Raw genomic sequence first — 144,179 nt, 5'->3', positions numbered from 1 at the left:
TTTTAACCTACATAAATAAATTCAAAGGTTTACAGAAAGCTTCTACGGAATGAACATTTAGAAGGAGTACAGAAGTTAATAACGTCATCCAGTAAGCTGTGCTATTGAGCAATCGAAATTCAGTGAAAGAAAATCATCACACAGCATTAAAGTGCAGCGTCGGGTTGAAGAAGCCATGAAAAGTTCAGTGATTGCTCAAGATGTGGAACACGATTCTGCTCTCTTTAAGCAGAATTGTCAAACTTGGCATAAGCGCTTCCTTTGCTGAGACCTGAGAGAGACAGAGAGAGAGAGAGAGAGAGAGAGAGAGAGGCACATATTTACATATAAGCACAACTCAAGGTCAGCTTTTTCACTTTTACTGTTATGGTGGAAGCCTGCATGGTTCATTCAAGGTGAACTCCAAGAGCGTTTTTAAAAAACGGCTGGAAGTATAACAAGGAAACAAAATGCCTAACTTGCTTCACAGATGTTCCACAACAATAAATAAATAGACAAAAAAAAAAAAAGTATGATGTCATTCTTTAGCGAAATACAAAGTATTCTAATTGTTGATAAATTCCTGTGGTGGAAACGGAATAAAACACTTGGGCTGTTTTAAGAAAATAATCCTTTGGTGTGGAAACAATCTCTCTGCTTCATCAAACAACCTGGTTGCTGATTACTTTCCTACAACTAGCTTATCGAATAGTTGATGTGCCACATTAGGACTCCATGCTTCCTTTTCCACAAACGTGAGATGGGGCGGCACGGTGGTGTAGTCAGCGCTCGAAACTAACGGTGTCCCGATGTCCCGGGGACCATAAAAAATGTCATCGGGACACAAAATTATCATATCTGGGACAATCCCGGGACAATGGAAAAAAATAGATCTAGAAAAAAAGTTGTACATTAATATTATTTACAAAGCCGTAACACATACGTAGACATTCACCTAATTTGTCAATTTTAATTTTAAAACGTTAACAGCGAAAAATACATAGTAGCTACACTTTCGATGCACCTGCATCCGTAGGCTACAGAGCAGCGCATTCTGTTCTAGAATCTTCGGCCGGTGTCCGCATTATATGGACTTGGAATGGAATTGCTACCGCACACACTGCGCCGACTCTTGCCAGAACAAAAATGCTTAAGTGGTTGAAGCGGACCGACCGCGGGGAAGAAACTGAAAGCCCAGACATAACGTCTCCGGGACCTTCAGGATCCAAAGTGTCATCGCCTGGTCTGCAGGCAACGCTAGCAACTGAATGAACTTAATGAACACTGTTAGACACGTTATAAAATACAACAGGAATGATGTGGAGGATATTGACGGAAGATACCGTTCAACAGAATAAGTGAGTTTTCTTGGTGTCTTTCTAGTTCAGAAAGTTTAGTCAGTCAGCAGCACAACTAGGCTCGGACCTGCCACTATGCTGATGTTGCTAACGTTTGCACCCGGCAGCGAAAGTTCATAAAATGGATAACGGAAAGTTCATAAAAATGGATAACGGTAATGGATAACGGAGAGTTCATAAAAATGGATAACGGTAATGGTGAAAATGATAAGTTGGCCTTATAAGTGCCAACAGATATTCAAGGTATATGTAGATGAAATGAACATAAAAGGGGTCTTATTTTCAACTAAAGTGTACTGCAGATGTAGGGAGTTGAAACATTTTCTGAATGAGCTAGTTGGCCCCTTTAAATAAACGGGTATCTATTCATACAGTGAGATCGCCAAAGTTTAATAAACTGAAAATGCAATAACTGTAATTTTGAAGTAGATGATGTATAGGACATGTGTCGCTTGTGTCTTGTGACTTATTGTAAAAATGATATAAAGGGTTCAAAATCGCATAGTTACAAATATAATAGCAACTTCATATGATAATATTAACCACTGGTTATTTCAGAGAGGAAAAAAATGGGGACACTATTGCTTCCATTCGGGACAATACAACACAGAATTCGGGACCACTGGGGGACACAAAGAAAAAAAGTTAATTTCGAGCCCTGGGTGTAGTGGTTAGCGCTGTCGCCTCACAGCAAGAAGGTCCGGGTTCGAGCCCCGTGGCCGGCGAGGGCCTTTCTGTGCGGAGTTTGCATGTTCTCCCCGTGGGTTTCCTCCGGGTGCTCCGGTTTCCCCCACAGTCCAAAGACATGCAGGTTAGGTTAACTGGTGACTCTAAATTGAGCGTAGGTGTGAGTGTGAGTGTGAATAGTTGTCTGTGTCTATGTGTCAGCCCTGTGATGACCTGGCGACTTGTCCAGGGTGTACCCCGCCTTTCACCCGTAGTCAGCTGGGATAGGCTCCAGCTTGCCTGCGACCCTGTAGAAGGATAAAGCGGCTACAGATAATGAGATGAGATGAGAGACAACTCTGTGAAGTGCTTACCATATTTCTGCCTAATCTCATCATGTCTCGCCATCATCTCAGCTCTCCTGTAAATTGAGAAAATGCATTCTTTTAGTCAATACACACACACATACACGTATACGGTGCTGTGCAAAAGTCTTGGCACATGGAAAGAAATGCTGTCGAACAAAAATGGCTTAAATGAAATGTTTCAACATTAAAAAATACTATAAACAGTAATCAGCGAGCCATAATAAATGAAACACAGTCAATATTTGGTGTGAGACGACCTTTCGCTTTAAAAAAATATAAAATAGTCTCAGATCCAGTGAGTGCAGTTTTATGCGGAAATGAGCTGTAGGTTTTACTGAGCATCTTACAGAACCAGCCACGGTTCTTCTGGACTAGAGCTGCGTACCTAAACGTAACATCAGGTACCGGTACAGAGGTTTAGGTACAGGTCCGGACCTGTACCTGTACCTGAACAATTTGACAAATTCTTCTGAACTTCTTTAATAATGACAGAAACATTAATAAACTGTTGACAACTTGTCAGTATCTTTATTCAGAGAAAACCGAACATAGCTAGGTTTCCTACCTCACTTCTCAGCCACCCTCTCAGTCTCACACTATAGTTAACTTGGGACAAAAAGTCATAAGTTGTCTCACAGCGAGAAGTGACTACAGACTTAACTGCGGCCTTTAACTTACACGGCAAAATTACACAAAGCAACAAAGGCCGCCAATGCCAGCAAAGGAAAAATGGCTGACCTGCTTTTGAGTCTTTTTGACCAATCAGAACGCTGGATCAGCCAAGCTCTCGCAATGCCTCGTGAGATCTCAAATCAAAGATGGCTCTGATTTCAAGTTTCAGCGCGGCATTTTCCGTCTTTTCCAGTGCTAAATTTTCGTCTTTGTGGTAGGATTTACGCATCTTCAGTCACAAAATAAGCAGATACTTGGTGTAAATTTATATATCGGTACAGTACCGGTATTTCATGATCCGGTATTTTGGACCTGTACCGAATCGATTTTCACAGTACCAGTACACAGTACCAGTACGCAGCCCTATTCTGGACACGTCTTCATTTTACACCAAAATTTTGCCAGTCGCCTTCATTATGTTTTCTTTTTTAATCTGAAAAGTGCTCGGTTATGTAATATGCTGCTCAGATACAAACATTTTTCCACCTGTAATAAAATTTACTTTTGTGCTGGGGGAAAAAAAATCCGAGTGTTAAAATGGAACTCTAAAATGTTTTTGTAATGTTTTGACTCGATAATGTAGAAATCATCAAATAGAAATTTAGAACAAAGTTTGTATGAAAAAACAATAGAGGGACGAAGACTTTTGCACAGTGTTGTGTGTTTACACACACACACACACACACACACACACGAGAAATGCACAATTTCTCAGGCAGGCATGGCAGTCAAACCGGTTTGTTCTGGAAAATTTTTAATGACGTCTAGCTTGACACTGGCATTCAACCTTTTGTTCTGAGACATGTATCCGATAGGCTGTGTGTGTGTGTGTGTGTGTGTGTGTGTGTGTGTGTGTGTGTGTGTGTGTGTGTGTGTGTGTTTGCCTAACTATGAACTCACAGAAAACCACAGACAAAACAGTCAGTTGATTTCGATGTGTGTTAAATAACTAACTAAAGGAAAAGTTTAATCAGATTAAAAAACTCGAAGCAGAATGAGATTCTGAAATTTGAGACCCTGGAATTATATGGCTTCGTACCACCATAAAGGTGAACACTTGCGTGTAAGAGAGAGAAGGGTGGTGGTGGTGAGGGAGCGCCTGTTTATTGCAGCTAGAACATAAGTGAGACCAGGAACTAACTTGTCTCTCAGATGTTCCACAGCATTAAATCTAACTATAAGCCGTTAAAACGCACGACGGTTTGTTCATTAATAAATCACACACTGTAATCGTTTTTCAAATTGCTGTGCTATAAGCAGGTATAATAACACACTCCAGTGCAATGCAATGCTATGATTACTGAATAATGTTTATTTATTCTATCCACGTTCACTGGATATCAGCAATCGCACGCTCTGATTGGCTACTCTACTACTAGGATATCAGCTCATATACCGTGAGTAGAGAAAAACAAAATGGCGGAGCGTGTTGCTGAACCAACCGAGGACGAAATAAAAATTCGACTCGAAAACAAAACCCCAAAAAAAGACAAAAAAAAGGCAACAAAATATGGAATGAAAGTATTTGATGGTAAGAACATATCTTTTTTTTTTTTTTCAAGAACTGTTATCATTATTATAGGATTTTTCACAAATTGCTCCTGTCATTTCACCGCTTTGTTTACATTCGAAGCGGAAATTATTTTGTCAGACATTTTGTATAACGTTTTTATTTATCGAATTTGCAAAAAACAAAATTACTCCGTTTCTCAAAATCCAGTGAATGTGGATAGAATAAAACAGTCATTCTACTCAATCTCGTCGTACATGGCTTCAGTGGCGGCTGGCCCATAGGGGGCGCTCGGGCGCCGCCCTCCCAGATGTGGAGGGGAAAAAAAATATGTATATATAATATATACATTTTATTATCAATGTCAGTTTTACTTAATAGTTTGTGCCTACATGCAATCTAAATTATTTAAACAACATTTCCACCGACTCTCATTCAACAGTGAATTTCCACCGACAGACTCGGATCATTTCTCTTCCTGGGCGCTCAACAAAGCGCCCCAGAAGTGCAGCGAAATAGCCAATCGTGTATGGTTGCTAGGGAAAAATAATAAATATTTGGCCAATCAGCATCGCCGGATGTAATGGTTTTGGGGCGCTGGAAATGTCGCCCCTGCTACAGAAAATGTGGGAAATGTTTGGTTGCTATGGTGATAAACTTGAGGTCTCAGGTCAGAATCAGAACTTTTCTTTATTATTATTGTTAGTTTTGGTTAGTGTTGTCTCTCAGTTCTGAACTGGACAGTAACTTTAAATCCTTCACTCTCTCACACAGAAATCTTACCCTCATCTCAGAAACGCACACACACACACACACACACACACACACACACACACACACACACACACACACACTACCTCTCTCTCTCTGGTTAGAGGTGATGTTCAAAACTAGACTTTTGGTTCATACTGGACAATAATCACTCCCCCCCCCCGTTTCACAGAAATACACCTAGCTCAAAACACACCCACACCCACCTCATTTCATAGTCACTCTCTCACACAGAAATCTTACGCTCACCTTAGAATCACACACACACACACACACACACACACACACACACACACACACACACACACACACACACACACACACACACCACCTCTCTCTCTCTCTCCATGCAATCACTCAGTCCCACACTCACCTTAGAAGCCTCCCCCCTCCCTCTCTCTCACTCACTCATTCACACTCTCTCTCTTTCTCTCACACACACACACACACACACACACACACACACACACCACCTCTCTCTCTCTCTCCATGCAATCACTCAGTCCCACACTCACCTTAGAAGCCTCCCCCCTCCCTCTCTCTCACTCACTCATTCACACTCTCTCTCTTTCTCTCACACACACACACACACACACACACACACACACACACACACACACACACACACACACACACTTGATTTGTACAGATTCAGCTGAACTCATACCCTTGCTGTAAACTTCTCTCAAGAACTTGAGTACTGTATTTGATACCGTTCCTTTCCAAAGCATAAATGGAGCCTAATAAAGCTGTAAATTGTTAATTTACTTTATCTGTGAAACTGCTGATTTTGAGAAGGAAATTAAATTATTATTGTGGAATTGTTGTCATTTTCTGACTGTTCATTTGAATGCTCATACTGGATTAGGCAGGGAAATCTATTGGCACACCAGCCCCACCAAGAATTTTTTTTCACCAGTCGCCACTGCATGGCTTACAGACAACTCAGTGCGACGCGCCTCGTCGGCTATCAGCTCACGTATGACTCGATTTCGTGGAATAATTGCTAAATATAAATCTCCGTCTGTTGTGTGTTATTCCTCATTTGACAGCAGCACGATACATCAAATCACGCAGATAGAAATCAAGAGCTTCAGTTAATGTTCACAATGTTCAAAGATCAGAACGGGAAAAATTGTGATCTCACAGTGAAGTGTGACTTTCTTTCACTGTAGCATGGGTGTTGGTTTGAGCCAGATGGACTGCTGGTTTGAGTATTTCACAAACTGCTGATCTCCTGGGGTTTTCACACAACAACAAAATGGTGTGAAAAACAAAAAACACTGATACCCCTTTTCCACCAAATCAGTTCCAGGGCTGGTTCGGGGCTGGTGCTGGTTCACAACTCGTTCAACTTGCGAGCCAGCTGAGAACCAGTTTGCTTTTCCATAGTTCGCATTGCTAAGGGAAGCCACGTCATTACGTCGCTGTATACGTCAGTTACGTCGCTGTATACGTCAGTTACGTCGCTGCGTTTGCATAAACCTTGGCGCGAATATCGAAGCAAAAACAACGCGGAAGAAGCAGCAGCAGCAACAACAATAATAATAATGGATGACTTCACGTTTGTACAGCTGCTGCTTCTCGTTACTAAAAAATGGTGATCTTTTGCGGTCTTGTTATTGTTGTTGGTCTTAACAACTCCGCCCCCCACTGACGTAAGCGGTTCTTTCCTCTGGCCCAGCAGAGAGTTGGTGCTAGCCTGGAACCGGTTTTTCTGGCCCCAGAGCCAGTTCTTTGTCAGTGGAAACAGAAAACCCGGTTCCAAACTAAGCACTGGCCCCGAACCAGCCCTGGGACTGCTTTGGTGGAAAAGAGGCATGAGTGAGTGAGTGAGTGAGTGAGCGACAGTTCTGTGGGTGGAAACAAACGCCTTGTTGATAAGAGTGAGTCAGAGATCAGAAAATGGCCAGATTGGTTTGAGCTTTTTTTTTTTGCCAGGAAGGATATAATAACTCATATAATCACTCTTTACAACCGTGGTGAGCAGAAAAGCATCTTAGCATGCAACAGAAAACAGAAGAGCACATTGTGTTCCACTCCTGCAGCCAAGAACAGGGATCTTAGACACAACAAGTTCCTATTAAAGTGGCCGGTATTCTTACATTTCTAAGCTATTTTTGTAGCTCGCATGGATTCAATACCATGTAAAAGAAGAGCTCATTATTCAGATTATTCCAAGGTTTCCATCAACAAAGGTTATCTGAGGAATGTACAGGGCTGAAAATATTCTTGTAAAAATATTATGGAAAAACTTCCAGATAATTTCCAGAACATTATGGAGAACACAAAGACAGGGCTAAAGAAATGGTTCGATACTCATATACTAGGGCTGTAACGATACACCCAACTCACGATTCCATTCGTATCGCGATTTTTGACCCACGATTCGATACGCCCACGATTTTTTTTAAAATGTTTTTTTAAAGTAGTAAATTTGACTTATTAACATTTACTTACTTACATTAACTATTTAATAACAAATAATTCAGACCACTGCAGAGAATGAGTAATATGTATGCAAAAATGAACAAATGTATATCCAAAGACTGTTTTATTTCTCAAAATAATACTGTTGAGCCGGAAGCTCTGTTTTTTTCGGTTCTGAAAAAGTCATTTTTCCAAATCGTGTAAATCCGTTAAGATTTTTTTTGGGGGGGTGGCTCTCTCACTGTCTCACTCTCATAGGGCCAATGATTTTCTGTGATCGCGGAAAACAGATGGAAATTACGGAATTTTTATGGTGAAACATTGCTCGCGTGTCAAAATGTAACTGCCGCAGAAGGCTTCCGCCCAAGCAGACCTGCCTTCAGTGTTGCCAGATATTGCTAATGTTTTCCACCCCAAAATATGTTCAAAACCAGCCAAAAAGCACCTAAACCTGCCCAATCTGGCAACACTGCATGCCTTTCCGGTCAAGTGATTGTGATTGGCTTGTGGCACACCTAGCCAGCCAATGAGCTGCTTGTTTACAGATTCGCTCCCCGCGTCGCAACCAGAATGGCGACCGCTTAAAAGAAACGAATGCTCTGCCAGTGGCGAGTGTGGACGTTGCGTGACTAGCAGAAGATTGTCGCAGGTCGGCGAAAAAATGACTTACTAATAGATATAAAAAAAATAAAAGTAATTTAAGTAAGTTTAAAATGTAATTTAAATAAAAAGTAAAGTATTCATAAATTGAAGTTTGGAAGCGCCTCTGTTTTTGGGCTGAGGAGAAGTTTGAAAGGGTGTACCGCGATTCTGCCTTCTTGTATCGCGATACGGATCGTGGCTCTGCGTATCGCGATTTCGATACGCATATCGTTACAGCCCTATCACATATGGTAAATAACCAGTCTGTCATGTCCAGGAATTATTTCCCTATTTGTTCAAATACATTATATTGTATTTCTGCAGTGCTACAGTAGAGCTCTGTGCTTCGGCTCAGTATGCAGCTTGAGTGCTGCACACCGCACACGTTTGATTCACTTCCTGCACTCAAGTAAGTCGATTCAGATTCGAATCACCTTCTCGCCGCAATCGAACCGCATTGATGCTCTCGGACCGGGTGTTTTGGTCCGCACCGGAGTCTGATTACTCTTACAGAACCAGACGCAGGAGGGTTCAGTTCAAACGGACGAAATGTTCGATATGTGAAAGCATCCTAAGACTTCAGAGCTTCATGATGAATAAACTTACCGCTGCTCTTGCGCGGCTGTCCTCTTGTTTGCGTTCCGCTGCATCTTGCGCTCTTTGAAGGAGTTTCTGAAAGGGGCGGGACAGTTTGGGTTACAGAAATCAACGACGAAAATCATGACCATGTCTGTTTTGTTGATATGATCTTGCTGAGACTGTGCCAATGCTCAGACGGTTTGTGAACTTACCCACAGTTCTCACACTTGCAGCAACAGAAAAGGCAGACAAAAAAGGCGATGATGATGACGGCGCCAAACACCGACAGCGTAATGATCAGGGTCTGGAAGTTTACTGAATCGTTAAGAAAGTAAAGAGTTTAGTGAGAAGCAGGAAGTGCTTAACTATGAATACAAATGTCATTCTGGGCAATAATATCTACTCATCTTATGATTATTGAATGGAATACGGTAACATGAATCTCTCTTTTTTTTATTTCAATTTATCGATAATTAATTATAGAATGGTTAGAGAAGCAGCTTTGGGACCAAAAGGTTGCTGGTTGGAGTCCCTGGACCAGTAACTCATATAATCACTCTTTACAACTGTGGTGAGCAGAAAAGCATCTCAGCATGCAACAGCAGAACAGAAGACCATATTGGGGTCCACTCCTGCAGCCAAGAACAGGGATCTTAGAATCACCACCAACAACAACAAGTTCCTATTAAAGTGGCTGGTATTCTTACATTTCTAAGCTACAACCCCGATTCCAAAAAAAGTTGGGACAAAGTACAAATTGTAAATGAAGACGGAATGCAATGATGTGGAAGTTTCAAAATTCCATATTTTATTCAGAATAGAACATAGATGACATATCAAATGTTTAAACTGAGAAAATGTATCATTTAAAGAGAAAAATGAGGTGATTTTAAATTTCATGACAACAACACATCTCAAAAAAGTTGGGACAAGGCCATGTTTACCACTGTGAGACATCCCCTTTTCTCTTTACAACAGTCTGTAAACGTCTGGGGACTGAGGAGACAAGTTGCTCAAGTTTAGGGATAGGAATGTTAACCCATTCTTGTCTAATGTAGGATTCTAGTTGCTCAACTGTCTTAGGTCTTTTTTGTCGTATCTTCCGTTTTATGATGCGCCAAATGTTTTCTATGGGTGAAAGATCTGAACTGCAGGCTGGCCAGTTCAGTACCCGGACCCTTCTTCTACGCAGCCATGATGCTGTAATTGATGCAGTATGTGGTTTGGCATTGTCATGTTGGAAAATGCAAGGTCTTCCCTGAAAGAGACGTCGTCTGGATGGGAGCATATGTTGCTCTAGAACCTGGATATACCTTTCAGCATTGATGGTGTCTTTCCAGATGTGTAAGCTGCCCATGCCACACGCACTAATGCAACCCCATACCATCAGAGATGCAGGCTTCTGAACTGAGCGCTGATAACAACTTGGGTCGTCCTTCTCCTCTTTAGTCCGAATGACATGGCGTCCATGATTTCCATAAAGAACTTCAAATTTTGATTCGTCTGACCACAGAACAGTTTTCCACTTTGCCACAGTCCATTTTAAATGAGCCTTGGCCCAGAGAAGACGTCTGCGCTTCTGGATCATGTTTAGATACGGCTTCTTCTTTGAACTATAGAGTTTTAGCTGGCAACGGCGGATGGCACGGTGAATTGTCTTCACAGATAATGTTCTCTGGAAATATTCCTGAGCCCATTTTGTGATTTCCAATACAGAAGCATGCCTGTATGTGATGCAGTGCTGTCTAAGGGCCCGAAGATCACGGGCACCCAGTATGGTTTTCCGGCCTTGACCCTTACGCACAGAGATTCTTCCAGATTCTCTGAATCTTTTGATGATATTATGCACTGTAGATGATGATATGTTCAAACTCTTTGCAATTTTACACTGTCGAACTCCTTTCTGATATTGCTCCACTATTTGTCGGCGCAGAATTAGGGGGATTGGTGATCCTCTTCCCATCTTTATTTCTGAGAGCCGCTGCCACTCCAAGATGCTCTTTTTATACCCAGTCATGTTAATGACCTATTGCCAATTGACCTAATGAGTTGCAATTTGGTCCTCCAGCTGTTCCTTTTTTGTACCTTTAACTTTTCCAGCCTCTTATTGCCCCTGTCCCAACTTTTTTGAGATGTGTTGCTGTCATGAAATTTCAAAATGTCTCACTTTCGACATGTGATATGTTGTCTATGTTCTATTGTGAATACAATATCAGTTTTTGAGATTTGTAAATTATTGCATTCTGTTTTTATTTACAATTTGTACTTTGTCCCAACTTTTTTGGAATCCGGGTTGTATTTTGGTAGCTTATATAGATTCAATACCATGTAAAAAAAAGAGCTCTTAATTCAGATTATTCCAAGGTTTACACCACCCCCAAAAAAAGGTTATCTGAGGAATGTACAGGGCTGAAAACATCCTTGTAAAAATGTTATGGAAAAACTTTTTTTTCCATGTAGAAATCATGGCTGAAGTGACCTTGAGCAAAGCACCTAACCCCCATCTGCTCCCCAGGCTGCTCCGGGTATATTCTACGTCGCTCTGGATAAGAGCTATATGCCTGTACTGTAATGTAATTAAGAAGAGGTAAAAAATGAATCGTGGCTACGTCCTGGGACAATCCAAAATGTAAATTGTCTGAACGTCTGTCTCCATACCAAGGTTGAAGACAATGCACGAGATTTAGAAGGGTTACATATTCAGAAACAGGAGATTCTATTCATTATTAACATCTGAACACGTTCTATTTGACCACAGCTATGAAGTACGGTTGGAATTAAGTCCTTTTTTTGTCTCCGTCTTATCATAAATACATAAACAGTCTGAGTTTTCCATTTGGTTTGCACTCGAAAAGCACTCAGATTTTGTTATCAGTGTGTGAAATAGTGTATGAAGTGTACAGTGTTGCATAGGCTCGTACTTAGGCACCGTCCCCAGCGGGCATCATTCAGCGGGCACAGAGAGTTAGGAGGCAGGATAGTCTGGTAAGGGTACGTCAGACATTTCTTCGTCTTTATACACCACAGACACTGCAAAAGAGAACGACAGAAAAAAAGAAAAGAAGACACCCAGAGGGGCCTGGTGACTCGTCTGAGCAAACAGTGTCCAAGAAACGCTGTATAAGCTCAGGTTATGTCCGGATTCTTGAGACGTGAGAAGTAAATGTCTGATTTATTACAGAAAAAGTAAAGAAATGCTGTTGAACAAAAATGGCTTAAATGAAATGAAATGTTTCAACATTAATATTATAAAAATACTATAAACAGTAATCAGTAAGCCATAATAAATGATTATAACAAAGTCAATATTTGGTGTGAGACGACCCTTTGCTTTAAAAAAAAAAAGTCTCAGATCCAGTGAGTGCAGTTTTATGCGGAAATGAGCTGTAGGTTTTACTGAGCATCTTACAGAACCAGCCACGGTTCTTCTGGACACTTTGACTGTCACACTCGCTTCGTAATTTTGCACCAAAATTTTGCCAGTAGCCTTCATTATGTTTACTTTTGCACAGAACTGTGTATATATTAAAATATATATTAAAAGCAGGCGGCACGGTGGTGTAGTGGTTAGCGCTGTCGCCTCACAGCAAGAATGTCCGGTTCGAGCCCCGTGGCCGGCGAGGGCCTTTCTGTGCGGAGTTTGCATGTTCTCCCCGTGTCCGCGTGGGTTTCCTCCGGGTGCTCCGGTTTCCCCCACAGTCCAAAGACATGCAGGTTAGGTTAACTGGTGGCTCTAAATTGACCGTAGGTGTGAATGTGAGTGTGAATGGTTGTCTCTGTCTATGTGTCAGCCCTGTGATGACCTGGCGACTTGTCCAGGGTGTACCCCGCCTTTCGCCCGTAGTCAGCTGGGATAGGCTCCAGCTTGCCTGCGACCCTGTAGAACAGGATAAAGCAGCTACAGGTAATGAGATGAGATATTAAAAGCAAAGTGTTTCAAAGTAAGAAAGGAAAATCTTTTCCACTCGGATGCCATCAGTGCATTCATTCAGTCAGACACGGGTTTTTTTTAAATACTGTATTAAATTACTTCACGTGACATTAATAGATTTTATATTCTGTCATTTTATGTGTTTCTTTGCATCATGCAGTCTAAAGGTAAAAAGGTGAAAGGAAAGTTAACTTTGGTTAATTATTGACGTTCAGTGTTGATAGTTTTTTTTTTTAAAAACACGTCTTTATTGTGGGCGGCACGGTGGTGTAGTGGTTAGCGCTGTCGCCTCACAGCAAGAAGGTCCGGGTTCGAGCCCCGTGGCCGGCGAGGGCCTTTCTGTGCGGAGTTTGCATGTTCTCCCCGTGTCCGCGTGGGTTTCCTCCGGGTGCTCCGGTTTCCCCCACAGTCTAAAGACATGCAGGTTAGGTTAACTGGTGACTCTAAATTGAGCGTAGGTGTGAATGTGAGTGTGAATGGTTGTCTGTGTCTGTGTGTCAGCCCTGTGATGACCTGGCGACTTGTCCAGGGTGTACCCCGCCTTTCGCCCGTAGTCAGCTGGGATAGGCTCCAGCTTGCCTGCGACCCTGTAGAACAGGATAAAGCGGCTACAGATAATGAGATGAATGAGACGTCTTTATTGTGCATTTTTAAACAATAAAGTTCGATGGAAAATGACAACCTCCGAAAGGGAATATTATGGAAATCTGTCCGTGGCACACTTTTATCCTTCTCAGGATTGTTTCAATTAATTTAAAAAAATGAAGCACATTATGAGGAAGTACAATTTTACAATTAAAAGCATTTTCTTAAGGTGCAGTATGAATAATAATAATAATAATAATATTATTATTATTATTATTATCCAGTATGCTGACAACAACGCTGCCCCTTCCATGACCCTGGAGAGTCTTCAAGTCATCACTGACTCCTTCGTACGAGCCTACGAGATGTTCAGCCTCTCTGTCAACACCAAGAAGACCAAAACACTGGCATTCTTTCCATCGGAGTCTCAAAGAACACCCTTGCAGATCTCCATCAACGGCCAGCCCGTACAGCAAGTCGTATCTTGTACCTCAGGAGGGTTCTTGAGGAAACCTGTAGTCCAGAGCTTGACTTTGCGAATCGGCTGAAGGCTGCCCTTGCGGGTTTTGGCCGCCTCACCAATCGCGTGTTTTTCAACCGTGATATTCTACCAAAATCATGGTTTACCAAGCAGTGGTTCTTTCCACACTGGCTGTGAAGTCTTGAAAGAAAACTCAAAAGATTCCAACAACAAAAGCTGAGAAGCATTCTGGGCATTTCTTGGGTAAATCATGTCCCAAATACAGAAGTCCTCAAAAGAGCTGGACTTCCCTCCATCGAGACGGTGATCGAACTCCATCAACTGCACTGGCTTGGCCATGTCCAAAGGATGCCAAACGAACAACTCCCCAAGCAAGTCCTCTACTCTGAACTGACTGAAGGCCACAGAAAGACAAGGACACCCAAAAAGCGCTTCAAGGACCGCATCAAAAGATCTCTGATAGTGTTTAACATCGACCCGAAGAACTGGGAAGGGGTCGGAGAAAACTGAAGGCTTTGGAGAACGTCCTGTCTTTCTGGCTCCATCAAGGCTGGAAATGATAAGAGACATCATGCTGATGAAAAACGCCGGCAAAACAACAGAGAGCAGCCAGCATTGGACCGCCTCCTACTACCCCTTACCCTCATTGTCCTCAACTGCTTAACTCGCATCTTGGACTCTCAAGTGATCTCTGCTTCAAGCACCCTGTGCCTTTATCTTGGAAAGGATACTCAACCTCGAGCTACGCCAAGTATTATTATTATTAATTTGCGCTAGCAGTATTGGTGCAAATTGTTACTCTCACTCAGGATCTTTCTACTTTATTATTCTTCATCTTCTTCTTATTATTATTCTCTTAATGTTTTTCGGATGCTTTTTCTCCCTCACAGGATAAAGCGGCTAGAGATAATGAGATGAGATGAGATGAGATGAGATTTCTCCCTCAGTTTTCAACCAATCATCACCAAATTTCCCATGAAGAATACCTCTGGGCTGAATTACGTTGCTAAGACTTTTGGTGCTGATCTGGATCACTAATCCGGAATGATCCATGAAAAACGGGCTTTTTTTTCAATTACTTATAACTCTGTCAAGTTTCATGATTTTTTTCAATCAGTTTTTAAAAAAATTTTGTTCAGGGCGGCAGGGCGCAACTTTTCCTTGACCTTCAACTGACAAAGGTCAGATAGCGCAAATTACTGTGACTTTAGTTACAGTCTTTATCTAGCTGTTGTTGTTGTTATTATTATTATTATTATCATCATCATCAGAGTGGTATAAAATCAATAGATACAGCATATTATTATTATTATTATTATTATTATTTTTATTATTATTATTTATTAAACCTTTATTTTACCAGGAAAGAAGACCCATTGAGATTAATAATCTCTTTTACAAGGGCGTCCTGGCCTTTACTAATTGTCTTAGGTCTACTGCCTACTAGACCAGTTTATTGAAGATCTCCCTGAGGCAATGAATAACTGAGATGGCTGGAGAGGGGGAGAGGGAGAGAGAGAGACAGAGAGAGAGAGTCTTAAAGGTGTCATTCCACGACAAACCGTTTAATACTTGCTCTTTTTGAAATGCCATAGGTCACTCCGAGTTGCATATGCATGCTGCACGTGAAAATGTTCTTCTACCCCCATTCCCTGTATTTAGCCTATGAAAGAAAATAGACGGAAAAACGAGCGAATCAGAAAAAGCCCTACGAACTTACATCACTTCGAAAATTAGTAGTCATGGCCTCACCCATAACCCACTGGAAGGAGCGTCGCAGTGCTGTTAGCCAATCAGAAGCGATATGTTTACATGTCATGAATATTCTTGAGTAAGAGCTGAAATCCTGTCGTTCTCTCCCCACCCACTCCTCCACCAAACTAGTACAGCCTGAAACAGGAGCACCACAGCATTTTTTTCACCAAAACCGGCTCACAGGGCATTCATTCATACTAGAGACCACCGCACAATTAATGAAAAAACGATGCCATGACTAGGGGTTGACCGATAATCGGCCTGGCCGATATATCGGGCCGATATTCTGCATTTTTAGGGTTATCGGTATCGGCCATAATTTCCACTGATATGCCGATAACATGCCTTTTTGCAGCCATTTTATTCCTAACGCGACTGTCACTGCACGTCCTTTCCTGCACTCACCTCTCTGAGTTCAAGAACACGGTCCCGCCCACCACAACATCTGATTTGTTTGGCACAAGAGATATAGCCAATTGACACGTGTAGCTAAACACTGTGAACTGTTTCAAGGCGGCCGTACGGGCACTCGGGCAGAAGCGGCACAAGGGATACAGCCAATCAACATGCGTAGCTAAACGCTGTGAACTGTTTCAAGGCAGCCGTATGGGCACTTGGGCAGAAGCAGATCCCACTTCAAGGTAAGGACACGCTGCTTTTGCCGCAATAAGTCACAAACACACAAGTTGCAAAAGCACAACATCATTATATATTTACATTCTTCATCTACTACTCGTTAAAATTGTCCATTTGCATCTGTGTAGCCAGGCAAACTTAGCTTACGGAAGGAAGCACTTGAATTAGCCTACAACCAACTAGTCTTGCTGAAACTACATGTAATGCTTCCTTCACTACAATATAATCCTAAATCGGGAATATGAGGCTTGGGCATTAAAAGCATTAGAATGTAGATGGTTACTTGTTAAGTTGTTAGTTGTAGTGTAAAAGAATCCAGAGTGTATTTTCATTTATTTTCCACTGAAAATGGTGAGCTGTAATATAGTAGGGAGTGATTTATTTTTTTATTGGTGAATATTTATTTTATTATTATTTTATTTCTCATTTTATTCTAACTAATGTTTGACTTTATTGTACAAATGCTGCTGGCATCTCCCTGCACAAAATTTCATGTTCAATTTTACAATTAAACATACATTTCATGGATATGAAGGTCTGTGTCAGTGTGTGCTATGTTTAATTTCATGTGAATTATAATGTTTACATTTATCGGTTGCACATATCGGTTATCGGCATCCCAATTCCATAATAATCGGTATCGGCCCTGAAAAAAACATATCGGTCGATCCCTAGCCATGACACCTTTAAACATCTGTGCAAATAGCATGACTGGATGATGATGAGACCAGTCTATGCTCTTGGTTGACTTTAAAACCCCAATAACTGTGCTGTATTTGCATAGTTTTAAGAACAATTCTCCATAAACTCCATAACTGTGTTTATGACAATTATGTTTTCATGCTAAGCGTAATATCATTTCAGGCAAATGACGTACAGGACTCTAAAATGCCCTAAATTGCGATGCCTAAGAGGTCTAATCACAGCTGAGTGTCAGACTGCCACGCCTCATCTTGTATCACTTTTGCTGACGTTCTTAGCACACCTAAATTCACACGTCAGCTGATAAACAGACCTTTCATCAGTTTCGAGCACTCAATAATCAAATAATCAAAAACTGCAGGCCGGTTCTGTGTCTATGATACATTATATGGCCAAAAGTATACAGACACCTAACCATTACACCCATATGTCCTTGCTGAACGTCCCATTCCAGATTTATTCCCCTTTACTCTTATAATAAGCTCCACTCCTCTTCTGGGAAGGCTTTCCACTAGATTTTTGGGCGTGGCTGTGAGGATTTGTGTTCTTTCAGCTACAAGAGCATTAGTGAGATCAGACACTGATGTAAGGTGATGTTTGGTGAGGAGGTCTGGGGTGTAGTCAACATTCCAGTTTATCCCAAAGGTGTTCAGTGGGGTTGAGGCTCTGTACAGGACGCTCAAGTTCTTCCTCTCCAAACTTAACATACCATAACTTCATGGAGCTCAGGGGCATCGTCATGCTGGAACAGGTTTGGGCCTCTTAGTTCCAGTCAAAGGAATTTGTAAAGAAGCTACAGCATGTAAAGACATTCCATACAATTTTTCTTCCAACTCTGTGCCAATAGTTTGGTGAAGAACCACATATGGCTGTGATGATCAGGTTTTCACATCATTTTTAGTTAGTTTTTTTTTTAATGCAAAATTTAAAGGTGCAGTATGTAAAAGTTCACAACCTTTTTACAACCAACCTTGAATGATCAGATAATTTCAAAGACACTAAAAAAAACATCATTCATAAAAAATAAAAATAATAATAAAAAAAATCTAATGGCTCTTACTAGCTCTTCATTTCAGGTTCCCGCTGATATTTTACTGACCCAGAAATTAGACTCAGCTCAGTGTTTTTTCCTTACAAAGCAATTAATCAAGCATAATTTTTACAGTTTTGTTTGTTTGTTTGTTTCAGTTGTCTCACAGGTAGCAGAGGGCTTTTAAAAATTACACACTGCTCCTTTAAAGGAGAACTGAAGGCAAATTTTTTTTTATTAAATATAAGAATGCATTTTTGATGGCTATTTTGTCGCTGCTATAGCAAGTTCTGAGTGTTTGAAATATGCTCTGTTATATATATCAGTCCATATGTCAAAGCAATGGCCATAAACGAGATTCGTTGAGACCTGTGCGAGAGACTGTAGGACGGAAGTAAAACGTACAGCGCAAATCAAAGCGACCGACATCTGCCAACGTTGTCAAAAGACGCGCGCGCCCTCTTTCGAATGCTGACGTAATCAAGCCGGAAGTTTTGTTTGTTTTGATAGCAATCAGGAAAGTTTGAAAAAGTAGGCAGTAATCGTCATTTAAACTCGTTTTTGTGCAATACTTCGTTTGGAAAACAGTTTTCAAAATGGCAGCACTGACACCTGGCTGACACTTCACGTTTCGAAGTCTCGCACAAGTCTCGTGAAGATCGCGCGGATAAGCGACGCCTGCCGTGGACCAAATGAACTAAATTCAACACGGCTAAAAACCGAATAGGCCGATAAGTATAATATTTAATTGCAGTTAGTTGCCAATACGAGTCACGATATAAGGTTACTAAAACTGAAAACGTAATTGAATAACACGTTAATTAAGAAATAAAGCAAGTTTAAAAATGACTTCAGTTCCACTTTAAATGTGTCGTCTATTGTGTGTGTGAGCTGTGTTTATAATTAAGAAGGAGTGAATTAACAGGAAAAATGGTGAAACTATGGTAAATTCATCCAAAAATGAGCCTCGTAGACTACTTGCACTGGATGGATGTAACTGCTGTCACTGTTACACATTCTCATCTCTGTACTTAATTTATTTGCATTACATACATACAACCAATCTGCATCATAATGCATAATTAAGGACTGACATTATACAAACTGCATTTTATGCAAATGCTCCTGATACCTAAGAGAGCCCAGATTTGTATCACCCTCATCATCAGTCGGTCATCTGCTCTATCAGTTTTGCAAAAGAAAAAAAAAAGAAAATGTGAAGAAAAGAAAAAGCTTTGTGCTTTGCATTCATATAAACATGGAATGAGGATGTAAACTAAGCATTAACACATGTAAAGGCTCAGAGGTTAAAGTTCTCTGCTTGGGCCCGTGAATCACTCAGCTGCTACAGTATATATTTGGACGGAAATAACGCAAACAGCAACAACGATGACGCGGGCGTGGCGCTGACATGAGTGTATCAGGCGCAGCAGGCATTTTGAGTGGAATTTTTTTGAGCACTGAAAGCTTGTAAATAATCAACGAACCAAAAATATCCACCCGACAGCATTCCTGAGGTCAGGAACTAACGCTGATGAAGGTTACAGAATGAATAACAGGTTACACTCTGTGCAAAGCTGAAGAGGTTTTTAAAATTCAAACGCTAACTGGAATTGAAAAAAGGAGCTAGTATTAATACTCAGGAGTACTCTGATGCCCCTTTTCCACCAAAGCAGTTCCAAGGCTGGTTCGGGGCCAGTGCTTAGTTTGGAACCAGGTTTTCTGTTTCCACTGACAAAGAACTGGCTCTGGGGCCAGAAAAAACGGTTCCAGGCTAGCACCAACTCTCTGCTGGGCCAGAGGAAAGAACCGCTTACCAAGATCGCGAAAGGTCGCCATTTTTAAGCGGCGAGAAGCAGCAGCTGTACAAACGCGACGTCATCGTTGCTGCTGCTGCTTCTTCTCCGTGTTGTTGCTGCTACGATGTTCACGCCAAGGTTTATACAAACGCAGCGACGTAACTGACGTATACAGCGACGTAATGACATGGCTCCGCTTAGCACCCCAAGCTATGGCAAAGCAAACTGGTTCTCAGCTGGCTCGCAAGTTGAATGAGTTGTGAACCAGTACCAGCACTGGCCCCGAACCAGCCCTGGAACTGATTTGGTGGAAAAGGGGTATAAGTAGTACATAAGTAGTATGCGATTTGATAGTTTGTTTATTCAGTGATAGCCGCCATCTTGTGTGTGTGTGTGTGTGGGGGGGGTCCTTGTAACAGAAACTTAAAAATCCACAATCCACAAACATTTTTGACGCAGATTTTTTTTTTTTTACATCCAACTCCTAAACCTTTTCATTTTAGCCCCGCCCTATCACCTCCCTGTTTAACCCCGCCCCTCCATATGTTCCAGTAGTGAGCTGTTTAAAACATAGTGTATAAGGATTATTTTTTCCAAGTGATTCATTTGAGTCATTTGATTCAGTACACAGAAATGAATCAATTTTTTTGCTTTTTAGTCACTGGATTCAATAATTTTTTATAATATTTAAATGGACGTAGTAGTTCTTTTTCTACTTAAGGAGTGTTTGCGAAACTTCACTCACTATCTCAAGAAATTTTAGACCCTTTCCTGCGGTTCAAACAAGACCTATTTGGATTTTTTTTTTAATTATTATTATTATTATTATTCATTTGATGTTGTAGAATGAGGTCACTGATCATCATTCTCTTGTGAGGATATCAAAGATGTGGAGCAATGAGGTGGCGGAGAACCTTCAGGCGTGCTTGGACTATACAAACTGGGATGTGTTCAGGACTGCTACCAATCTGTAACATTAATGCACTTTGTCTCTGAGGCCAAGTTTACATTAGACCGTATCTGTCTCATTTTCTTCGCGGATGCACTGTCCGTTTACATTAAAACGCCTGGAAACGCCGGGAAACGGGAATCCGCCAGGGTCCACGTATTCAATCCAGATCGTGTCAGCTCCGGTGCTGTGTAAACATTGAGAATACGCGGATACGCTGTGCTGAGCTCTAGCTGGCGTCGTCATTGGACAACGTCACTGTGACATCCACCTTCCTGATTCGCTGGCGTTGGTCATGTGACGCGACTGCTGAAAAACGGCGCGGACTTCCGCCTTGTATCACCTTTCATTAAAGAGTATAAAAGTATGAAAATACTGCAAATACTGATGCAAATACTGCCCATTGTGTAGTTATGATTGTCTTTAGGCTTGCCATCCTTCCACTTGCAAGTGGTAAGTGACGCGCATGCCCGATATGCACTAGGATCACACACACAGCGGCTCAGTCCCGAATCACTGCTCGTGCGCTTCACTCGCGCGCTCTGTGAGCTGCGCAGGGCCAGAGTGCGCACCCTCCAGAGGGCACTCGCTGTTCAGGGCGGAGTGATTTGGAGCGCAGGATGCCTGCGGAGCCGAGCGTATCCGTGTATTGGCGTTGCTGTGTGCACGCGAATCGTGTATTGGTGTTGCTGTGTGCACACTAATCGTTTTAAAAACGTTAATCTGATGATCCGCTGATACGGTCTAATGTAAACCCCACCTGAATTGCGATTTTGCACATTCCAAGGTCATGTCGTACATCTTCACTCTGTGAACTTTTATTGCACATTCCGGCTCACACTGTACAGCTTCGTTACACAGTTCATTACACATATTCTCTTCCTCTCACTTACCCCTTTTCCACCAAATCAGTTCCAGGGCTGGTTCGGGGCCAGTGCCGGTGCTGGTTCACAACTCGTTCAACTTGCGAGCCAGCTGAGAACCAGTTTGCTTTTCCATAGCTTGCGGTGCTAAAGGAAGCCACGGCATTATGTCGCTGTATACGTCAGTTACGTCGCTACGTTTGCATAAACCTTGGTGCGAATATCAAAGCAAAAACAACGCAGAAGAAGCAACAGCAGCAACAACAACATTAATAATAATGGATGACTTCGCGTTTGTACAGCTGCTGCTTCTTGTTGCTTAAAAATAGCGATCTTTCGGGGTCTTGTTATTGTTGTTGGTCTTAACAACTCTGCCCCTCCGCTGACGTAAGCGGTTCTTTCCTCTGGCCCAGCAGAGAGTTGGTGCTAGCCTGGAACCGGTTTTTCTGGCCCCAGAGCCAGTTCTTTGTCAGTGGAAACAGAAAACCCGGTTCCAAACTAAGCACTGGCCCCGAACCAGCCCTGAGACTGCTTTGGTGGAAAAGAGGCAACATGTTCATATCATGTCTCTTCTCAATCCTTATCATGTGACCTATTTTTGCACATTCTGGACATACTGGACTTCAACAACTCATGCACATACCCGTTGTCCACTTTTCTAATTTGTATATTTCAGATTCTTCTATTTTTTATTCTATGTATGTAGCTACTTTCGTCTTCGCTCTATTTTAACTGTTCAAGCACCAATCACCAAAGCAAATTCCTTGTATGTGAGAACGCACTTGGCAACAAACTTGATTCTGATGTTTATGTATAATAACTGCACATCGAGTAACAGGCTTGTAGTACTCAAGTCCAGGACTTGGACTCGCGTCCGACTCGTGCCCTAATTTTAAAGACTTGTGACTCGACTTGGACTTAAACACCGATGACTCGGACTTGAACTCGTGCATTAACTGCATTTGGACTCGTAAATTGCAGACGAGGACTCGGATTTTTTCTTTATTTTTTGTAACATGCCATAATAATTTGCCATATTTATATCTACATTCATTTTTATACTAATTTCGTGCAAGAGAATGCACATTCACCTGTTCATACGTCATACTGAACAAACTAACGTTAATGGCACTAAAATGCCTGGAGAGACGCCGCTAGGATTGTCCACTTTGCTTCTACAGACTTCTCGTGCAGTGGGAAAAAAAATGCCCTGCTATGTGTTCCAATTGTAGAAGAACTATCGAGGAGACGACGGGGACAACCTCGAATTTCAATTGTCATTTGGCGAGACTCTACCCAGAGAAGGAAGTGACACGCTATGTTCATTGCTCTGTTGATAGTGGGCGGGGCTTGCATGCTGAGCGATGAACTAGCTAGTGTTAACCCTCTCTCATGTTATTTGCCCTGTTGATAGTGGGCGGGGCTTGCTTGCTGAGCGATGAACAAGCTTTTTATCTGTAGCCTGTTAACTAAAACGGTGCAGTTGAGCAGGAACGTTAATCCAACGCAGTAGCAGAGACGCTTTCACATAAGGCCACCCATTTTTTATCTTTAGGTTCACGGATTTTTTCAACATATTTTTGATGATGTCGGTCGAAATAAAAATAAAAGTGTCCTTGTCTAATTTTTTTTTTTTTGCATGGCAAAATTTCAATGTCGGATTAAGATGATAAAATAATTTAAATTCAAGAGACAGACTTTACACACATATATAGTGTGTGTGTGTTCTTGTGTATGGACCCTTTTCACGTGACGTCACGACAAACGCGGCCGCCATTTTGGACATGTACTACCAGTAGTTTACCACAGCCAACATTGAGGAACGGCAGCAAAGAAAGTGTTTATTTTCAGCAAGACTTCCATCATGCCACTATATTGTTGTGCACCTGGATGTAGTAACCATCAACAAACAAGGCAAGGGTTATCATTTTATCGGATCCCGGTAGATGCTGACCGACGGAGAAGATGGATAGCGGCATACCAACGCTTGTGTAGTGACCACTTTGTTGGAGGTAAGACGAATAAAATTAGCCAGAAAAGGCATTACATTGCTGTTAACATTCCATTCTAGTTTACTGTAATTATGATCTGGCAGCTATTTACACCGGATCCAGTGTAAATAGCTGCCGGAGCCAACGTCCGAGGTTCCGGAGCGCGCTCGCTCGCAGCCCGGCCGGAGCCAGCGGCCGCGGAGCCAGCGCGCTCGCTCGCGGCCCGGCCGGAGCCAGCGGCCGCGGAGCCAGCGCGCTCGCTCGCGGCCCGGCCGGAGCCAGCGGCCGCGGAGCCAGTGCGCTCGCTCGCGGCCCGGCCGGAGCCAGCGCGCTCGCTCGCGGCCCGGCCGGAGCCAGCGCGCTCGCTCGCGGCCCGGCCGGACGTTGGCTCCGGCAGCTATTTACACTGGATCCGGTGTAAATAGCTGCCAGATCATAATTACAGTAAACTAGTAAATACAGTTTTCTGCATCTCGCTCCTTTTTCTTTTATGTTTGTCGCCTTCCTCGCATTCAAACCGATTTGAGCCGAAGTCCACTACATGTCCAAAATGGCGGTCGCGTTTACAAAGGTCACGTGACTGAAAAGGGTCCATATTACTTCTCTGAAGGTATGTGGTCATATGACCGTTGAGCTCTCATGAGCACATCGAAGGCTGATACACTACTTGATTCGATAGGACTCTCTGCGGCACCATCCTTTTCTAATTCCACAGTCAGATACTTGCAGCCAAAATCACGAACTAACGTTATGGCAGGCATATTCGGCATCGCGCTCGTTACATCACCACCTTCTTTCTGAGAACCAAAGATCGTTTTGATCTTTTCATTGTTTACTTTCAACGCTTGAGAGACGAAATCGCCCACGTTTTGGTTAGTGAGACAGTGAAAAGACTTTTCTTTACCACACTTTATGCTTACGTACAGTTGAGGCGATAGCTCGGAATCCATGCTGTCAGCGTCAGCCATGGTCAGCACGAGGTTGACACTGTCGTAAAGTGGTCGTAAATACCATAAAAACATTCAAGTGAATACTCAATGTCGTAAATAGTTTCGTTTTCGGACTCGGCTGTGGATATATACAGCACACGTTGTCGTTTGTATTTGCGATTCTAATACTTTTTACTTAAAGAAATATGACCTAGTACCAGGGATACAGTAGTCTGGTTAACACCAGACCATATGACAAGTGAAATATGGTCTGGAATCCGCCTACTGAATTTCTCGTAGGGGAGGTGTGGTTTACGATTGTCAACGGCCGTTTATTGGACGTTGCGAATGTCTATCATTTGGCGTATACGTAGCCCATGGCCAATCATGGCAGTTGTACCCGGTGACGTAGTTAGAGCGACGAAGAAGACGAAGAGGCGAAGAAGAGAAGGAAAGAGAAAGAGAAGGCAAAACAAAAATAGGAAAACAATGGCACCGAACGATTACTGCCGTTTGTGCAAGACAAAGCTTGATCGAAAGTTTGGTTCGTATCGCTCGCCGCCATGTTAAATGTGATCCGTAAACAGTCCCAAATAAACTACAAGCTTCCATTTGTCGAGTAGTACGCGTCACCGTCTTTCCACCCCTCCCCACTCTCTGATTGGCTCCCTAACTCAGGCGAGCCTTTAGACCATAGTTTCCATGCTGTCTTTTCAGATCGGAACGATTGTGCAAAGCAGCATGGGATTTCCCAGGCTAGGGATACAGTGCTGTTACAAGAAAAATATGTGACTATTTTTTTTTTTACATTTCTTTTTGTACGTTTCGGCGGTGAAAATAAAAATAAAAATACGCACAGACTTTTTATTTTTCTAGCGGTAGTATTTAACTGCCGTCGGCGGATCCGTGATCCGAAAAATCTAAAATGAGTCGCCTAAAGGCAGCAACAGCCACCACCATCAAATGGTGCAGGTGGAGTCTTGTTCTCGGACTTGACTCGAAATTTTCTTTAATGACACGGACTTGAACACTGATGACTCGAGACTGGACTCAGACTCGAGGTTTAGTGACTCGACTACAATACTGGCATGAATATTTTATAATACACTAAAATACTCTTCACATTACGAATCATTTTGGTCATACAGCTGAAGTCAGTGTTGCATCAGGAATGTTTTGTTTGTTGGTTTAATTGAGCGCAGACAGTATTCAGTGCTGTAATAATAAGTGCTGTATGTAGGGCAAACAATGCATCTGTGAAGAAAAGCCCGAGCTCATGCAGAAGCTTGAGCAGAAAAAGAAGAACTGATTCTTTCTCAATGAAACTTGAAAAAGAGAGAAGAGAAAATCAGGTCATATTTGTAAAAGCTTGGGGTTTGACAGGGACTGGTTCAAAGATTCCGTGTACTGAACTTCACTAATGGCCCTTTTCCACTACCCTTTTTCAGCTCACTTCAGCTCGCTTCAGCTCACTTCAGCCCGACACGGCTCGCGTTTCGACTACCAAAAAACAGCACGACTCAGCTCGCTTCAGCCCTGCTTAGCCCCTAAAACTCGCACCGTTTTGGAGTAGGGCTGAAGCGAGCCAAAGCGAGCCGAGTGAGGCTGGGGGCATGAGCAGACACTCCCCTGTGCACTGATTGGTGGGGAGGAGTGTCCTCACATGCCCACACACGCCCCGCGAGCACGCTGGGATCTGTAAACACCGTAAACCCGGAAGAAGAATAATTACGAATTACGAGAATTATGAAGCCTTATGCGCCTCGCCTCATCTATACGCTCTTGCCAGTATCTGTTCGCGTTGTCGGTGACAACAAGCCACAGCACCAAGACCAGCAACACTAACGACTCCATGTCCTCCATGTTTATTGTTTACTATCCGGGTTGTGAGACTACCGCTTAAAAGCTCACTGATGTCACTGTTTGCGCTGCTTAACGACATCACGTGACGTCCACCCACTTTCGCTAACTCCACCCAATGTGTCCACCCATTTCCAGCCAGCACGGTTCAGCGCGGTTGTAGTCGAAATGCAACTCCAAAAGCCCCGCTCAGCTCGACTCAGCACGGCATGGCTCAGCCCGACTCAGCCGCGTTGGTAGTGGAAAAGTGGCATAAGAATACCAGAGTATCGGGAGTGCAGTTTAATGTGCTTCGTGGAGACATGGCTGCACCGGGATGTTCCTGACGACAACACTAAAATCAGGGGCTTCCACACGGTGCGTGCGGACAGAGACTGCGCCAGGAGCGGTAAGCGCAAAGGGGGAGGGCTTGCCGTTCTTGTGAACAACCAGTGGTGTAACCCAGCTCACATCACCGTGAAGGAGCGCATCTGCAGCCCGGGTGTTGAACTGTGTGCTGTCGGACTTCGTCCATATTATCTGCCCAGGGAGTTTTCTAATGTTATCATGGTGGCTGTTTATGTTTCCCCCCTCTGCAAACTGCTTGTGACACTATTCACTCTGCAATAGCTTAGCTACAGACTCAACACCCGAGTGCATTCATTGCTGTCTCGGGTGATTTTAATCATGTTAATTTGGACAAAACACTTTCCACTTTCACCCAATTTGTGAACTGTCCTACCAGAGAGGGAAGAACAATAGACCTGCTGTATGCTAATGTTAAAGAGGCTTACAGCTCTTCCCTCCTGGGCACTGGTCAGACCACAATCCGATTCACCTCTCCCCCTGCTATGTGCCTCTGGTGAAGAGCCTGCCCACCACATCAAAGACAGTGAGGAGATGGACAGATACCTCTTTTCCACCAAATCAGTTCCAGGGCTGGTTCGGAGCCGGTGCTGGTTCACAACTCGTTCAACTTGTGAGCCAGCTGAGAACCAGTTTGCTTTTCCATAGCTCGCGGTGCTAAGAGAAGACACGTCATTACGTCGCTGTATACGTCAGTTACATCGCTACGTCTGCATAAACCTTGGCGCGAATATTGAAGCAAAAACAACACGGAAGAAGCAGCAGCAACAACAATAATAATTAAAGCCGCAAGCGGCCTCGACGGGCCCTCGCGCCAGCGGCCAAGGGGGGCGGGGGCATGCGTCCCCGCGAAATACCTTCCACAGCTTCTTCGGCAAGAGATTAATTACTCCCACAATGGCGACAAAGCACAGAATCGGACACAGAGTACACGGTGCGCTGAGATGTTGTCACGGACAGAAAATTTTATGCCATGGCTTCCCAACCAAATTAATGTATTTACCTCATCAGTCACCAAGCTATAGCTACATAGGATTGTCTTCTGTTAGACATCTATTAGTCTGTATGTAACGCTACAACACTTGCTCCCGACTGCCTACCCATTCCCCACAAGTCATGTGTGTTTAAGGCAACCAAAACAACATACTCCTGGTGCCTCATGATTGTAAACACCTCTCCTGCAACTGATACAGCGCAATGAGCGCCCCCAGTGGTGAAAGTTCACCAAATTTGGTATACATGTCAAGGGACCTATGAAGAGTTGTTGTGTCAAGTTTGATCAAGTTTGACCAATCAGAAGCCGAGATATAAAATGTTGCCTGAAAACAGCGCCCCCAGTGGCAAAAGTTTACAAAATTTGGGAGATATGTCAGGTGACCTGTTAAGAGTGTGCGTATCAAGTTTGATCAAGATTGAGTAAATAGAAGATGAGATATTGATTTTTGAAGAAAAAATGTTTTGGTTTTTCCCATGTCAGTAGGTGGCGCTATGCTGTACATGAGCGATTATGAGTTGGAAAAATAAGTGTCTACAACAGCAACGTACTATCACAAGGTAGTGGTGTGAAGGAAAAGCATTAAGGAATTATTTACCAAAAACCCGTTTTGGAGCAATTGCGTCGGCCAAAAACAGCGCCCCCCATGGACGAAAATTCCCAAAATGGGGTATACATGACATGGGAGGTAGTAAGAGGGTGGCCGTGAAGTTTGACCAAATTTGAGGAAAGATTGGATTTTTTGCCCAAAAATAGCGCCCCCAGTGGCGAAATATCACAGAATTTGGGTAGCATGTCAGAAGCCCAATGAGTGATTTGCGTGTGAAGTATGAGCAGTTTTGAGCAATTAGAAGATTTATTATGAATTTTTAAGCATGTAAAATTTTGCATTGAAAATTGATTGACGTATAACTTCTGAACGGCTTATCCTACGTGAAACGTATTTAGGAACTTTTGTCAGCCATGTCTGTAGATGATGTCTATCAATTTTGGTGACATTCCTATGAACGGCCTAGGAGGAGTTGCGCCGTCCTCGTGGCCATGCATTTCGCACAAAAGTGAAATTACCTCACTTCCTTTTGGGCGTGGCTAATACATTGGCATTACATTTTTGTCCGGCATAGTGAGATACATATGCGTACCAAATGGCATGCCACTACTTCAAACTACATGGCAACCAGGCACCTTTATGCGGGAGGCCAAAATCACAACGACTTAGGGGGCGCTAAAGAGGCCCTGAGGCCCGCCTGGATCTGGGCTTCTGGTTCTCAGTAGCGGTGGCAGTCTAAGAAAAAGGAGCCAAATTTCGTGCGTTGTCGACCATGGCAAGCGCCCCAAAAAGGGTCTTGTAAAGAGTTTGCTTGCCAAGTTTGACAAATCAGAAGCTGCAATATCATTTTTGCCATAACCAGCACCCCCAGGGGCGAAAGTGCACAAAATTTGGCGTATATGTCAGGCGAGCTATGAAGAGTTTGCGTATGAAGTTTGATGACAATTGAGTAAATAGAAGATGAGATATAGATTTTTGAAGAATAAATTTTTTGGTTTTTCCCATGTCAGTAGGTGGCGCTATGCTGTACATGAGCGATTATGAGTTGGAAAAATAAGTGTCTACAACAGCAACGTACTATCACAAGGTAGTGGTGTGAAGGGAAAGCATTATGGAATAATTTACCAAAAACCCGTTTTGGAGCAATTGCGTCGGCCAAAAACAGCGCCCCCCATGGACGAAAATTCCCAAAATGTGGTATACATGACATGGGAGGTAGTAAGAGGGTGGCCGTGAAGTTTGACCAAATTTGAGGAAAGATTGGATTTTTTGCCCAAAAATAGCGCCCCCAGTGGCGAAATATCACAGAAATTGGGTAACATGTCAGAAGCCCAATGAGTGATTAGCGTGTGAAGAATGAGCAGTGTTGAGCAATTAGAAGATTTGTTATGAATTTTTTAGCATGTAAAATTTTGAAGTGAAAATTGATTGACGTATAACTTCTGAACGGTTTATCCTACGTGAAACGTATTTAGTAACTTTTGTCAGCCATGTCTGTAGATGATGTGTATCAATTTTGGTGACATTCCTATGAACGGTGTAGGAGGAGTTGCGCCGTTTTCGTGGCCATGCATTTCGCACAAAAGTGAAATTACCTCACTTCCTGTTGGGCGTGGCTAATGCATTGGCATTACATTTTTGTCCGGCTTAGTGAGATACATATGCATACCAAATGGCATGCCACTACTACAAACTATATGGCAACCAGGCACCTTAAAGCGGGAGGCCAAAATCACAACGACTTAGGGGGCGCTATAGAGGCCCTGAGCCCCGGCCAAGTTTGGGCTTTTGGTTCTGAGTAGCGGTGGCAATTCTCGGAAGTGGTGCCAAATTTGGTGCGTTTTCGCCCATGGCAAGCGCCCCGAAAATGGCCCAACAGCGGAGAAAAATAAAGAAGAAGAAGAAGAAGAAGAATAAGACGGAAGAATAATTAAAGCCGCAAGCGGCCTCGACGGGCCCTCGCGCCAGCGGCCAAGGGGGGCGGGGGCATGCGTCTCCGCGAAATACCTTCCACAGCTTCTTCGGCAAGAGACATTACTCCCGCAATGGCGACAAAGAACAGAATTGGACACATGGCAACGATAGGGTCTCGCACTGTACGGTGCTCGGGCCCTAATAATAATAGCGCCCTAATAAGGGTCTTGTAAAGAGTTTGCTTGCCAAGTTTGACAAATCAGAAGCTGCAATATCATTTTTGCCATAACCAGCACCCCCAGGGGCGAAAGTGCACAAAATTTGGCGTACATATCAGGTGAGCTATGAAGAGTTTGCGTATGAAGTTTGATGACAATTGAGTAAATAGAAGATGAGATATAGATTTTTGAAGAATAAAATTTTTGGTTTTTCCCATGTCAGTAGTTGGCGCTATGCTGTACATGAGCGATTATGAGTTGGAAAAATAAGTGTCTACAACACCAACGCACTATCACAAGGTAGTGGTGTGAAGGAAAAGCATTATGGAATAATTTACCAAAAACCCGTTTTGGAGCAATTGCGTCGGCCAAAAACAGCGCCCCCCATGGACGAAAATTCCCAAAATGTGGTATACATGACATGGGAGGTAGGAAGAGGGTGGCCGTGAAGTTTGACCAAATTTGAGGAAAGACTGGAATTTTTGCCCAAAAATAGCGCCCCCAGTGGCGAAATATCACAGAAAGTGGGTAACATGTCAGATGCCCAATGAGTGATCTGCGTGTGAAGTATGAGCAGTTTTGAGCAAGTAGAAGATTTGTTATGAATTTTTAAGCATGTAAAATGTTGCACTGAAAATTGATTGACGTATAACTTCTGAACGGTTTATGCTACGTGAAACCTATTTAGTAACTTTTGTCAGCCATGTCTGTAGATGATGTGGATCAATTTTGGTGACATTCCTATGAACGGTCTAGGAGGAGTTGCGCCGTCTTCGTGGCCATGCATTTCGCACAAAAGTGAAATTACCTCACTTCCTGTTGGGCGTGGCTAATGCATTGGCATTACATTTTTGTCCGGCTTAGTGAGATACATATGCGTACCAAAGGGAATGCCACTACTACAAACTACATGGCAACCAGGCACCTTAATGCGGGTGGCCAAAATCACAAAGAGTTAGGGGGCGCTATAGAGGCCCTGAGGCCCGCCTGGATCTGGGCTTCTGGTTCTCAGTAGCGGTAGCAGTCTAAGAAAAAGGAGCCAAATTTCGTGCGTTGTCGACCATGGCAAGCGCCCCAATAAGGGTCTTGTAAAGAGTTTGCTTGGCAAGTTTGACAAATCAGAAGCTGCAATATCATTTTTGCCATAACCAGCACCCCCAAGGGCAAAAGTGCACAAAATTTGGCGTAAACGTCAGGTGAGCTATGAAGAGTTTGCGTATGAAGTTTGATGACAATTGAGTAAATAGAAGATGAGATATAGATTTTTGAAGAATAAATTTTTTGGTTTTTTCCATGTCAGTAGGTGGCGCTATGCTGTACATGAGCGATTATGAGTTGGAAAAAAAAGTGTCTACAACAGCAACGAACTATCACGAGGAAGTGATGTGAAGGAAAAGCATTATGGAATTATTTACCAAAAACCCGTTTTGGAGCAATTGCGTCGGACAAAAACAGCGCCCCCCATGGACGAAAATTTCCAGAACGTGGTATACATGACATGGGAGGTAGTAAGAGGGTGGCCGTGAAGTTTGACCAAAATTGAGGAAAGATTGGAATTTTTGCCCAAAAATAGCGCCCCCAGTGGCGAAACATCACAGAAATTGGGTAACATGTCAGAAGCCCAATGAGTGATTTGCGTGTGAAGTATGAGCAGTTTTGAGCAATCAGAAGATTTGTTATGAATTTTTAAGCATGTAAAATTTTGCATCGAAAATTGATTGACGCATAACTTCTGAACGGTTAATCCTACGTGAAACGTATTTAGTAACTTTTGTCAGCCATGTCTGTAGATGATGTGTATCAATTTTGGTGACATTCCTATGAACGGTCTAGGAGGAGTTGCGCCGTCTTCGTGGCCATGCATTTCGCACAAAAGTGAAATTACCTCACTTCCTGTTGGGCGTGGCTAATGCATTGGCATTACATTTTTGTCCGGCTTAGTGAGATACATATGCGTACCAAATTGCATGCCACTACTACAAACTATATGGCAACCAGGCACCTTAATGCGGGAGGCCAAAATCACAACGACTTAGGGGGCGCTATGGAGGCCCTGAGCCCCGGCCAAGTTTGGGCCTCTGGTTCTGAGTAACGGTGGCAATTCTCGGAACTGGTGCCAAATTTCGTGCGTTTTCGCCCATGGCAAGCGCCCCGAAAATGGCCCAACAGCGGAGAAAAATAAAGAAGAAGAAGAAGACGGAAGAAGAAGAAGAAGAAGAAGACGGAAGAATAATAATAGTGAACTCTTACAAGAACAATAGGGCCTTCGCCCATAGGGCTCGGGCCCTAATAATAGTGAACTCTTACAAGAACAATAGGGCCTTCGCCCTATAGGGCTCGGGCCCTAATAATAATAATGGATGACTTCGCGTTTGTACAGCTCCTGCTTCTTGTCGCTTAAAAATGGTGATCTTTCGCAGTCTTGTTATTGTTGTTGGTCTTAACAACTCCGCCCCTCCGCTGACGTAAGCAGTTCTTTCTTCTGGCCCAACAGAGAGTTGGTGCTAGCCTGGAACCGTTTTTTCTGGCCCCAGAGCCAGTTCTTTGTCAGTGGAAACAGAAAACCCGGTTCCAAACTAAGCACTGGCCCCGAACCAGCCCTGGAACTGCTTTGGTGGAAAAGGGGCAAGACAAGGCCAACAAAACACTGCAGGGATGCTTCGAGGTGACAGACTGCCAGACACTGTGTGAGCCCCACGGAGACGACACTGATGGGCTCACAGAGTGCATCACGGGATACATCAACTTCTGTGTGGACACCATTGTCCCAGCTAGGACTGTCAGCTGTTACCCCAACAACAAGCCGTGGGTAACGAAGGACATCAAAGCCCTCTTAAATGAGAAGAGGGCTTTCAGAGCCGGCAACAAGGAGAAGGTGCGAGGAGTACAGCGTGAACTGAGAGCAACGATCAGGGAGGCCAAGGATAAGCACAGGAGGAAATTGGAGTGGAAACCCCAACAGAACAACATGAGAGAGGTGTGGAGTGGAATGAAGACCATCAATGGTTACAAGCCAACCAACAGTGAAAGAGTGGATGGTAATGTGGAAAGGGCGAATGAGCTGAATATCTACTTTAACAGATTTGATGGCGTGACCCCAACCCACCACCACCACTCTTCTGCGGGATGGCTACAACCACACACTTTACATTCTCTCCCCTACCCCGCCTCTTCTTGCCCAACCTCATCCCCATTTCATGACTTTGCTCGCACCTCCTCAACAGACCCCCTGGCTGAGCACCCCCCCCCAAAGAAACACCTTCATCCCTCCCCCACCCATCACCCTCACACTGATCATCAGCAAGGAGCAAGTGAGAAGACAGCTGAAGAGACTCCATGCAGGAAAATCAGCAGGCCCAGATGGTGTTAGCCCCAGGGCCCTAAAGACCTGTGCCCTCCAGCTAAGTGGAGTACTTCAGCATGTCTTCAACTTGAGCCTGGATCTTCAGAGGGTCCCCGTGCTGTGGAAGACGTCATGCCTTGTCCCTGTACCGAAGAAGCCACGTCCCAGCGACTTCAAAGACTACAGGCCCGTGGCATTGACGTCACACATTATGAAGACCCTGGAGAGACTCATCCTGGAGCAGATCCGGCCTATGGTCCAACCACTTCTTGACCCCCTTCAGTTTGCCTACCAGCCCCATCTTGGAGTAGAGGACGCAATCATCTACCTGCTCAACAAAGTCTACGGACACCTGGACAAGCCAGCCAGCACTGTGAGGATCATGATTTTGATTTCTCCAGTGCTTTTGACACCATCCGGCCGGCTCTGCTGGGTGAGAAGTTGACAGCGATGCAGGTGGATGCCCCACTGGTGTCCTGGATTGTAGATTATTTGACTGGCAGACCAGAGTACGTGTGCTTGCAGGGCTGTGTGTCGGACAGAGTGATCAGCAATACCGGGGCTCTACAAGGGACTGTCCTTTCTCCTTTCCTTTTCACTCTCTACACCACTGATTTCAACTACTGCATGGAGACCTGCCATCTCCAGAAATTTTCTGATGACTCTACAGTTTTGGACGTATTACTGGTGGTGATGAGAGCGAGTACAGGATGGTGGTGGACAACTTTGTCACGTGGAGCAGGAAGAACCACCTACAGCTCAACGTGACGAAGACGAAAGACCTGGTGGTCGATCTGAAGAGAATCAGCGCTCCGGTGAACCCTGTTAACATCCAAGGGGTCAGTGTGGACGTGGTGGAGGAATATAAGTACCTGGGGGTGTGCTTGGACAATAAACTGGACTGGTCCAAAAACGTGGACACTGTATACAAAAAGGGCCAGAGCTGGCTCTATTTTCTGAGACGGCTGAGGTCTTTCAACATCTGCTGAACGATGCTGCGGATGTTCTGTGAGTCTGTGGTGGCCAGCGCCATCCTGTACGCTGTCGTCTGCTGGGGCAGCGGCTTGACGGTGAAGGACACTAACAGACTCAATAAGATCATCAGGAAGGCTGGCCATGTTATAGGCGTGGAACTGGACTTTCTGACAGTGGTGTCGGAGAAGAGGACACTGTCCAAAATAAAAACAATCTTATGCCGCTTTTCCACTACAAACGCGGCTGAGCCGTGCCGTGCCGTGCCGAGCTGAGTCGAGCTGAGCGGGGCTATTGAAGTTGCATTTCGACTACAACCGCGCTGAACCGTGCTGGCTGGAAGTGGGTGGACACATTGGGTGGAGTTAGCGAAAGTGGGTGGACGTCACGTGATGTCGTTAAGCAGCGCAAACAGTGACGTCAGTGACAGTGGCGGAACAAGTCAGAGCCGGGCCGGGGGCGGGGCAAATGACCGGGCATTTTATTAAAGCTTATCATAACATCATTTTAGGCTACAAAATGTCCGCAACTGCGGTGTTTACCAATTTCAACACTACCGGGTGCAACTATGTTATTTTGTACATTAAGTCCTTCAAACGAACATGTAACTCAGAAACAAAAAACATTAGGATACTGTACATGGCTCATAATAAAACATCAATAGCCTACTGCGCGCATTATTTGAAGGGCATACGACGAGCCTTGCGCTCCGCGAACTCGTCCACGATGCTCTGTATGTCACTGATTCAGTGATCTTTTAAGCGGTAGTCTCACGACCCGAATAGTAAACAATAAACATGGAGGACATGGAGTCGTTAGTGTTGCTGGTCTTGGTGCTGTGGCTTGTTGTCACCGACAATGCCAACAGATACTGGCAAGAGCGTATAGATGAGGCGAGGCGCATAAGGCTTCAGAAATTCTCGTAATTCGTAATTATTCTTCTTCCGGGTTTGCGGTGTTTACAGATCCCAGCGCGCTCGCGGGGCGTGTGTGGGCATGTGAGGACACGCCTCCTCACCAATCAGTGCACAGGGGAGTGTCTGCTCACGCCCCCAGCCTCAGTCGGCACGGCTTGGCTCGCTTCAGCCCCACTCCAAAACGGTGCGAGTTTTAGGGGCTAAGCAGGGCTGAAACGAGCTGAGTCGTGCTGGTTTTTGGTAGTCGAAACGCGAGCCGTGTCGGGCTGAAGTGAGCTGAAGCGAGCTGAAGTGAGCTGAAAAAGGGTAGTGGAAAAGGGCCATTAGACTGTCCTTCCCACCCTGTACATGAGGAGCTGATCAGCCACAGGAGCACATTCAGTAAACAGCTGATTCTTCCACGCTGCACAACTGAGAGACACAGGAAATCATTCCTACCTGTTGCTGTCAAGCTGTACAATACTACTGTATAACTGTGGTACACTTCTTACCATGTATCCTTAACTCAGGTGCAATATATGTATATAGGAATCATCTCATCTCATTATCTCTAGCCGCTTTATCCTGTTCTACAGGGTCGCAGGCAAGCTGGAGCCTATCCCAGCTGACTACGGGCGAAAGGCGGGGTACACCCTGGACAAGTCGCCAGGTCATCACAGGGCTGACACATAGACACAGACAACCATTCACACTCACATTCACGCCTACGCTCAATTTAGAGTCACCAGTTAACCTAACCTGCATGTCTTTGGACTGTGGGGGAAACCGGAGCACCCGGAGGAAACCCACGCGGACACAGGGAGAACATGCAAACTCCGCACAGAAAGGCCCTCGCTGGCCACGGGGCTCGAACCCGGACCTTCTTGCTGTGAGGCGACAGCGCTAACCACTACACCACCGTGCCGCCCTATACAGGAATCATTGTATATAAAATCACTTCATTTTGCTTTTACTTAAGTTATTGAACTTATTTAAATTTATTTTATTTGTATTTATTCTTTTTTAAAGACTATTTTATCTTCTATTTTTAGACATGTTTACTTCTTCCTTGATTCAGGAGCTTGGTTGCACATTAGGGTGCATCAGTTGCCCCCTAAAAATGAAAAGTTCCTCCGATCATGATGCATTCTTGTTTTTATGTTCCTTTTGGTAAGAAAACACACTGGGTGAAATATTTTGACAAAATTCAAAAGTTTAATGGTGGCACCAGGAGCTCAAAGTTATGGAAAAAGCTGCTATTTTATGATAAAATTTCGATCACTTTTCATGAAACATGATGGCACCTTATAGAGTATACCAAATATCTTAGATACACATTTTTAGTCCATATTCTAAATATATTATCAAGCACAGTTTGAGTTTTAGCTGTTCATTGAATCATTGTTCAACTACTTTTAAACAATCCAAATGTATTATGAATCACATTAATGCTTCTCAATCCCTTGCAAAGGTTCTTAACATGATCTCTGGGTCACAGGAAATCAATAAATGGAGTCCAACATTGTGATTCAAACCTTACGCGAAAACATAAAATAAAATAAGCGTTTTTTGGCAAAAAATGAACCTCATGGTGCCACCATTAGACTTTTGAATATGGTCAAAAAATTTTACAGGATGTCTTTATTGGTGAAAAGGAACACCCAAACAAAAATGCATCAGATTTTATGAAAGTGAGGGCAACTGATAAACCCTATTACACATTTTGAATTTCCCTCTGGGGATCAGTGTTGCCAGACACTGCTGACGTTTTCCAGCCTAAAATATGTTCAAATCCGCCAAAATGCACTTAAAACCGCCCAATCTGGCAACACTGCTGGGGATTAATAAAGTAATTCTGATTCTGAACACATTTGAAATTCATAAAACGGCTACTGCAATCTCTCTCTCTCACACACACACACACACACACTACCCAGACCTGTTTCTCAGGTGTGATGGTGACGGTGTGATTAACAGATACCACATTCCCATACAAAGCACCTGAGACACCAGATCTCTGTTCCTCAACTCCTCCACCCTCCTGCTTCTCTTTCTATCAGCACGTCATTGAAAGCAACCCTGACCTCTTCTCTTCTTGATTGTAATCCGGACAATTCCCTTGTTCTCACTTCCTAAATGTGGTACAGAACAGCAGCGATGCAGTGCGCCAACGCTGTGTCCACTCAAATAGAAAGGGTAGAAGGTCGAATGGAACGAGAGATCCGAAACATGAAAGCTATTTCACGATTAAGTGTGATAAATGTAATCGGTTGCGCAGGAGAGGACACAAACAATCTTTCTAATCAACTGCAAAAAGATCAGCCAAAATTTGGATGTGCTGCGAAAGGAAAATAATCAGTGACGGAGCCGGTCATCGTCCACAATTTGTTCCACAATTATGGTACATGCAAAGATTTTTAACTGAGTTGTGCTTTTTATGTTTGTAGTTACTGTATGTCTAATGTTGTGGAAAGTCCATGAAATTACTGTAGTTACTTCCTGTTATCACTTTCATTACAGCAGCAATAAACAGTTGTTCTCTTAACGCTTTTTGCCGTCTGCTTCTCTTTTTTTGTGTGTGAAAGAAAGAAATAACACAAAAACCTAGCTTGTTGTTACAAAAAAAAATCCTGTATTAGAGAATTTAAAGTCACAAATTATGCTAGAGAAAATAGAAAATTCATCAACATCTAACCAATTGGAATGAAGACTTCAATAATAATAATAATAATAATAACTGAACAATGAAATAGACTTTGGGGTACCAAATACTACACTGCACCTGTATTTTCTGAATAAAGTATAGTATCTTAACAAAGAAAGGAAAAAAAAAAAGGCCTCACTTACCGACACATTAGTCAAACATTCCTCGCAACTTGTTTTGGTTTTGCTCTCACAAGCTAGAGAAAGAAAAAACAGTAAGAAAGATTGAGATGAATGTTTAGTTGAAACCTGTGTAATCATGAACCAGATGTTTGGAGATCCGGTTGTAGGTCTGTTTAACACACAGACCTCTGCGGAATCAGATGTTTCCATGGCCTAGTTTTACCAACACATTCAAGCAACTACATGAAGTCCCTTAGGAATAAAGGATGAAAGACTGAAGGGATTTGAGCTCCGAGTTGGTACGTTCAGATTTACAGCACAACAATGACAAACTGGGAGAAGAATGCTTCTGGAAACTGACACTCGAGCTCAGATATACTGTATAGGTCGGTTTTTCAGACCGACATTTTATCAGGTTGGAAAAGTCGGGCAAGTTCGGTTTTGATCATGAGGTCAGGGTTTCATGAGGAACACACAGATCACACAAAAGGAACAAATATCGATATCGTATCGGTTAGTAGTCTATGGACTGATGTGTTTTTAATTAGATAAGATTATTGTAAAAAGAAGTAAAATGATCATTTTTAAGTCAAGTGAAAGCTTATGTACAGGAAGGAACACTGAACTGAACAGATTTTAAGTTCGAGCTGAATTATTTATGGGGTTTTTTTCTTTACAGTTTTGTAATGCCTCACCTAAAATGATGAAATAGGTGACGTGTATAAAAATAAACGATACTTCTAACTGAATTACATTAGAAGTATACATTAGTAGAATTACTAATACTATCTAGTCATTTTAGAAGAGTAGTAGTAATAGTAGAATTACTAATTAGTAGAAGTAGAATACATTGGAATCATCTGCCTAGAAACATAGTTGAAAGTAGTTGTTTAAAAGTTAAGGCTCTTCAGTACTTAATTGATTAATTTGTCATGGTATCTATTTCTGTTTTGTTTTGTTTTTTTTGTCTAGTGATGTTTGTTTATAGCATGTATTTCTACAATTTGTCTATATAGTGGTTTTTATTTAATAGTTGGTGTGATGTCAAATGACTTTTACCGACTTATTAAAGATGTAGATTCAACTAAAATTTTAGATTTAAAATATAACTTTTTTATTTAAAAAAAGTGATCGTTCATGATGGGATGGAATGTATATAAGAACAAAGTGTTTAAAACAAAACTTATTACTTTTGGAACTGTATTGTAATGCATTTTTCCATTCTTAGATAATATTATTAGATCATTTTTTTAAGAAAAAAGTTGATCCGTTGAGATGGACAGTAATGTATTCAAGCAATTTGCATTAATTGAACTGTTCTCCACTTTAAATAATAACATGCACACAAAACCACAACATTATTATCTATATTAAAATGATCTGTATCATATAATAAAAACAAGAAAGAAAGAAACACTGATATGTATCATCTTACTTGCGTTAGTCTGTGCCCAGGTCAAGCTCAAACCACAAAGCAGCAGAACCAGAGATACACAGATCCCCAAATTCATGTTTATCTTCTTTAAAATAATCAACTGCCCACAAACAATAATTAATCCACGAATGTTCAGGTGTACAAGCAGCACTTTGTGGTTAAAAAAATAAAATCAAATAAAAACAACAACACTATCAGATCAGCCAGAGGAGGTTCACACACCTGGAACACCTGCAACCAACCACACACTGCTGCCTGATTCCCTTTGTGCAGTGAGGGGAGGGGCCAGGCGCACTATGTCACGTGATCTGCCACGCTCCCCTCCCTCCCTTCAGAGTAAAAACGACACGTATTCAGCTCCGCCATCTTGGAGGGGGCAACTTTCCAAATTGCGTCCAATACAAAAGGAAAAAATATATCTCCAGCACAAGGAATCACTTTTCCTAAGATACATGATCTGACAGTAATTTAAAAAAAAATCATCACAGACTTTATGCTGGAGTTAAGAATTAGCTACATTTAGCAACACTCCATTAAAAATAATAATAAAAAATATTGAAAATACTCATATATATATATATATATATATATATATATATATATATATATATATATATATGCGTTTCAACAGAGGAGAATATGTTACAGCCAGTTTAATCAGTGTAAAACGGCAAAGTAACTGAAAACAACGACGAATGCGTCTGCTGAGTTTACTTCCGCCCCTTCCAATATGGCGGCTCACAGTAACTAGCAACAAAGGTGGTTAGCCAAGTGTTTAAATTGCAAGTGAACACACAGTTTCATTTGGAAAATTTTACTGGAATGGTTATATAAGCTGAGCAATTATTATATTTCTGTCATTATTTTTTAGAAATATAATAATTCACTGAACAGGTTAAACTTACATAACTGTAATAAACAGGCTGTTTCTCAGTCACGGTTGTCTTTATGAATAACTAACTCCTGTAACTAGGTCCAGTATACACTACCGTTCAAAAGTTTGGGGTCACTTTGAAATGTCCTTATTTCTGAAAGAAAAGCACTGTTCTTTTCAATGAAGATCACTTTAAACTAATCAGAAATCCACTCTATACATTGCTAATGTGGTAAATGACTATTCTAGCTGCAAATGTCTGGTTTTTGGTGCAATATCTCCATAGGTGTATAGAGGCCCATTTCCAGCAACTCTCACTCCAGTGTTCTAATGGTACAATGTGTTTGCTCATTGCCTCAGAAGGCTAATGGATGATTAGAAAACCCTTGTACAATCATGTTAGCACAGCTGAAAACAGTTGAGCTCTTTAGAGAAGCTATAAAACTGACCTTCCTTTGAGCAGATTGAGTTTCTGGAGCATCACATTTGTGGGGTCGATTAAATGCTCAAAATGGCCAGAAAAATGTCTTGACTATATTTTCTATTCATTTTACAACTTATGGTGGTAAATAAAAGTGTGACTTTTCATGAAAAACACAAAATTGTCTGGGTGACCCCAAACTTTTGAACGGTAGTGTATATATATATATATATATATATATATATATATATATATATATATATATATATATATATTTTTATTTTTTTTTTTAATAAAGCGTTATAACATCAACGAATCTGACTTCATGTTAAAACTGTTAATGTTATAGTCATGTTGTGTGTTGTTGTCCAGGTGAGGATGGGTTCCCTTTTGGGTCTGGTTCCTCTCGAGGTTTCTTCCTCGTGTCGTCTGGGAGGGGTTTTCCTTGTCACCGTTGCCACAGGCTTGCTCATTGGGGATAGATTAAGGATAAAATTGGCTCATGTCTTGGGTCATTCAGATTCTGTAAAGCTGCTTTGGGACAATGTCTACTGTTAAAAGCACTATACAAACAAACAAGCTTGACTTGACTACACACACACACACACACACAGGAGTTTCTTCTACCTTATTGTACAGGGACACATCTACAGCCCACCCTACAGCACTAATGTCTCTTATAAGTTCAGGCTCATTTTTGACCTTCATTTAATTCTACTTTAATTATTACACTAAGACTCTTTTACTGGTTAAATTCAGAATTGCAATTTTTTTTTAGCACTAGCTAGGTTTTACTTTGGGATGTATACTGTACTTTTATTCACAATAGAAAGATATTTAAGTGGAAGATACATTTTTTTGTAAACTAAGTTCCTCCGACAGAATCCTTCATCCATTGGAAATGTTCTCTTCGGAAAACACTGACCATGATGAGGTCGTAAATGAATTTTGAAGAAAATATTTCTCTCTCTTGAAGGAGGATACTGTATTCGGTTGCTGCGTGTTAAAAAACAGGACTTGAACCAGATGCGAGACACATTTGCAGCACAGCTTCACATGTGGTTGAAATGTGAGTCCATCGAAAAGTGTCCTCTCCGGAAAACCACAAGGATCGTCCTCACTTCAGTTGTTATTACAGTCACCACTATGTACACACATCGCTGCACAGGACTTGAAAATTTGTACTTAACACACGTCATTTGTCACATCATGGTTTCATCTGAATCTCAAACTAGATTCAGATGAAACCATGGTTTCCTACGATGTCACTTCTCTGTTCACCTGCATTCCCACCACAGAAGCAGTCGAATCTGTTAGAAAACGACTCCTTCAGGATAGCTCCTTACTGGATAGAACAAACCTCACCATGGATCAGATTTGCACCCTGCTTGACCTCTGCCTGACTGCCACTTATTTCCAGTTTAATAAAAGTTTCCACAGACAGAAGCATGGATGCGCCATGGGCTCACCGGTGTTCCCTATTGTGGCCAATTTATACATGGAGGAAGTGGAACATATAGCTTTGACCACTTTTGCAGGAGTTGCTCCCAGCCATTGGTTTAGATACGTGGATGATGCCTGGGTTAAAATCAAAATCCATGAGGTGGAAGCTTTCTTGAAACACATCAATGCAGTGGATAGTAACATCAACTTCACTCGGGAGGATGTCAGTGGGAATAATCTAGCCTTCTTGGATTGTGATGTACACATTAGACAAGACAGAAGCCTTAGTGTCGAGGTCTACCGGAAACCCACACACATAGACCAGTACCTACTTTTCGACTCTCACCACCCACTGGAACATAAATTGGGGGTCATTAGGACCTTGCAACATAGGGCTCAGAACATTCCTACAATGACAGAGGGAAAAGAGAAGGAGCAGAATCATATCAAGAAAGCACTTCGGAATTGCGGTTATCCCAACTGGTCTTTCCTAAAGAGCAGAAAAAGGAACATAACGGACAAGGAGGATAACAGGAACAAACGCAAGAACATTGTCATTCCTTACATTTCTGGTCTATCTGAGAAACTCAGGAGGATCTTCTACAAACACAACATTCCAGTACATTTCAGACCCAGTAACACCCTGAAGCAGAAACTGGTCCACCCTAAGGACAGAATACCCAGACACAAACAGGACAACGTAGTGTATGCAATTCAGTGCAGTGAGGAATGCACTTACTCATATATTGGGGAAACAAAACAACCGCTATACAGGCGCTTGGCTCAACACAGGAGAGCCAGCTCCTCAGGCCAGGACTCTGCTGTCTACATTCATCTTAACAACAAAGGACACTCATTTCAGGATTGTAATGTATGCATTTTAGCCAGAGAGGATCGTTGGTATGAGCGAGGAGTTAAAGAAGCCATTTTTGTCAACCTGGAACGGCCATCACTGAACAGAGGTGGGGGTCTAAGATATCATTTATCAACCATCTACAATGCGGTCTTGGGCACTCTTCCCAGACGGCTGGGTGCACGCCAAGACCCAGCTGTTTTCGGTGACTCACAGGAGGACAGAGAGAGTCAGCTTTCTATTGATCACCCTAACGGGCAATCCTTTGATCACCCTAATGACTCACCGTTCACTCCCAGCCTCCAGTGACCCACACCAACATGATGCCTCAATGACACATTAGGTGAGCTTGTCATCAGAATTCTGATTCTGATTCTGATCCATGAGAGGTGAAATGTTTTCAAGAATCTTCAAGCAAGTCCAGTTGCCCTTTTCTACCACCCACAGTTTACATCATGTGTATTTCAACAGTTTTTCACTTTGTATATCTTACTCTTGTGGACTATAAGAAAGGTGGTCCATCTCAAAAGGTCATTTTTGGCAGCAAAGAAACACGAAAATCTGAGGTTTGATTTTTGGACTATTGTGGACCCCAAAAGTAGAGCCTGATTGTGAAACAGCCCATATACGTCCACGATTAGGCGCTGGATCATATAACTACAAATGCTTGATTGAACATTTTTTTTCCTGTTTCACTTTATTCCTGATGTTTTAGGAATGTTCATAGTAAACTAATATCTATTATTCATCAATTAAAATGATACAGCACCCTCACAGCGCTCTCCTCCGTTCATATCTCGGAGTTACTGTTCACTTCTGTCCTGTTTCCTACCTTATTAAGTGATCAGTAACACATTGCACTAGTGTGCAAATGTTTTTATACCCTTCGAACAAAATGAAGAAGACAGTCAAAATTCATTTTACCCAACAAAACATTTATTGTATTCAATTTGATCAGTCTGTGGTTGGTTGAAGAGAGCAACTGGACTTGCTTGAAGATTCTTGAAAACGTTTCGCCTCTCATGGATCATCATAGAATCCGAATCAGAATGCTGATGGCTGCATTGTAGGTGGCTGATAAAAGATGTCATAGACACCCACCTCTGTTCAATAATGGTCGTTCCAGGTTGACAAAAATGAACGATCCTCTCTGGCTAAGATGTCTGCCAGTTTTCTGGTTGCTCTCTTCAACCAACCACAGATTAATATGTACCTGGATGATGGAGATTCTTCACAGATATGTTTCTACGCACTTTGGGATGAGATCCCTTCGACTGGTGCGGGAGTATGAGAGGACTTCCAGAAAACTGGCAGACATCTTAGCCAGAGAGGATCGTTCATTTTTGTCAACCTGGAACGACCATCACTGAACAGAGGTGGGTGTCTAAGACATCTTTTATCAGCATTCTGATTCTGATCCATGAGAGGATAAATACTGGATACTCCCTATTAGTCAGACAGAACTGAGGAAGCCTTTAGGATGAGAGGCGAAACGTTTTCAAGAATCTTTTCAAGCAAGTCCAGTTGCTCTCTTCAACCAACCACAGATTAATATGTACAGTGGCGCTTGAAAGTTTGTGAACCCTTTAGAATTTTCTATATTTCTGCATAAATATGACCTAAAACATCATCAGATTTTCACACAAGTCTTAAAAGTAGATAAAGAGAACCCAGTTAAACAAATGAGACAAAAATATTATACTTGGTCATTTATTTATTGAGGAAAATGATCCAATATTACATATCTGTGAGTGGCAAAACTATGTGAACCTCTAGGATTAGCAGTTAATTTGAAGGTGAAATTAGAGTCAGGTGTTTTCAATCAATGGGATGACAATCAGGTGTGAGTGGGCACCCTGTTTTATTTAAAGAACAGGGATCTATCAAAGTCTGATCTTCACAACACATGTTTGTGGAAGTGTATCATGGCACGAACAAAGGAGATTTCTGAGGACCTCAGAAAAAGCGTTGTTGATGCTCATCAGGCTGGAAAAGGTTACAAAACCATCTCTAAAGAGTTTGGACTCCACCAATCCACAGTCAGACAGATTGTGTACAAATGGAGGAAATTCAAGAGCATTGTTACCCTCCCCAGGAGTGGTCGACCAACAAAGATCACTCCAAGAGCAAGGCGTATAATAGTCGGCGAGGTCACAAAGGACCCCAGGGTAACTTCTAAGCAACCGAATGCCTCTCTCACATTGGCTAATGTTAATGTTCATGAGTCCACCATCAGGAGAACACTGAACAACAATGGTGTGCATGGCAGGGTTGCAAGGAGAAAGCTACTGCTCTTCAAAAACAACATTGCTGCTTGTCTGTAGTTTGCTAAAGATCATGTGGACAAGCCAGAAGGCTATTGGAAAAATGTTTTGTGGATGGATGAGACCAAAATAGAACTTTTTGGTTTCAATGAGAAGTGTTATGTTTGGAGAAAGGAAAACACTGCATTCCAGCATAAGAACCTTATCCCATCTGTGAAACATGGTGGTGGTAGTATCATGGTTTGGGCCTGTTTTGCTGCATCTGGGCCAGGATGGCTTGCCATCATTGATGGAACAATGAATTCTGAATTATACCAGAGAATTCTAAAGGAAACTGTCAGGACATCTGTCCATGAACTGAATCTCAATAGAAGGTGGGTCATGCAGCAAGACAATGATCCTAAGCACACAAGTTGTTCTGCCAAAGAATGGTTAAAGAAGAATAAAGTTAATGTTTTGGAATGGCCAAGTCAAAGTCCTGACCTTAATCCAATCGAAATGTTGTGGAAGGACCTGAAGCGAGCAGTTCATGTGAGGAAACCCACCAACATCCCAGAGTTGAAGCTGTTCTGTACGGAGGAACGGGCTAAAATTCCTCCAAGCCGGTGTGCAGGACTGATCAACAGTTACCGCAAACGTTTAGTTGCAGTTATTGCTGCACAAGGGGGTCACACCAGATACTGAAAGCAAAGGTTCACATACTTTTGCCACTCACAGATATGTAATATTGGATCATTTTCCTCAATAAATAAATGACCAAGTATAATATTTTTGTCTCATTTGTTTAACTGGGTTCTCTTTATCTACTTTTAGGACTTGTGTGAAAATCTGATGATGATTTAGGTCATATTTATGCAGAAATATAGAAAATTCTAAACAGTTCACAAACTTTCAAGCACCACTGTACCTGGATGACTGAGATTCTTCACAGATACAATTTGATCAGTGTTCCTTCATTATCATGACTAGATTTTCTTTAAAAAATAGAGTTACAGTTTGCTATTATCACCCAAAACGCAAAGGGATAGGGGTGTGCAAACCTTTGCACACGTGCCCACGTGCACTCACAATAACAGATGTGCTAGCACTTACTCCAACCAACGTGTTCAGTCATTTCTGCTTGTGTGTCATGTTGTGCGACCTGTTTTTTTTTTTTTTTTAAATAAAATTAATCACACAAATTGCTGTGGTGATAAATTCCAATAATTTATTAAAGCATTTTGTAAAGCCAGTTACAAAAAAAGAAAATTACTCTTTCTTAAACAAGCACAGTCATATTTTTTTAATCTTATATAGAATCATATAACGATAATGAGGAAGATTCACATTCAGGCCCTTTATTGGCTGCCTGCAGCTGAGCAAGGGTCCCAGTGTAAAGCGTGAGAGAGATAGAACCAGCCAGCCATGTGTGTGTGTGTGTGTGTGTGTGTGTGTGTGTTATGTTATAATGGGGCATTGTAAGACCTAGTTTGACTGCTCAGTCAGCAAAGAACACTGTGATAGGATACACACACACACACACACACCACTTCAATACATCATATCTCTCGTCACACAATCCCAGCACCCGCACCAGGCTACTGATGATCAAGGTTTAGATGTAAACCTGATCCTGGATCAGCACAGACATTCAGCAGAGAGCATCAATTCGCCATTAGTTTCATCTCCGGCCTTCTGACTCCCTCGCTCTCTCCGTTAACATCATAAGAAATAAATACACCAACCCTTGACCCTCCCGTCTTCCCAAAACACACCTTAATCTGTGCCTTAAATAACAATCACAACACTCATACCTATACATGTATGCTTATTTCTCCACAACCATAATCATAACCATAATCTTTTTTTTTCTCGTGTAGTTTTAGTTCAAAATTCTCAGACATACACTCAAAAAACCTTGCATGACACTGACAAACAGTTGCATATCAAACAGCAAAATTACACAGTTACTGTTGTGAGATACGGTAGTTTTATATTTATATATTTTATTTAAAAAAAAAAAAACTATACAGGCATACCAGACTCTCATACTAGAGTGGTGAATAAAAGACAACAAGAATCAGTGATATGAATGTAATATAGGATGTTATGTAAATATTTGTCCAGTAAAGTATATTCGTATATTAGGGGTCTTGTGGGGGGAGATGTGGTCATAATTCAGGGCGTTAACAAACCACCTCATTGCTGATTATTCTCCTATAGCACCACACCTTTTATACAGCCAATGCTGAGCGTTTTATTTATTAAAGTACGACATGTCATACATTTAATCCATGTATAATTACATGTAATGTTGTGGAACGTCTGTGACACAAGTCATTTCCTGTTATCACGTACGTTATAGCAGCTATAAACAGTCATTATGTCACTTTCCCTTGCAAACCCCTCCGTCCTGAAGGCATTCTCATGTCGGAAAACTTAAAATTCCAGCTTCAGCTTTAAACGTTATAAAGCGCTGCTGACGCTGGAGACTCCTTCCGTCAATGTTAAATAAACATCTCCTCAAAGAAAATGTGACGATATATATAATTACGATATGTTTTCCTTTAGTCAGTTTATATTTTTATTTCGTTGATGTAAAGGATCTGGTAAACAAGTCCTGTGTACTGTTTACGCTGTTACTATAGAAACGGTAACGTATTCCAACAGAATGTTATATAAACCTGTGATTTGCAGCTGCGCTACTGTCAGAGTTGTTGTTATGGAAAATTAAGGAACACCTTCAGACCAATCGGAAAGCAGAATTCAGCAGCAGGATAAAACACGCAAAACACTATATCACATAAAACATTACAGCTAAGGGCTTTAACACTAGAGTGTCAACTAGACACAGAAGAGTATTTGATTTAAAATACTGTCCCACTAAGTTATTAAGGTTTAATTAAAGCTAGCCGGCCTTTCGATTTCATAAAATCGGTGAAATTTAGTTCTCTCTGAAATTTGGTGATTGTGATATATGTTTATTTCTGTAATATCTCACAAAATATCAGGCCGTTCTGTGGCTGGGAAGTTATTTAATTTCAGGAGATTCCCGAGCAAATAATGTGCATGAAATCGCTCATTTCACGTGGTCAAGCAGACAGAGGAAGTCCATGTGTGTGTGTGTGTGTATGCGCAGGTTTACCTTTGAGCGTGCACTGAGAGTTCCATCATCCTGTCGCTAAACGAACAGCTGATCACACCGAGGTGCTCGCTGAGCGCCGATATTTATTAGTTTGGTCCTGCGTTTCCTTTCCTTTGTATATAACATAACGTCTTTTCTTCTCGCTTTCTTTCCGTTACTGTAGTCGGTCTTTCACGTTTCATTCACATACTCACGTCCTCCATTTTTCTCTCCTGTTTCAAATTTGTATCCCACAATGCCTTGCGTGAGCGGGGAAAGCCCACCGCGTGATGTCATGCATGACGTAGTATCTAGAATTGGGTCATGGTGAAGCAGGAAAAAATAGCAGAGAATTTTGGTCCACGTGGCACTAAATTCATTAATTGTTTTATTTTAAAAAAACGAATAAAATTGGAAGGCTGTGATTTGAATTCAGTAGCTTTCGGTCCACTAGACAAAAATAACTAGGTGTCGGGAAAATTCTTTTTATGACCTACACTTGAAAAATCTGAAGGGCAGTCTACCTTTAAGGATAAAATATACAAAGGTTTTTTTCTTCTAAGAACTGAATTAAACATTTTTTTTTGTATGGGCTCTTTAGTGCGAAAGATATCATGAAAATTTGATTAAAAAAAAAAACAAGTAAAATGTCTAACTGCCAGTGAATAGAAAAATGAACACAGCTGAGGAAAAGCAGGTGCCAATATTTTTGGTACAATTTGATCTTGCTCCAAATATTTCGCCCACATTGAGCTGTAAGCTAACGAGATTGCTGGATAGCCTTTCTATAAAGTTATTCACACGTGTCACATTTTGGCTCCAAGTCCTTGTCTACTTGGCGGCCATCTTGTGACGCATCCAGGAATAGAAACCTGAGACTAATGCGTCAGGAACAGACTTTAGGCAGGTAGAAATGACGAGTTTGGTCACATCATTATATTTATTATATGATAATAAAATGCTAACGTCTCTGCTGTAAGTCGCCATCATTTGCTTTGCTTTAGCCTAGCTAACGTTAACAATACAGTCTTAGTAGTATAGTCTTTGCTAAGCTTTTTGACGTCTGCAACCTTCCATATTTCTTGTCGTGTGTTTAGGAACAAGAAAGGTGTAAATAAATAGAAACGACTGTAGTAGGGCGAGTTAAAAAAAAAAATCCCAGAAAGTTTAGCTGACCATTTTTACCAATTAGCTACATATCTCTTGCAGGATTGCACAGCGCAGCTTTAAGATTTCGCAAGCTTTCCCAAACAACGTTAAAAAATCCTCATGGTAGTTTTCAAAGTACATTATAAATACTGGTTCGTTTAACAGAGGAAAGATTTTGAGTTCAGTAGCTAAGACTGAATTCAAAACCATACTGTTTATGTATAAATGAACGTCACGTGGTAGAAATGATACTGGTTCAATTTTTGATCAAAAGTTACTTTAAAAAAAAAAAGAAAGATCTGTGTGCTGGTTATGTGAACGTCCCCAGTTTAACACTGGCCTTGCTTGGCGTAATACTGATATATTTTCTCAGTAGTAAGTTGTTTTGGCTTGCCGTACTGGAGACATGGAGGTATGTAGAGACTTTTAAATCTTGTGCGGTCACACTATTATTCATTAGCCTATTTGTGCAAAGGTGTGTACAATACAGGATTTCAGTGTTTGTCGTACTTGCAGGTGTCCGTTCGATGATGTTTCCTGACTTCCACTGCAGTATAAAATATATTTTAATTGTGATTATATGAAAAGCACGTAGTACACACGGACATCAGAACAGTCACACAGTCGCTGTTATAACGGCTCTAATGGGTGAATAGTCGACATTTCTGATCGCCGATCAGCCTCGGTGTTGAGTGCAGATGAGTTGATTTGAGTTGTGTTGAGGAACAGAGTTGAGTTGGGTTGAGCTGATCGAAGCTGATTCGAGTTGTGTCGAGTTACTTGGTTCGGTTTGAGTTGAGGTGAGCCGAGATGAGCCGAGTTGATGAGAGTTCAGCTGAATTGCATCGAGTTCACTTGAGTTCAGCTGATTTGAGTTAAACGAGTTGCATTGGTTTAGATTGAATTGACTTGACTTGAGGTGCACTGATACTGATCAGTGGTCAATAAATACATAAATAATAAATAAATACATGGCTGCCAGTGGCCTTGGCTTTTTTTTTTTTTAAAAATGGCTCTCGGTGTGACTCTTATGGAGGAGTTCACTTTTATGTCCCTGGAATTATGAAATCAGGAAAGTTTAAACAGTAGCAAGGAGCACAAACTTGCACAATGTTCATCGAGAACATCACAAGATGAACATTTTGAAAGAGAAGAATTTGAGATGAGATGAGCAATGATGGTGCCAGCATTAAGGGAGGGAGGGAGGGAGGGTTCACGTCACAGGACTGCAGGATTTGTTGTGCTTTGTCGCAGTGTGAATAGGTACGTTTCACCAAATAAACTGTGGTCCAAGTGTTTTGAGACCTTTGTATTTCTTGCGCTTCCCTTTTCACTCTGCGTGCTCATGTTTCCTGGTTCAACACAAGGACTTTTCCTGTCGCTGGCAATTTCGTTGCTCACACGCCTGTAATCCTTGGCTGGACTGGTCGATCACCTGATCCATGCGCTGCCGGTGCTGGTGACGGACATGACGCTGCAGCGCTTCTTGACGATCATGTTGATGTAGGCCTTCATGATCTTTGTGATCTCACCCACCTTCAGGCGCACACAAGGACAAACGCGTCAGATACTCAGTTATTCATGTATTATTTATGGCATGTGATTCAGTAGCTACAGTGAAACTGTACAGGACAGAAACGCCGGAGCCAAGACTCACCTGAGGAGTTTCGAAAAACATCTCCCTCTCGTCGACGGTGATCTTGTAGGTGCTGGGCTGCGGTGCGCCGAAGAAGACAATATGCTCGTACTGGAAGGTCTCGAGTGGTTTGGGTTCTCCTCTCTTATACACAGACACGTTCTCTGCACTCACTCCCAGCCACAGGTCATGAGGGAAGCCTCCTTCTTTACACTACACACAAACGCATAGAACATATCAGTGTCGAAACACCTTAATCCGACCTTTTAGACATTTCCTGTCTTGGATTTCTGCTGAGGATAACACTGTTTAAAGGTGCCATTTTTAATTAAAAAAAAAAAAACACTCCGTGTTTGTATAGCACCGTTCATACATAAATGTAGCCCATATCGTACGAGGGACAATAATAATAATAATAATAATAATAACAATAATAATATGCATTTATAGACCTGTAATAATCATGTACAATCTTTAAAATAACTGTAATACACAATATTGCCATGTAATAGTTTTCGCTAATTTATTATTTATTCCAGACTTCATTTTTCTAGGCCAGAAATAAGTCCCGCCCCTAACTGGGGCAGAGCTGCTAAACTATTTTTGGCCATTTTTGCAATTTTTAGAATGAACTTCAGTGTTCCTGTGATATTAAATTATATAATAATAGAAATTACACATTTTATTCATATCATTATACAACCCTGATTCCAAAAAAGTTGGGACAAAGTACAAATTGTAAATAAAAACGGAATGCAATGATGTGGAAGTTTCAAAATTCCATATTTTATTCAGAATAGAACATAGATGACATATCAAATGATTAAACTGAGAAAATGTATCATTTAAAGAGAAAAATTAGGTGATTTTAAATTTCATGACAACAACACATCTCAAAAAAGTTGGGACAAGGCCATGTTTCCCACTGTGAGACATCCCCTTTTCTCTTTACAACAGTCTGTAAACGTCTGGGGACTGAGGAGACAAGTTGCTCAAGTTTAGGGATAGGAATGTTAACCCATTCTTGTCTAATGTAGGATTCTAGTTGCTCAACTGTCTTAGGTCTTTTTTGTCGTATCTTCCGTTTTATGATGCGCCAAATGCTTTCTATGGGTGAAAGATCTGGACTGCAGGCTGGCCAGTTCAGTACCCGGACCCTTCTTCTACGCAGCCATGATGCTGTAATTGATGCAGTATGTGGTTTGGCATTGTCATGTTGGAAAATGCAAGGTCTTCCCTGAAAGAGACGTCGTCTGGATGGGAGCATATGTTGCTCTAGAACCTGGATATACCTTTCAGCATTGATGGTGCCTTTCCAGATGTGTAAGCTGCCCATGCCACACACATTAATGCAACCCCATACCATCAGAGATGCAGGCTTCTGAACTGAGTGCTGATAACAACTCGGGTCGTCCTTCTCCTCTTTAGTCCGAATGACACGGCGGCCCTGATTTCCATAAAGAACTTCAAATTTTGATTCGTCTGACCACAGAACAGTTTTCCACTTTGCCACAGTCCATTTTAAATGAGCCTTGGCCCAGAGAAGACGTCTGCGCTTCTGGATCGTGTTTAGATACGGCTTCTTCTTTGAACTATAGAGTTTTAGCTGGCAACGGCGGATGGCACGGTGAATTGTGTTCACAGATAATGTTCTCTGGAAATATTCCTGAGCCCATTTTGTGATTTCCAATACAGAAGCATGCCTGTATGTGATGCAGTGCCGTCTAAGGGCCCGAAGATCACGGGCACCCAGTATGGTTTTCCGGCCTTGACGCTTACGCACAGAGATTCTTCCAGATCCTCTGAATCTTTTGATGATATTATGCACTGTAGATGATATGTTCAAACTCTTTGCAATTTTACACTGTCGAACTCCTTTCTGATATTGCTCCACTATTTGTCGGTGCAGAATTAGGGGGATTGGTGATCCTCTTCCCATCTTTACTTCAGAGAGCCGCTGCCACTCCAAGATGCTCTTTTTATACCCAGTCATGTTAATGACCTATTGCCAATTGACCTAATGAGTTGCAGTTTGGTCCTCCAGCTGTTCCTTTTTTTGTACCTTTAACTTTTCCAGCCTCTTATTGCCCCTGTCCCAACTTTTTTGAGATGTGTTGCTGTCATGAAATTTCAAATGAGCCAATATTTGGCATGAAATTTCAAAATGTCTCACTTTTGACATTTGATATGTTGTCTATGTTCTATTGCGAATACAATATCAGTTTTTGAGATTTGTAAATTATTGCATTCCGTTTTTATTTACAATTTGTACTTTGTCCCAACTTTTTTGGAATTGGGGTTGTAAAACAAACCTCAGCCCTACACCAGGACTTGAACCCCGAGCCATGGCCGCTTTAATATGGCCTGGTGCTGGTGTACACTTAAGGTTAATATTATTAGTTTAAAAAAAACAACAACACAATTTTGCATATACTGTGTTGATTTCTGCTTCAGCCTGAGTTCAAAGAGCATAGAGTTGTATATGGGTCACTTTAACAATGCTGGAATAATGTAAACCTGACCCGGATTTAGTGTTAATAAAAAGAGATTTGAATAGTTTGTTGGTATTGTTGATTCTGTGTGCAGTAACAAGCCTCACCTCGACGTCGAAGAGCGTAGAACCATATCCGGGCCACTCTTTGATGATGGTCATGTAGCTGAGCATAGCCTGGTGTTGAGGCATCCCCTGCAGGCGGTTCCACTTCTCCAGGACGCTGGTCAGAGTGGCCGACATCTCCTCCTTAACAAACATCTCCAGCATCTGCTCTTCCTCACGTTGCTTCTTCAGCGAGCCAGTCTTGAAGCTGCGCCTCAGCGTGCCGTCCAGGAAGCTGGTCCTTCTCCTCTCGAGCGTGTGACCTCCTGGACCCAAACCCGCGACTCCTACCCCACCCGACCCACCAACCTTGGTGGAGTGCAGGATGCGGGTGCGGAGGCGGGCCACCGGATACACGCTGCTCAGGCTCCACGGCGTGCGTGCCACGTCTCCGTGGATGTACTGCAGCCGAAGTGCGGCCAGGTGCTGCAGCGTCTCCTCGGGGGCCGGGAAATGACCGCTGATCAGACTCTCATGAGCCTGAGGGGAAATATAACGGTCTGATATTCAAGCTGGAGATCATAAAAAGCCGAAGACAACTAAGGAGTGGATGTTATCGAAAGCTCACCTGCTCAAACATGAAGGCAAACTCCACCCCTTCTTTGGGCATGCTGTCCACATCGAGGAAGCAATACAGTTTAAAATAAAGCCGCCAAGGGCCTTCCTCTTCCTCTTCCTCACTTCCTGCCAGTCTACAAGTGATGGCCATGAAAACGATCACATTATCTTATCTTAGATACATATAAAGACTGTGTGCAGCAAAAAAATGGGTTTTCAAAGATTTTAGTAAATTTATACACATTGTGTAAAATACTGTATTCCACAAAATCGAGTCGTACATGAGCTGATAGCCGATGAGGCGCGTAGCACCGTGTTGTCTATAAGCCATGTACGACGAGACTGAGTTTTATTCTGTTTTATTCTATCCACATTCACTGGATTTCAAAAAACAGAGCATTTTTATTTTCATTTTTTGCAAAGTCGATCAATAAAAACTTTATACAAAACGTCCGACAAAATCATTTCCACTTAGAATGTAAACACACCGGCGAAATGACAGGAGAAATTTATGGAAAATGCTATAATAATAATAATTCTTGAAAAATAAAAAAAAGATACGTTCTTCCCATCAAATACTTTCATTCCATATTTTGTTGCTTTTTTTTGTATTTTTTGTGGTTTTGTTTTCAAGTAGTTTTTATTTTGTCCTTGGTTGGTTCAATAACACGCACCGCCATTTTCTTTTTCTTCTTTAGGGTTTTTTTGCTGGTTGGCAAACCAACTTAAAGGCGCATTACCACCACCTACTGGGCTGGAGTGTAGAACAGGAGCTATTGCGGTGGAAAGCATAGACATATAAACATAGACGCCGGCTTCTGCGTAGAATCATACGTCATCCTCGCCGCCATATTGGCTGTGGCAAAGTGGAGATTCTTCAGCCGTCTCTGGTATAGCGTCTAGACAGTAGCCGAGAATAAAGATGCCTCATTCATGTGCTGCGTTTAACTGTACCAACAGGTTTACCGTCCAAACGAGATCACATGGGATTACCTTTCACAGGTGAGACTGGAAAAATACTTTTCATTGTATTTGGTCATTATAACGTAATTTTACGAACAGATTTTTCTGACTTTGTGGCTAATATGAAGTCTCGCGCATAATAGCCGCTCGGTGAAACCTGTCTCCAAACAACGAAGTATTTCCTTCGTAACTACGCTGACTGTTGTTAGTTGCTTAGCTAACTTTTCACATACTATGTAGGTTTCCCAAAAATAAAGACATAAAAAAGCAGTGGGAGACAGCTGTGCGACGGGAAGGGTTTTCTGCTACTCCGTCATCCATGCTCTGCAGTGAACACTTCAGAACGGAGGATTTGGACAGAACAGGTCAGACAGTCAGGATCAGAGAGGGAGCTGTTCCTTCAGTCTTCAGTTTCCCAGCTCATCTCCACCGGGGAGGTGTATAGTTATAAGCAGTGAGAATTAGAGAATACAGTGCCACACTATGATGAGCGTTTTTGAACGTATGATGAATGTTTTTAACCTTTCTGAATGTGAAGGAATCAGTGATGTATTTTGTTTTGGTATGACGTTAGAACCTGGCCGAACTCAGTTTGGCGGTCATTCAGCTCACTTTATTCAGCGAGAGTAGGTCTGTGTGGTGACTCAATAAATAAAACAGTACATTTTTATTTTCATTCACTATTTCCAGTTTTTCCACTATTTCCATCATTTATCATATTCAGTCTTGTAGGTTGGTTATTGTGGCCTCAGGTTTTGGTAGCTTGCTACGGTATGCTGACTGATTAGCTTACCTGAGCTATCTATCGCGTATCTGTCGCTAGTTTGCAGTGTACAGGGTATTTCGCACACTATTTATAACCATCACATTAAAAGTTATACGTGTTGTTTTGATGCCTGTTTGTTTCCCAAATATATACGTGTGTGTCTTAATGGGTGAATAAAAGGCATCGAGTTAAATATTATTGTAGAAAGGGGCTTTATGAAGTTCAGTCCATTTACTTGCATTGGTTTACGGGGAAGATTTGCCACATCAAATATGGCAGACACTCTGACGTATCCCAGCAACGGGCCACCAGCTCAATGCGGCGTCTATGTTTATATGTCTATGGGGGAAAGTATATTCTTTGAGCTATTTCTGTTTTTTTAAAATACTTGATAACAAAGTGATATATCTGACCTGATGTGCGCCACCATTTTATTTTTCTCTACTCGCGGTATATGAGCTGATAGCCTAGTGGTAGAGTAGCATTGGCTACTCTACCACTAGGCTATCAGCTCATATACTGCGAGTAGAGAAAAACAAAATGGAAGAGTGCATCAAGTGCTCATATCCAGTGAATGTGGATAGAATAATAAATATTATAGTTGTTGAAACGGCACACCTTTCAAACTTGGCGAGTATGTCTGCCACGATGACGCGGCTCTCGATAGCTCGGCTCTCCACCTTGTTGTGTTCAAACAGGGAGAATAAATTCCGGCTGTTATCCATCGCCAGACCTCGGATCAGTTTCTCCACAACCTTCACACACACACAGATACAGGTGAGAGCTTCTCATGGTAATGTGCAACGGACGGACTTGAACATTTTGACCACTTTTTCTAACACCTATAGTCCACTCTCTCACCTCTCCTGCAGTAGTGTGGGAGTTGATGGAGATCTTGCAGGATCCTCCTCCATGGCAGTACACCGTAGTGGTCATCTCGCGTCTGGTCAGCAGGGCGGCGATCTCCTCCTGAGACGGCACAAACTCCCTCGTCTTGGTCTTCTTCAGAGACTCGCTGATAAAGTGGGCGTATTTTTCGATCTCGGTGCCAGGATGACGCTCCCTCACCCTGAGAGTGGCAGCACAATTTCATTACTGAGCGCTGTAGTATATTTATATCGTACCTGGTCAGACTTTCATTGTGGACAATATTTAACGATTTTCTTTGCAAATGTTCATCATGAGGAACTTGGCCTGATTTTTATTTTGAGAAGGGACTATTTATTTTTCCACCACAGCGCTGTTAAATTCTCAATTCTGATCGTGAGGTGTGGCAGTGTGAGGTGTGTCTGACCTCTTGAGGTGGAAGCGCAGGTAGCGCAGGATGGCACGGCTGGGCAGGAACGTACAGCTCATGCACGTGAGCAGGTGCCAGTGTGCACGGTTGCCCGGGCTGTTGGGCTGAGGCACATGATTGGTTTGTTTGATCAGCTGACAGTACACTTCGTCTCGGAGCGGCTTCAGGTCGTGGCAGGTCTGCAGGATGCCCTGGATGATGGCTACCGGGTCCGAGACGATCTCCATCTCCTGAAGAGAGTTGAAGATCTTCACCGCCTCGTCCTGCAGGCTGCCGTAGCCCTTCTCCTTTTGCACTGAGGGATGGAGAAAATAATGTGAAGGAACAGTGGGTAGATCAACTCAGAGAGAGAAGTTCAATATGCAATAAGCGTTTACAGCTATCGTTGATCTCTCCGTATGGTAACGGCAGCAGGGGCGAGTGCAGTGGATGCTGGGTGTAGCGTAGGATGGCGTTCCGGCGATACATCTGTTCCACCGCCTCCGAATTCACACTGTTCTCCTGCATGAGAAATAAAGGTCAAACAAAAAGAGGTTGTAGTGAAGAGCCAGAACGGAACATAAGCTCTTGTTTTAAGCACGCCTAAGAAGAACATCCAAATCATAACTATATCGCAGTACTTACCTTGATGTCTCGGATGAGCTGCTGCGTCGGCGTCTCAATGGGCGCCTTGTTCTCAATGACTCCCTGAATAGCCGAAACCCATCTCATGGCCTCGTTCAGCATCTTGGTGTAGAGCCGATAGGAATGTTTCCTCCCGTGAACCACAATGTTCCAGTATCCTACAGCGTAGCCACATCAACATCGGACACGCTGACAACGCTTACCCGCAGAGGAAGCGTAATCAATTAAAGCTAGACGGCCTTTCGATTTCATAAAATCGGTGAAATTTAGTACCATTTGAAATTTGGTAATTGTGATATATGTTTATAATGTGCATGAAATTGCTCGCTTCGTGCAGTCAAGCAGACACAGGAGGTCCATGTGCGCCTGCACAGGTTTACCTTCTTCTTCTTCTTTTGGGTTTTACGGCAGCTGGCATTCACAGTGCTGCATTACTGCCATCTACAGGTTTCCCTTTGAGCGTGCACTGACAGTTCCATCATTCTGTCGCTAAACGAACAGCTGATCACACCGAGGTGCTCGCTGACGCTGATATTTATTAGTTTGGTCCTGCGTTTCCTTTCCTTCGTATAGAACATAATGTCTTTTCTTCTCGCTTTCTTTCCGTTACTGTAGTCGGTCTTTCACGTTTCATTCGCACACTCACGTCCTCCATTTTTCTCTCCTGTTGCAAATTTGTATCCCGCAATGCCTTGCGTGAATGGGGAAAGCCCACCACGTGATGTAATGCATGACATAGTATCTTGTATTGGGTCATGATGAAGCAGGAAAAAATAACGGAGAATTTAGAGCCATGTAGAGATAAATTCATTAGCCTAATTGTTCTTTTTTTTTTTTTAACTAATAAAATTGGAAGTCTGTGATTCGAATTCAGTAGCTTTTGGTCCACTAGACAAAAATAATTGGGTGTCGGGGGAAATTCTTCTTTTTACGAACTACAGTTGAAAAATCTGAAAGGCAGTCTAGCTTTAATCATACAACAAGAAAAGAAAAAAAAAACACTTGCTCTTATTGGAAAAGAATCAGCGAGGTGTGAGCAAGAGATGTTATTGTTACCATCGGTTATTTGTTAATTTCCAATAAGAGCACATCTTGAACTCCACCTCCATCCTGCTCAGTGCTACGTTCTGGGTCATGTCGGCTCACCCGTCTCTTTGAAGACCTTCTCGTCAGGCTGGACCACGGAGCAGAGGCTGTTCAGCACCAGCGTGCCCATCTTGGATGTGCTCCGTTCGGCCGATTTGTAGTAGTCCAGAGAGTTGTTGGTCAGAATGAACCAGCGCTTCTTCAGTTTCAGCGCACTGCTCTTGGCTCCGGTCTTCACCTCTTTATGCAGCCAGCCTGGTTCACAAAGATCACTACGCTTGATACGTCTTTCAATTCATACAGAATTCAGGTTTAAAGTCCAACGAGTAAACAAGTGCTCCTTCTTTGTGTGGATACAAAATAATGCAGGACTGACCTCGAACCAGGAACTCCTGACCTTCGACCTTGGCGTCTCCTTTGGACTTCTGCAGGAGGCTGATCCAGTGGTGCATCTCCTCCGGCAGCTCCGTGTTACAGTGGATCACTCGATTCGCCGTGATGATCACGAACGAGTTCGGCCTGCCGGGTACAAACGCGGATTTAACTACTATCAGAGCGAAATTCTGACCAGTTACAATGGATAATTCAATAGCGCTGTTGATATTAAAGCCTCACCGGTCCGGATTGTCAGACGCACACACAGAGTCGATCAGCCCGACATCCAGAGTGCCCTGAGACAGACAGAGAGATGAAAACGAGTGCGTGTTTATCTTCAATCTGTTTACCTGGCTATGTTATTGCAGTACTTGGAGCAGATACGATAAACGCTACCGTACATACCACAGCGTTTTTTGGGTTCGCCTGCTCATGGGACATCTCCAGCAGCTGCTCGGGGGTGGCAGTGTGGACCCGACTCAGCACAGTGAACCATCCACTGACACACAATGATACACAGTTAAGCATTAACCCTTTGATGGGTCAAAAGTGACCCGGCTGAGATTTTATCTTCTATATCTTTGCAATAAATTAATTCCATCATTCAGTATTCAAGGTATTCCTCAATTTACTTGTTTTTGATCATCATACATCCTTATTTTATTTTTTCCTTTCTTACTTTTTGAATAAAAACCCTTTTTGTATCACTACCCTTCTAATGCACAACATGGGTCAAAAACGACCTGCATTCATTTTCCAGGTTATTTCATGTACGGCTGAGTGTTTCTATGATATACTTTTGAAATAAATTCATTTTGTCATTTACTTTTCCAAATATGCAGTAAATATCTTGTTTTTGTTTAGCACAAATCATCATTTTTATTTTTCCTTTCTTAAGTTATGAACAAGCACAGCTTTTGTAATTCTACATCAAGTTTACACACATGGGTCAGAACCGACCCGCATGCATTTACTCCAGCGTTTGGTGGGAACTGTGAATTGTGCTTGTGTCAGACATTTCACAGCTCAGCACAGCGCCCTTTGCCCGTCTAATACATGCAAGTAATGTTTTTCAATTGTTCGAACATTACCTTAGAAAAAAATCGATGATGTTTAGGTTCCCTTGAGAGTGAGTAGATTACTTGTCAGAAAGTTACGAGTAATTACTATTAGCTACCGAGCTGTTGACATATTCTGCTTTAGTTAGCTAATTTTATTGTAGTTGGCTTAGCTAACTACATAGTTAATAAATAAATAACTGGCCCCATTCACTGCTAAAGTAATTACTTGAAACAAATTATTATTATAGTATTAAGACATTTAATTTTAAATCACACTTGGATGACCCATGTGTAGTAATATAAAAAGTATTTTTGTTCATAAAGTAGGAAAGAAAAAAATTAAATTAATGATTTGTGGTAATTAAAAACAAGATATTTAAAGAATACTTGGAATATTCAATCATAAAATAAATTGATTTCAAAAGATAGAGCAAAGAAAAACCCCGTCAGCATGAAATAACCTGGAAAATGAACGCGGGTCATTTTTGACCCATGTTGTGCATTAGAAGGGGTGTGCATATATTTTGCATCAAAGGGTTAATTAGAACAAACCGGTAGAGAATAAAGTTTCACACATTTTAAAGCAACAGTCTGTACTTTTTCAAGGCCTGTGAAGCTGATTACAGTCAAAATACTGTAAAGACGTTAATAAGCTTTACTCTTTCCTACGTCATTTAACCACTGCTAAGCGTTTATTGAAGCAATGTACGCCTTGTTTATTGCCTTTTAAAATTAAAGCATCATCTCTCTTGTCTTCCTGTTTACTCATCCTGTTTCCTGGGTATCAGTTATGGAATGATATGGAATAATGACAATAAAAGGATGCTCTTTTTTTATTTTTTTTGCACCATATGGGCTTCGTTTTTAACGTGAAACAGTTGGAAAACCTTTACAGAGGTAGTGGGCTGGATCATGACCCTACCTGGCGTCTTCTGGTGATTCTGCAAACACCTGGTATGTCCGTTCATCCGTCACGATGTTCAGTGCGTTCTCCTTCTCGTGGTTGTCGACGATCTCCCTGAACAGAACCCCAGAAGACACCACGCTAAATCAAGGACAAAAGTTGTGGCGCCCTTCAAAATCCACTTTCCTTCATACTCACGTGCATGAAGAATATTGAGAAATGTCATAAATGATCAAGAGCGCTCATTTGACAGAACAGTGTGTGGAAAAGTTTTTTTTTTCTCTACCAAAGGCAAATAGGGTGCCAATAACTATGCAGTTGATTGTATAGAAAGCAACAAGACGCAATCTTAGTCTGCGTCCTTGTGTCTTACTTGGCTAAACGGATGTCAATGGTGCCCTTGAGCTTCTCCTCGCTGTCGTTCTCGAAGTACATGAGCTTCGAGTCACGCAGCACAAACCAGCGCATCTTCCAGTTCCGGCGCGACAGCGTGGACAGCCCCCCACCTTTCTTATACAGCCAGCCCGACTTCAGAGACTCCTGTTTGGAGCGGAACCACATGAACGTCTCGTCCTTCAGCACACACCAGCGCCTTCGCCACGGGATCATCAGACCCGCTACACAAACAAACAGAGAGAGAGAGAGAGAGAGAGAGAAATGACGAGTTTATTTACAAGCTCTAAAAGTCTGACTACACAACATCTACAAGGTCACTCACCTTTCATATAGAGGTAGCTGTGGAAGTATGGAGGGCCGTTACCATTCAACACGTTGCCTTTACCGTTCGACAGCTCTTCATCTGTGTCAGCGAGACCGTCATGCTCCTCATCGCTCTCCACATACTGAGAAAGAGAGAGAGAGAGAGAGAGAATGTTTAAACCCTATATATATATATATATATATATATATGTATGTATGTATATATATATATATATATATATATATATATATATATATATATATATATATATATGTATTAGCCTAGTCTCGCAAGTGAGCAAAATACAGAAACAGCTAAACAATTAGAATTAATGATTAAATATTAGGGCGGCACGGTGGTGTAGTGGTTAGCGCTGTTGCCTCACAGCAAGAAGGTCCTGGGTTCGAGCCCCGGGGCTGGCGAGGGCCTTTCTGTGTGGAGTTTGCATGGTGTCTGCGTGGGTTTCCTCTGGGTGCTCCGGTTTCCCCCAAAGACATGCAGGTTAGGTTAACTGGTGACTCTAAATTGACCGTGAGTGTGAATGGTTGTCTGTGTCTATGTGTCAGCCCTGTGATGACCTGGCGACTTGTCCAGGTTGTACCCCGCCTTTCGCCCGTAGTCAGCTGGGATAGGCTCCAGCTTGCCTGCGACCCTGTAGAACAGGATAAAGTGGCTAGAGATAATGAGATGAGATTAAATATTATCTCCTTTTTTCTTTTCGTATTTGTTTATACGATGTTCGTTTAATTTGTTGCATGTCGTTTTGATGCTCTGTCGCCACTTAACACGATCAGCAACAAAGTCAGACCATGTATTGAGCAAACCACCAACTTTTAATAAACTTTTGCAATTGTCTTTAAAACGGAATCTTGGACGCCCGACCGTTCTTGCACCTTCTGCTAATTCACCAAACATTAGCATTTTGACCATTCGAGTGTCCTCCATCCGGGCAACATGTCCAAGCCAACGTAGACGATTTTTGGCGAGGAGGACTTCGATATCCTCTGCTCTGGCTCTTTTCAAAACTTCTTTGTTGCTAACGAAGTCATCTCATCTCATTATCTCTAGCCGCTTTATCCTGTTCTACAGGGTCGCAGGCAAGCTGGATCCTATCCCAGCTGACTACGGGCGAAAGGCGGGGTACACCCTGGACAAGTCGCCAGGTCATCACAGGGCTGACACATAGACACAGACAACCATTCACACTCACATTCACACCTACGCTCAATTTAGAGTCACCAGTTAACCTAACCTGCATGTCTTTGGACTGTGGGGGAAACCGGAGCACCCGGAGGAAACCCACGCGGACACGGGGAGAACATGCAAACTCCACACAGAAAGGCCCTCGCCGGCCACGGGGCTCGAACCCGGACCTTCTTGCTGTGAGGCGACGGCGCTAACCACTACACCACCGTGCCGCCCTAACGAAGTCATCTCACTTGATATTCATGATTGATCTGAGGTGTCAATGTTGGATAGTGCGTAGCTGTTTTATTTCATGGGCGTACAACGACCAAGATTCACTTCCATATAGAAGGATCGGTAATAGACACTGAACGTAAACATTTACTTTTGTTCTTATGGTTAGATTGTCGTTGTGTCGAAAACTCTTGACAGGTTTAAACCCTGTCAAGTGTGTATAAGTCTAGTGTGCCAACTCCTGAAATAAAAACTCAGGCTGAGTAAATAATAGAATTAAAATAGTCATAATAATAAAAATATATATATATATTTAAATAATATTGGCTGGCTTTTTTTTCATGGTATATCAGATATATTCCATTCAGCTAGCATGATACTAAACGAGTCAAAGACGAGTAGCTGAATGGAATATATCTGATATACCACGAAAAAAAAGCCAGCCAATATTATTATTATCGTTATTATTATTATTATTATTATTTGTCAGCCCTGTGATGACCTGGCGACTTGTCCAGGGTGTACCCCGCCTTTCGCCCGTAGTCAGCTGGGATAGGATCCAGCTTGCCTGCGACCCTGTAGAACAGGATAAAGCGGCTATTATTATACATACACATTCCTTTCGGGTGTTCAATGCGTCTTTTTCTTTCAAAATTCTCTCAAAATCTTCCATATTTAACAAAGCAAACCTGGCGGCCACGTTTGTTTACAAATTCTCACAATCGCTCGCTAGCGTGGAAGTTTTACATCTCCGATGTGTCTCTTTTCCAGTTTTTCGATGTCCATTGGTATGTTTTTGTCTTGCAAATTTGCATGGGGGATATCTAATGAAGTTTTGGTAGCCTTTTGGGTGTTCAGTGCGTCTTTCTCTTTCCCGACGAACGAAGAAATGCTTCTGCGCATGCGCATCAGAAAACTCTCACTGGAAATTCGCATGTGACGTCATGTTGTCTTGACAACCATGCGATATCATAAACTATATTCAACGCCCATTCTCCATTGGGTAGAGTGATGTAATACGTGTAGGATAAGCGATATGCTAACAATATCGCATGCTATCAAACCAAATGAATGAAACCCGCTAGAAGGGAACAGAACACGTGTTTTTATTCCATCGAAAAAAAGTGTCCTGTATGGATAATATTTTTAGTTATAAAAATGAAGCTCAAAATCCTTTCTGAGGAAAAAATTTAATTATAAAAAAGTACGAGATACAGAAAATAAATACAATTGTAATCAAAAAAGAAAAGAAATAATCCAAATAATAATAACAATAAATTAATCGTACAATAAATAAATAAATAAGATAAAGCAGTAATAATGAATTGGGTAAATAATTATAAAAATGAATCAAATTAATAAAATAAAAGATTTAAAAATGAATATTACACGAATAAACAAACATACATAAATAGACACTGGAACTGATGATTTTCCTCATGCGTTTTTTGAGAAACTGATTTTGAGATAATGAAAAATGGTCGAAAAATGTGCTGTTTGCTTGTGATTATTTCTGAACCCTTATTTTGTTTTGAAATCTTCGCCCTCGTGTGTATGCATGTACTGTATAGACGTGTGTGTGTGTGTGTCTCGTACCGAGTCTGAGCTGCGATTGTATGACTCCTGGCTGGCGTTGGTGCACGTGGACTTGCGCGCGTGCTCCGGGTCATTTGCCGCGTTGCTGTTCTGACCGTCTTCCAGCTCGTCCTGGTCGTAGTCGGACTCTGTGTCCAGTGGCAGGCTGTAAATCGGCTCCTCGGTTTCGGTCAGCTTGCTGCCGCGATCCGCTGCCTCACCCTCTGCCTCGTCTGCCTTTTTTTCCTCTGTCTCAGGCTCTGCAGGCTTGGACGCGTCCTTCTCCTCCTCTGGTTTGGAGACGTCCTTGTTCACCTGTGCAGCCTCTCCTGGGAGTGGAGGAGGAGGTGGAGGAGGTGAGGGAGGAGGTGGAGGAGGAGGAGGCGTAGGGACGGTTGGAGCAGCAGCAGGCGGAGAGGAAGGCAGCGTGCCCTCAGCGAAGGCAGGTGGAGGTGGAGGCAGTGTGGCTAAGATCTCCTGGTCAGGAGGCCCCTCAGCCGGAGGAGGGAAATCAGGCAGCGAGACTGGACCCTCTGCCACACCAGAATCTTCAGCCGTAGCGGGCAAAGTAGGCGCCGCAGGGACCTTCTGTTCAGGCTGGATACCAGTGAAGCTCTGGAGGTCAAGTAACTGAGTGGCAACACGTGATGCCTCCTTTTTGAGGCGCAGGGCCTCAGCGTGACGGCGTAGCCTCAGTTCCTGACGTGAGCTCTCACACAGCTGCGACACGCCGTCCTCCCTCTGCTTCTGCAGTCGCTCGATCTCCCGCTCCAGCCTCAGGATCTCCTCCATCTGACGGCTCTGCTCCTCCACAGAGACCTGGAGCGAGAAAGAGTGAGAGAGAAATACATTTCATTCATCGCCACTAGAGCCAGAAACTTCTGGACCTTCCAGGAAGGTTACGACTCATTTCATGTATCAAATCCCTTCAGCTCACCTGAGTGCCTCCTGCTGCCTCATCCTCTGCTTTGTCTGCATCTCCTCCTTTCATCTGTGCTCCATATCCCTGTCGCTTCTTCTCCTCTTCCTCCTTCTTCCTCCTCTCGTCCTCCTCCCTCTTCCTCTTCTCGTCTCGGAGTTTGCGACACCTGGACCGCGCCACCTGCCCACGCCGGCACTTCTGCAGCACGAGCACGGCCGAGCGTTTGCGTAGGAACCGGTGGCGGTAGAAATGTGCACGGTAGTTCTTCTGGATGGTCATGATGCTGGACAGAGCTTTTTTAAAGTGCTTCCTGGAACGAGAGTCCACGTGTTAGAGCGTTAATCCCGAGGAAATACAAACAGCAAGGCGTTATATCAAGTCTCACAAAAACACAATAATGAACACTATGAAGAAATGCTTATTTATATTTTACTGAGGTGTGCGTTTGTTGGAAACAAATATTAATAGCAGTAAAAACAATTTGTACAATAAATCTAAAATACTGTATAGTAATCTATTATAATATTTGGTATTAATATTTAATATAAAATCATCAGCAATCTATTCTCATCATATGAATAAAAGGTTATTCATATTTTGATGTGCAATTATTGCACATGAATAACCAGTACACAATAGTTTATATGAATATTTGATCATATTTTGTATTAATATGTAATATATTAATTTAATACATTTATGAATATATTTAAATTCAATATATGCATATACTAGTATATTACTATTAGTAATTAATAGTAACCAAAATTCTTTATAAAATACCTATGAAGTATTTGATGCTATTAGTCTATAATATTCTATATTGATATGTAATAATAAAATATAAAAATGTACAAATATATCAAATAACAATTGTACAATAAATCCAAAATACTGTATTGTAATATATTATATTTTATATGAATATTTAACATAAAATCATAAGCACTGCTCATAAATAATCCATTTTCACAATATGAATAAAAAGATTATTAATAGTTTTATGTGTAATTATTGAACATTAATATTAATTGTAGTCAAAATTATTTATACATCCAGCTTACGATATTTTCTATTAATATATTTGTATTAATATTTGATATATTAATTTAATAAATGTATGAATACATTTAAATCCAGTCTATTAAAGGTCCCATGGCATGAAATTTTCACTTTCTGAGGTTTTTTAACGTTAAAATGAGTTCCTCTGACCTTCTTAAGTCACCCCAGTGGCTAGAAATTTCATAATGTGTAAACCAAACTATGCCCAACATTTGAGAATGGCGCGTCAAAACGGCGCGTTGATAAACTCTTCCCTTTACTACGTCAGCAAGGGAGATGATCCCCACGCCCCCCCTCTGGATTCCCACCCACTGTATGGATTGCCCCGCCCAGTTGTAGTGAGGAGACCATAGAGGACACAACAACATGGCATCACCTAAGCGAGCGAAACATGGAAATTGCGCTGTACATGGATGTGACAACACAGAAAAGAGTCTGTTTTTACTGCCGACGGGAGAGCCCCTGAAGACGCAGTGGCTTAATTTTATTTACTTCAATAATACGCCGTCGAGTCTATCTAAGACAGTGTATGTTTGTTGGAAGCATTTTCCTGAGGAATGTTTCCACAACTTGGGACAGTACAGGGCAGGTTTTGCACATCAACTGTCACTGAAGCCTGGGTCCGTACCAAGCATCCCTGCCGCATCAGCCACAAACACCGAACAAGTAAGTGTATAACTGTTAAGTCGTTTTGCCGTGTTTTAAAATCGGTGCGTTAGCCTTGCAATGGCTACATTAGCTGTGCAGCTAACCGCTTCCTGCAGTTAGCCAGGTACTCTGCGCTACAAAACCAAAAAGCATGCAGCATGCTCTGTTATAATAGCCAATCAAAACAGTTTTTACAAAGACACCCACATTCTTTTTTTTAAGTCACTCGTTCATTTTATTTGTTTGTTTGTTCAGTAAAAACCCAAACATTTGTTGAATTTATTTTATTTCCTCGCGTCGCACCTTAATGACGTCAGCGCGCGGTATTTTTCCCTTCGCGGTTTGTTCCTTCTCTCTCGCCATAGTAAGACACCCACATCCGCTTGTTCTGACCCACTGGAGGTAGCGTCACAGTGCTGTTAGCCAATCAGAGGTAACACGTTTACATGTCATGAATATTAATGATAAGACCCGCCCCCACCCTCTACCCTTCCCCGCCTCCTGCTTCTCATTAGCAAAACGACGCACTGGGAAAAGCGCTGAAATGGGGCTTTCTCCCAGGAGGCTATATCTACGTGCCGAGGGTTCATTTCGAGAAAGGCTGCGGATATAACGTCCGGAAACCTCCACGAGCCCGTTTAAAGCATCAACAAACCACCATGCCATGGGACCTTTAATATATTAATTAATAGTAACAAAAATACTTTAGAAAATACCGATGAAATATTTGCTATTAGTCTACAATATTCTATATTTGTATTTAAGAATAAAATATAAAAATATCCAAATAACATATATAAAAACATTATACAGTTGTGTTATATACAGTATGCCAAATTACACTAATAAATATAATAAATAATAAATATTATTCTCAGCTACACGATTTCAGCTTCCAGCATTGAATGTGCATATGTACACACACACACACACACACACACACACACACACACACACACACACACACACACACACACAGAATTACCTTGCTATGTAAGCGAGCAGATGTGCCCGTATGATGAGTCCAGCTTTACGGCGCACCTCGTCTCGCTCCTTCTCCAGTCTCTGCTCCAGAGACTCCTTCATGAACACCTACGAGTGCGAGACAAAGTCTAAGAACGAAGACCTCACACATAAAAACACAGACTTCAGAAAAAAAGAAGAGGACAAAAGAAACATTGACTCACCTTGGTCTTCCCAAGCTGCCACTCTCTCTTGGCGTGGTCGTATTTGGTGAGCAGATCAGTGCACCTTTTTTTCTCATCTCCATCACCTGCTGCCGTTTTCCCATCTTCCTTTAGAATAATCTTATACCTTCATATGAACAATAATACAAAGTCACTGTGGGTGAATAAACTGTTCCGAGAGTGTAAAACGGTGCAGTCGTTCAGGTTTACTAAACCCTTACCTGCTCAAGAAGTCTTTGAAAGTGCGTCTGATGGGAAACCCTGCACGCCGGATCTTCACCGTCTCCAGCATGCCGGAGTATCGCAGCTGATTCAGAACCACATCCGGGTCAAACCTGTTGGGTGTCTACAGAAAAAAAAACGACTCAGATGAGGTGGATGATGCTGATATGTTATATAATAAAGCGTTATACAACCCTGATTCCAAAAAAGTTGGGACAAAGTACAAATTGTAAATAAAAACGGAATGCAATAATTTACAAATCTCAAAAACTGATATTGTATTCACAATAGAACATAGACAACATATCAAATGTCGAAAGTGAGACACTTTGAAATTTCATGCCAAATATTGGCTCATTTGAAATTTCATGACAGCAACACATCTCAAAAAAGTTGGGACAGGGGCAATAAGAGGCTGGAAAAGTAAAAGGTACAAAAAAGGAACAGCTGGAGGACCAAATTGCAACTCATTAGGTCAATTGGCAATAGGTCATTAACATGACTGGGTATAAAAAGAGCATCTTGGAGTGGCAGCGGCTCTCAGAAGTAAAGATGGGAAGAGGATCACCAATCCCCCTAATTCTGCACCGACAAATAGTGGAGCAATATCAGAAAGGAGTTCGACAGTGTAAAATTGCAAAGAGTTTGAACATATCATCATCTACAGTGCATAATATCATCAAAAGATTCAGAGAATCTGGAAGAATCTCTGTGCGTAAGGGTCAAGGCCGGAAAACCATACCGGGTGCCCGTGATCTTCGGGCCCTTAGACGGCACTGCATCACATACAGGCATGCTTCTGTATTGGAAATCACAAAATGGGCTCAGGAATATTTCCAGAGAGCATTATCTGTGAACACAATTCACCGTGCCATCCGCCGTTGCCAGCTAAAACTCTATAGTTCAAAGAAGAAGCTGTATCTAAACATGATCCAGAAGCGCAGACGTCTTCTCTGGGCCAAGGCTCATTTAAAATGGACTGTGGCAAAGTGGAAAACTGTTCTGTGGTCAGACGAATCAAAATTTGAAGTTCTTTATGGAAATCAGGGACGCCGTGTCATTCGGACTAAAGAGGAAAAGGACGACCCAAGTTGTTATCAGCGCTCAGTTCAGAAGCCTGCATCTCTGATGGTATGGGGTTGCATTAGTGTGTGTGGCATGGGCAGTTTACGCATCTGGAAAGACACCATCAATGCTGAAAGGTATATCCAGGTTCTAGAGCAACATATGCTCCCATCCAGACGACGTCTCTTTCAGGGAAGACCTTGCATTTTCCAACATGACAATGCCAAACCACATACTGCATCAATTACAGCATCATGGCTGCGTAGAAGAAGGGTCCGGGTACTGAACTGGCCAGCCTGCAGTCCAGATCTTTCACCCATAGAAAACATTTGGCGCATCATAAAACGGAAGATACGACAAAAAAGACCTAAGACAGTTGAGCAACTAGAATCCTACATTAGACAAGAATGGGTTAACATTCCTATCCCTAAACTTGAGCAACTTGTCTCCTCAGTCCCCAGACATTTACAGACTGTTGTAAAGAGAAAAGGGGATGTCTCACAGTGGGAAACATGGCCTTGTCCCAACTTTTTTGAGATGTGTTGTTGTCATGAAATTTAAAATCACCTAATTTTTCTCTTTAAATGATACATTTTCTCAGTTTAAACATTTGATATGTCATCTATGTTCTATTCTGAATAAAATATGGAATTTTGAAACTTCCACATCATTGCATTCCGTTTTTATTTACAATTTGTACTTTGTCCCAACTTTTTGGGAATCGGGGTTGTAATATAATGATTATACACAGAGCTACATGGATCACTGAATGATCTGAATTCTAATTAAAATGCTCCTGTTTGTCAAATCTGAATCAGATCGAATGAATACTTTTGATTCGTTGGCTGTTTGCTTCGATTCATTTCCTCACTGCACCAATTTGATCGGACCAAAGAAGAAGAAGAAGAAACAATGATGAATGCACACAAAGGGTAGGAACAACACTGTCAACATTTCCAAAGCAATATATATTTCATTTATTTGTCAGGAAAAAAAAGCAACATAAGAAATGTGATCAAACCTTACGTCATGGAAAACATCCAAACAGTGATTGTTAATTATAATACTGTAATTAACAAGAAATAATATACAACAGGGAGTGCTGTTATTATGCATTTAACGATTCACCCGGTTCATGATTTGATTCGATTCACGATATTGGGTTCACGATTTGATTTTCCCATTTTATTTTATTACCAAAAAAAAGCAACATTTTCCTGTTCATTATCAACTTCAGCATTCTTTTTGTTAAATTTAAATAATAAAAAACATTTTGTTTCATTTTCTTTATAACCAACAATAATTATTTACCCACATTTGCAAAGGAAGAAGTAAAATACAATCACCTGCTAACTAAAATATTCCTTTTATTAATAACAAAAAAGTTAATAACAAAAAGGCCTTTTCTTAATAAACTTATAAACATTTGCTCTGCCTCCATTTTGCTTCTCTTTTCTTTATCTTTCAGCAGTCTGTATATTTGTACCATCAATCACACAACTGTTCTTTCACATTTTAGATCTGTTTTTTTGTGTGTGTGTGTGTGTGTGTGTGTGTGTGTGTGTGTGTGTGTGTGTGTGCTTTCATAGCATTAGAGCTGTGTTACTTCCGCCTACGGTGAAGTCAGATGTATTCCAGCTATTGTACATTATTTCGCCTTCTGCTGTCTAACCAATGCAATTACAGCTAGGAAAATTTACCACATTATGCAGCCTGATAATAATCACGATTTTTTTTTTTGTTTTATTGATTCAAATCAACATAAATTTGCATCACAATTTATCATAGCACAATATATCGTTACATGTCTAGCAACGACAGAGTTGTGTGATAAAGTCAAAATAACGTTACCACACCAATGTGGATTTGTTTTTCTATAATAGCACATACTGAAGTGTTTTATTCCTCTTACACCACAGCAATTTAGTAATTACAATTTGTATTTCCCGAAGAACGACACATCATACATCATTTTTATCAGTTTAGAGTTACATTTGCACAGAGGTGGACAGTAACGAAGTACATTTACTTGAGTACTGTACTTAAGTACACTTTTTGAGTATCTGTACTTTACTTGATTATTATTTTTTTGGAAACTTATGACTTTAACTTCGCTACAAATATGAAAGACAAATATCGTACCTTTCACTCCACTACATTGCAGTCAAAGTCCTCGTTACTCGTTACTATGATGCAGCTTTGAAAGCGGATGTTTTTTCTTTTCTTTTCTAAAACGTGATGGTTTTTCCGCAGGTGACACTGAGACAGCCGATCAGTAATCACTAGGGTCACGTCACGTCCATAGACTGGATAAAATCAAGTTCAGTTATTTCTCAACAGCGTTATCTGAACACGATCAGTTGATGGCAGAATGGAAGGAGGCGGTTCTTCTGGAGAATGAACGCACTCATGGCTTTACCTAGAACCCATGTTTCAGTTTTCTGAAAGGATTAAAGATACGTTTTGTTTTAAATGTTTGCTTTGTTTGCCGAAAACGAACCACATCACGGCCTACAAAAACTCGCCGTCCAACCTGCAGGAGCATATTGAGGTACAGTATGTAAATGTTTCATTCCAAGAGAAAGCTTGCAATGAAGCTGTCTGTGCTTTTAGAGCTAGTGATAACGTTGCAAACGTAGCTATGCAGTCTGGTTAGTCAAATGACTTTCTATGGATTTGCTCGCCAAGTTGCCGTAGCCTTGTCCACGGCTAACGTTTACACATAGCTAGTTAACTTGGACACTGTTAGTTAGCATGTAAAAACGGAGTTACGCTAGCATGAATAACGTTAACTTATCTGAAGTCCTTTCAGAAATACGTTTTAGCATAATCTTGCCAAATAAACAGAATGTAGAAATGTTTCTTTTCTAGTAGCGTTAGCTACCCAATATGATTTCGAGTTTGAAAAGAGTTTGCTAGCATGTCAGGTGGAGCGTCACTGACTAGCTAGCTTAACGTTAAACCACCATGATGGCACAGCATGCGTTCATTTTGTGAATTTACATTTCTGTCTTTGGTAACGGTATTAGGTTTTGTAAGCGTTGCAGCAATAATACAACGATGTGTTGACAGAAAATGTACTTTTAATACTTAAGTATTTTTAAAAGCAAGTACTTCAGTACTTTAACTTAAGTAAAAATTTGACTGGACAACTTTCACTTGTATCGGAGTAACATTTGACCAGTGGGATCTGCACTTTGACTTAAGTAATGAAGTTGGGTACTTTGTCCACATCTGCATTTACAACTATATGTTCTGTGGAATGTCCAAGAGACAAGTTAGTTGCTGTAATTATTTGTTATAAACAGGGGGCGTCATGGCTCAGGTGGATAAGGCGCCATACCATAAATCCGGGGACCCAGGTTCAATTCCAACCCGAGGTCATTTCCCGATCCCTCCCTGTCTCTCTCTCTCCCACTCATTTCCTGTCTCTACACTGTCCTATCCAATAAAGGTAGAAAAAGCCCAAAAAAATAATCTTAAAAAAAAATTTATTTGTTATAAACAGTCGTTCCCTCACCGGCCTATCTTTTTTCTTTCGCTTGAGGTTAATAACAAACCCCCCCCCCAAAAAAAAAAAAAAAAAAAAGTTTTTCGTGTTCCCAAGAAACTCCTCTGTCGGCTTTAAATCTGACTTTAAATCTTACAAAAACACTCACATTTCCATAAATCTGAAATAAATTTCCTTTTTATTTCACACTTCGGGTGGCACGGTGGTGTAGTGGTTAGCGCTGTCGCCTCACAGCAAGAAGGTCCGGGTTCGAGCCCCGTGGCCGGCGAGGGCCTTTCTGTGCGGAGTTTGCATGTTCTCCCTGTGTCCGCGTGGGTTTCCTCCGGGTGCTCCGGTTTCCCCCACAGTCCAAAGACATGCAGGTTAGGTTAACTGGTGACTCTAAATTGACCGTAGGTGTGAATGTGAGTGTGAATGGTTGTCTGTGTCTATGTGTCAGCCCTGTGATGACCTGGCGACTTGTCCAGGGTGTACCCCGCCTTTCGCCCGTAGTCAGCTGGGATAGGCTCCAGCTCGCCTGCGACCCTGTAGAACAGGATAAAGTGGCTACAGATAACGAGATGAGATTTCACACTTCATTAAGTCCCAGTGAAAGAGCTGTTACGATAGAAACTATAATGCATCAATCATTAAAACTGCATTAATATAAACCTGTGATTTGCCCTGCAGCCAGCTGAACTACTGTCAGAGCTGCTGTTATTTTAAAACACGTATCAATACCAGCGGAAAAAAATACCAAATGGTCAAAGCAGCCTGAAATGATGCCCCGTATCTCACCTTGTCCATGTTGGGTTTGATGCAGCGCACGAAGAAGGGGTTGGACACACTGAGAGTGGCCATTAGGGAGTGCAGAGAGTCCTAAGTGACAGGAGAGAGGAGCAATCACGTAAAAATAACACATTCTGACTAGACTGAAGAAACAAGGACCGTTTTTATTTATATCTGTGTCATCTTTTCCTTCTTTCTGTAGAACTGAAACACCTTTTTGCGTTCACACTGTTGTGATGCTTAATTAGACGAAAATCCATATTTTTCTTTTGCCGAGTTGCGGAGAAGCTACAGGAAGGTGCACTCACTCTGAACTGGGAGCTCACGGTGGGTTTCTTCCGGGCGGTGCCCATCTTCAGGGTCTCTTCGTTATTCCTGCTGCCCACTTGTTCAAACAGGTCGTAGATGAAGTCCAGTCTGGCTCATACACATACACACACACGGATCATGGCTTGTATATTGTATATACCCTAACCGGCCACTTTATTAGGGACATCCATTAGGTACATCTATTGTTTTATTTGATACAGTTCTCTAATCAGCCAATCCCTCGACAGCAGCACAATGCATCAAATCATCCATCCATCCATCCATCCATCCATCCATCATCTCTAGCCGCTTTATCCTGTTCTACAGGGTCGCAGGCAAGCTGGAGCCTATCCCAGCTGACTACGGGCGAAAGGCGGGGTACACCCTGGACAAGTCGCCAGGTCATCACAGGGCTGACACATAGACACAGACAACCATTCACACTCACATTCACACCTATGCTCAATTTAGAGTCACCAGTTAACCTAACCTGCATGTCTTTGGACTGTGGGGGAAACCGGAGCACCCGGAGGAAACCCACGCGGACACGGGAAGAACATGCAAACTCCACATAGAAAGGCCCTCGTCAGCCACTGGGCTCGAACCCAGAACCTTCTTGCTGCGAGGCGACAGTGCTAACCACTACACCACCGTGCCGGCATCAGTTCATGCAGATACAAATCAAGCGCTTCAGTTAATGTTCACAATGTTCAAACATCAGAATGGGAAAAATTGTGATCCCAAAGTGTGATAGCATAGGTGTTGGTTTGAGCCAGCCGGACTGCTGGTTTGAGCATTTTAGAAACTGCTGATCTCCTGGGGTTTTCACACAACAACAAAATGGTGCGAAAAACAAAAAAACATCAAGTGAGTGGGCGACAGTTCCGTGGGTGGAAACAAACACCTTGTTGATAAGAGAAGTCAGAGGAAAATGGACAGATTTGAGGTGGTTCGAGCTTTTTTTGCCAGGAAGGATATCTCATCTCATTATCTCTAGCCACTTTATCCTGTTCTACAGGGTCGCAGGCAAGCTGGAGCCTATCCCAGCTGACTACGGGCGAAAGGCGGGGTACACCCTGGACAAGTCGCCAGGTCATCACAGGGCTGACACATAGACACAGACAACCATTCACACTCACATTCACACCTACGCTCAATTTAGAGTCACCAGTTAACCTAACCTGCATGTCTTTGGACTGTGGGGGAAACCGGAGCACCCGGAGGAAACCCACGCGGACACGGGGAGAACATGCAAACTCCACACAGAAAGGCCCTCGCCAGCCATGGGACTCGAACCCGGACTTTCTTGCTGTGAGGCGACAGCGCTAACCACTACACCACCGTGCCGCCCAGGAAGGATATAGTAACTCATATAATCACTCTTTACAACCGTGGTGAGCAGAAAAGCATCTCAGCATGCAACAGAAAACAGAAGAACACATTGGGTTCCAGTCCTACAGCCAAGAACAGGGATCTTAGAATCAATAATAACAACAACAAGTTCCTATTAAAGTGGCCGGTGAGTGTATGTGCATTGTTGTGGATAGCTGTGCGTGTTTCAAACCTGCTGTCCTTCAGCATGGTCAAGATATCATCTCTAAACGTATCTCTGTTCTTCTCCAAGATGCCTCTGACGTCATACAAAACCTGAAAACAAGATGGCAATAAAAGAACAGAAAGGAGAAATACAGGGGAAAAACAGAGAGAGAGAGAGAGAGAGAGAGAGAGAGAGAGAGAGAAAGCCCACCTCTCCAGCGTAGTGCTTAATTCCAAATTGATGATCTGCCAGTCGAGGCTTCACATAATAAGGGTTCGTCTGAAGATGGGAAACAACAAACATTAAACACACCCATCAGTTTTGGAACAATCTGAAGCCAGCGACATAACGTGCATAAGTGTGTGTGTGTGTGTGTGTGTGTGTGTGCGACTCACCGAGTGTCGGCTGTGTAGTTTCTCCAGCAGAGTGAAATCTGTGCCTTTAGGGAAGCGGCTCTCCTCATTAACCAACGCCAACATGCCCAGTTTCTGCAAAAACACACTCGTTAATCTTCATGTTGTTTCCACGCTGCACAGTCACTCATTTTTGAAATGATTTATAGAAAGGAATTTTCCATCAGTACTGTTTTTACAGAACTCTCTCAGCTGCACTGAAATAAAAATTGTGGCGTTAATTTTTTTTTTTTGAATTCCAGAGCGGTTACTTTTTCGATCAGATCCAGACATTCTGCGTTGTCCATCCAGTCTATGGCTTCCCAGCGAATTCCCTCCCTGTACACACACACACACACACACACACACACGATTTTGTATGGTCTCATATTTTAGTAGCCAGATATATATATATATATATACACACGATATCAGCAAAAGTATTGGCACCTTTCAAGAAAAGAGGGAGAATGAACAATATGCACAGTTTTTTCCTGTACTCCAACAAAACTTTTGAAGTTGTTTTTTCCTTCGAGTGTATAATGTATTGTGTGTATTCATTTTATTTTCCACATATCTCCTCTTAAATGTTATTTAAAAAATGCAAACCAATCGTAAGCCTGAAAAAATTTATACATTTATGGGTCATTCTAGAATTTGGGATACATTTCGCATCTCAGAGATAAACCTTTTAGACTGGTACCAAAATTCAAAAAAGTGCTTATTTAAGGAGTTAAAGGCATTTTTGAGACAAAGTCAGCAAACAGGGGCGGCATGGTGGTGTAGTGGTTAGCGCTGTCGCCTCACAGCAAGAAGGTCCTGGGTTCGAGCCCCGTGGCCGGCGAGGGCCTTTCTGTGCGGAGTTTGCATGTTCTCCCCGTGTCCGCGTGGGTTTCCTCCGGGTGCTCCGGTTTCCCCCACAGTCCAAAGACATGCAGGTTAGGTTAACTGGTGGGTGACTCTAAATTGAGCGTAGGTGTGAATGTGAGTGTGAATGGTTGTCTGTGTCTATGTGTCAGCCCTGTGATGACCTGGCGACTTGTCCAGGGTGTACCCCGCCTTTCGCCCGTAGTCAGCTGGGATAGGCTCCAGCTTGCCTGCGACCCTGTAGAAGGATAAAGCGGCTAGAGATAATGAGATGAGTCGGCAAACAGTCTTATTTTGTCAATTTGGGTGTGCCGAATTCAAATCTGCAATATGCCGAGCTCTATCTGACCTCTGTTGACCTCTAGAGGTCATTGAACTTTGGGCCTGTAAACGTCTCAGCTGAACCCAGTTTCTCAGCTTTCTAAGGAATGAAATGTACTAAAATGATTAATGAAGTTAGCAAATGGCCTTGTTTGTGAAATGTTTGGGTGCTGAATTCATTTTTCATTTGTAAAACGACATATGACCTCTGATAACCTCAAGGTCATTAAACTTGGCCTATAGGCCTATGCATTTAACGGCATTTTTAAACTGCCTTTACTCCCCCAAAAAGAATATGAACAGACAAAAAACAAATAGAAAGGAACAAATACAACATTAAATGCCAGTCCATGTACATGTGACTTACTTTTCACAATGAGAATGCCTAGGCGATCACCTTACATAACATTGCATTACATTTAGCGGTTATTGTTTATACAAAGCTACTGAAAAAAGGACAGATTCAGCAGCATACAAAATGTGGGGGCATACAGGGTATACAGGTTAATCAGGGTTAGCATATATGAGAGTTTTTTTCTTTCTTGTTTGTCTTTTGTTTTGTTTTAAACGGGGTAAAGCCTTTATAAAAAACAAACAACAAAGAAAAAATCCTCATATACACTAACCCTGATTAACCTGTATACCCTGTACGCCCCCACATTTTGTATGCTGCTGAATCTGTCCTTTTTTCAGTAGCTTTGTATAAACAATAACCGCTAAATGTAATGCAATGTTATGTAAGGTGATCGCCGAGGCATTCTCATTGTGAAAAGTAAGTCACATGTACATGGACTGGCATTTAATGTTGTATTTGTTCCTTTCTATTTGTTTTTTGTCTGTTCATATTCTTTTTGGGGGAGTAAAGTCAGTTTAAAAATGCCGTTAAATGCATAGGCCTATAGGCCAAGTTTAATGACCTTGAGGTTATCAGAGGTCATATGTCGTTTTACAAATGAAAAATGAATTCAGCACCCAAACATTTAACAAATGAGGCCATTTGCTAACTTCATTCATCATTTTAGTACATTTCATTCCTTAGAAAGCTGAGAAACTGGGTTCAGCTGAGACGTTTACAGGCCCAAAGTTCAATGACCTCTAGAGGTCAACAGAGGTCAGATAGAGCTCGGCATATTGCAGATTTGAATTCGGCACACCCAAATTGACAAAATAAGACTGTTTGCCGACTTTGTCTCAAAAATGCCTTTGGGTGTCACAATTCTGGATTTTGGTACCAGTCTATTTTGTTATTTTCCACAAAATAAATCCTTATTGAATCAGTGTTTAACAATAATGCAAATTATGACAATGCTTGATGTACGTTTTAGACCCAATTTATCCATAAAACATTAACTAAATGACTCCCGCCCCTCCCCCCACATTATTGACTCCTGATTCAGCCATTCAACCTGAATAAACAGGAAGTGATTCAGTCCAACAATCTTTTTTTTTTTTTTTTGTAGCTTATTCTATTAACTGTTATAAAATCGATTGCATAGAAAGTCTATTTTCTGTATTATGTGAAACTTCAGGAATAAAAAAAATATATTTTTTAATCCGTCCCAATGTTCTTGTCAACTCTGTTATAAAACTGCATAAAATCCGCAAACACTTTTAATAACGCGCATGATACCCGCACCGAATGATGTCACTTCCTCTGGCGGGAAACTTCAGAAAGGCAGTGAGGTGTGTTATGTTTAATCTTCTCTCATTAACTTGAACAAAATGTTGAGGACCAGTGTTGGGCACGTTGCTTTCAAAAAGTAATTAGTTATAGTTACTAGTTACTTTTCCGAAAAAGTAACTGAGTTAGTAACGGAGTTACTTTGTCATAAAAGTAACTAATTACCAGGGAAAGTAATTATTCCGTTACATTTTGTTCCCCCTCAAAAAAAATCAAATTCAATTAGTGTAATCATAATAAAAGTGAATGTTAAATGTGTTTAATGACTGAAATGGACAATTAACAGAACCAATTAGTAATGTTATCTACACTATATTAATATGTTTGTGGGACAATGTGAGATAAGACATCTATCAAATGTAATATATTTTTGTAGTTATTAAAATTATGTTACTAATTACTGGCCACTGACGAGGACAAACGCTTTGTTCCTCGACATAATGTGCATTGCACGTAAACACTCTTGCCTTTTATTTCAAGTAATGAAAAGTAATGGCTGTATTTCCAGTGTGAAAGCGCAGTGTTGGGCTGACCGCTCGCCATCGCTGGGTCTTCCGATTGAAAGAGCGCGCAGTAGTGCAGTAGGCGTGGCCTACCTGCGTATGTTGTCCAAATCTACTCTGATTGGCTTACTGTGCCGTTGTCTCGTGTCTCCCCGCCCCACACGAAAGCAGAGTAAAGAAAGGCTGAACGAGCAGCGTGCCAGATGAAAACAGCTTTAATAAAGTAACGCATAGTATTTTATTGTAAGTAACGGGAACGCCGTTATAACGATGTAAAAAGTAATTAGTTAGATTACTCGTTACTAAAAAAAGTAACGCCGTTAGTAATGCCGTTATTTCTAACGCCGTTATTCCCATCACTGTTGAGGACACACCAACAGGAGATTAATTATTCGTCAAATCTGTTATTGTGATATCGGAGTGAATCTCTCCCTCGTTTTTTAAAAAACAATAATATGATTAAAATCCATAAAATTCTTTTTTTTTTTATACACGCCATGTGGTAGCTAGTTTGAGGTTAAGAGGCATGTGGATTTACAAAATGGTGGAAAAACGTCAACTCGGTTATCGTCAAGTCTGTTAACGGATTGCCCGGTTTGATGATAACAGAGTTGACGACGAATAACGGAGTCAACGCTTGAAATGTACCCGCAATTATAGAATGGGCCTTAAGCATCTGGATCCTTGTTCTTGTGGGATATAAATACAAGGTTTCCCATGTGTAATATCTCTTTATCCATCACCATCACCTTGGAGAAAACCAAACAGCTTTTAACCCACAAAGACACAAACAGTAAGTCAGCTAATATGTACTGTCCATGTTAAAATCTTCACCTGTTGTACTCTAGTTGCTCCAGAGAGAAGATGTGTTTGTTAAAATACTCCTGCAGTTTCTCGTTAGCGTAGTTGATGTTGAACTGCTCGAAGCGGTTCACCTGGAGAACGGGTGCACAAGATGTGTGTCAGAAATGAGTGTGTGAAATTCCACCTGTCATCCATCAGCCCTGTGTGTATCATGTATGTTGTGTGTATCACTGTTGCACGTGTGTGTGTGTGTGTGTGTGTGAGTTCACCTCAAAATTCTCGAAGCCGAAGATGTCAAGGATGCCGATGGATTTGAAGTTGTCTCGGCCGTTGATCTTCTGGTTGATGCGCATGATGATCCAGGAGAAGCACTGAGAGTACAGCGCCATGGCAACCGAGTCTCGCGAATCTATCGCCTGATCATCGTGAGAACAAAGTGATGAAAGGAGAATGTCTAATATGAGTGTGTGTTTAGAGAAGGAATGGTGTTACAAATATCCATAAGCAAGATTTAGAATGTACAGTATTTGGAACAGGGATTTTATTTAAATAAATAAATAAATGAAAAGGACAATGGAAATTACTATGACTAAAAAAACCACACAAACCATTGTAAGTAATGACAACTGAGTAAAACAACTAAACAAGTCGATACAAGTGTAGTTTTTGACCACTGAGCCGAAAATAAAACATATATAATACAAGAAGACAGAGTCATCTATATCCCCCGCCCTATATACCAAGTACATACCAAGTTTCAAGATATTATTTGTCACATTTTTCAAGTTGTGCTGCAGGAAACCAACCCGACCCCTTTACACTGACCTCAGCAGCCCATGGCATAATAAACCCACCGGAGCTTTGGTCCAGCTGAGCGAAAAATTAACATTTCTCACATTTCTTAGTAACAAAAGGCACATATACATTACTTAATCAACACATATACCAACTTTCAAGACCAGACCACTCATAGTTTTCAAGTTCTGCTCCGGAAACAAAACTCTGAAATTGTTCCCATGGAAACATGAAAAATTTTAACTTCTCAAATTTCTTAGTATGTAAAGGCACATCTACATCACCTTGTTAACACATACACCAAGTTTCAAATCCGTATCATGAATAGTTTTGGATATATTCTCCGGAAACGAACACTGCTCTTAGAAACAAAGTCAAAATCTATTTTTCATGTAAAAATTTGAAAAATACTTTTTTTTTTCAAAAATCCAAAATAGCAAAAGGGACCAGTTCACATGTTGCTTGATATGTATGCAAAGTTTCATGAAGATATCTTCAGTAGTTTTAAAGGGGATCTGAAGGCAAATTTTTTATCATCAAAATTCTATTTATCTCATTTTATTAAATATCGGAATGCATTTTTGGTCGCTATTTTGTCGCTGCTATAGCAAGTTCTGAGTGTTTGAAATACGCTCTGTAATATATCAGTCCATATGTCAAAGCAATGGCTGTAAATGAGATTCGCTGAGACCTGTGCGAGACATCGTAGGACGGAAGTAAAACGTACAGCGCAAATCAAAGTGACCGACATCTGCCAACGTCGTCAAAAGACGCATGCGCGCTCTTTCGAATGCTGACGTAATCAAGCCGGAAGTTTTGTTTGTTTTGATAGCAATCAGGAAAGTTTGAAAAAAGTCGTCAGTAATCGTCATTTAAACTCGTTTTTGTGCAATATTTCGTTTGGAAAACAGTTTTCAAAATGGCGGCACTGACACCTGGCTGACGCTTCACTTTCCGAAGTCTCGCACAAGTCTCGTGAAGATCGCGCGGATAAGCGACGCCTGCCGTGGACCAAACGAACTAAATTCAACATGGCTACAAACCGAATAGGCCGATAAATATACCGTATTTTTCGGACTATAAGTCGCACTTTTTTTCATGGTTCGGTTAGCCATGCGACTTATACTCCGGTGCGACGTATATATGTTTTTTTTTTTTCACCGCGGAATAACTGGAGCTGATGCTGAGTCTGACGACAGCCACGCAGCAGAAGAGGAAACGGCGCTTCGTCTGCCGCTGGAGGCAGAGTTGTTCAGAAGCGACACCGAGGATGAGGAATTCAATGGATTTGCTGATTTGGAGTGAAATCGCCAGCTTGATAAACTTGATTGACCTGTGTTTATTAATGATAGGCCTATAGTTATTTAAATAAGTTATGTAATGATTTTAGGCAGTGCTTAATTTGTGAAGTGGGAGGTCCCGGAACGCAGGAGGTGGGTGGGTCCGGCGACTCAAAAAAAAAAAAAAAGGGCGGGGGGTGGTTTACTATAACTTTACGCACACGCGCTTATTGTGTGTGTAAAAAAAATAATAATAATATCAGACATTATGATCTTAGAAAACGCTTTAGTGACGAACAGTTACAGACAGTAATATGTCGTGATGTGTTATAAAATATTATTTTTATAAGGCTATATATTAAATTATATATTAAATGTATCTTCTAAAATAACAGACTACTCATATCACAACCGGTTTATTTCACCATTGGAGATCAGATCACACAAGACATGAGTTAAATTACTCTTTTTAAGGATTTAAGTAGGGGATTTAAAAGCGGTTGTTGTTTTTTTTTTCACTAGACGGTTGTCTTTGGAGATGATATACCTATAGCCTACTTGACCTCTGATTTAATGAAATAAAATTTGACAAAAATGAAGAATGACTCTCCTCGATGATGACTACAGCTTTAATAACACAGATGAAAGAGCCATGGGGCGATAATAAGCCCTACCGGTAAAAATATTCTAAAAGCAAACTGATTAATGCATCAGTAATAGGCTACTAATATTAGTTATAATAATAATAATATAGGCTATTAGTAATAACGATAGTGATAGTATTAAAGATAGTAGTAGATATTTAAAATAATCAGACTAGGCTACTTACAGGGCAAAGGGCGCGTTATCACTGCTCAGCTGTTCGTTTATTAAATAAACAATGCAGTCGCGCAGTAACCGCGCGCCGCTTATCAGATACAATCACAGATTCTATGGATAGAATAACCCTTCAAAAAAGTGCGACTTATAGTCCGGTGCGACGTATATATGTTTTTTTCGTCTTCATAATGCATTTTTTGGCTGATGCGACTTAAACTCCGGAGCGACGTATAGTCCGGAAAATACGGTAATATTTAATTGCAATTAGTTGCCAATATGAGTCATGATATAAGGTTACTAAAACCGAAAACGTAATTGAATAACACGTTAATTAAGAAATAAAGCAAGTTTAAAAATCACTTCAGTTCTCCTTTAAAGATATGGCCCGGAAATGAAAACGTGACCAGACGGACAGCCAGCCAGACGGATGGACAGACAGAACCCATTTCTATATCCCCCACCAAACTTTCTGTGGATGGGGGATTATTATTCTATCCACATTCACTGGATATGAGCGATCGTGCGCTCTGATTGGCTACTCTACTACTAGGATATCAACTCATATACTGTGAGTAGAGAAAAACAAAATGGTGGAGCGTGTTGCTGAACCAACCGAGGATGAAATAAAAACTCGAAAACAAAACCCAGAAAAATACCAAAAAAAAGGAACAAAATACAGAATTTGACGGTAATAACGTATCTTTTATATTTTTCAAGAATTATTATTATTATTATTATCGCATTTTTCACAAATCGCTCCTGTCATTTCGCCAGTTTGTTTACATTCTAAGCGGAAATGATTTTTTCGGATGTTTTACATAAAGTTTTTATTTAGCAAATTTGCAAAAAAATAAATAAATAAAAATGCTCTTTTTCTCAAAATCCAGTGAATGTGGACAGAATAAAACAGTTATTCCACTCAATCTTGCCGTACACGTCGGCTATCAACTCATGTACGACTCGATTTCATGGAATAACTGTTAAATATACAGTGGGGCAAAAAAGTATTTAGTCAGCCGCCAATTGTGCAAGTTCTCCCACTTAATAAGATGAGAGAGGCCTGTAATTTTCATCATAGGTACACTTCAACTATGAGAGACAGAATGGGGGGAAAGAATCCAGGAAATCACATTGTAGGATTTTTAATGAATTAATTGGTAAATTCCTCGGTAAAATAAGTATTTGGTCACCTACAAACAAGCAAGATTTCTGGCTCTCACAGACCTGTCACAACTTCTTTAATAGGCTCCTCTGTCCTCCACTCGTTACCTGTATTAATGGCACCTGTTTGAACTCGTCATCAGTATAAAAGACACCTGTCCACAACCTCAAACACTCACACTCCAAACTTCACTATGGCCAAGACCAAACAGCTGTCAAAGGACACCAGAAACAAAATTGTAGACCTGCACCAGGCTGGGAAGACTGAATCTGCAATAGGTAAGCAGCTTGGTGTGAAGAAATCAACTGTGGGAGCAATTATTAGAAAATGGAAGACATACAAGACCACTGATAATCTCCCTCGATCTGGGGCTCCACGCAAGATCTCACCCCGTGGGGTCAAAATGATCACAAGAACAGTGAGCAAAAATCCCAGAACCACACAGGGGTACCTAGTGAATGAACTGCAGAGACCAAAGTAACAAAGGCTACCATCAGTAACACACTACGCCACCAGGGACTCAAATCCTGCAGTGCCAGACGTGTCCCCCTGCTTAAGCTAGTACATGTCCAGGCCCGTCTGAAGTTTGCTAGAGAGCATTTGGATGATCCAGAAGAGGATTGGGAGAACGTCATATGGTCAGATGAAACCAAAATAGAACTTTTTGGTAAAAACTCAACTTGGTGTGTTTGGAGGAGAAAGAATGCTGAGTTGCATCCAAAGAACACCATACCTACTGTGAAGCATGGGGGTGGAAACATCATGCTTTGGGGCTGTTTTTCTGCAAAGGGACCAGGACGACTGATCCGTGTAAAAGAAAGAATGCATGAGGCCATGTATCCTGAGATTTTGAGTGAAAACCTCCATCCAATTCAAGGGCATTGAAGATGAAATGTGGCTGGGTCTTTCAGCATGACAATGATCTCAAACACACCACCCGGGCAACGAAGGAGTGGCTTCGTAGGAAGCATTTCACGGTCCTGGAGAGGCCTAGCCAGTCTCCAGATCTCAACCCCATAGAAAATCTTTGGAGGGAGATGAAAGTCCGTGTTGCCCAGCGACAGCCCCAAAACATCACTGCTCTAGAGGAGATCTGCATGGAGGAATGGGCCAAAATACCAGCAACACTGTGTGAAAACCTTGTTAAGACTTACAGAAAACGTTTGACCTCTGTCATTGCCAACAAAGGGTATATAACAAAGTATTGAGATGAACTTTTGTTATTGACCAAATACTTATTTTCCACCATAATTTGCAAATAAATTCTTTGAAAATCAGACAATGTGATTTTGTGGATTTTTTTTTCTCATTTTGTTTCTCATCGTTGAGGTATACCTATGATGAAAATTACAGGCCTCTCTCATCTTTTTGAGTGGGAGAACTTGCACAATTGGTGACTGACTAAATACTTTTTTGCCCCACTGTAGTTAACCAACACTGATGTCTGATTTTAAAAAATTGCATACAATTACAAATCTCATCTCATCTCATTATCTCTAGCCGCTTTATCCTGTTCTACAGGGTCGCAGGCAAGCTGGAGCCTATCCCAGCTGACTACGGGTGAAAGGCGGGGTACACCCTGGACAAGTCGCCAGGTCATCACAAGGCTGACACATAGACAGAGACAACCATTCACACTTAGCCTGGGCCCGCCCATCCTAAGCGTGACGCAACACGAGGGCCTGTTCCGAGCTTAGTCTGGCCAGGCAGGCTATCTACAGCATTTCCAAGCTCCACAAAAAAAATCGGGAACCAATCAACTTTGAGCATCTCCAACGGCCCTGGGTAGAGGCGTGTTCAAGGCAGTGACGTAGTAGAACTGCGACCGGAAGCCATAGATTGTTTACAGAATCTATGCCGGAAGCGCTTCATTCACATCACGAACATGGAGCAGCGGCAAGCCTTTAACACAGCGGTACATGCTGTATTGAAAGCATTCAACGGGAAGTTCTCATTGAAAACGGAGCAAAGAGCAGCCCTGGAGGTATTTATCTTCTTCCTGTTACTCGAGCAGTTTCCGTCGCGTCACATACGTCAGAGGAAAGAGTGATGTGATTGGTTTAAGCTTCGTCACAGCCTTTTCTGGCTTCGACCAGTAGCAAACTGAGGCATTTCAGGGAGGTGGGTCAACCACGCCTTTGGGAAACGGTTTGGCTTAATAACTTGGCCAGACCAATAGCTCGTAGAGCTTTGAAGTCGCGTTAGCCAGGCTAATTCACACTCACATTCACACCTACGGTCAATTTAGAGTCACCAGTTAACCTAACCTGCATGTCTTTGGACTGTGGGGGAAACCGGAGCACCCGGAGGAAACCCACGCGGACACGGGGAGAACATGCAAACTCCACACAGAAAGGCCCTCGCCGGCCACGGGGCTCGAACCCAGACCTTCTTGCTGTGAGGCGACAGCGCTAACCACTACACCACCGTGCCGCACAATTACAAATAATAATTAAAAAAAGGTCTGGCATCCAATTGATATCCAATAATTTATGATATGATAATGATATTGATAAGCTGTAATACTGAATAGTTTTGACTGATACTGACAGCTGAACATTTGTCCAGAGTTTAGAATTAGAACTTTTCTGACACGTCCTTAAATTGAAAGTGTGTTTGTGAAATTTTGTGTAAATGTGTGCTACCAGCGGCACGGTGGTGTAGTGGTTAGCGCTGTCGCCTCACAGCAAGAAGGTCCTGGGTTCGAGCCCCGGGGCCAGCGAGGGCCTTTCTGTGTGGAGTTTGCATGTTCTCCCCGTGTCCGCGTGGGTTTCCTCCGGGTGCTCCGGTTTCCCCCACAGTCCAAAGACATGCAGGTTAGGTTAACTGGTGACTCTAAATTGAGTGTGAATGGTTGTCTATGTGTCAGCCCTGTGATGACCTGGCGACTTGTCCAGGGTGTACCCCACCTTTCGCCCGTAGTCAGCTGGGATAGGCTCCAGCTTGCCTGCGACCCTGTAGAAGGATAAAGCGGCTAGAGATAATGAGATGAGATGAGATAATGATATTGATAAGCTGTAATACTGAATAGTTTTGACTGATACTGACAGCTGAACATTTGTCCAGAGTTTAGAATTAGAACTTTTCTGACACGTCCTTAGACTGAAAGTGTGCTTATGAAATTTTGTGTAAATGTGTGCTACCTGCTCTATAGTAAGCGGCGAACAGATCTCTTCTCCTCTCAGGATGATGGAGCGCTGAGTCAAAACTTCAGACAGCTGGAATGAGTCCAGGGCCAGAAGCTCACTGACGTTAGTGATCACTGCGGAGAGGAAAAAAACACAAACATGATGATGATGATGATGATGGTTTTTTCCTGTTTGTTGTTACTCAAAGAATCAATTTCTTTGAAATAGCTTGGCAGAAGAAGACGAAGAAGAAGAAGAATTCACACGGACTTGAATTTTTTTAAAATTGCCAAACATTTTCCTTCATGTTCGATTTTATATTTGTCATTTTTAAAGTATCATGCCAGAATATTTTAATATACTCAGTTTACACACACAGTTCTGAGCAAAAGTCTTAGCCCTCCTATTTTTTTTCATACAAACTTTGTCATAGATTTCTATTTTATGACTTCTCCATTATCGAGTCAGCAAAAATATATATATTTTAGAGTTCCAAATGTTCATTTTTTTCCCCAGCACAAAATTAAACGTTACAGAAAAAAAAGTTTGTATATGCACAGCATATTCCATTAATAAGAGAACACTTTTCAGATTAAAAAAGAAAACATAATGAAGGCTACTGGGTTTTGGTGTTTTGTTTTGTTTTTTAAAGCAAAGGGTCGTCTCACACCAAATATTGACTTTGTTTCATTTATTATGGCTCACTGTATTTTTTTTTAATGTTGAAACATTTCATTTCGTTATTTTTTAAGCCACTTTTGGTCTACAGCATTTCTTTACATGTGCCGAAGACTTTTGCACACGACTGTATGTTTTAATCTACGTCGGTGTCAGACGTCTCCGATATACTCAGTGGCACACAAATAACACATGTATCATATATTTGAACACATTTTCACCAAGAAAGGCTTTACTGCATCATGTACCAGATCAGATGTCCCCTTATTACCTCCTCCAACACAGTTTGTTCCTAACATACAGTAAGTCAAAAAGTAGTGAACAGATTTGGATGAAATTTGGAGGAAAGGTGAGCCATGAGCCAAGGAACAACTGATAAGAGTTTGATTAGAAAATCTGGATATGTATATAAACATAGTAAACATCTGGATATTCTAATATGTGGCATGGCGGAGGTACACAATCTACCAAGTGCCCTTCTAGTTCACAGGAGGTACTGTTCGCACCCTGTTGGGTGGTGATCTGAGCGCCCCCTGCTGTCATGAACTCAATGTTGCCCAGCTGCAGGACACCAGACAGCAGCTTGAACATGTCTCTGATCTCCTCCTCACTGAACTCCAGCACTTTCAGCGCTTCCTAAAACATAGAGAGAGAGAGAGAGAGAATGTTTGAATGAGTCTTTGTGAGTGTAGCTGTGAAAATGCACACAGTCTAAAGCTAAGCGTACCAGACGCTCGCTGGCCGTGCTGTGAAAATTGTCCATGCAGACGCTCATCTAAGTTTAAAAATCTGTCATTGCTTAACTCTTGAATACTTTCTAATGTTAATTTGATCATTAAAAAGCTTATAATCTCTGCTTTCCAAAGAAATGTATCTGGTTAAGATCTGTTCAGTACTTTGGGAGTAACGGCAGGTTGAAGTCGGTGCAACAGAGTAAAAACTCTGCTCATAGGACACCGGGAAACTGCTGCTGCTTTTCTTTTTGAGTCACAGGAAAGCGGTCAGGCTCTCTCTCTCTTCTGATCGGTTTCCCACTGGATTACTCGTCAATATCAATCAGATCACTTTTATAGGGATGTTCTCTCGCGCTCACTGTTTCTGATGAAGGATTCGGCAAAATTTTCCGTCTGCGAGTTTTGATGTTATGAGTCACGGAAGACTTTGAAGTGAGTTTTCATAGCTTTACCTACTTATTTCTTCAAATCAAACTGATTCATGTCAATAAATAACTATTTTAGAATATAATTGTAGTTGTTTTGATGAAAAATATTGAGATCTTAGTGGTCGGAGTGAGAGTTTAAAAAACCGGAAGTCAGAAACGTGAATGTTGATTTCAGTTCAGTTAATGTGAATTGTTTATTGGATGTGGATCAGACTGTTTTTTTCAAGGTTCGCCTTGAAAGTATCTGAATATTAATCAAAATAATCATTTATATTATTTTATATTAACGCTAGTAGGCCCTACTTTTGAGAAACACAAAGGCCTACAGAGCACAAAGATCTTCTTTTATTACTTTTTTACTGAGTGTACCAATTTAATGTTTTTACCTAATTAGTCAAGTCAAGTCAAGTCAACTTTATTATCAAATATGCTATACATGCTCGACATACAGCACAGATGAAATTTCAGTCCTCTCTGACCCACGGTGCAAACAGGCAATGCAATAAATAAAAATAAAAATAGAATAATTGAAAAAACAAACAATATAAACAGTATAAACACTCTAGATAGGAACTACACATAGACTAAACACTCAGACAAACAATATAAACAGTATAAACACTAGATAAGAACAAAACATAGACTAAACACTCAGACAATATAAACAGTATAAACACTAGATAAGAACTACACACAGGCTAAACACTCAAACAGACAATATAAACAGTATAAACACTCTAGATATGAACTAGACGTAGACTAAACACTCATATATACAACCCCGATTCCAAAAAAGTTGGGACAAAGTACAAATTGTAAATAAAAACGGAATGCAATAATTTACAAATCTCAAAAACTGATATTGTATTCACAATAGAACATAGACAACATATCAAATGTCGAAAGTGAGACATTTTGAAATTTCATGCCAAATATTGGCTCATTTGAAATTTCATGACAGCAACACATCTCAAAAAAGTTGGGACGGGGCAATAAGAGGCTGGAAAAGTTAAAGGTACAAAAAAGGAACAGCTGGAGGACCAAATTGCAACTTATTAGGTGAATTGGCAATAGGTCATTAACATGACTGGGTATAAAAAGAGCATCTTGGAGTGGCAGCGGCTCTCAGAAGTAAAGATGGGAAGAGGATCACCAATCCCCCTAATTCTGCACCGACAAATAGCGGAGCAATATCAGAAAGGAGAATCTGGAAGAATCTCTGTGCGTAAGGGTCAAGGCCGGAAAACCATACTGGGTGCCCGTGATCTTCGGGCCCTTAGACGGCACTGCATCACATACAGGCATGCTTCTGTATTGGAAATCACAAAATGGGCTCAGGAATATTTCCAGAGAACATTATCTGTGAATACAATTCACCGTGCCATCCGCCGTCGTTCAAAGAAGAAGCCGTATCTAAACATGATCCAGAAGCGCAGACGTCTTCTCTGGGCCAAGGCTCATTTAAAATGGACTGTGGCAAAGTGGAAAACTGTTCTGTGGTCAGACGAATCAAAATTTGAAGTTCTTTATGGAAATCAGGGACGCCGTGTCATTCGGACTAAAGAGGAGAAGGACGACCCGAGTTGTTATCAGCACTCAGTTCAGAAGCCTGCATCTCTGATGGTATGGGGTTGCATTAGTGCGTGTGGCATGGGCAGCTTACACATCTGGAAAGACACCATCAATGCTGAAAGGTATATCCAGGTTCTAGAGCAACATATGCTCCCATCCAGACGACGTCTCTTTCAGGGAAGACCTTGCATTTTCCAACATGACAATGCCAAACCACATACTGCATCAATTACAGCATCATGGCTGCGTAGAAGAAGGGTCCGGGTACTGAACTGGCCAGCCTGCAGTCCAGATCTTTCACCCATAGAAAACATTTGGCACATCATAAAACGGAAGATACGACAAAAAAGACCTAAGACAGTTGAGCAACTAGAATCCTACATTAGACAAGAATGGGTTAACATTCCTATCCCTAAACTTGAGCAACTTGTCTCCTCAGTCCCCAGACGTTTACAGACTGTTGTAAAGAGAAAAGGGGATGTCTCACAGTGGTAAACATGGCCTTGTCCCAACTTTTTTGAGATGTGTTGTTGTCATGAAATTTAAAATCACCTAATTTTTCTTTAAATGATACATTTTCTCAGTTTAAACATTTGATATGTCATCTATGTTCTATTCTGAATAATATGGAATTTTGAAACTTCCACATCATTGCATTCCGTTTTTATTTACAATTTGTACTTTGTCCCAACTTTTTTGGAATCGGGGTTGTACATACAGTACATACACACACACACACACACACATCAATTGGTTCAAATAAAACAGTCAAGGGCACTTGAGGTATAGCAGGTAAGCAAGAAATAAGCAGTATAAACAAACTAGCAGCTGTTAAGATGAGGTAGTGCGGAATAGTGCAAATTAGCATAATTAATACAAATTAAATACTAATTTGCGACATTTGTTTTTACTAATTTTTCAAACTTTGTATTCAGTATACAACCATCTATGTTCCTGCCAATTTCCATGTAACTATCTTGAAAAATAGAAAAGTTATGAAGAAAAAACATTTGACCTCATTGGTTAATGAGGCCCATTTTGGACCATGTGACCCTCAGACAGAATATTACAGCCGTTTAATAAAAATTAAGCCGTTTCTTCAATCTTTGATTTGTAATATCTGAAGAACGGACAAACATATTTTAATTCTGTAAAAAGTCTGTTGTTCGCATTCAATTCTGAATTCAGTGAGAGCAGTTTCAAGTAATTTGGATTGAATTTGAATTCTCACCTGATGTGCCTACTAAAGCTGCGTGTGTTCAATGGGATGCGTGTTCCCCTTTGGAGCGCTTGATGGTTCTATAGACAGTACTTTCTAGAAAACGGAAAATTGTACTTACTAACACAGATCTTAGGTTTAGAAGATCTGTAGTCTGTCTAAGTCCTGTTCAGAGCTACACGCTCCATGAAATAAAGGTATGTTTGCTTGTCGTACCATCAAGGGTGCATTTATTTATTTTTGGTTTTACCTTGAATTAGGTAATTAGGTACAAGTCGAGTCTTTTTCATGGTATCACCTCAACACTAAGGGTATATAAAGTACGCTTTATTTCTGACACTACAGAGTTTATCAGCACTTTTGTGCTCTCTATCAATCTGGCAACCTCATCCAAGTGTGTATCGCGTTACTGCTGAGACGTGCAGCTACAAAACAAGAAGGAGCATCTCTCAGCATCAACAACCCCAAAAGTCAAACGTCCGTCTCACCATGACACTGTTGTACAGCTTCTTGTCGTCCAGGTTGCGGTCCTTCACACATCCAGACTGACTCAGGTAATGAAACAACTCAGGGGTTTCGGCCAGATAATACATTTCTGCACAAAATTTAAAAAAAAATTATTATTATTATTTTTTTGCTCTGTTACCAATATTTTTTATACTGAACTGTGTACATGCTATGTGTGTGTTGATTTGTTTCTCCACCTTTCTGCCCTGTATCAGCACCAGCCAGCAGTGCGTAGAAGATGTGATAGTTTCTCTCTCCAGGGTTCTGTCTGACCACACGGTTCTGGAACGAAAAAACAAGCTCAGATTCTCAGCAACTTTCCTCTGTGACATTTTATACAAACCTCAGCGAGGGCATTTAGTGGACATTTTCCCGTCCCAGGTGAATAAAGGCGACTTTAGTTACCTTTTCAAGCAAATCTAAAGAAGAGAAGTTAAGAAAAAAAAGATTGTTTGGAACAATGATTGCTTGTCTATATGATGGTGTAGTCCTTGGTCTTAGAGAACATACAGATAGATACAACCCCGATTCCAAAAAAGTTGGGACAAAGTACAAATTGTAAATAAAAACGGAATGCAATAATTTACAAATCTCAAAAACTGATATTGTATTCACAATAGAACACAGACAACATATCAAATGTCGAAAGTGAGACATTTTGAAATTTCATGCCAAATATTGGCTCATTTGAAATTTCATGACAGCAACACATCTCAAAAAAGTTGGGACAGGGGCAATAAGAGGCTGGAAAAGTTAAAGGTACAAAAAAGGAACAGCTGGAGGACCAAATTGCAACTCATTAGGTCAATTGGCAATAGGTCATTAACATGACTGGGTATAAAAAGAGCATCTTGGAGTGGCAGCGGCTCTCAGACGTAAAGATGGGAAGAGGATCACCAATCCCCCTAATTCTGCGCCGACAAATAGTGGAGCAATATCAGAAAGGAGTTCGACAGTGTAAAATTGCAAAGAGTTTGAACATATCATCATCTACAGTGCATAATATCATCAAAAGATTCAGAGAATCTGGAAGAATCTCTGTGCGTAAGGGTCAAGGCCGGAAAACCATACTGGGTGCCCGTGATCTTCGGGCCCTTAGACGGCACTGCATCACATACAGGCATGCTTCTGTATTGGAAATCACAAAATGGGCTCAGGAATATTTCCAGAGAACATTATCTGTGAACACAATTCACCGTGCCATCCGCCGTTGCCAGCTAAAACTCTATAGTTCAAAGAAGAAGCCGTATCTAAACACGATCCAGAAGCGCAGACGTCTTCTCTGGGCCAAGGCTCATTTAAAATGGACTGTGGCTAAGTGGAAAACTGTTCTGTGGTCAGACGAATCAAAATTTGAAGTTCTTTATGGAAATCAGGGACGCCGTGTCATTCGGACTAAAGAGGAGAAGGATGACCCAAGTTGTTATCAGCGCTCAGTTCAGAAGCCTGCATCTCTGATGGTATGGGGTTGCATTAGTGCATGTGGCATGGGCAGCTTACGCATCTGGAAAGACACCATCAATGCTGAAAGGTATATCCAGGTTCTAGAGCAACATATGCTCCCATCCAGACGACGTCTCTTTCAGGGAAGACCTTGCATTTTCCAACATGACAATGCCAAACCACATACTGCATCAATTACAGCATCATGGCTGCGTAGAAGAAGGGTCCGGGTACTGAACTGGCCAGCCTGCAGTCCAGATCTTTCACCCATAGAAAACATTTGGCGCATCATAAAACGGAAGATGCGACAAAAAAGACCTAAGACAGTTGAGCAACTAGAATCCTACATTAGACAAGAATGGGTTAACATTCCTATCCCTAAACTTGAGCAACTTGTCTCCTCAGTCCCCAGACGTTTACAGACTGTTGTAAAGAGAAAAGGGGATGTCTCACAGTGGGAAACATGGCCTTGTCCCAACTTTTTTGAGATGTGTTGTTGTCATGAAATTTAAAATCACCTAATTTTTCTCTTTAAATGATACATTTTCTCAGTTTAAACATTTGATATGTCATCTATGTTCTATTCTGAATAAAATATGGAATTTTGAAACTTCCACATCATTGCATTCCATTTTTATTTACAATTTGTACTTTGTCCCAACTTTTTTGGAATCGGGGTTGTACATCGATGTACAGTAAAGGTTCAGGAACAGACTGTCTGGCTGCTGCTTAGAAAAATAAAACATACAGTACATATAGTATGTGTATATATGATATGGACACTGGGAAATGCGCCACTCACCACTCGTATTTTTCATCCAAGCCCCATCTTGGACATGGAGAACCAAAACAGTGACATAAATCTCAATATGTCACTTGTGACGAAATTGATGAATTGCTTTCATAAATTTGGGTAATTTTTGTTTGTGAACGTGCCGATATAATAAAACGAAAATCACATATTGGCTTGAAGATGTGAAGTTGATCTTCTCGTGTTGAAAAACTCACATTTTTCATATGAAATACATCGCAGATCTGAGTGACATATTTAAATAACTTTAGCTGGCTTTTTTTTCATGGTATATCAGATATATTCCATTCAGCTATCATGAAAAAAAGCCAGCCAATATTATTATTATTAGACATACACATTCGTTTCAGGTGTTCAATGCGTCTTTCTCTTTCAAAATTCTCTCAAAATCTTCCGTATTTTTTTTAAACGAAGCAAACCTGGCAGTCTTGTTTGTTCACAAATTGTCCCAGTCGCTCACTCGGGCGGAAATTTTACATCTCCGACGTGTGACGTCATGTTTTCTTGAGAACCATGCAATATCGTAAACCATATTCAACGCTCATTCTTCATTGGGTAGAGTGACGTAATACACGTAGGATAAGCGATATGCTAACAATATTGCATGCTATCAAACCAAATGAATGAAACCCGCTAGAAGGGAATAGAACATGTGTTTTTATTCCATCGAAAAAGTGTCCTGTGTGTATAATAATTCCTGATATTTAACTCTGATGACGTCACTCCCAGTGTTTTTGCACTGACTAGATGCGTGCTGTCAAAATGGTGAGCCAGTTCACAATAAAAATTATTTTGATTAACTTTTTTGTGGATGTGTCCATATAATATAATATAATATAATATAATATAATATAATATAATATAATATAATATAATATAATATAATATAATATAATATAATATAAAGAACATTACACAGTGGCATGAAGATATGAAGTTTATCTTTTCGTGTTGAAAAATACATCACTCGTTCGCGTCACTCACTTGAAAATAAACTTCATATCTTCACGCCACCATGTAATATCCTCTACATACAGTATATCAGTGGTGTGTTGATGAGTAGGATACAGTCAACGATGCAGCCTCCTTGGATGTTCCCGCTCTGACTGAAATGAAGCTGGATGAACTTTCCGAAGCGACTGGAATTGTTGTTGTAAACAGTTTTGGCGTTTCCAAATGCTTCCATGATCGGGCTTTGGAAAGCAAAGAGGCCAGGAAAGAAAGTGATTTCTCAGACAGACAGCACATACCGCATAAAGGCATGTAAACAGTTCACAAACAGAGCAGCAGAACTGCGATTTCTCACACTGCGTTGTAGTTGCATGTGTGTTTATGTGTTTATGTGTTGACCTGCTCTGCATGATGGCTTTTTCGACGCAGGTGGCTTTCTCCGGAGCACCCGCTGAATTCTGACTCATGACAGACAAAAACTGGAGCAGAAGTTTAGTGCTTTCTGTTTTACCAGCTCCGCTCTCTCCACTAAAACACACACACACCACAAATATTTATCAGACATTAGTCTTATTTGTCCAGAGATGCTGTTAGTGCTAATAGAGTCCCAAGGCTCTTCTGGAGCAGAAGTAATAAAACTCAGATTTCAGGCCACAAGCGCAAATAAGATTAAACACAACAAATAGGCTCTATTAGATTTCACTTGTTGTGAGACATAACATCTGAGCCAGAAGCCAACAATGAGGAATGGTGGAGGTATGTTGGATGCTCTACAAAAAAGACATTTAAAAAAACATGTATGCTAAAAAAACTTTATTTACTAAACTGTAGTATATGAGTATAGTATATCTATTTAATCTACTACAGTATAGCATACATTATAATAACCAATGTATCATAGTATACTGTTCTACTTCATGCTGTATTGTACCAATTTTATTGGCTATACCTATTAATCTATTAAACCTGACCTAAAACGTCATCAGATTTTCACACAAGTCATAAAAGTAGATAAAGAGAACCCAGTTGAACAAATGAGACAAAAATATTATACTTTGTCATTTATTTATTGAGGAAAATGATCCAATATTACATATCTGTGAGTGGCAAAAGTATGTGAACCATTGCTTTCAGTATCTGGTGTGACCCCCTTGTGCAGCAATAACTGCAACTAAACGTTTGCGGTAACTGTTGATCAGTCCTGCACACCGGCTTGGAGGAATTTTAGCCCGTTCCTCCGTACAGAACAGCTTCAACTCTGGGATGTTGGTGGGTTTCCTCACATGAACTGCTCGCTTCAGGTCCTTCCACAACATTTCGATTGGATTAAGGTCAGGACTTTGACTTGGCCATTCCAAAACATTAACTTTATTCTTCTTTAACCATTCTTTGGTAGAATGACTTGTGTGCTTAGGGTCTTTGTCTTGCTGCATGTCCCACCTTCTCTTGACATTCAGTTCATGGACAGATGTCCTGACATTTTCCTTTAGAATTCGCTGGGATAATTCAGAATTCATTGTTCCATCAATGATGGCAAGCCGTCCTGGCCCAGATGCAGCAAAACAGGCCCAAACCATGATACTACCACCACCATGTTTCACAGATGGGATAAGGTTCTTATGCTGGAATGCAGTATTTTCCTTTCTCCAAACATAACGCTTCTCATTTAAACCAAAAAGTTCTACTTTGGTCTCATCCGTCCACAAAACATTTTTCCAATAGCCTTCTGGCTTGTCCACGTGATCTTTAGCAAACTGCAGACGAGCAGCAGTGTTCTTTTTGGAGAGCAGTGGCTTTCTCCTTGCAACCCTGCCATGCACACCATTGTTGTTCAGTGTTCTCCTGATGGTGGACTCATGAACATTAACATTAGCCAATGTGAGAGAGGCCTTCAGTTGCTTAGACGTTACCCTGGGGTGCTTTGTGACCTCGCCGACTATTACACGCCTTGCTCTTGGAGTGATCTTTGTTGGTTGACCACTCCTGGGGAGGGTAACAATGGTCTTGAATTTCCTCCATTTGTACACAATCTGTCTGACTGTGGATTGGTGGAGTCCAAACTCTTTAGAGATGGTTTTGTAACCTTTTCCAGCCTGATGAGCATCAACAATGCTTTTTCTGTGGTCCTCAGAAATCTCCTTTTTGTTCGTGCCATGATACACTTCCACAAACATGTGTTGTGAAGATCAGACTTTGATAGATCCCTGTTCTTTAAATAAAACAGGGTGCCCACTCACACCTGATTGTCATCCCATTGATTGAAAACACCTGAGTCTAATTTCACCTTCAAATTATATTACAGATATGTAATATTGGATCATTTTCCTCAATAAATAACACTACGTTCACACTGCAAGGCTTAATGCTCAATTCCGATTTTTTTGTGAAATCCGATTTTTTTGTGAGGTCGTTCACATTAACAAATATATGCGACTTGTATGTGATCCTCAGTATGAACGAAAAGTGACCTAAAAGTGTTCCGCATGCGCACTGCAGGATACGACGATGTCACACGCAGTGAGCATGGCCAGTGTTTACGGAAGTAAAACCGCCCGGTTGCGGTATGACTCATCCAATCTAGCTTGAATAGCTGCATCCCCCCAAATGGAAATCAGCTCCCTAACCTCTGCGTCCTTCCATTGAGAAGATTCAGAACCTTCACAGCCCGAAGCGTCCCTCGCATTGATGTCATGCGCAGGGGCGCAGATACGTTTTTTGAACTGGGGGGGACAAAAAACTGGGGGGGACAAAGCTGCCAGCAAACCAACCCCAACCCCGATATGCCTGTCAAACTTGTTGTTAGTAACCATAGCAACCAAGCTCGAGCTCGCAACCTGTGCAGTCTGCGCAGCTCAACCAACCGAATATCAGTCTTTGTTTTGTTTTATGTGAGTTGTTGCAACTATGTATACACTGCTGTGCACCTCAATAAACCGAATGGTAATTAGTCTTTTGATTTTTCCGTGAGGTTTGCCTTATGCAAAGAAAGACAGCATAGACGTTTTTTCCTCCCTATAAGTGGGGGGGGACCGAACGAGGTGAATTTAAATCTGACTCGTCCCACCCTCTATCTGCGCCCGTGATTATGCGCCATGTTGTTGTAACTTTTTTGAGAGACCCGCCGCCTACTTCAGCGCAGAATAGTGACGTTTGTGGCTTGTTGATGACGTGTAAGTCGGATGAATGCGACCTGGCGGTTCAGACTGAAGTCGCATACGAAAAGAGTGGATAGGAATCGGAATTAGGATCACACATCCAAACGGCCTGGGTCGGATTTGAAAAAATCGGATCTGTGTCGTTCATATTGTCAATAAAAGATCGGATACAGGTCACATATGGGCGAAAAGATCGGATTTGAGTCACTTCAGCCTGCAGTGTGAACGTAGCCTAAATGACCAAGTATAATATTTTTGTCTCATTTGTTTAACTGGGTTCTCTTTATTTACTTTTAGGACTTGTGTGAAAATCTGATGATGTTTTAGGTCATATTTATGCAGAAATATAGAAAATTCTAAAGGGTTCACAAACTTCCAAGCACCACTGTATATCCTATACTGTATAAGTATCTCTCAGCTTTGGAGTAGTTACAGAATGAAATTAAGTTCACATGTGGGCTAATCCTGACCTCCCTAATGGATGGTGTGATTTTGGAAAGATTAAAAAAAGGTAAGGGGTTAATTAGCCTTTATAGGGGAGAGCGGGGAGACTTGAGAGAAGTTTTCAGCTTTTGTAGATTGTGTAAATTCTTTGCAGGTCACATCACATTTATATCACATTAGATAATATTTACTCTACCCTCTTACCACAGCATTAGTTTCTCAGCTCGTCACATATCCTGTCCTTCAGGCTTCACTTTTTCTGTCATTATTTTGTTTTCAGGGAGACATGAGACATTGAGGGGAGACTTGGGACAAAAATAAAATACCTAGGCCTACATGTTTAATTTTTATTTATTATCTTGTAAACCATATGAACTGTGTGGACACGCAGTGGTGGTACAGCGATAGAAAAATATCAGTTTACCCAAAACCTGACTCAATAAAACAGTTCCATTCTCAAGAAAGAATGAAATAAGATTCATCCTCATGCAGGGACACGCCCACATTTTTTACAAAAAAATGGAAACAATTTTATATTTGTAAACCACAAAAAAAAAAAAACCTGTAACATGATGAACTGTCCAAACTCTCCCCATCTGGACATTTTGAAAAAAAAAAAAATCCTTCAATGTTTTCCCCCAGAATTTAACTGAAATAAATAATACTATATCTGGTCACTCTAGGCAACATACTTTAATTCTTAACAAATCCCCAATTCACCAGCGTACATTACACCATAGAATGGAGGTGGAGGCGAAGTAGAAAATACTTAAAAGTTTTAATTAATAAAATATTGAACTGCACAAACCTTACTGCAGTGTCCAGTTTCGTGGCGCCAAAGGAAGTCGGTTACTTTCAAGAGCAACACTGAACTTCTGATGGAATCTAAAACCTGATTGGTTGAAATTAATTCATGGGACTACAAAATGTCTCAAGTCTCCCCGCTCTCCCTTACTATTTGGGGTGAAAAATTCCAAGCATCTTATTTCCAATATTAGGCTCAGGACTCAAAAATTTACACATTTTAATGGTCGATATCAGTTAAAGTACATATTCACTGCATGAGTTTGGATAGAAAAGTACCGGTTTTATTTGCTATACCGATAAAAGACGTAACGCAGTAACTTGAGTTTTCCAAGAGTCTTTAGAACAGAAGAATTTACGCTTTTAGTTTTTTTCTGTAAAATAACAAGTGCCATTTTTGACTTATTAACTTTGAGAGAGAGATAAAGAGAGTGTGGCGAGGAAACAACTTTATAGTTGCTGTAACAAAAGTGAGAACAGGAGCTAACTTGTTTCACAGAAGCATTGATATATATATATATATATATATATATATATATATATATATATATATATATATATATATAAAATGTCATTGTTGGCAAATTTCTGTGATATAAGAGGAATAAAACATTTGATGATACCTGATGAGCACACACTGGCTGTCGTGTCTTTTCCAGAGGCATCGGTAGCTCTCACTGGCCACAGCGAAGATGTGAGGTGGGAGTTCGCCGAGGTGATGTCGACTGTACAGGTCGACTGCTGAGAGATCGTACAGGCCTGCGATCTGCTTATACGGATTCACTGCTGCCAAGATGGAGCCGATGTTCGTCTGAGAGGAGGAGAGAGAGAGAGAGAGAGAGAAAGAGAGAGAGAGAGAGAGAGAGAGTTGAAGTAAGAGGATCAGAGGTGAAAAATTTGCTGGTTTTTAATTATCATCCTTCTTTGCATTGTCACTTAATTCTGTTCCAAAATAAAGTTTCATTTCCTGTGCAATTCCAGTGCAGATCCTGGACACATTTGGGCTCTGATTATTAATTTAATATTAAATTTTTTATTTCAATTCATCATTTTTTCTAATGGCATAGCAGATTTATGATGGATGAGAGAATGTGCTTTCATAGATTATAGGTTATGAAACCACAGATGGTGATTTACTCATTGGAGCAAAAGCACAGATGGGATTTTCCTGGAAGGCTACAAAGCATAACCATACATGAGAGAAACCAATAAAAATCAATCAATCAATCAATTATTCAATCAATCATCCAATTAATTAATTAATTAATTAATATGGGGTAACATCATTTCACACAGTACGAATGTTTTGCAAAATGTTTAAACCCCCTCCCATGTTTTTTTAAAATATGTATTAACAAAAATGTATATTGAAAATTTTTTTTACATAAGTTGTTAAAACTTTTTTTGTCTTATTCACTTCAACAAAGAGAAACAAGAGTGCTCTGAGAGCACAATATCCTGGCAACTCTGGATATTGTGCTATATTAATGACATATAGCAAAGAATCCTGTCAAGTTTTGTGAAATTCCGTCAAAAAATGTGAGAGGAGTTGATTTTAGAAGGTGAGTACCCTTCCCGGGATGGCTGGACAGACAGACAGACAGACAGACAGACAGACAGACAGACAGACAGACGGATGGACGGACGGACGGACGGACACCGCCACGACATAATCCCCCTTTGGGTCTTTCGGCCAGTAGGGGATAAAAACTTTTTGCCAAATTACTTGAAATTCCTCCAAAAATTGTGAGGGAAGTTGATTTCAGAAAGCAAGCACACCTTGATGAAATTGCCAAAGTTTGTTAATAATCAAGGGCATAACTCTGGTAAAATTTGCCCAAATTAAACAAAATTTCAATATACCTATAACTGTCATATAACAAAGCCTTTTGCCAAGTTTGGTGAAATTCCTCCACAAACTGTGAGAGGAGTTGATTTCAGAAGAACGTACACCCTCATGAAATTGTCAAAGTACAAGTTATTTAGTCAAGAGTCAAAACTCTGGTCAAATTTATACAAACGAAATTAAATCGCAATATGCGTATTACCGTCATATAACAAGGCCTTTTGCCAAGCTTCGAGAAATTCGTCCAAAAATTGTGAGAGGAGTCGATGTCAGAAGGCAAACACACCTTCATGAAATTGTGAACGTACAAGGTTGTTAATCAAAGGCCACAACTCTGGTAAAATGCGACCGAATTGAACAAAATAACAATATGTGTACTACCAACATATAACAAAGCCTTTTGTCAAGTTTCATGAAATTCCTCCAACAATTGTGAGAGGAGTTGATTTCAGAAAGAAAACACACTCTCATGAAATTGTCAAATTATAATTTTGTTAATCAAGGGCTGTAACTCTGGTAAAATGTGACCGAATTTAACAAAATTACAATATGCGTACTACCTACATATAACAAAGAATCCTGCCAAGTTTCGTGAAATTCCTCCAAAAATCGTGAGAGGAGTTGATTTCAGAAAGTGAGCACCCTTCCCAGGATGGACGGACAGACGGACAGACGGATGGAAATTGCCATGACATAATCCCCCTTTGGACCTTTTGGCCAGCAGGGGATAAAAATGGACTGGTTTATCTGTTAGAACAACTAACTTATTTTACAGATGTTCCACAACATTAAATGTAAGTAGAAATGGATAAAAAATTGCTGCCATACTTTAATAAATAGAAATTTGTAAACATTGGCAAATTTGTGTAATACAGTATAAGTGGAATAACACTTCAGGATGTGCTGTTATAGGAAAACAAGCAGCTTCAGGGTGTTAACAGTAACGCTGCTTCACCAAAACACCCAGTCGTTGATTATTTTCCAATAACAGCATGTCCTTGGGTGATTTATTCCTCAGAAAAATCATCCCACCTGGAATTTCATGATTAAATCAGCTCAGAGAGAAAAAGTTGGTCAAATTGCTCTGTGGCCTCTAATTAAAGTGAATTATTGGATTGAAATATCCTGTAATGCGATGAGATTACCCACGGCACATCATTAACCATCATAAGTGATGATGAAAGCCAAACCCATAGTGTCTGATCACTTCACCAAAGTACATTAAACAAAACAGGAGTGGACCAACAACTGAGTCCTGAGGCACTCCCTGGAATAAAATCCTGTAACTAGAAGGGCACTTGGAAAGCGCAGACCTCCACCAAGGATAACCATCAACTCTTCTGTGAGTGATGTGCAAATCTGCAAGTCACTCACTTTATAAGTCTGGCTATATTTCTAAAACTATTAGAATTATACCTACATATGTACAACCCCGATTCCAAAAAAGTTGGGACAAAGTACAAATTGTAAATAAAAACGGAATGCAATAATTTACAAATCTCAAAAACTGATATTGTATTCACAATAGAACATAGACAACATATCAAATGTCGAAAGTGAGACATTTTGAAATTTCATGTCAAATATTGGCTCATTTGAAATTTCATGATAGCAACACATCTCAAAAAAGTTGGGACAGGGGCAATAAGAGGCTGGAAAAGTTAAAGGTACAAAAAAGGAACAGCTGGAGGACCAAATTGCAACTCATTAGGTCAATTGGTAATAGGTCATTAACATGACTGGGTATAAAAAGAGCATCTTGGAGTGGCAGCGGCTCTCAGAAGTAAAGATGGGAAGAGGATCACCAATCCCCCTAATTCTGCACCGACAAATAGCGGAGCAATATCAGAAAGGAGTTCGACAGTGTAAAATTGCAAAGAGCTTGAACATATCATCATCTACAGTGCATAATATCATCAAAAGATTCAGAGAACCTGGAAGAATCTCTGTGCGTAAAGGTCAAGGCCGGAAAACCATACTGGGTGCCCGTGATCTTCAGGCCCTTAGATGGCACTGCATCACATACAGGCATGCTTCTGTATTGGAAATCACAAAATGGGCTCAGGAATATTATCTGTGAACACAATTCACTGTGCCATCCGCTGTTGCCAGCTAAAACTCTATAGTTCAAAGAAGAAGCCGTATCTAAACATGATCCAGAAGCGCAGATGTCTTCTCTGGGCCAAGGCTCATTTAAAATGGACTGTGGCAAAGTGGAAAACTGTTCTGTGGTCAGACGAATCAAAATTTGAAGTTCTTTATGGAAATCAGGGACGCCGTGTCATTCGGACTAAAGAGGAGAAGTACGACCCAAGTTGTTATCAGCGCTCAGTTCAGAAGCCTGCATCTCTGATGGTATGGGGTTGCATTAGTGCGTGTGGCATGGGCAGCTTACACATCTAGAAAGACACCATCAATGCTGAAAGGTATATCCAGGTTCTAGAGCAACATATGCTCCCATCCAGATGACATCTCTTTCGGGGAAGACCTTGCATTTTCCAACATGACAATGCCAAACCACATACTGCATCAATTACAGCATCATGGCTGCGTAGAAGAAGGGTCCGGGTACTGAACTGGCCAGCCTGCAGTCCAGATCTTTCACCCATAGAAAACATTTGGCGCATCATAAAACGGAAGATACGACAAAAAAGACCTAAGACAGTTGAGCAACTAGAATCCTACATTAGACAAGAATGGGTTAACATTCCTATCCCTAAACTTGAGCAACTTGTCTCCTCAGTCCCCAGACGTTTACAGACTGTTGTAAAGAGAAAAGGGGATGTCTCACAGTGGGAAACATGGCCTTGTCCCAACTTTTTTGAGATGTGGTGTTGTCATGAAATTTAAAATCACCTAATTTTTCTCTTTAAATGATACATTTTCTCAGTTTAAACATTTGATATGTCATCTATGTTCTATTCTGAATAAAATATGGAATTTTGAAGCTTGCACATCATTGCATTCCGTTTTTATTTACAATTTGTACTTTGTCCCAACTTTTTTGGAATCTGGGTTGTACCGTAGAGGATTACTGTTACCCATGAATGTGGCTTGTGATATGGAGTTGTCATATTTCTGCACTGGTTATGTTTTGTCACTACTGAACTTTACTGCTGTCGACTGGATTTTAAGCTCTATGGCATTGTTGAGCGCAGACTTCCTCCAAGGCCAAATGCCGTGTCTTGCACCGTTATCGGAAGTACTTGGATTCACTTCGTGACTCGGATCCTCTTCAAAATTTAAAGAGTTCTTCTTTGACCCATGCTACACCCTTCCACCAAGTTTCATGGAAATCGTATCCGTAGTTTTTGCGCAAACAAACGTAAAGTCAAACAAACTGCAGTGAAAACCTAACCTCGTTGGTGGAGGTAATTATATGCATGCTAGGTTTCACAGTATCAAAAATAGGTCTCTGTCCAAACTTCAGTCAGCTTCAGAAAAGGAAACTCTCAATCTCAGTGTTGATTTCCTCATTTGACTCAAATATGTTTAAAAAAACCCTTAACATTTAAAAAAAACAGGCAGCCACAAAGCTGATCCTAAGCTTATCATGTTCAAGGAGAACAATAGAAGAATCTAGAACAAAAAATAGCTACGACTCAAAAGGCTCTTGTATTTTATTAAATATCTGTTTCACATTGTCTTCATCAGTTTCCTGGTTTACACACAAGTCAGGAAGCCGATTAAGGCAGGAAACTGTTTTAATCAGAAACCCTTTCCGTTTACCCTTTGAGTGAGATGTTTTGAGGAAATTCCGGTTATTGACGCAGCTCAATGTGAAACGCAGAAACCAAACGTAGACAGGAAAGACCTACAAAAAGAGAGGACTCCTAGTCTAGATCCTGGCCTGACACAGGACATATACGGTACGACCGTTTTTTTTTTTTTTTGTGATGGTCTACAATCTGTGCTTCAAACTTTATAAATGTGCCTAAAAATACAGTGCAAGCAGTTCATTTAAAAATGGTTATAGTGTTATACAACTGCTTACGTAGATGTGATCCTTCTGATAGCGCTGGTGAAGGTTGTGCATGATGGCAGCCTCGTGGAGCTCGGCCAGCGTGGACATGTCCTCAACACCATCGATGCTGCTCTGGTGCATGGGGTACACCTTCTCCCTGTTCACCTCCGCCTGCTGCAGGTACAACACCTGGAGAGAGAGAGTGAGACAGAAAGAGAGACAGGATAGAGAAAGAGATCAGTCATTTATTCTGAAGCTACAAAAGGATCGTTGCAGGATCGTGGTTTCTGAAATGTATAGTAGGAGTACGACTGGTGAGAAACTTGGCATTTCGCTCAGGAGGGTTGGTGAATTTCCTCAGATGAGTAGTGAATTGGGTAAGATTTTACCAGCCAAGTCCCAAGAAAAGTCTGGCTGAGTGCAAAAGTTTGCATACCCTTTGCATTGCTTTCTGTTTTACAGACATCCAGGACAATAATTGTGTGAGTATGTTGAGTGAAACGATTAAAACGATAGCATATGCATCAGTGCTAACAATATCCTCTTTTAAATATACTGTTTTGTAAAAATCTGCTTTCGGCATCATCTTGTTCTCCATCTGTGCCTCTGAAGCTTACGTAAATCATATAACCGTGCCACCTGTAACCATGGCAACCGTGGAGAAGAGCAGACCTGCTGTTCATGAACGGAAAGCTGCAAATTTGACAAATTTGGAAATCAATCAGCCACTGAAGTGTGTGTATGTGTGTGAGAGAGAGAGAGAGAGAGAGAGAGAGAGAGAGAGAGAGAAGTGCATGCTCATGCTCCACTTAGCCACACACACACACACACACACACACACACACACACACACACACACACACACACACACACACCTTCCATGTATAGTGATCTGCTGATTCTCTCTGACATCTAAAGCCTTTCTACATGATTCACATCGAAAGCGGGATAAAAGGAAACATGAGAGAGAGAGAGAGAGAGAGAGAGAGAGACAGACAGACAGACAGCGAGAGAGAGACTGTAGACATGACTGACCTACATTTCTATATTTAGTGTTACAGTAAGAGCACACACTATCTAACCTCACAGTATACATGATATAACACTGAGTGAGAAGCCTGAGAGAGATTTGATGCAAAATTCATAGTCACGGATATTATTAAAGGAATACAGCGTTGTCGTTGTTTTCATTATGAATGAGGTGATGAAAGAAGAGAGAGCGCTAGGAGTTACGAGAGCAGTGTTACCAAGCACAGAAGAAAAAACAGATACACACACTTTGGGTGTTAATTTCATCTCACGATTCGATTCAATTCAGTTTCAAGTTGATTCGATTTTCCAATTTGCTCCTTCTGATTTGATTCAAAAGCAAGTTTCAGATGTTTTAAATGATTCAATTAAATTCCCAAACAGACAGACAGACAGACAGACAGATAGACAGATAGATAGATAGATAGATAGATAGATAGATAGATAGATAGATAGATAGATAGATAGATAGATAGATAGATAGATAGATCACCTAAACACGCAAAGGGTATTATTTTCATGGCACAGCAAGTCGATTCAGTTTCATAGTTTGTTGATTCTGAATTGATTCCCAAGCTAGGTTCATAAATTTTCAGCGATTCAATTGAAATCCCAAACAGACAGACAGACAGACAGACAGACAGACAGACAGACAGACAGATAGATAGATAGATAGATAGATAGATAGATAGATAGATCACCTAAACACATGCACACTAAGGGTATTAGTTGGAGCTTACAAAGAGTTGATTCATCTTTACAATTCATCCATTCCAATTTGATTTAAAAAGCAAGTTTCATAAATTTTAAATGATTCAATTCAATTCCTAGACAGACAGACAGAAAGATAGATAGATAGATAGATAGATAGATAGATAGATAGATAGATAGATAGATAGATAGATAGATAGATAGATAGATAGATAGATAGATAGATAGATAGATAGATAGATCACCTAAACACATGCACACTCTAAGGGTATTAGTTGGAGCTTACAAAGAGTTGATTCATCTTTACAATTCATCCATTCCAATTTGATTTAAAAAGCAAGTTTCATAAATTTTAAATGATTCAATTCAATTCCTAGACAGACAGACAGAAAGATAGATAGATAGATAGATAGATAGATAGATAGATAGATAGATAGATAGATAGATAGATAGATAGATAGATAGATCACCTAAACACATGCACACTCTAAGGGTATTAGTTGGAGCTTACAAAGAGTTGATTCATCTTTACAATTCATCCATTCCAATTTGATTTAAAAAGCAAGTTTCATAAATTTTAAATGATTCAATTCAATTCCTAGACAGACAGACAGACAGACAGACAGACAGACAGACAGACAGACAGATAGATAGATAGATAGATAGATAGATAGATAGATAGATAGATAGATAGATAGATAGATAGATAGATAGATAGATCACCCAAACATATGCAAAGGGTATTATTTTCATGGCACAGCAAGTCGATTCAGTTTCATTGTTTGTTGATTCTGATTTGATTCAAAAGCTAGGTTCATAAATTTTAAATGATTCAATTCAATTCCCAAACAGCCAGCCAGCCAGCCAGACAGACAGACAGACAGACAGACAGACAGACAGACAGACAGACAGACAGATAGATAGATAGATAGATAGATAGATAGATAGAAGTATTGCTTTTGATCTCACAGCAAGTTGATTCAATTTTACAATTTGTTCACTCTGATTCGATTCAAAATCAGATTTCATCAGTTGCAAATGATTCGATTCAATTCAATTCAATTCCTAAACAATGATTTGAGATTCTTCACTATTTAGAATCATTATTCTTGATTAAAAGTAGACTTCACTTAATATTTTACAGACGTATATATGTCTATAATAATGACATCTAGGTAAAGTCTTGGCTCTAGTGTGGAATCACATTGCAGAATTCAGAGAAATCATGCTCTCTTCATTCAGGAAGAATGTGAATTATTAATCACCAGATACGTATTTACTACACACGTGATGAAGAATCACTTCCTGCAAGAGGACTGAAGAGAGAGACGTAGCACATGGCATGAAGGAGTGCAACGCAGCAGTAACGTAGCACTCTGCACTGCTATTTTGTCTCAGAAATTGATTCATTTGTAGTTTGTTTTGTTTGTGAATCGTGATTCAGAATCAATTTTGACCAGTCTAGATGATTCATTTATGACCAATGCATTTATATCTGAAGGTATTTTAATCAGTGCTAATCAGTGCTAAGTAATATACATCTTTAGCACGCACACACACACACGAATATGATTACATACTTGCAGCAGTACCTGATGTATGAATATTAACAAATACACAAACACAGACTCAGTCCTTCTGTGTATAAAATATGGACGCCAGCTCTAAAAGTGCATTTAGTGAAGAGGCAAGTTGCTACCAGAGTGGACCGTTTCCATAGCAACAATTCCCTCCTGTCTCCAATTTATTAGTTGGGGGTTGATGGCGGGTGGGGGGGGGATGCTGGTGGATATTTATGATGCTTCATACAGTATATAAAGCTGTGGCTCCAACACACACACATACACACACACACACACACACACACACACACACACACACACACACACACACACACACCACCTGTTTAACACACACCCTTTAAACCCCATGGACAATACAAATCCAGTGAGCCCTAAACCTCACACACCCTGATTAAAAGCATATTAATTCCAACACACACACACACACACACACACACACACACACACACACACACGCTGATAAAACTGGCTCATCACCTATGTGGACTCTCGTAGCTGAATCTAGATCAGTGTTACTATTATTATCCTGTACCAACAACCCCGTGCCATCCACATAGCAGATTTACCCATTACACACACCACATAAGTGTGTGTGTGTGTGTGTGTGTGTGTGTGTGTGTGTGTGTGTGTGTGTGTGTGTGTGTGTGTGTGTGGTCTTGCTCCAGAGCCACTTAATTGCAATAAATACATGACGTACATTATAACTGCTGCAGGACTTTACAGTGTTAACAGTTAACACTTCAGACAGGTAAGAAGCCTGGTTAGTGTAAAAACACACACACACACACACACACACATGTACACGCGTGCCCGCACTCACATGTACTTGCACACACACGCACACACACACATCTGGCATGATGTCATTGAATCCACAATACATTATAAGCTCAGCCTTTCAGTCATATGTCAACCATTCAATCATAAAGGGCAATGCGTGTGTGTATGTGTATGTGTGTGTGTGTGTGTGTGTGTGTGTGTGTGTATGTGTGTGTGTGTGGGGGGGTGTTTACAGGGAGTTGGGTGTGTCTGAGAGGAAGGTCAGAAAAAGAGATATACACACGAAAGACAGAAAGAAAGAGAAAATGGGAGAAAGACAGATAAAGCAGACAGGAAAAAGAGAGAGAGAGGCAGGAAGACAGACAGACAGAAAGTCAGAGACAGACAGACAGACAGACAGACAGACAGACAGACAGATACAGACAGAGAGAGAGAGACAGATGGAAAATAAGAGACAGACTGACAGAGAGAGAGAGAGACAGACAGATGGATGGAAATCGAGAGACAGACTGACAGACAGAGAGAGAGAGGCAGAGAGAGAGAGAGACAAGCAGACAGACAGACAGATGGAAAGCGAGAGACAGACTGACAAAGAGACAGAGAGGGAGACAGAGAGAGAGACAGACAGACAGAGAAAGAGATACATAGAGACAGACAGGCAGACAGACAACGAGAGACAGGCAAACAGGGAGACAGAGAGAGAGAGAGAGAGAGAGAGAGAGAGAGAGAGAGAGCAAGAAAGAGAGAGGGGGACAGGCAGACAGACAGACAGACAGAGAGAGATTGTTGGTCTCACCTCTCCATAGTCAGTAGTGAGGACGATGGTTCCATCTCCACAGGAGTTCACTGTAGAGGGAATCAGCTGCTCTTTCTCTTTCACCCACACACGCGTCCCCTGTAACACACCATAAACACACACACCGTTACACACACAAACACACAGCGATGGTAGAATTAAGAGCGGAACTGTATAAAATCCAGGACACGATAACTTTAACCCCTTCGGACATAATGTGTACAATTGTACATATGAAGTTCCATAGCATTTTTCCTTGTGCCTGAAGGGTTAACCTCAGTGTTCTGTTCTTCAGAGCATCATTTACTTCTGAAGAGACTCAAGTTTGGACTCAGTTCACACGCGAGTAACAAACTTAACGCCGTGTCGTAGAACGTCTCCTTTCCTTTAATCCCACTGATCACAGCCTCGTGGTAATGGAGCAGGTCCGAGTCAGCAGTATGGAAATAGGTTTGAGTGCAGATCGATATGCTTCAGGGATATTCGATACGAGACGCACAAAACCCTCAACACACTAAACCCTTAAAACCCTCAACACACTCAACACACTAAACCCTCAACACACAAAACCCTCAACACACTCAACACACAAAACCTTCAACACACAAAACCCTCAACACCCTCAACACACAAAACCCTCAACATCCTCAACACACAAAACCCTCAACACACTAAACCCTCAACACTCTCAACACAAAACCCTCAACACACAAACCCTCAAAACCCTCAACACACAAAACCCTCAACACACAAAACCCTCTACACACTCAACACACAAAACCCTCAACACACTAAACCCTCAACACCCTCAACACACAAAACCCTCAACACACTAAACCCTCAACACCCTCAACACACAAAACCCTCAACACACAAAACCCTCAACACCCTCAACACACAAAACCCTCAACACACTAAACCCTCAACACCCTCAACACACTAAATCCTCAACACACAAAACCCTCAACACCCTCAACACACAAAACCCTCAACATCCTCAACACACAAAACCCTCAACACACTAAATCCTCAACACTCTCAACACAAAACCCTCAACACACAAAACCCTCAACACACTCAACACACAAAACCCTCAACACACAAAACCCTCTACACACTCAACACACAAAACCCTCAACACACTAAACCCTCAACACCCTCAACACACAAAACCCTCAACACACTAAACCCTCAACACCCTCAACACACAAAACCCTCAACACACAAAACCCTCAACACCCTCAACACACAAAACACTCAACACCCTCAACACACAAAACCCTCAACACACAAAACCCTCAACACCCTCAACACACAAAACCCTCAACACACAAAACACTCAACACCCTCAACACACAAAACCCTCAACACACAAAACCCTCAACACACAAAACACTCAACACCCTCAACACACAAAACCCTCAACACCCTCAACACACAAAACCCTCAACACACAAAACCCTCAACACCCTCAACACACAAAACCCTCAACACACAAAACACTCAACACCCTCAACACACAAAACCCTCAACACACAAAACCCTCAACACACAAAACACTCAACACCCTCAACACACAAAACCCTCAACACCCTCAACACACAAAACCCTCAACACACTCAACACACAAAACCCTCAACACACTAAACCCTCAATACACAAAACCCTCTACACACTCAACACACAAAACCCTCAACACCCTCAACACACAAAACCCTCAACACCCTCAACACACAAAACCCTCAACACACGAAACCCTCAACACCCTGTAAGACAGCAGCATTAGCTAATGCAAAACCGGACTATCACACCACCACACACAGAGCTTTACATTTTATTGTTTTATTCACTCGTTAATGATCTGGTTACAAAATATTTTTATAAGAATCTTGTGCCTGACTCAATTTCTCAACTAAAAATCTAAATTTCATTAAAGTAAAAAAACAAATAAAAACAATTAAAAATGGAGTGATTTTTTTTTTTATTTATTTTGTGCAACAACAAATTAATTTCTATGGCATTTCTGCAAAAAAAAAAAACAACAACAAAAAACCCCGGATCAGTATCACATTACAACGTGAAAAGGTTATGATTATAACAAAATATTTTCAAGTTATTATGACGTTCAAACTTATCACATTATAACAATATAAAATTTATAACAAATTACGGTTATAACATAAAACGTTTTATGTTATAACACAAGTTTGAACTTTGTAGTAACACAAAGAAATTTTTTACATTATAACGTCACACTGATCCGTTTTTCTTTTTCTGGCATGGCAACAATAATATGTTTCTGTGAAGTTCATATTTTCAAAAAAAATGTATTTTTAAAATAAAAAGTTGTTTATTTGATTTCCCAGTTTCATTTCCAAACAAAAACAACAACAACAACAAATGACTGTAATGTACGTGAACATAATGCTTTTTTTTTTTGCTTTTTATGCTTCTAAAATTAAAAGAAAAACTATAGATCCTAGCACGACATCACGACATCATACCACAAAACTGAGAAAAAAACAAATAGCAAGATATTCAGAAATGATACGCTCTCCTTATTGCAGAACCTGTCACAGAACACCAACCTTGACAAACCAGGACGACTTTTCAATCAGAAAGTTTGTCCTTTTGGCCCTTTCTGTTGCCCAGATGCCTGAAAAAAACACCCACCTACACATGTACAGTACACAGTGATACGTGGACAGATGTGTCTTCCTTTAAACTGCTGCACAGAATCAGAGCAGGAAGAAGAAAAGAAGTAAAAAGCAGAGAGGAAAAGCAGAAGAAAAGTTTTTTCGCTAACAGATGGTTGAGGTTCCACCCACAGAGCAGCGTGTCCCTTACGGATAATAACACTACAGGAGGAACAAAAGAGACCAAACCCATAAAACCCCTTTACCCTAGACAGCAGGGACAAGGGCAGGACAAAGCCCACACACACACTCACACACACTCACACACACATACACACACACTCGTGTTCATGAATGTTTTTTTTTAATCAGTATGTGTGTTTTTTAGTTTAAACGTCTTTCTTTGACATGTTGGTCATTTTCATTTTAGCGAAAGCTTTCTAATATTACCCATAATTCCATGCTGATAGTAGTGCAATGAGATTTACAGTCATGTGAAAAAGAAAGTACACCCTCTTCCAGTTACATGGTTTTCCCAATCAAAACATAACAAAAAATCATTTGAGCCTTATTACCAGGTCCGAAAATTATGCAAATCTAACCTCAGGTGTAAAGCAACGCACAACAGATTCCACCGTGTCATTATTTATTTAACAAAAACTAAGTGAAAATGCAGAATCCATGTGTGAAAAAGTAAGTACACTCCATGATTCAATAGCTTGTAGAACCACCTTTCGCAGCAATAACTTGAAGCAATCGTTTTCTGTGTGATTTTATCAGTCTCTCACATCGTTGTGGAGGAATTTTGGCCCGCTCTTCTTTACAACATTGCTTCAGTTCATTGACGTTTGAGGGCATTTATTCATGCACAGCTCTCTTAAGGTCCCGCCACAGCATTTCAATTGGGTTGAGGTCTGGACTTTGACTTGGCCATTCCAACACCTTGATTCTTTTCTTTTTCAGCCATCCTGCTGTAGATTTGCTGGTGTGCTTGGGATCATTGTCCTGTTGCATGACCCAATTGCAGCCAAGCTTTAGCTATTGGACAGATGGCCTCACGTTTGCTTCTAGAATACTTTGGCATACAGAGGAGTTCATGGTCGATTCAATGACTGCAAGGTGCCCAGGCCCTGTGGCTGCAAAACAAGCCCAAATCATCACCCCTTCACCACCAGGCTTGATGGTTGGTATGAGGTGTTTGTGCCAATATGCTGTGTTTGGTTTTCGCCAAACATGGCACTGTGCATTATAGCCAAACATTTCCACTTTGGTCTCATCCGTCCAAAGGACATTGTTCCAGAAGGCTTATGGCTTGTTCAGATGCATCTTTGCAAACCTAAACCATGCTGCCATGTTCTTTTTAGATAGAAGAGGCTTTCTTCTGGCAGCCCTTCCAAACAAGCCATACTTGTGCAGTCTTTTTCTAATTGTACTGTCATAAACTTTAACGTTTAACATGCTAACTGTGGCCTGTAGAGGCCTAGATGTAGTTCTTGGGTTATTTGCAATTCCTCTGAGCATTGCATGGTCTGGCCTAGGAGTAAATTTGCTGGGACGTCCATTCTTGGGAAGCTTGGCAAATGTTTTCCACTTCTGAATAATCTTTCTCACAGTAGAATGATGGATTTCAAATTGTTTGGAAATGGCCTTATAACCCTTCCCAGACTGATGTGCAGCAACAATCGCTTCTCTAAGATCATTGCTGATGTCTTTCCTCCTTGGCATTGTGTTAACATACACCTGAGTGCTCCAGACCAGCAAACTGCCCAAACTTCTGCTTTTTAAGATGTGGCCACACTTATTGATGATCAATTAATCAAATTCATTTGATCTGCAACACCTGGCTGCCTTCATAATTTCTATGAACCCAGGAAGGGTGTGCTTAATTTTTCACACACTGCTACAGCATTTTTGGCTTACTTTATGTTAAATAAATAATGACAGGGTGAATATGTCATGTGTTATTGGTCATCTGAGGTTGTATTTGCCTAATTTTAAAACCTGGTAAGGACCAGATGATTTTTTTTATTATGTCCTGACACTTACAACCTAGATTTGAAAGGGGGTGTACTTTCTTTTTCACATGACTGTAGCCTTCACTTTCATACATGTCAACCTTTGGTCAATCAAACCTGTATAACCAACCTCCAAAATCCGTATTTCCCTTATAAAATCCTTATAAGATGCAAATTAAAATAATTTACCTAAAATTTGAATGATAATTAACAACGATATATCCAAGTTACTTTTTATTCAATATTAATCACAATAAACCTTCAGAATGAATACAAAGCTCCAATGTTTGACAAAAACACAAAGTGTCACTCTAATGTTCTGAATTGTACTCCATGACAGCTTTTTTTAGCAGTCTGCACCAATACCTCACTAGGCTGCATGTCACAGCAAGTGTCTGTGTTGATCTTGCCGGAGCGCCCATTCAGAATCTTTTCAGTCGCTAGTGAAAGTCGCTCAGGTGGAAATACGCGTTTCAAACAAAATGTTACTTCCCGGTTGCCGGGATTCTCGCAATGTGGTGTGCGCATGTAGTCTGGCTAACGTGACTTCAAAGCTCTGCGAGCATTTGGTCTGGCAAAGATATTAAGCCCAACCGTTTCCTAAAGCGCGTGGTTGACCCGCCTCCCTGAAATGCCTCAGTTTGCTACTGGTTGAAGCCAGAAAAGGCTGTGACGAAGCTTAAACCAATCACATCACTCTTTCCTCTGACGTATGTGACGCGACGGGGCTAACTGGTAGATTAAACTCTTACCGAAGCCAGTCAGGAGCAAGGCGAAAACGTCCTTCCTTTCAATAAATACCTCCAGGGCTGCTCTTTGCTCCGTTTTCAATGAGAACTTGCTCCATGTTCGTAATGTTTCTAGTGAATGAAGCGCTTCCGGCATAGATTCTGTAAACAATCTATGGCTTCCGGTCGCAGTTCTACTACGTCACTGCCTTGAACACGCCTCTACCCAGGGCCGTTGGAGATGCTCAAAGTTGATTGGCTCCCGATTTTTCGGAAGCTTGGAAGAGCTGTAGATAGCTTGCCTGGCCAGACTAAGCTCGCGACAGGCCCTCGTGTTGCGTCACGCTTAGGATGGGCGGGCCCAGGCTAGTGCGCATGATCAAAAGTGGAACGAAGTCTCGCTACCACAAGATAACGCGCGATTTCATAAGACTCTTTACTGGCTGTCTGTGCTTTCTGTGGTGTACAGTACGTTTGTAAATGTTATGCGCTCTTTTATCATCGTGGGAATTGATTATAGCTCTAAATAAATATTGAAGGTTTTTTTAAAGAATCCGTATAACTTTATTTGTACGCCCGTATACTACGTTTATTGAATCAAATCCGTATAAAATACGGACATTCCGTATAGGTTGACATGTATGAACTTTGTCTTGACATATAGAGAGCGATGCGGCGGCGCTTTACTCCTTTAGTCCTTTGGTCAGTCCAGCTCTCTCACCTCCTCATCTGTACACTTTGCTTCAACTCTGGAATTTTCCTTGAAGGGCGTGTGACTTGACTATGACTCTGGCCTCTCGGTGAACTAACACACATCTGTGCACATCTGCAGAATGAACCAGTTTCCTCAATATCATCCAAATGATAAAACCATTACTACAAGTTCCAGTCAAGCTTCAACCAACTTCCCATCAACCCCCAAAACCTCCAATCAGCCTCTCATCAACCAATAAAAGTGTCTTCTGTTATTATCCTGACGTACACACACACACTTAAACATTCAAGCGGACGCGACAGAGCGTCAGGTTTATCATAACAAATCACGATAAAGGACAATCAGTACATACCGAGTATGACGGCTCAAACACACACTGCTAACAGACTGCGAAGTAACGAATTCAGCACACATGATAAAGACATTATATAAATATGACACGTGTGTGTGTGGGGGGGGAGGTGTGGAGGGGGAGTTAAGCGTTCTCTGTTGAACAGACAACAGCATCATTCAGATATTCAGATTGAAACAAAGCAGAGTAATTCATACTCATGCATATGACGAGATGTTTATTTCGCATTTATGGAAGGAGTCTAAATTGTCAACGGAACAAACATACGAATAAATTTTCAATTATATAAAGCTACATATGTAGAGGATATGAAGTTTATCTTCGAGTGGTGAACGTAGGGCTATATATCATGAGTGAGTGAAGTGATATATTTTTCAACACGAGAAGATAAATTTCATATCTTCGCATCACTGCGTAATGTTCTTTATATTATATTATATGGACACAGCCACAAAAAAAAATACACAAGTTAATCAAAAGAATTTTAATTTTGAACTGGCTCGCCATTTTGACAACGCACATCTAGTCAGCAGGAAAACACTGGGAGTGATGTCATCGGAGTGAAATATCAGGAATTATTATACACACAGGACACTTTTCCGATGGAATAAAAACATGCGTTCTATTCCCTTCTAGCAGGTTTCATTCATTGGGTTTGATAGCATGCAATATTGTTATCATATCACTTATCCTATGCGTATTATGTCACTCTACCCAATGGAGAATAAGTGTTGAATATGGTTTATGATATTGCATGGTTGTCAAGACAACATGATGTCACATGTCGGAGGCATAAAACTTTAGCGCTAGCGAGCGACTGGGACAATTTGTAAACAAACATGGCCGCCAGGTTTGCGTCGTTTAAAAAAACACGGAAGATTTTGAGAGAATTTTGAAAGAGAAAGATGCATTGAACACCCAAAAGGAATGTCATCTCATCTCATTATCTGTAGCCGCTTTATCCTGTTCTACAGGGTCGCAGGCAAGCTGGAGCCTATCCCAGCTGACTACGGGCGAAAGGCGGGGTACACCCTGGACAAGTCGCCAGGTCATCACAGGGCTGACACATAGACACAGACAACCATTCACACTCAACGAAACTGTCCTCATGTTAAAACTGTTAATATTATAGTCAGGCTGTCTGTTGTTGCCCAGATGAGGATGGGTTCCCTTTTGAGTCTGGTTCCTCTCGAGGTTTCTTCCTCATGTCGTCTGAGGGAGTTTTTCCTTGCCACCGTTGCCACAGGCTTGCTCATTGGGGATAGATTAGGGATAAAATTAGCTCATGTTTTAAGTCGTTCAAATTCTGTAAAGCTGCTTTGCGACAATGTTTATTGTTAAAAGCGCTATACAAATAAACTTGACTTGACTCAAATTCACACCTACGGTCAATTTAGAGTCACCAGTTAACCTAACCTGCATGTCTTTGGACTGCGGGGGAAACTGGAGCACCCGGAGGAAACCCACGTGGACACGGGGAGAACATGCAAACTCTGCACAGAAAGGCCCTCGCCGGCCACGGGGCTCGAACCCGGACCTTCTTGCTGTGAGGTGACAGTGCTAACCACTACACCACCGTGCCGCCCCCAAAAGGAATGTGTATAATAATAATAATAATAATAATAATAATAAAAAAAGCCGCTAGCAGCCTTGACGGACCCTCGCACGTGTGGTTCCGCAACCCAGGAAAGTTTGCACAGACTAATACACCCTTGCCTATCTAAATCTTTAACACAAACAACAACATTACAATGGCTGTCATTACAATGAGCCAAATATATGCCAGGAGTTGAATGTGTATTCTGAACACGTCTATATGACAGCCACCGCTCCCTGCTGTATGTGTGGATATCCACTCCTAAACATACTTTTAAAGTTGCTTTAAAAACTCAGTGCCTTATTGACTTTATGGCAGCCAAAGACTTCACACAGATTGTTTCAGAACCTACCGCTGAAGCAGGTACATTAATAGACCATGTATATGTGAAAAGAACATGCATGTACTGAGTGAAAGCAAAGGTTATGCCAGTGTACTTTAGTGCACATGAAGCTATTGTGTGTACATTTTCCATTTGACAATATATTTAAGGTTCAACTTTCTAACTTTTTTGCTTAGGTTTATATTTGTACTTCTGTATGTATGTACAGTGGTGCTTGAAAGTTTGTGAACCCTTTAGAATTTTCTATATTTCTGCATAAATATGACCTAAAACATCATCAGACTTTCACACAAGTCCTAAAAGTAGATAAAGAGAACCCAGTTAAACAAATGAGACAAAAATATTATACTTGGTCATTTATTTATTGAGGAAAATTGTCCAATATTACATATCTGTGACTGGCAAAAAGTATGTGAACCTCTGGGATTAGCAGTTAATTTGAAGGTGAAATTAGAGTCAGGTGTTTTCAATCAATTGGGATGACAATCAGGTGTGAGTGGGCACCCTGTTTTATTTAAAGAACAGGGATTGATCAAAGTCTGATCTTCACAACACATGTTTGTGGAAATGTATCATGGCACGAACAAAGGAGGTTTCTGAGGACCTCAGAAAAAGCGTTGTTGATGCTCATCAGGCTGGATAAGGTTACAAAACCATCTCTAAAGAGTTTGGACTCCACCAATCCACAGTCAGACAGATTGTGTACAAAGGGAGGAAATTCAAGACCATTGTTACCCTCCCCAGGAGTGGTCGACCAACAAAGATCACTCCAAGAGTAAGGCGTGCAATAGTCAGCAAGGTCACAAAGGACCCCAGGGTAATTTCTAAGCAACTGAAGGCCTCTCTCACATTGGCTAATGTTAATGTTCATGAGTCCACCATCAGGAGAGCACTGAACAACAGTGGTCTGCATGGCAGAGTTGCAAGGAGAAAGTCACTGCTCTCCAAAAAGAACATTGCTGCTTGTCTGCAGTTCGCTAAAGATCACGTGGACAAGCCAGAAGGCTATTGGAAAAATGTTCTGTGGATGGATGAGACTAAAATAGAATTTTGGTTTAAATGAGAAGCATTATGTTTACAGAAAGGAAACCACTGCATTACAGCATAAGAACCTTATCCCAGCTGTGAAACATGGTGGTGGTAGTATCATGGTTTGGGCCTGTTTTGCTGCATCTGGGCCAGGACGGCTTGCCATCATTGATGGAACAATGAATTCTGAATTATACCAGTGAATTCTAAAGGAAAATGTCAGGACATCTGTCCATGAACTGAATCTCAAGAGAAGGTGGGTCATGCAGCAAGACAACGACCCTAAGCACACAAGTCGTTCTACCAAAGAATGGTTAAAGAAGAATAAAGTTAATGTTTTGGAATGGCCAAGTCAAAGTCCTGACCTTAATCCAATGGAAATGTTGTGGAAGGACCTGAAGCGAGCAGTTTATGTGAGGAAACCCACCAACATCCCAGAGTTGAAGCTGTTCTGTATGGAGGAACGGGCTAAAATTCCTCCAAGCCGGTGTGCAGGACTGATCAATAGTTACCGGAAATGTTTAGTTGCAGTTATTGCTGCACAAGGGGGTCACACCAGATACTGAAAGCTAAGGTTCACATACTTTTGCCACTCACAGATATGTAATATTAGGGAATTTTCCTCAATAAATAAATGACAAAGTATAATATTTTTGTCTCATTTGTTTAACTGGGTTCTCTTTATCTACTTTTCAGACTTGTGTGAAAATCTGATGATGTTTTAGATCATATTTATGCAGAAATATAGAAAATTCTAAAGGGTTCACAAACTTTCAAGCACCACTGTATGTATGTATGTATGTATGTACTTGTGTTTGTGTGTGTGTATTTGATCATGTGTATGTGAAAAATACGGACTGGACTCCGCCTCCTTGTCAACCAACTCTGAGGCCCTGTCCACACGGCAACGGATTCAGGTGAATCTGATAAAATTGTTTATCGTTTCGGCCTGGCGTCCACACGGCACCGGCGTTTTGGGTGCCCCAAAACGATATTTTTTGAGAACGAGTGGAAAAATCTGGCAACGGCGCCGTTGCGAAGTCGTCTGGATGAGTAGAACGGATTTGTTTACGATGACGTCACAACCACATGACTAGAACAAGCAGCACTCTTGCGCGCATCATTCGTAACAACAACAGCAACAATGGATAAGAATCTTTATTATTGGATAAGAATCTTTTGAAATTGTTTACACATTAACCTGACTGACCTGCCAGACAGACAATTTACACCTGCTTTGATGAACAGAAAGTACAGCCTTCCACACAAAGCAACAGTTACCGGACTATAATGGAGGCAGAGGGGAAAAGGGTCAGAAGACCCTTCAACAGACTGTTTTGTATGAACCACTGCATTGCATTCACTTTTGTATACAGCTTTTCTTTTAAATAAACAAGTAACTGAACCATTTCTTGAATTTCTTTTTTTTATTGGATAAGACTGCTTTTCAAAATGTTCACACACAATATAAAAAGTTATATAAATTATATAAAAAATGCTTTTCAAAATGTTCACACACAATAAGAAAATTAAGTTATATAAAACTATGCACACTAATAAAACTAATTTGTACACACAGAAGGCACGATTTCCTCGCGTAGTCGCAGCCATCTTCTTCTTGTTGTTGTGTGCTTGTTCCTGTGAGTGCTTCACGCCAGGTAGAAGAAGGGGTTTATGCGCATGCGTCCTACTTCTTCTATTGTTCTGGTGTCTCCGATGGGACCGTCTTACAGCGCACGTAGAGGTGTGGCATGTGTATTGCATCGTTTTCAGCAAGCGTTGCGTTGCCATATGGACCTGATATTTTACTGATCCGTTGCCCATGTGGACGCGATATTTTTTTTACCCGCTAAAAAAACAATCTCGTTGCCGTTGTCGTGTGGATGTAGCCTGAGACTTTTGCTGTTGCTTTGTGTTCTGTTCAGAACAACTTGTTAGAATTAAATGTGAGAAACCATTTACAACTGATAAAGTGCTATTCACTTAGTGACTTAGCCACTTAGTGTGTGCTTCCCTTAACCCTTTGATGCAAAACATGGCTCAAAAGTGACCCGGCTGAGATTTTATCTTCTATATCTTTGCAATAAATTAATTCCATCATTCAGTATTCAAGGTATTCCTCAATTTACTTGTTTTTGATCATCATACATCCTTATTTTATTTTTTCCTTTCTTACTTTTTGAATAAAAACCCTTTTTGTATCACTACCCTTCTAATGCACAACATGGGTCAAAAACGACCTGCATTCATTTTCCAGGTTATTTCATGTATGGCTGAGTGTTTCTATGATCTACTTTTGAAATAAATTCATTTTGTCATTTACTTTTCCAAATATGCAGTAAATATCTTGTGTTTGTTTAGCACAAATCATCATTTTTATTTTTCCTTTCTTAAGTTATGAACAAGCACAGCTTTTGTAATTCTACATCAAGTTTACACACATGGGTCAGAACCGACCCGCATGCATTTACTCCAGCGTTTGGTGGGAACTGTGAATTGTGCTTGTGTCAAACATTTCACAGCTCAGCACAGCGCCCTTTGCCCGTCTAATACATGGAAGTAATGTTTTTCAATTGTTCGAACATTACCTTAGAAAAAAATCGATGATGTTTAGGTTACCTTGAGAGTGAGTAGATTACTTGTCAGAAAGTTACAAGTAATTACTATTAGCTACCGAGCTGTTGACATATTCTACTTTAGTTCGCTAATTTTATTGTAGTCGGCTTAGCTAACTGCATAGTTAATAAATAAATAACTGGCCCCATTCACTGCTAAAGTAATTACTTGAAACAAATTATTATTATAGTATTAAGACATTTAATTTTAAATCACACTTGGATGACCCATGTGTAGTAATATAAAAAGTATTTTTGTTCATAAAGTAGGAAAGAAAAAATTAAATTAATGATTTGTGGTAATTAAAAACAAGATATTTAAAGAATACTTGGAATATTCAATCATAAAATAAATTGATTTCAAAAGATAGAGCAAAGAAAAACTCCATCAGCATGAAATAACCTGGAAAATGAATGCGGGTCATTTTTGACCCATGTTGTGCATTAGAAGGGGTGTGCATATGTTTTGCATCAAAGGGTTAAAAGAAAATAAACCTTAACTGAACAAACGTTAATTTTGCTTTCCTAGTCATCTGTTACTAACAAACTAAGAACAAGGGGTTCTGTTTCCATCACAACAGCATGGTTATTTTCTTGTAAATCGTTCACTGTTTTGTGTTTTGTGAATGTGTGTATGTGTGTGCACAGAATTGTATGTCATCCATTCTCGTGTGAGTATTCATGTGCGTGTATATGATTGCAACAGTGTGTGTGTACGAGTGTGTGTGCTACATGTATATGAGTGTGTGTGCATGCATATGAGTGTGAGTGTATTCGTCATGTGTCAAAACACATATTTAAAACCCTATTCTTTCCTTGGCCAGTTGGTGGCGCTATACCAGACAGGCATATTGGGCGCATAGATGTCATAATAATCACATTCTCTAATAACCTGAAAGGTTTCAGCCAAATCATTAAATGTATTATGACTTCATGACACATTTCCTGTTTATGTGGCGAGTATTAAAATTCATAATATTGCCATTTCAACATATTACAACATATCAAACATCCCTTCGCAATTCAACATCAGCAATATCTTGGCATCATGTTTGCCAAGTTTGACATGAATCTGATGAACCGTCTAGGAGGAGTACGTTAAAAATGACCATGTGTCCAAACGCATATAAGCCCAATTACCTCACTTCCTGTTGGGTGTGACATTATCCAAAGGGTAGAACTTTGGGTAGAACTCTAAAGTTCTAACCATTTATTTCAATGGGAAATGGAAAAAGGGGAGCTATGAAGTCCCTGGGCCATACCCGGGGCCAAACGTTTGTGGCTAAGAAGCGGTTACAATGACTGATGTGTGTATCAAATTTCATGAGTTTTCGTGCATGGGAAATGCCTCAAAAAAAGCCTAGTGCAATAGAAAAATTATAATAATAATAATCCTTCGAAAAACAATAGGGTCTTCGCACCGACCGGTGCTCAGGCTCTAATAATATTGGCTGGCTTTTTTTCATGGTATATCAGATATATTCCATTCAGCTACTCATCTTCGACTCGTTCAGTATCATGCTAGCTGAAAGGAATATATCTGATATACCATGAAAAAAAGCCAGACAATATTATTTAAATATGTCACTCAGATCCGTGGTGTATTTCGTATGAGTTTTTCAACACGAGAAAATAAACTTCATATCTTCAAGCCAACATGTGATTTTCTTTTTATTGTATCGACACATTCACAAACAAAAAGTGCCCAAATTTATCAAAACAATTCATTGATTTACTCACGAGTGACATATAGAGATTTATGTCAAGGTTTATATATAAGGTTTATATATAAAACGTACAGGTATCATCGTTCATCATGTCACTTCCTGTCCATTTTGCCTTTCATTTTTTTCTCTCTTCTCCACATCATAACTGTTAACGCAGCAAGTTAACACCAAATGCCCAAACACTGCACTTTGCACTTCCTGGCAGCTTTGAAATATAAATGAGAGAGCGAGGGAAAGAGATGTGTGCAGACTCAGGAAGTTAGATTTACGCTATAAGGAAGAAAGCAGAGTGAAAGCAATAGCTGCAGACACCACCCTCATGATAAATCAGTGTCTTGATCAAACTTTTTTCAGTGGATCGTCTCACTGCAATCCCTCTATCTTCGCCTACTTTTGGTAAATTAGCATAAAAATGCCTAAAGCGAAATAATCCTGGATTATTATCTTCTGGATTACTGTTAATTATTAATTTACCCTGTTCTGTTTTTTTCCTCAGACTCTTTCTGATACCTCATGAGTTGCAGCAAGAAGAAGGGATCGCGTTGCTTTGACGTATTAGCCAATTTGTTAAAGGCTCCAAAATGGCGGCTCATAAACACCGTAATCAGGATGCCCACGCAGTCGTTTCAGCCCTTTTATTATTCTAGAAACCACAGTGGAAAGCGTCCAAGCTAAATCAAGAAACTGTGAGCCTCTGCTTTAATGAGTCAAGTGTTAATTACAGTGAAGAACCATCACTTGTTACTCATGAAGGCAGAGAAAGAAAACAAGCTAATGGTCTTAACCTTGAGTCCCAAAACTGGGTTCAATGAGCCGGCCTTGAACAAACGTTCCAGATCTTTCCACCAGCACAAAAACTATTCTTTAGCAATCTCTACACTTTCTGTTATGTTTTTGCTGGTTGACTAAATAACATGCTAATTAGCCAACTAGGCTTTCTGGTTGTTTTGAAAAGGAGCTAGTTTCAGGTTGGAGTCCCTGTGTGAATGAATTGTGCTCAAAATAAATCATAAATTTGTGGCATGGTTTATTCAAGTATGACTTGAATAAGTGATAAGAGATAAGGGATAGGGGATAGGGAATAGGGGGTAGCGGATAAGATATAGGGGATAAGGGATAGGGATAGGGGATAGGGGATAAGGGATAGGGGATAAGGGATAATGGATAGGGGATAAGGAATATGGGATAAGGTATAAGGGATAGGGTATAGGGTATAAGGGATAAGGGATAGGTGATAAAGGATAAGGGATAGGGGATAAGGGATAAGGGATAGGGTATAAGGGATAAGGGATAGGGGATAGAGGATAAGGGATGGGGATAAGGGATAGGGGATAGAGGATAAGGGATAGGGGATTGGGGATAGGGGATAGAAGATTGGGGATAAGGGATAGGGGACAGAGGATAGAGGATAAGAGATGGGGAAAGGGGATAATGGATAAGATATAGGGGATAAGGGATAGGGGATAGGGGATAAGAATAGAATAGAATACCTTTATTGTCACTATACACGTGTACAATCACAGTGCAAACAGCATAAAAATATGCAATATAAAAGAATATAGTGCAAAAAAAAGGGGGGCACTATGTACAGTGTTGTGTTCCACATTATGGAGTGCGGTATTGCACATTATAAGTATTGCACAGAGAGAGTCCAGGTATTGCACATTATAAGTATTGCACAGGGAGAGTCCGGGTATTGCACATTATAAGTATTGCACAGGGAGAGTCCAGGTATTGCACATTATAAGTATTGCACAGGTAGAGTCCGGGTATTGCACATTATAAGTATTGCACAGGGAGAGTCCAGGTATTGCACATTATAAGTATTGCACAGGGAGAGTCCAGGTATTGCACATTATAAGTATTGCACAGGGAGAGTCCGAGTATTGCACATTATGAGTATTGCACAGGGAGAGTCCGGGTATTGCACATTGTAAGTATTGCACAGGGAGAGTCTGGGGGCTGGGGGGGGGGTTAGACTATAAAGTCAGTGAATATTCGAGTTCAGGGTGGTTATGGCTTTTGGAAAGAATCTGTTTTTGAATCTATTTGTTTTTGTCTTGATGCACCTGTAGTGCCTCCCTGAGGGCAACAGTTCAAACAGATCAAAGCCAGGGTGGGAGCTGTCCTTGGTAATGTTCTTAGCTCTGCTGAGGCAGCGGGAGGTGTAAATGTCCATCAGGGAGGGGAGAAGGCAGCCGATGATCTTCTGTGCTGCCTTTACTACTCTCTGGAGCCTCTCCTTGTCTGCAGCAGTGCAGCTGCCGTACCATACTGTGATACAGTGCGTCAGCAGGCTCTCAATGGATGAGCGGTAGAAGGTCAGCAGCAGGTTGGAGTCTAGGTTGTACTTCCTGAGGACTCCAGGAAGTGAAGCCGCTGCTGAGCCTTCTTGATGACTGCCGTGATGTTCTCTGTCCAGGAGATGTCGGCGGAGATGAGAATGCCGAGAAACCGGAAGGTGTGGACCCTCTCCACACACTCGCCGTTGATATGAAAGGGGGCTAGGTCAGTGCTGTGCTTCCTGAAGTCAACGATGATCTCTTTGGTTTGCTTGGTGTTCAGAGCAAGGTTATTCTCCGAACACCAGGCTGCCAACTTCAGGACCTCCTCTCTGTAGGCTGCCTCGTCTCCCTTCGAGATGAGTCAGACCACAGTGGTGTCGTCAGCAAACTTGACGATGAGGTTGTTGTTGTGGGTTGAACTGCAGTCATGGGTGTAGAGGCAGTACAGGAGGGGGCTCAGCACACAGCCCTGTGGAGAGCCGGTGCTCAACGTGCGGGTGGAGGAGAAGTGGGGGCCAAGTCTCACAGTCTGGGGCTGGTTGGTAAGAAAGTCCTTTATCCAGGCACATGTGAGATGGGGGAGGCCGAGAGTGTCCAGTTTTCTGATGAGGATGTCCGGGATTATTGTGTTAAAGGCTGAACTGTAATCCACAAAGAGCATCCGGACGTAGCTCTGGCGCTGCTCCAAGTGGTTCAGCGCAGAGTGGAGAGCTACAGCAATGGCGTCCTCTGTGGATCTGTTCGCACGTTATGCGAACTGGTGGGGGTCGAAGTCTGGGGGGAGGTAGTTCTCGATGTGCTGAAGAACTAGTCTCTCGAAGCACTTCATGATCACCGGGGTGAGGGCCACAGGACAGTAATCATTCAGGCTGGTGACAGGAGACTTCTTTGGCACTGGGATTATTGTTGCTGATTTTAGGCAGGGCGGGATGACTGCCTGAGCCAGGGAGAGGTTGAAGATCCTGGTGAAGGTGAGGGCGAGCTGATGGGTGCACGCTCTGAGCACCTTGCCAGGTACTCCGTCTGGGCCGGTCGCTTTCTTGGGGTTCACTGCCAGGAGCATCCGTCTGACATCGTGCTCCTGTACAGTGAATGGAGTGGTGCAGGAACCAGGTGGGGGTGGGGGCAGGGCTGGAGCAGATGAGTGCTGCTGGGATGTTTCAAAGCGAGCAAAGAAGCAATTTAGCTCCTCTGCCAGCGGCGCACTCAGGTCTCCTGTTGACGCATCACAGCCTCTAAAGTTTGTGATGTCTTGTATACCCCGCCACACCTCCCGTGTGTTGTTGCTGGACAGGTGGGACTCTATACTCATCCTATGGTCCGCCTTGGCTTTTTTAATTCCTCTTTTCAGGTCAGCTCGAGCAGCTCTGTACAGAGCTCTGTCACCTGACCTGAAGGCAGCGCCGCGGGCCCTGAGGAGTGAGCGGACCTGGCTGGTCATCCAGGGTTTCTGGTTTGGGAAAACCTGGACGTTTTTGTCCACTGTCACATTCCCGATGCAGAACTTGATATAGTCCAGTACCGTTCCTGTGAATATCTCCAGCTCCTGGTGTCCAAATAAGTCCCAGTCTGTCTGATTGAAGCAGTCTTGGAGTTTGGAGAGTGCATTGTCAGGCCAGGTTGTAACATTCCTAATGGTGGGCCTGGCTCTGCGTCTGAGGGGGGTGTAGGCTGAGGAGAGCAGGAGGGAAAGATGGTCTGATTGGCCGAGGTGGGGGAGGGGTATGGCTCTGTACGCATGCCTGATGTTGGAGTAAACATGATCCAAAGTGTTCTCCCCTCTAGTAGAACACTTGACATGTTGATAGAACTTTGGCAGTACAGTCTTCAAGTTGGCCTTATTAAAGTCTCCCGCAATTATGTGAACACCGTCGGGGTGGGCTCGCTGCTGTTTGTTTATGGTGTTCAGCAGGAGAGAAAGCGCTGTGTTTACACTGGCATTGGGTAGAATATACACAGCCATGACAATCACTACAGTTAGCTCTCTCGGTAGAAAAAAAGGCCGGCATCTTACAGACATGTACTCGAGGTCTGGGGAACAGTGTTTGTCTATAATTGTTCCGTTGTTACACCAGTTATCATGCACGTAAATACAGAGCCCCCTTCCTCTGCTCTTACGGGAGTCCTCAGTCCTGTCCCAGCAAAGCAGAGTGCGACCTGCTAGCTGCAAGCTAGCATCGGGAATTCCGGGTGAAGCCAGGTTTCCGTGATAACCAAAATACAGCAGTCACGAACATAGCGATTTCCAGCGAGTTGTAATTCCAAGTCGTCCATTTTATGCACCAGGGATCTGGCATTGGAGAGATACAGGCTCAGTAGAGGTGGCTTGTGTGGTTGTTTTCTTAGCCTTAGCATAATACCGGACCTGCGGCCCCGCTCCCGCTTCCTCTCCCTCCTCCGTCTGTGCCGTCTCCTAGACCCGATAACAATCCACGGAGAGCCCGGCGGTCTTGCTATGTCGTCTGGGATGTTATGCGAGTAGTGAAAATCGCTCGAAACAGATATCTGGTATTGGTCACCGATGTCCAAAAGTGTCTGGCGGGTGTACTGGATGGTGCACAAACAAGCAAGAAAAAAATATAATAACAACAAAAAAGAGCACTGAAAAGGAAAGCCGTGAGCCGCTGCAACCATGTACGCCGCCATCTTGTAACTTTACAGATCTTGTAATCTTGTAATCTTTACAGATCAGATAGTCTTGATTTTGTTTATCATCTTCATTTTTGTAAAGGTGTGCTAACTTTTGCACTGATTTGTATGTTCTGTCCAACAATAACACACAGTTACACAGCAGTCAAAAGTCACACTTGGTAATATCACTGATCTCTCTCTCTCTCTCTCTCTCTCTCTCTCTCTCTCTCTCTCTCTCTCTCACACACACACACACACACACACACACACAAAAAAAAAAAACCTGAAATCATTTCCCAGAATCCCATCATTGCCTCTGATGTCATAATAATATGTTTAACTGCAGCTGTAAAGACAAACCACAGCTGGTTAAAAGTGTGATGATGGGAGGAGATTCTCTCATCATTACCCCTTGTTTGGACCGACAGTTAAGAGCATCAGCTGAGAACGCACCAGACTGAAACCACACACACACACACACGTGATCCTTTACTACAACCTGTAATCAAAATCACAGCCGGATCCAAACCCCAGAGAAAACCTGTAATCATCGGCTCACAGTGAGCAGAAGGACGGTAATAAACACGTACACTACAGTACACTCCAAAACCAAAACCGTTAGAACATACAGCATACAAGAAATTATCTTAGGATCATTTGTAAGGAATAAAACACTCTGTGTGGTGGTGTTATAGGAAAATAATCAGTGACAAGCCGGTGTGTTAAAGCAGAGCTACATTGCATTTCTCTCTCTCTCTCTCTCTCTCTCTCTCTCTCTCTCTCTCTCTCTCTCTCTCTCTCAGACATTTGCTGTTACACAGACATGACCTGTGGATGAAATGACCCAGTAAATCACTTTCTACCCCCTCTCCTGCGCTCTCCCCCTCTGTTTCACTGCCTTTCTTCCTTCTGTGTGTCTCCTGCTCCAATTTACACTGAAGAAGGAGCACACGGCATCTCCTGAATTCCAAGCAGCCCGTCACGTGTCCGTTAAAGATGAAGTTAAAGATGGCGCGTCCGCTGGCATGTCTCTGTACAGTGGAGGCGTGAATAAAGGAATCAGATCTGACGCGTAATAAGGGATGCCACTTTTGCCAACGATGTGCACACTATACACTGAAAATACACCAATAATAACACACATACAAAAAAAAAAACCACATTGTGTCGAGATCTAACGTGTCGAGATTAACATCTGATCGAGTAGAACGTTCACAGGCTCTAACCATGTCACTGAAAGATAACACTGTATTGAGCGGACATTCTGTAGCACTAACACGTGCTGATCCAGTGACGGACGAACTCTGTACGACATCCATCAGCAAGCAAACAGCACACAGGAAAAGACGAGTGAATGAGAAGGGGATGAAATCCACCACGCCGGTGATAACAGGAGAGACAACTGTCTGTCCGTCCATCCATCACAACACCAAGAAGAGAAAAGATGAGACGAGATGAGAAGCTCTTTATTCAGCATCAGACTGGATGGGAAATGAACAGAGCATGGTTGCATGATGGAGGACGAAAAAGAGAATCAAGACGAAAAATGGAGAGAAACCAGTACAGAGGGAAAGGGATAGAGACGGGAACAAATCAAAGCATTCTCTGAGATAAAGCTGATTTTGAAAAATAGGTCATACAGTATATCCTCCCTGAAACCAGAACAAGAAAGATTGAGAGATAACAGGAAAGAGAGAGAGAGAGAGAGAGAGAGAGGCTAAGTTAAGAGTGATAAATGCCACAATGCTAAAACTAAAGAAGAAAGAAAACCGACTCTGATTCCTGACTGTAACATTTCTGCTTCAGTCTAATCACCTACCAACACACACACACACCTTCGGACAATTCCTAACTTACAAATTGACCACTTTATGATGTCAGTATTTTGTAGGGTTCGGCAAACGACACAAAGAACGTCCTTTCCAACATCCTACCGGTGAGAAAATTCCACGAACAACTTCTCACTATTATAGCAACATTTACGGCACATACAACCGACGCAGGACCAAACAGTTTACGTTTGTTCAGGATTTCTGCTCAATTATCTCATCTCATCTCATTATCCGTAGCCGCTTTATCCTGTTCTACAGGGTCGCAGGCAAGCTGGAGCCTATCCCAGCTGACTACGGGCGAAAGGCGGGGTACACCCTGGACAAGTCGCCAGGTCATCACAGGGCTGACACATAGACACAGACAACCATTCACACTCACATTCACACCTACGCTCAATTTAGAGTCACCAGTTAACCTAACCTGCATGTCTTTGGACTGTGGGGGAAACCGGAGCACCCGGAGGAAACCCACGCGGACACGGGGAGAACATGCAAACTCCGCACAGAAAGGCCCTCGCCGGCCACTGGGCTCGAACCCGGACCTTCTTGCTGTGAGGCGACAGCGCTAACCACTACACCACCGTGCCGCCTATTGCTCAATTATATATTTTTTAAAAAGTACAAGAATTTATACTTGGTACAAACAATGAATTTGCATTCTTTCTTTTGTCCTAAGGGTAAAAAAAACTTTTGCACTCATTCTATTGCTCTCTCTCTCTCTCACACACGCTCTCTGTGGTTATAAATAGTGTACAGAGTGTGTGTAGAGTGTGTGTGGTGTTCTATGCTTCTAATGACTGAACGTCTGAACCACACACTGCTGTATAATGAGGCTTTATTTGCGTATGTTTGGATCCATCCCAATCCCCTTCACTGCACTCTAACCACAGAGAGAGAGAGAGAGAGAGAGAGAGAGAGAGAGAGAGAGAGAGAGAGAGAGAGAGAGAGGGTGCAACCACAGGCGACAGTATTCCACAACTGAACCACACCCTGATCACACACACACACTTCACACTTTCACATGTGCACATTACAAAACCCATATTCGGGCTGTGCAGTAAGATATAAAACATTACAGTTATAATGATATCTTTAATGTTTTTAAAATAATAATTACAAACTAATTGAGATCATCTGATTTAATGGGTGTTGAGTCGTACTGAATCTTTTTAATTGTAATTTAAAATCTTTAAAATGGTCAAAATCCTCCCCCCCCCCTTTTCAGTGTTCATTTTTGCAGAGATTAAATACAAAATATTTCAGGGTTTTAAAAATAAAATGCAAAGCTACTGCACAAATCTGTGTATCGTCATGCATATCATGTATCGCAGAAATGTCTTTAAGCATCGTGACATGATATTTTCACTCATTTCATGCTCATTTTTACCTCACATTAATTTTGCATATTTATCCGAAACAAATTATTCCTAAATGTTGACATGTAAGTTTATCATGTGCATTGAATACATTAAAAAAAAAAACACGCATTAATTTTCTCATTCAATCTACAAAGCAAACTACACATCGGTGTTTTTAGCATTTAACAGTTTTCTTTTTACATTTATTGTTGCTCTTTTTCTGTGGATGAACGTGTCATGGTGTTTTTATTTTATTGGACATTGAGATTCTACAGTGAGGATGAAGTCATGACGTCATACCCTATGTAGTCAGCATATATGACTGTATGACCAATAGGAATGGAGCAGTTTGGGATTTGTAGAAATGTACAATTATTGCAGGTAAATAAATCCAAACATAAAATGCTAAAATGCACTGAGGATTGTTGACACTAAATTTCCCGAATTTGTGAATTACGTTACATTACAGGTATTTAGCAGATGCTCATATCCAGAGTGGCATACAACATACCCAGAGCAGCCTGGGGAGCAGTTAGGGGTTAGGTGCCTTGCTCAAGGGCACGTCAGCCATTCTTTCTGGTCCAGGGAATCAAACCAGCGACTTGCAGACCCCAAGTATTTTAGTGAGCCAAGCTGAAAAAGTACTCCGCAAGTCATCCAATGTATGGGAAAAAATATATATATATCACCGCAAGCAGCGATGAAGGGCCCGAGATCGTCTGGTATACCAAATCTGGCATGAATCCAACAAACTGCCTAGGAGGAGAACGTCAAAATGTAACACGTGTCAAAACGCACAAAACCAAAAATAACTCACTTTCTGTTGAGTACAGCTAATACAATGTACATTATAATTTTGTTCATCTTAAGGCACCTCACACACCTACCAAATTTGACACGGATAGGTGAAACTATATACCAGGCAAAAGTCTCAATGACATGTGGGGGCGCTATGGAGTTCCCCAGACACACCCAGAGCCAAGCCTCTATCCCTGAGTAGCGGTGGCCAGGACTAATGTGCGTACCAAATTTCCTGGGTTTTCGCCCATGGGAACCACCTCAAAAATTGCCAAGTCTTGAAGAAAAAGAAGAAGAAGAATAGTAAGACTAATAAGAAGAATCCTTAGGAAAACAATAGGGCCTTGCACATCGGTTCAGCGCTGTCCGGTGGACACCGGAGGCCACACACCTCAGGTTCTCAGGCCCTAAAAACTGGCTGTAGTTCAGTGGGTTCAGTTTTTTCAAACATGAACTAGTGCAGCTTCTGTAGCAGTTCCTCTATTGTTGTTTATCCAATCACATGTATTTATTTTTAATTATTAGGCTGAAGGCAGCTCATCGGACCAGAGATCTCTACACAGCTAGAGACATTAGGACAGAATGGAAAGAGTTTTACATATTTTCATAGATTGCATTAACAGTAGTCTGACTGTCCGGGACAACCAAATGTTTGGTCCGGACAAGTCAAATCCGCATCTACCTGTCTGATGGGACAAATTGAATATTTGTTGAAAATCACCATTTTTGCAGTAATTAGTCAAGAGTCACATCAATAAAGTTCCAACAAAACTAGTTCAATCCCCTCAGTGGTCCGGCCGTGTTATTGCTTACGAAATTCCAGGAAAGCTGAGTACAGCAGGTGTGTGTGTGTGTAAAAATAACCACGTCGTAATCAGTGTTGCCAGATTGGGCGGTTTCCCGCCCAATAGGGCAATTTTGAATTCTACTTCGTGGGCAAAAAATAGCTTGGGCTGGTTGACAAAATTTGGGCGGGTTTGACGTTAGTTCGGCGGGTTTTTATCAGATGTTTATAAATATTTTGCACCAACGTTCTGTGTGAGAATGCAGCCAGAGACACTTATATAGCCTTAGAAGGACTTTGATGCAGCACATTCTACAACCCTGATTCCAAAAAAGTTGGGACAAAGTACAAATTGTAAATAAAAACAGAATGCAATAATTTACAAATCTCAAAAACTGATATTGTATTCACAATAGAACATAGACAACATATCAAATGTCGAAAGTGAGACATTTTGAAATTTCATGCCAAATATTGGCTCATTTGAAATTTCATGACAGCAACACATCTCAAAAAAGTTGGGACAGGGGCAATAAGAGGCTGGAAAAGTTAAAGGTACAAAAAAGGAACAGCTGGAGGACCAAATTGCAACTCATTAGGTCAATTGGCAATAGGTCATTAACATGACTGGGTATAAAAAGAGCATCTTGGAGTGGCACCGGCTCTCAGAAGTAAAGATGGGAAGAGGATCACCAATCCCCCTAATTCTGCGCCGACAAATAGTGGAGCAATATCAGAAAGGAGTTCGACAGTGTAAAATTGCACAGAGTTTGAACGTATCATCGTCTACAGTGCATAATATCATCAAAAGATTCAAAGAATCTGGAAGAATCTCTGTGCGTAAGGGTCAAGGCCGGAAAACCATACTGGGTGCCCGTGATCTTCGGGCCCTTAGACGGCACTGCATCACATACAGACATGCTTCTGTATTGGAAATCACAAAATGGGCTCAGGAATATTTCCAGAGAACATTATCTGTGAACACAATTCACCGTGCCATCCGCCGTTGCCAGCTAAAACTCTATAGTTCAAAGAAGAAGCCGTATCTAAACACAATCCAGAAGCGCAGATGTCTTCTCTGGGCCAAGGCTCATTTAAAATGGACTGTGGCAAAGTGGAAAACTGTTCTGTGGTCAGACGAATCAAAATTTGAAGTTCTTTATGGAAATCAGGGACGCCGTGTCATTCGGACTAAAGAGGAGAAGGACGACCCGAGTTGTTATCGGCGCTCAGTTCAGAAGTCTGCATCTCTGATGGTATGGGGTTGCATTAGTGTGTGTGGCATGGGCAGCTTACACATCTGGAAAGACACCATCAATGCTGAAAGGTACATCCAGGTTCTAGAGCAACATATGCTCCCATCCAGACGACGTCTCTTTCAGGGAAGACCTTGCATTTTCCAACATGACAATGCCAAACCACATACTGCATCAATTACAGCATCATGGCTGCGTAGAAGAAGGGTCCGGGTACTGAACTGGCCAGCCTGCAGTCCAGATCTTTCACTCATAGAAAACATTTGGCGCATCATAAAACGGAAGATACGACAAAAAAGACCTAAGACAGTTGAGCAACTAGAATCCTACATTAGACAAGAATGGGTTAACATTCTTATCCCTAAACTTGAGCAACTTGTCTCCTCAGTCCCCAGACGTTTACAGACTGTTGTAAAGAGAAAAGGGGATGTCTCACAGTGGTAAACATGGCCTTTTCCCAACTTTTTTGAGATGTGTTGTTGTCATGAAATTTAAAATCACCTAATTTTTCTCTTTAAATGATACATTTTCTCAGTTTAAACATTTGATATGTCATCTATGTTCTGTTTTGAATAAAATATGGAATTTTGAAACTTCCAAATCATTGCATTCCGTTTTTATTTACAATTTGTACTTTGTCCCAACTTTTTTGGAATCGGGGTTGTATGTACTATCTACGTCCACTAGTCTACATCCAATCCAATCCATATTAAACACTTCTGTGACCCAATCAGAGATCGCGGGCATCACACGACACAGAGTGCAGTTAGTGAACGACGGCTAGTCAAGATGCCAAAGTGGGCAAAATACAAAAAAAAGTACAGTATCAGGATAACAGATGAAGAAAATACATGGATGTAGACAAAAATAAATTAAGCAGAATAACTAGGCCTGTAAAATTAATAAAACAAACAGGATAAATAAAAATATAAATAAATAAAAGACAAATAAAAAATAAATAACCTCAGCAATGCAGATGTTAGATATGCATCGTAGCCTAACATAGCCTACATAATATTATGCGTGTGCGTCACCTACTGGTGCATGTAGGATTCAGAACACAGCAGATGATTGCAAAGTTATAATCTGATTCAACCACACGGAGCCGAGTACCAGACAGCAGATTTTTCACCTCCAGCACTGACGGGCTCATGTTGCCATTTAGAAGTTGTTTGCATTGTTGTTCGATTTACAAATAGTATACTGGTCTTTAGCTGCATATTTTTACTTTACAAGATAGGCATCAAGTACATTTTACATTTTGGGCGGTTTTAAGTGCATTTTGGCGGGTTCTGAACATATTTTGGGCTGGAAAACGTCAGCAGTATCTGGCAACACTGGTCGTAATATCTAATTATAGATTATTAGACTTCATCGAAATTGGAGAAATGGCCACCAAATACCTCAATAAAATAAATATCCGTGGTGAATCTTCATTCCATTTGGACATTTATTGTATTTTTCTTTTGTATAGTTCACATTAACCATCACACGTGTCGTAAAATATTTCACGGGAATTTTACGACAGTGCTGAACTCACTTACGGTTTGTTTTCATTCACAACGTGATTCTGACACCCTTATCATGTCCAACTCGTCTTCTTTGGTTTCATTTCGTCAAAAGAAAGTAAAAAAGACAACAATTCCAACACTTAAAACTGCAGATCAGGAAATGGGTTATAACAACACATGCACCATAATGGGGCTTTGGATAGTTTTTGTTTATTGTTACAGTTAAAGTTTGCGTTTTATTGAAAAATTATAAATCATTAAAACATAATGACTATCATAACTATACCTGCTTTTTGATAAACTTTGCTAATACCTTTCCTTTCATTGAATTAGTAAGTACACAGTAATAAAAAGGATATGGTCAGGACAAGTGAAAAATCTTGCTGCTTGTCCGACTGGACGAGTGGATTAAAATCGAGCTTTCTCCATTTTTCATTTCATTTAACGTCTCTGGTCCAATTAGTGAACTGATAACGAACTGATGAATTGTCTCGACTCTGCGGATTGTTTGGCGTGCACACCTGGAAGAAAGTAGATTTACGGAATACATTAATAAAAATAAAAATTCCATCCTGCATCCCTTGGCACACCATTTTTATGATGAAACTCGTTCTGAGACCAACAATCTTGTATTTTTTTTCTGTCCTACATTTAAATCCCTTTCACATAGTTTTCCCAACCATATAAACATGTCTGAGATACAGAACCAATCAACAAAGCAGTTGAAGGTATAAGTGCGATGATTTGCACGTTCTTAATCTTCATCATCTTTAGATTCAAAGCCGTCTTCACCATTTCACTCCATTAACCATCTACATGCTTCTGTAGAACTGTTTTAAGCTTTAAAAAAGGGAACTAGGACCATGAGGAGGTTGAATACAATCAACCTTCCTTCCGCTATTGCTGCGGGGTGTTGAGTCACTGAGAGACAGACAGACAGAGGTGTGACATCTGGGCCACAAAACATACACCTCAATAGTCACCTCGGATAGAAGGAGCGCAGTGATGGAGTCAGGAACTGGGGAGCGGATAAACACCTCAGGAAGGAGATAAAGATCTTTCAGAGCAGCTTTTGTTGTTTTTAGTGGCTTATACACATCCAGTGGCCACGAGTGGTTAGCATGTCTGCCTCTCGACTGGAATATCGCGAGTTCTATTCTTGGTCGGGTCATACCAAAGACCATCATAACAATGGTACCTACTGCCATCTGGCAAGACACGCTCCAATACAGATATGAGTAGGGAGTCAAACTTTCATGGCTACCAGAGGACTAGCCCCCCACTGTATCCCTAGCCAGGTAATAGGTGTGAGGCTGAGGGCTATAGAAACAGAGATTGGCGCTGCCCAGTGTGCCTCAAAAGACTGGCTAGTACTGGGACAGGAGACTGCCTGGGAAGACCAGATGCTGGTGTGGGAGGGACTTTGACTTTGATTTGATACGCTCCAGTAAGCCTTAAAGCTCTTAAACGTGGGCATTGATTGCTCAGGGGCGTGTCCCATCACATCCCCTGAGAGGGGGACAGTTTAATCCTTGACCCTGAAGAACGACATGTTGCGTAATATTATGAACTTTCAGGAGTGGATAAATCATAAATTTATTTGCTAGCCCACAAATCATGTAGAATTGCCAGCATGATGTCCAGTCCAATGATTTGGTTAACTGGAAGCTCATTAAAGGGGTACCAAATATAATATATACAGTTGCTGATGTGACAAAGTAACGTATTCTTAAGTATTCTATCAAATTTATATACTAGAAAACAACGAAATATCTTGGTAATTGTAAATATAATAGTCGGTACGCTAAACGGCACAAGAGTCGCCATTTTTAAAAGACCGTGACGTCAGCCCTACCCACTGCACTAGGAGAGAAGCGTGTAATCATGGCGTCGGGCGCATCAAGTGAAAGCGACAGCTCTGTCGAATCATACGAAGAGATCCCGCAAGACACACTGCAAGCAGGCTATGGCTTAGAAGGGTACCAGTTTGAACCTAGGAGAGGTACTCTCGACTCCGGTGATGACGAAAGAAGAGAAGAAAGCTCAAACTCGCTTGGTGTTTTTCAGCGGAAACGAGTGAAAAGACACGTCTGGAGGATCGTTATGCTTTCCATCGGTCCTGTTATTACACCCGAAAGCAACACACTGTGGCACTGTGTAGCCGATCACTTACAATTCATCCTACTTTCCGATTCACACGTGCTATTCCCAACCTCAATGAGCCAACACAACTGGGCACATACATACGTCATGAGTGTTACGCAGAGAAAATGAACGTGCATTCTGATTGGATAAAATTAATATCATGGCGGGCTGTTCAAACTGCGGAAATAGTTTGCTCGAGCTACTTTCAAAACACTATAACTTTCCAACCTTAGAACAAAAAACTTTTGTAAGTCTTGAATAAGGGTCGTTAATGTGTGTTTTATTGTTATATTTACTCTATATATTGCCCTCTGTCCCCCTTTAAGCTAAAAGGTGGTCGCTAACGTCATGATATGGTGAGCTAACTAGCTAGTTACGTGAATGAACCAGGACTAAAGAAAATGAATGAGTATGCAATAATTATCCTCTTCTAATTAAGTTTTAATGTAACACATCCCATTTGTGATCTCAAGAAAACCTCAGCAACTAGTTGGAGGTCAATAATTGAAGGTTGGAGGTCAATAGTTTGTCGATATCTGTCGATTAGTCCTTTCTCACACAGCACACAAAAGACGTTGAGGGCTAGTGTTTTTATTTTCTCCTGATAGTTTATCTGAAAGGTGAGCTATTGTGAATGTGCTGCGCTAGCACACTGCAAAACCCGATAAGGTCACTAAGCTCAAAAATTTTATTGAAACCGATTACGTAAAAATTTTTGATGTAAGTAACTTAAATTTTTTAAGGTAAGATTTCTTAAAAATTACAATTAAGTGTAACTATAGTGTAATTTTTAAGAAATCTTACCTTAAAAAATTTAAGTTACTAACCTCAAAAATTTTTACATAATCGGTTTCAATAAAATTTTTGAGCTCAGTGACCTTATCGGGTTTTGCAGTGCAAGACGGCATCAAACTATACTTTATTTGGTTTCGGAAGTGTTTCCACTCCACATACAAGCCCGTTCCTGATTCAGAAAAGAACATCTGTCATCAGTGAATCATTACAGAAAGCCAGATCGCAGTATGGCTGACGTGCAGCGCAGCAGGTGGTGGGATTCGGAAATGGGTGCTATAGTTACAGCATCAAGACGCACTGCATTTGAACATACACACCAAATTTTAATTTTGCCAGGAGTTATTTACTTTCTCTGATTGTTGAATCTACTTGTCCGCCAGGCAACTACGAATAAAAAACTTAATAACCTGAGCACAAAATCTGCTTGTCCTGGGTACTCAGGAGACTGATCTGTCCACTTCTATCTAACCCAGGCATCCAGGACAAGCTGAACAGAGTCATGCTTGAGGTTTGATAGAAGGCTAATTCATACAGATGTGACTCTTGTGGTTGGGTCCTAATGGTCTTTTTGGGTGTAGCTTTTGGTGAAAGGAGGTTTTTTTCATCCCCAAAGCCAAGAAATGGCAGTCACTCTTACGCTGGTAGTTTGTTCATTGACCCTTGCCTTAAACTCAGGACTGTACATAAAGACTAAGTACCCCAACACTCAACCCCCTTGTAAACCTGGCACCCCGTTTTCACCTCCTTGTCTTTATATCACTCATGATGGTCATTAACAGTTCTTTAAGTCCATCCAGGAGATATTTGTCTGACATTTTCTCTGGTGTTCTCCATGTTTCAACCTTCAGAAATGATCACTAAATCAAGATCATGATGACATCTTTACATCACCTCTGGATGGTGAGACTGGTGAAACAGTTGGATCTCTCAGGAGACCATGTTGGTTTGGATTTCGGTGTGAGAATTAGCATCACGTGGCCTGTTTGTGGGCAAATTCTCCGGTGTTAGAATAACGGCATTAGAAAATTGACTTTAAGTGCAAAGATTTGAATTTGAATGTTATTATTTTGAATTCGTATCAAACTATCTGAAATTGAACTTTCAACTGTGTAGTTTGAAAACGAGTAAAATCTGAAACTAAATTTCACGCTCAAGGGAGTGCGATTGAACGTTTCAAATTAAAACTAAAATATATGCACACCGATTCAGTTGATTTATTAATTCATAACATCTGGGTCATTTTCAGACAAAAGCAGTCAAACCCAGACTCCTAGATAACTCTGTCTAGCTAGTGATAACCAGCTAAACAACACAGCATTATTAATTCTACAGCCAACGTGTCCAGATGAATCTTATTTAAAACAATAGAGCGTTTACACTGTTACTCGCTATAATAAAAGACGGGATAAATGTTTTTCATTCATACTAAATCATAAGTTCATGTTCTAGTTAACTTTATTGTCAATTTTGCCATATGTACAGGACATAGACGGGATCGAAACACCATTTCTCCCAGACCCTCGGTGTAAACATAAGTACATAAACAAAATGAGTATAAAAAATGGAAAATTTACATGTAAAAGTAATAAAATGTGGTTAAAGAAAGGCCCACACACATACAAAACCACACAAGCAGAAACGGTGCAAATGGAGTAAATCGTGCAAACAGCTGAACAGATCTGGGAGTAGGACAATGTGCAAATAATCTTTCATTTACAGGATGATCTGCATGCTTCATTTTGAAATTGAAACATTCGATCCTAATCACAACCGTGCATGAATCGCATTCAAATCAATAACATTCAAATTCACACTTTTACATTTAAATTCCATTTTCTAACAGTGTGACCCGAACTCAGTAAAATTCCCCTTATGATAATTCACAAGATAATCGTTGCATTTTTTTTCATCAGGCTTGAAAAATCAGCAACAAAAACCCATCCTTCCAGCTTTCCATCTTCCCATCCAACACCACCCTCCCCATCCTCCTCCTCCTCATCACCACCAACCACTGGCTCTACATTGTTCAATTCTAATCCACAAATCTATCAGTGAAAATATGTATTATTAGTGACAGCCTGAATCGTACAGTATAGCTCAGCGCAGTGTCTAGGTGGGATGGAAATCCTAAACCAGGCCTGTGTGTGTGTGTGTGGAGAGGAAGCCATCCATCCATCCATCCAATTCTATTTAAACATGCAGTGTGGGTGTGAACAGCAAATATGAGACTGATGTTGCAGTGCATTTTGGACAGTCTAACATCTGCACATCTGTATAAGCTGGACGATATAGACAGACAATAATGTGTGCATTCGACCCAAATCTATCTAAACTTGCACATGGGCTTGTTCATCTTGGATAAATGAAAATGTTCATTCTCATCTGTCATTAAAAATATTATCGTGTTTTATTAGGAGTAGGTGCCATCACCATCATCATCATCACTATCACCAGCATAATGTCATCTAGTCTAAATATACACACCCCTGCTCTGGAGGTGTTGCATGCATGCATGGATCCAGTGCATATATAAAAATCATATTTTCACACCTGATTATCTCATAGGATACAGATTTGAAAGAAAGAAAGGACATTGAGATGTTTTTAATGAGCTCACCTCTGCAAAGAAAGCATCCATATTTTAAGGCGCTCGACAGGCCGCTGATCCTGGTCTCACCCAATAAATCACTGATGCGCTTGAAAGAGAGAGAGAGATAGAGAGAGAGAGAGAGAGAGAGAGAGGTTTATGCCTCCCGCATAGCCGGAGCGCGCATCAGGCCCGAAACAAGCATCCACTCCTTTTCCCTATAGATCCTATCACCACCCGAGATCTTCACACTGTATTTAAAAAAAAAAAAAAGGGAAGGTGGCCTTTCCTTTCCTCTTTCCCCCTCAGAGGTCCCTCAGAGGTCCGTCCTCCTCCGGTGTCCTCGGCAGAATGAA

General features: G+C 41.3%; 2 protein-coding genes across 2 annotated transcripts in view; both read right to left on the bottom strand.

Moving 5' to 3' along the window:
* The window catches only part of pttg1ipa (PTTG1 interacting protein a), a 41,576-nt gene extending 1,338 nt beyond the window's left edge, over window positions 1–40,238 (bottom strand). Inside the window, exons 1-7 of the mRNA XM_060918708.1 lie at window positions 39,980–40,238; window positions 38,566–38,618; window positions 11,897–12,005; window positions 9,188–9,290; window positions 9,003–9,068; window positions 2,378–2,424; window positions 1–271 (exon numbers count right to left, since the gene is read on the bottom strand). The exon at window positions 1–271 is cut by the window's left edge and continues 1,338 nt beyond it. Of these exons, the coding sequence (XP_060774691.1) occupies window positions 225–271; window positions 2,378–2,424; window positions 9,003–9,068; window positions 9,188–9,290; window positions 11,897–12,005; window positions 38,566–38,618; window positions 39,980–40,055 (501 nt within the window). The 5' untranslated portion in view covers window positions 40,056–40,238 and the 3' untranslated portion in view covers window positions 1–224. The remainder of the gene's footprint in view (window positions 272–2,377; window positions 2,425–9,002; window positions 9,069–9,187; window positions 9,291–11,896; window positions 12,006–38,565; window positions 38,619–39,979) is intronic.
* An 11,015-nt stretch (window positions 40,239–51,253) lies between these two features.
* Window positions 51,254–143,922, bottom strand: myo10l1 (myosin X, like 1). Its single transcript, XM_060918709.1, has 40 exons — window positions 143,854–143,922; window positions 112,085–112,183; window positions 107,216–107,374; window positions 101,999–102,186; window positions 97,372–97,500; window positions 97,090–97,214; window positions 94,173–94,186; window positions 93,965–94,049; window positions 93,749–93,855; window positions 89,814–89,943; window positions 88,645–88,763; window positions 81,715–81,861; window positions 81,476–81,576; window positions 77,542–77,608; window positions 77,273–77,365; window positions 77,088–77,156; window positions 76,905–76,987; window positions 75,340–75,448; window positions 75,041–75,121; window positions 69,687–69,811; window positions 69,466–69,592; window positions 69,264–69,370; window positions 66,584–66,878; window positions 65,668–66,465; window positions 62,671–62,794; window positions 62,326–62,569; window positions 61,971–62,066; window positions 60,393–60,486; window positions 60,228–60,283; window positions 59,989–60,131; window positions 59,673–59,867; window positions 58,527–58,684; window positions 58,280–58,403; window positions 57,900–58,197; window positions 57,467–57,674; window positions 57,224–57,360; window positions 54,887–55,010; window positions 54,322–54,798; window positions 51,744–51,935; window positions 51,254–51,622 (listed from the first exon to the last, which is right to left on the bottom strand). The coding sequence occupies exons 1-40, from the start codon at window positions 143,872–143,874 to the stop codon at window positions 51,518–51,520; spliced, it is 6,153 nt and encodes a 2,050-aa protein (XP_060774692.1). The 5' UTR covers window positions 143,875–143,922; the 3' UTR covers window positions 51,254–51,517.
* Between the last annotated feature and the right edge of the window lie 257 nt (window positions 143,923–144,179).

This window comes from Neoarius graeffei, chromosome 4 (assembly GCF_027579695.1).
Source record: "Neoarius graeffei isolate fNeoGra1 chromosome 4, fNeoGra1.pri, whole genome shotgun sequence".
NCBI lineage: Eukaryota > Metazoa > Chordata > Actinopteri > Siluriformes > Ariidae > Neoarius > Neoarius graeffei.
This window is presented reverse-complemented; position numbering and strand designations above follow the sequence as displayed.

Excerpts from the sequence above, each read along its gene's own strand:
- myo10l1 (XM_060918709.1), bottom strand. The coding sequence starts at position 143,874 with ATGGATGCTTTCTTTGCAGAG. Across the intron at positions 66,879-69,263 it reads CTGCTCGCTTACATAGCAAG|GAAGCACTTTAAAAAAGCTC; the intron begins GTAATTCTGTGT and ends CTCTCGTTCCAG. Across the intron at positions 62,570-62,670 it reads CAGCTACCTCTATATGAAAG|CGGGTCTGATGATCCCGTGG; the intron begins GTGAGTGACCTT and ends TTGTTTGTGTAG.